We start from the raw sequence: 144179 nt of genomic DNA on the forward strand, positions 1-144179 counted from the left end.
AGTTTGCACGCGAATGGATAATGAATTAATGGCAAAGATATTGTGGAGCCAATGGTTCATGAAACAGGTGGGACATGTACACTATTGCATTGTCCTTGATACACATGTGGCAAAGTACATGATCACAATGTTGACTTTTATACTATCGTTCCGGTATTGTCAGGAGCACTATATCCATGGAGTGCTTGTGCCAATATACTAGGAGGTTGCAAACTTGCAAGCCAACTAGGTTATAGACATTGAGATGGTAGATGAGGCCTCATCTCTATTGACCATTATAAGCGTAAGAGAGGAATGTGCTTTGGTCGAGCTTTGCAAAGACATCAATGATGAGGCACCCAATATGCTACTAGACAACATCTACTTCGTACACAATAGAAAGCGTGTACTGAAAAGAAGGGAATCATAGATGATGTGCAAGGACCTTCAAGGAAGAGTTCAGGCCAAAGCTTAATACTACCAACCTGAACCGCTCTTGTAACACACAACCTTGTAACCCGAGCTTCTCTTGCAAGATGTACCTTGTAACACACAACCCTTCTGTTGAGGGATCTTTTGTAACACACCTTTTGTTATAGAATGGATATTTTGTAACACATAAAGCCTTTGATAATTTATGGATCATTCTTGTCAATTTCCTCTCTACAATTAGTTGCATTATTGTTTTGGTATATTTTTGAGTGCAGAGATGGTGTAATCAAAATGATGTAATGGACACAACAAGCTGTACCTTGTAACCCACAACCCTTCTTAAGGGATGGGTTTTTAATAACACACAACCCTTTTGTTAAGAATTGGTTATTTGTGTCATTTCTCTTTTACTGTTGGTAATGCTATTGTTTTGGTGTGTTTAGCAGTGCTTGCTTCTGAGGAATACAAAGATGATGTAATTCAGACATTTTTTTAAATTCACAAGATATCAAAGAAGATACAACACAATACATTGTCCAAATGTCTTTAACAATCAGAGAATAATGTAATTTGACATTATATCATTCAACTATACATATTCAATAGCACATCCTAGAAACCAATACATAATATAACAGAGTCGGGAGAAGGTGGACTTGATCATCCTCTTTGGGGAGCGTTCTCAGTCATTCTCGTCTTCCAGCTCCGGCAAGCATCAGCATCATCATGGAGGGGCCTTCATCAGGTTGCACCAGTGCACCCCTACATATCCTTCTTTTCTTTTCCCTCATGAATGTTCTCTTACCATATGGATGCATGTCCTCAACTTGTGTCATCCCCGCTGCAATAACTTGACCCGCATATGACAAATAATATAGCATTTGAAGAGCATGGTATCCATATCCTATACCAAAGTCTTGCAAAGAAAATTGCATTGCTAGAAATATCACTTTGTCAGCAATGGTTGCCATAGAAGGGCCACCCAAATACCTCAAAACTACCTTCACTGCAAAAAGAGGTAGCATCGCATTGTTTGGAGAGAAATCCTTGTGAAATATTATGATCTATTAAGAAACAATAAAAGAAAAGTTGCTTGTAAGGAAACATTGCCAAATAATATGCATATAGATATTTTTCTCTTAGTTGTGTATATGTACATGTGCACATATGACTTGTTACCTTTTTATGATTGAAACATCCCACATAGTGGGCCAACCCGGAATCCTTTCTGGTCTCTTTTAACTTGGAGAAAGATGAGGATGCACTACCTACCAACTTGCTTCCTTCGGCTCTTTTAATGAACTCATCTTTGCAAATGAGAAGCTAGAAATCGAACATATCAAAATTGAAAAATGCCATAGCAATAGCAACCACTTAACACTAAGAACAAAAGGCACATGCACTACCAAATGATTCTTATATTTTTCTAGCATTCTTCTTGACCATAGTGGGATTGTCCCCCTATTGAGATATTTTCAATCACACCTATTGTAGCCTCTTTGTATGAGGCAATTTTGGGCTTAGGACATGTAGGTAGACTGAATCCCATATGCACAGAAAGGGAAACTGCTACCCATCCAACAACTATAAAGCATTGTACTTGACTACCACGTTTTCACACATATATGATGAATGCAATATCATGATGCTTTCCCATTTCAGTTTAGTGTCTTGGTCATTGTTAGTCTTATACAAAAGATTGCGTTTATGAGTCCAAGTCTCAATCTTGGAACCTAATTCACTTGTGTAACAGGTCAAGTATTGTCTATGTCATCATGAGCTTAATCTTCCTCTTCGATCCACCATAGCTATTGCCATGCTCTAGATCCCATGTCTTTTCACATGGTATCAGAGCTCAGTTGAGCATGGCACTGCCTCTCCAGTTTCTTCTCACCTCTAATCATCTTTGCTTAGCTCACATCCAGCTCATGCCCTCATTTTCAACTCCATCTTCATCTTGACCTTGCGTTTGCCATAGGCAAACATCACATACCTCTGTTGGAGCTTCTTGATCTCCTCATCTAGGCCATAACTCTTGAAGATTTCTTTTAGAGATATCTTCCTTAGGTTGAGGGACTCCTCCTTGGCCCATCACATCCCAACATTACTTGTCGTCGTTGTTGAGCCCATCATTGTGTGGATTTCCTATCATTGTTTGAAGTGTGCATGCTGACAATCGTATGATTGGATATGCGCATGCGTGCTACAATTTACCCTGGAATTATAAGGAACTTGAAGCCTACTATGTGAGCTTCCTCCTGACAAATTTTGAACTCAAATGCTTCACTCTATCTGTTGCAATCAAGAAAAAACCAGAAATCCTAGAGTTGGCAGCCTTATCCAACTTCTCAAAAGTTTCATCGTTACATCAAGTTCTTCTTTAACCTCATTTGCTCATTCCTTGAGACTCAAAACATCCATTGTCACTTTGATCTATTTCATTGCCCCATTCAAATCAGTAAAGGGAAGAAAGAAATCAAGCTGCTTAAGCCAAGCAAAGAGCCAACTCAACAAGAGGATCATCATTAACACCATGCTCATCAATATAGTATCTCTTGATACTAAGTTAGTGCTTCTTGGCAATTATATTCTTTAGCACATTCAAAATCAACACTTTGTTAGTCATTTGGAGCTGATATTCTATCATTGGGAATGTCAAATAAGAAAATTTTTATATGGATACTTCCAACAAAGAGTATGTCTCATTTCAAGCACATAGAAGATGTGCTTGTCTTACTTGCAAGAGGGAATGATGGAGTTGTGAGCATTCAAGTGCTATCACTATTTCAAGAAATGCCTCTTACCTTGATGAAAGTGCAAGAGTTTGAAGTCATTTTTGTTACCTCAAAGATGATACCTTTGCTTGTTGAGTGTGAAATATGTTGGTTTTTGGGTTGATTTTTTGTTTTTTTTGATGATAAATGGTTGTTTTTGATGACTGATTGTTTGAATTTGAAGATATTTTGAAGTGTTTGGAAAGGTTTGGATAAGTTTGAAGTGTTTTTGATGAGGATGTTTGGTTCTGTAAGGTCTAATTTTCTTCTGTTTTCTTTTTGTTTTGGTAGTAGAGATGGTTGAATGAATGTTTTGAGAGATGATTGAAGTTGTGTGAAGAGGTTTATGAAAGATTGAATTGGTTTTGTTTTGGTTTTTATGATTTTTATGGGTTCTGTTGATCTTCTGTGAAGTTCTGTAAGCTTCTGTAGCTCTATTGTTCTGTACTTCTGTTGCTCTGTGGTTCTATTCTGTTGTTTCTGTTGAGTGTTATGATGGATGTGTGGATATTTTGGGGCCAATTTTTAAGGGAGAGTACAATGAAGACCCCAATCTTCATGTAGTAGAGTTTATGGTAGCATGTGTGGCTAACAATGCCAGAACCCCTGAGCATTGGGGTTGGCAATATTCCCTGCCACTTTCAAGGGCGCGGTGTTTCAGTGGTATGAGAGACAAGCAGTAGGAACATTTAGCACATGGGATCAACTGAAGATAGCCTTTCTCACTAAATTTAGGCGTGAAGGTTTTGAAGAGTGGATGCGAGAAAAATTCATGAACTTGAGTCAGTCTGTTGGAGAACAAGTGGAGGCGTATGTCTCCAAAATGGAGTCCATACTGAAGAGATGGACCAACCATAATCTAGATGATGGCATTCAGAAGGGAGTCTTCCTTAGAGGATTACAACTAGAAGTCCGTAAGTTTGTGGAGCTGCAAAGACCAGCCAAGTGCAAGCTGCAATAGAAGGTGCAAGACTGTACGATGAAGTTGAAGCTAGATTGGCGATGAATCCAGGAAGAGGAGTCCCACCTGCTCTGATACCAGGAATGATGTACCCACCAAATACAATCCCAGGGACTGTCCCCTACCCCTACCTACAGATGCCCCCAGTATCACAGTACAGTGCACCAAATCCATAGTGGCCACAATCAATGCCTCAAATGATGGTTCAACCACAACAACAATGGTTCCAAACAATTCCCCCAATGCCAAATCAGCAGCAGCTACAGTGGAACCCTACCAACTGGAGCCAACAACCAACAGTTCAAACATGAGCTTTGAATCAAAATCAGAACAGAGACCCCTCTGCACCAGCCCAACCTGTTTATGCAGTGATTACAGAGACTCCTCAAAACCCTACTGCCAGTGCCTCAGGAGGAGAAAGCTTGAAGGATTATTTATCCAACTCAGTTGCAAATATAAAAAAGGAGTTGATGGATGTGATTACAAAGCAGTTGCAGACACTGAAAGCGAATACCGCTAGCATATCCAACGTTGCAGGAGCAGGAAGAGATGTGATGTGGTCAAATACTTGGTGTGGTAAGTGTCATCAAGCAGGCCATTTAGCCACTGAATGTACACGAAAGCCAACAGTCCTTGGAGCTTTCTGCTTCTACTGTCTTAGGAAGAACCACACAGAGGATATTTGCTCTCTGAAGGATATGCATGATAGGAGAAGGAAGGAAGAAGACGCAAGATTCAACTTGCTGGAATCCAAAATGACAACCCAAGATATTGGGCCAAAGCCTAGAGACTTCGGTCCTCACTTCAGACCCAGAAGATTTCCATCCCAAAGTTACAGAGGAAGACAGTCTGGCGGTGGTTAGAGATCAGAAGTGGAGTGTTACAGATGCGGAGAAAAGGGACACATTTCACCAAATTGTCCAAATCCCAGAAGGTCAGTGGATTACAAGCCCTTATGCAGTCGATGCAAAAGAGAAGGCCACACTGCAAAAGACTGTCCAAGCCCAGCTTCAGTGAAAAATAGTGCTACTAATAATCCGTCCAAGGCCCAAGAGCCTACCTCCAATTTAGTGGAATTGAAAGTTGCTACCATCACGCGTGCAAAGAAGAAGGAACCACCTGTCCAGAAAGAAAATAATCCTCTTGCCAGAACAATGAAGTTCAATCTTCCAACAGAAGAACAGAACAGAGCCTGACAGTGCCGTACAGAGCACTATAGTGCCACAGAGAGTCACAGAGACAGTTCCAGAGATAGGACTAGAGGTCCAGGAGATAGAAGAGAAGGAAGTGCCACAAGTGGCAGAAGAAGTCCCCATGATGCCCCTGTTGGAAGAAAAAAGAAAAATGAAAATGGGTGTCGCCCCATTCCCTAACCGGTTGGAGAAGCCAGTGGATCCTATTAAAGAATAAGATCTCGTCAGAGATCTAGATACCTTTAAACCAAACCTGACATTCCGACAATTGTTGATGTTGTCTCCCAGTTGCCGAAAAAGGTTCAAAAGTATACTGACAAGAAGACGTGGCTTAAGGATTGCTCCCTTAATAGCAACAAAGTCCAACAAAGCTCCAGAGCTTGTAAAAGAAGTGGATGTGGCTAACACCTTCCTAGATCCTGGTACCCCAGAGACTAGCGTGTGGATAGAAGGCTGCTTTATTGCAAATGCACTGATTGATGGTGGCTCATCAGTAAACATTATGATGGATGTGACAATGAAGGATCTAGGCCTACAAGGTATGCAACCAACTCAATGGCTTATCAGACTGGCGAATCAGAGCAGAATCAAGCCTTTGGGCATTCTCCCATATGTGAAGACTACAGTGGCAGGAAAAGATTATTGGCTAACCTATCTTGTGGTGAAGCCAAACTCTTATAGTACATCCTACCCCCTGTTACTAGGCAGACCATGGCTTTTTGAAGCTAGAGCAAGGACGGATTGGTTCAAAGGAACCTTGACCTTGGGTAGAGGACCCAATAAAGTGATGCTGAAGCTATATGGTGCTCAAAAAGGACATGGATCCACCTCCTTGGAATTATCTTCTGACTCCCCCAATGAGGCTACAAATGGAACATCAGCAGAAGACGATGCTGTCAAACAGATCCTTCCTAAGAAAACAGAGGCACATTCCCTAATAGTGGGTACTGTAAGCCAACTCCCAAAAGATGCAAAGCCATTATCAATGGGTGAATACTTCCTGCCTGAACCAGAAACGATTTCCAAAATCACTTCTGACAGTGAGATAGAAGCATGGATGTACTGCTCTCCCTGTTACATGGCCATAGCAGAGCCAGAGATAGAGGTAGAAGGCGAAGCAGAGGACCTGTTCTTCTCTTATAGAGCACCTACAGAGGCAGAGCCGGAGTTTGAAGAGGATGATGATGAATCTAAAGAAGGAGACTTTGAAAGCGAGACAGAAGAAATCACTCCACCCACAGAAGGCATAGATGAGGAGGGAGTTCTAGAAGCTTCAGAAGCAGAAGACTCCATGCTGTGGGAGAGAATGGCAATGGTACCCTTTGGATTGGTAAATGGATCTTTCCATAGGCAAAGCCTATATAAGAAGTGGATCAAGCAAAATAAGCCGTCTTTTATCAGTGGTTCTTGTCGCACCCATCCACACTTGTCAAGAAAGGATGATGATGATGCTCCTTGTCAACAAGTACCAGTCCCAAGGCCACAACAGAATTCCGAGAGCCCCTATTATGTAACATTCCTGGATGCATCCTTTGAAGAGGAATCCTCAAGCTCAAAGGTAATTAACATTCAAACCAAAACCGAGACAACGCTGATCCCATTTCAGCATTTCAAGGAGCAACCTAAGTCCTTACTGAAAGAAGACGTTGGGTCTAGTGGGACATCAGAAGAGGACACCACCCCCTTGAAGGAGTCAAATCTGTACGTAGAAGCAGTCCGTGGGACCTTCATCCGCAAAGTAGAAGGTGAAAGGCAGTTAACCTTTGTGGATGTAGATGGCACTGAACGCCACTTGAAGGTGGGTAGTAGCCTACCAGAAGAGGAGTTGTCAACCTTGTACAACTTGTTGAAAGAGAATTTGGACGTGTTTGCATGGTCCTACAAAGACCTAAAGGGGATTGATCCCACAATATGTCAGCATTATATTGACTTGGAGCCTGATGCCAAGCCAGTACGGCAACGACAGAGGCGAATGAACCCTAATTATTCCACACTGGTGAAAGCAGAGCTGCTGAAGCTTTTGGAAGCGGAGTTCATCTATCCAGTGGCCAACAATGAATGGGTCTCACCCATTGTAGTTGTACCCAAGAAGAATGGCAAGCTTCGTATATGTGTGGATTTCCACAAGTTGAATTCCAAGACGAAGAAGGATCACTTTCCTATCCCTTTTACAGACCAGCTGTTAGACATAGTGGCAGGACATGAGCTTTACTCCTTGTTAGATGGCTTTAGTGGATACAACCAAGTGCAGATAGCACAAGAAGATCAGTCCAAAACAACCTTCACCACAGAATGGGGACCTACGCTTACCGAGTGATGCCGTTTGGGCTCTGCAATGCCCGTGCTACCTTCCAGGGAGTCATGATGGCCGCATTCCAAAATCATCTGCACAACTTTATTGAGGTATATTTGGACAACTTCTGTGTTTACAGTCTGATTCTTAAACAATGGGGACATTTGGAACAATGCTTTGACCGATGCCGGGAGTATGGGATCTCCCTCAACCCCGACAAATGCATCTTTGGAGTCTCTTCTGGAGTTTTGTTGGGCCACATTATCTTTGCACAAGGGATATCAATAAACCCTGCAAAGATCGAGAAGATCGCAGCTTTGACATCACCCACCAACCTCAAACAGTTGAGGGGATTCCTAGGCCATGTGGGTTACTACAGAGGGTTCATAGCCCATTTTGCAACAAAGGCAACCCCCTTGCACAAGCTTCTGAGGAAAGATGAAGAGTTTATTTAGACAGAAGAATATGACAAAGCCTTCAACACTCTGAAGCAGTGTTTGATTGAGGCACCCATCCTGCAACCTCCTGATTGGACGAAGGAGTTTCATGTACACATTGATGCATCAATTGAAGGCTTAGGTGCGGTCCTATGCCAGAAGGGATCCTCGAAGATGGAGTAGCCCATCTATTACGCAAGCCAAAAAGTCACTGATAGAGAGTGGAACTATACAGTGACCGAGATGGAGTGCTTGGCAATGGTGTTTGCCCTAGAGAAGTTTTGCCCCTACCTACTATCTATCCACTTTAAATTTTATGTGGATCATGATGCCATGTCCTTCTTGATGAACAAAGCAGACGTGAAAGGACAAATGATGAGATGGCTCCTTCTATTCCAGGAGTTCCACTTTGAGGTAATTACCAAACCTGGTCGTTCCCATGTTCTGGCTGATCATCTGTCGCGTATCCCGCAGACTGCAGACGAGGAGTAGGATGATCTAGACCTCCCTGATGCTTCCCTATTCCTGGTAGAAACTGTAACCCCCTGGTATGCAGACATTGCCAATCTGCTGGCAACCCAACAGTACCCTCCTGGCATTTCTAGTCGGGAAAGGAAGAAGCTTATGTTAGAATTTGCCCCCTACACCTTGTTAGGCGGTACACTGTACAAGAAAGGCAAAGATGAAGTGCTCAGAAAATGTGTTGGAGGAGATGAGATTGGGATTGTTTTGAAGGCTTGCCATGATGAGCCATGTGGAGGCCAGTTTGCAGGAGAAGCTAGAGCCAGGAAGGCTCTGTAGGTTACTAGTGGCCGACCATTCATAAGGATGCCTATGACTACTGCAAGCGATGTGATGCCTGTCAGAGGATGGGGAAACCCACCAAGACCAGCGCTATGCCACTGCAACCTATCCTTCCTTTGAAGCCGTTCGAGAAGTGGGGCATCGACTTCGTCGGCCCAATCGATCCTCCCACTAGAAGAAAACAGAACAGATACATCTTGGTATGTACGGATTATGTTACTAAGTGGTGTGAAGCCAAATCTTTGAAGTGGGATGATGGCAACATCGTGGCCTTGTTCTTGTACGAGAATATCATCACCCGTTTTGGCAGTCCCCTAGAGCTGGTAAGTGACAGAGGCACTCATTTCATTAATAAAGTCATGGAAGAGTTGACAGAGCTATATAAGATCCGCCATCGCAAGTCCACTCCTTACTACCCCAGAGCCAATGGCCAAGTCGAAGTCACCAATTGCATCCTCTGCTCGATCTTGACAAGGACGATTGCCGCACATCGTCGTGATTGGGATGATCCACTTACAGAGGCCCTCTGGGTGTACAGAACCTCCCATAAAGTAGCAACATGACAGACACCCTTCTAGCTGGTATATGGTACAGAAATTGTTTTTCCTGTTGAATTGGAATTGCCCTCTTTGCGAGTGGCTATCAAACAACATTTGGGGGATGATGATTCAATGCAATGTCGTCTCCTGCACTTGGAATGTTTGGACGAAACTCGCAGGATGGCTCTACAGTGCATGGAAGCTACACAAGCTCGACGTAAGGCCTACCATGATAGCTTCATCAAGCACAAGGAGTTCAAAGAAGGTGATTTGGTCCTAGCTTATGATTCACGATTTGGCAAGTTTCCTGGCAAGCTTCAACAACGGTGGATGGGCCCATACAAGGTACTTGCTGTCAACCCTAATGGCTCTGTCCAAGTGCAGACCGTTGATGCCTCTGATGATCCCTTCCTGATTAATGGCTATTGCCTGAAGAAGTACTTCCCTCCTTGGGGATCTTGACAATCACAGTCACCTGATCCTTTCCCCCGTTGGTGTGGCACTGTAACTCTTATGATGCTACTTCTGATAGCCGTTCTTCAGCCACTCTCGATGCAGTGGATGCAACCCTCTGTCCCCTTAGCCCCACCTCCCGCCCTTGATCTCTTATCCTCTATTTTCCACCAGCGGCAGTGGCGAGGATGGTTCTGACAAATGGTATTTCTACCATTGCCTTGCTTAATTCGAAAAAGGAAAAAAATATACATATCGGTCATGGGAGAAAAGGACTTCGGTCCTTGTCATGTTGACCTATTCTTCGAGAAAAGGTGGAGACACCCTCGGGAATATGAGAAAAAAAAATAAGAAAAAAGAAAAAAAAACAAGAAAAAAAAAATGTTATGGGAGAAAAGGAAGAAATTCCCTGTCATAACAAGCCTCGTTCCAAGAAAAGGTGGTCAACACCCTTTGACGGGAAGCTAGCTGTGGAAAAGGTGGCAACACCCAGCAGTCTAGAAAGTGGATTCATCAGTTGACATCCCCAGGATCCAGTTCCGAAGCTGCCTCCCTTGGTACACTGTGTCCTATGCCTTTTTGCAGAGCATTTGACAGTCCTCTAGCAGACGCCATGTTCTTATCTAACACAACGTTCGATCTGATGGCTACCTCCCTGGGTATGGCTCTTCAAACTGACGACGCGATCTTCATCAACAAACAATCGAGTGACATGAGCTTTCATCGTAACCGGATGGGGAAGTGAGTAGGGGTTGCCCTCTGTAAGTATCAAACGAGTGTGAGACAGAGGGTGGGGCGAGTGACCAGTCTTTTCCCTTCAAATCAAACGAGAGGTATGATGTGCGAATGGAGTGTTGCATGCATGGGATGGGTCTCTCAATGCACAAAGCACGATCTATTCCTGTGCATTGCACCATAAGGCTCCCTGGCCTTCCTTCTCGCACCGTATGCCGGCACAGGGCGGGATGCACTGTTGCACCATCAGATGTGCACAAGGCATACAACCTCTGCACAAGAAACTGTGCGGATTACATCAATGGGTGTAAGGCATGGGCTGCCCTCCTGTATCTATCAACAGAGCGTGAGACAGAGGGGGCTCAAAGTGTGACTACTGTGTCCTCCAAAAAAGAAAAAAACATCGAGAGGTGAGATTGAGGGACATTACGACCCTTGGCGCAAGGTATGTTCTCTTTTTCCTATGCACCCACGGGGTGGGTCTCTGCCGTCATCACAGGACACATCACCCTATTCTGTACACTACATTGTAAGGCTCCCTAGCCTTCCTTCTTGCCTGCACCTATGCCATCCGGGTTGGACGCACTAATGCACCATCAACTGTGTACCCTGGCGTACTCCTCTGCACCATCCCCCTTGTCAATTCCTAAACCGGGTGTGAGATATGGGTTTCAATCATTATTCATCGAGTGATGTCCGTAATGGGGCGAGTGACTATTCTCTCATCCCATCTGAGTGTTGTAAGCTGAGTGACTATCCTTCGTCAGCGACATCGACCCGATGAGATTCATCTATTAGCTACCTCCGTGGGTGCTGTTACATGGTCCCTGCCATGCTGGACGCGTCTGTTGCAGAGCGAGCTCTAGTACCTCCTGCCGCCGCCTGAGACACAGCGCGCGACATCGACAATCGATTTCAACTATCTGCCACACGGGCCAAGTTTTCCTAACCCTATCTCCTGATTACACGTGTATATTAAGGTGTTAAGTCTGGGGATGTCAGCGTCCAGTCTGTCAGCATCCAGTCGGTTGTTGAATCGTAGGTTGTCGTGATGCATTTCCCTTGCCGTTAATGTTTTAAGTGTGGGGACGCGTCCTTGCACGTCTATGTGGCATACCGCCCTGCATATACCTCACTTTGATCATGCATATACGCCATGACTTTCTTTTACCCTGCTGGGTCCCTTCCCCACCCATCCATCCACTGTCACCCCTCCCTTGGGGCTGTTCCTCCATTTCTCTTTCTCCCTTATTTTGATGTGTTTCCATGTGAATGCACCCTACGTTCAGCGGAATCCCCATCTTCCCTTACAGCCTTGTTCGTCCCTTTGAACTGTCCAATTTTCACTTTTACCCACCCCTGTTCCGATGCACGATTTTTGAGTTATTAATTTTTGAAGGATTTTGCGTACATTAGACGGTTTTCCATGTGAACGCGCTTTTCTTGCTTCGGAACCGTGCTTTGACGTAGCAGCCCTGAAAACCACTTTCCCCTTGACATTTTTTGTTTTTACTCCGTGTGATTCTGATGCACGGTTTGTCCAATATTAATTTTTGCGGTTTTTCGGGACCTTTTCGTGCGTCTTTTTTGATATTTTTCCATGTGAACCTGCCTTGTTTGCATCGGAATTCTAGTTTGACTTGACAGCCATGTCCACGCGCCTTTCCCTATATTTTTCCTTTTTTCTCCCCCCTATTCCGACTTTCGGATTTTAAATTATTAATTTTTAAAAGTGTTTTCGAGTGTCGTTTTTGGTGTTTTTTTTGCATGTGAACTCCTCCTAACCCTATCAAAACTGTGTTTTAACGTGACAGCCCTATGCAACCCCTTCCCCCGCACATTTGTCGTTTTTGCTGCCCTCTGTTTCGGTGAACCGATCTTCTGTTATTAATTTTCGATAGTATTTGCGTGTGTCCTTTTTATGTTTTTCCCATGTGAACGTGTCTTATCTCAGTCGAAACGGCATTTTGACGTGATAACGTTGTCGGGTGCGTTCTTCTGCACATTTTTCCTTCTTCCCGCACTTTATTCGGATGCACAGATTTCTCAAAATTAATCCCCGTATGTGTTTTCGGGGCCGTTTTTCGTGTTTTTTTGCATGTGCATGCCCTTTATTCCCTCCGGAACCCCCGTTGACCTTTTCCCCTATCTTCCTCCTGCTGTCTTGTGCATTTTTCATTTTTACACCATTTTGTTTCGACGATCAGATTGTGAGATATTATTTTTCTTTATTTTGACGTGTCTCGCGGGACTCGTCTCGCGCGTGAACGCACGCTTTTTTGGTTTTACGCGTCTTGCCATGCCCGGTCGCGTAAGCACACCTTGTGCCGACGTCCCGACGCTGTTCCGATCCCGCCACTGCAAATTTGTTTACCCCACCCCGCGCATGCGCGCGGGACGAGGGCACGCCTTTCTTTTACCCCTTTCTTAATTTCTTAATTAATTAATTAATTAATTTATTAAAAAAAAAACCCCCCTCCCGCATCTGTTACCCACCCCTCCCCCCTTCCCTCCTTTCTGTCCTCTCTCTCCTTCTTTCTTTCTTTTTTCTCCTTCTCTCTCCTCCCCCTCCTCTCCCCCCTCCACCCTACCTTCTTCCTCCCCTGTCGCCGTTCGCGCCCGCCCGCCTGTGGCTTTGATCCGGCCGCCGCCCGGCCTGTGCGCCTTCTCCTGCCTCGCCCGTCTCCTGCTCCTCGTCGCCGGTCGCCCTGTCACCGCCCTGCCGGTCGCCTCCGGCCCCGCCACTGCCTGCGGCGCCCCATCGACGCCGCCCCAGCCCTCGCAGCGCCCCGTCGCCCGCCGACACCGCCGCGACGCTTGCGTGCTCCTCCTCCACCGACGGCGCCCGCCTCCTCCTCCTCCTCCTCCTCCTCCTCCTCCCCTTCCTCCTTCTCCATCTGCTTCTCCACCACCTCCTTCCCCTCCCTCCCACCGACGGCCACCCACCTCCCCCCTTAACCAGCCCCCAACCCCCTGGTTTCCACCCCACCCCCGGTTCCCCCAACCAACCCCTCCCCCTAAGCCCCTTTCCCCTACCCCCTTCCAATAACCCCTTGCTGTGATTTTTTTTAAAAAATTGCATCTTTGCATCAGCGGGCCGTTCGCCTGCGTGTATGCGTGATCGCGTCTCTTTGCGACTGTTCACGCGCGAGACGCGTGTTTGGACTTGTCCGTGCAGTGGTGCGTGCTTGTTCGTTCACATCCAGGTATTCATTTTTGAAATCCCGAAAATCATTTTTTAATCACAAAATCCATTAAACACATTTAAAATTTGAACAAAATCATAAAAAATTCAAAACAAATTCTGAAAAATTATCGAAAATTACTGAAACCTTTTCCCACAGTTTAATAAATTTTCTTCTTGAAAAATCATATTAATTTTTTTTTGAAAATTCCAAATTGGTTGAAATTCTTTCTAAATTGATGGAAATTGATAAAAAATCCAAAAAATACATAAAAATAAAAAAATAATTCAAAAAACAAAAAACAAAAAATCACATTTACCCTCTTTCCTATTTTGGACATTTTCTTGGAATAAAAGAATATTCACATAATGTTGGGAACTTATTTCTTTTTGGAAACATCTCATGATAATGTATTTATTATAAACAAAATTTTTCGAAACTCCCCAACATCAAATGAACATTTCCATCACATTGAAACAATATGGGTTTTCGTCCTCGTAGTGGAAAAATTTGGGTTCTTGGTTTAAAAAAAAAAAAACACAAACAAATAAACACACACAAACAAACAAAAAACACCACAAACCCCAAAAAAAAAAACAAAACCATACACAATAAAAACAAATAACAACTTAACCAAACAAAACAAAACAAACCCTTCTTTTTTTAAAAATTTATTTAAAAAAAAACAATACACAAACAACCAACACCATAAACCGAGAAACAAATAAACAAAAAACAAAACACACACTTCAACTTAACCAAACACCACAAACTAAAAACATAAAAACCCTACAAATCAACACATCCAAATAAATCCAAGACACACATTTTTTCTTCTTCTTTTATTTTGGTCATTCGTTTCATTGTTCTTTGTCGTGGTCACGGTATTAGCTCGTTTTTGTTTTTCTATCCAACAGGACGACTCTTGGCTGTCGACTGTTTGACCGTTTTGTGGATTTTTGTGGACTGGGCATTCCACTTTTGGAGGTTGTGATTTCAGACTTCGCAGACAGACCCACATATTACCAGGTTCCTTCCTTTTCCCCCCTCTCACTTGCACAATAACACACATTAATTGTAAATAAAATCAACCGAATGTTGCACACACATAATTGACCGATTGTACCTCATAAATTTTAAATAAAATGAACCGGATGTTAATTGTAAAAAGAACCCCCGCCGTTGCACGTGCATCTTTGCACCCTAATCCACATAAGTTGTAAATTAAAATCAATTCACAAATGCACACACACACACACACACACACACGTTTCAGACACATTAACTTATAATTAAAATCAAACCCCGAAGTCACGCATGCATGCACGCAAGTGCCATACATAATCTAATTATAACAAGGAACTGCATTAGTAGAGACCCAGTCAGTCAGTCTAGTCGTGTCAAAATCTGAGTGGGGCTGGGTTACGATGTTGACTCACCATGCATTAACGGGTTTAATTTAATAATGAACAATGCTTAATAGTTTTTATAATAAAAAATGAGTCGTTAGTTTCACTCACACACTCCGCCGCACTGTAGGACATGAACACTACGTGGGAGTGGGAGTAGTAATCTGACATTGGTCAAGATGGTATTTATTCTCATTTTTAGTCAGAATATTTGATTGCGTCATGATTTTTTTTGAGTCTCTGTCTGGGCTACGGAATGTAGTTTTATTTTATTTTCTGCTTGATACGGGGTTATAGGGTGCATGTATGTCTGCATAGCATGAAGCTTTCGGTTGCAGGTGTGTAGAGGTCATGCCGAATTTTTTCTAGGATGTGGTTTGCCTGGGGGTTGTTATGGTCCATAGTCAGTCGTATCAATTAGTTGGTTTCCTGTCGATGGTCTCAATCTTGGTTTTGTTTTTGGGTTTTGCAGGTTTTCTTTTTGTTTTCCTGGTTGTGTGTGTGGGTTTTTTTTTTACCATAGTCTGAATGGCACCTCTTTCTATGCCTCCAATTGTGGTCCAGCATGTTCCTCTTGCGGTCCATGACTATTCTCTTCTGTTAGAGGCAGATTGTATTCGACGAGCTGGCCTTCACCCATTTGTTGCTCGCACTTTACCACATGTGGATGAGAAGCTGTGTTATTCTTTCCTCGTTTCTTACAAAAACCAGTCTGGCCTGGCTCACAACTGGACATTCTATTTATCTAGCCAATATTAGTGAAGGATTATGTTTGCCCTTATATGCTTCCTTTGTGCCCAGTGGTAACCAGCTGACGGCTGAGGAGATAGTCACACTGATGAAGAAGGAAACTTCCACCCCCTTGCTCCTTAACCATCTCATTAATAGCTCAAGGGTGTCTGTTGCCCACATTTCTTCTCCAGTCTGGAAGCAGTTATGCCAGTTCCTACAGGACCGGTTCATGTCAGGAAAGGCTGCATCCAAATACCTGTCAAAAGAATTATTCACAGTTTCTGTGAAGATTTTGGAGGGAGCTAAATTCAACTGGGCAAGTTTCCTGTTATCTAAGATGGATCAGCATTTTCAGCGTGTTAGGAAGGGTCAAAATAGTACTGTTTCTTATGGTGCCTTCCTACAGAGGATCCTTACTTTTGCACCTCCTCCTGGTGGTGTTCCAGTGCCAGATCCAGCTCCTTTACCAGTGCACAATATCAGTTTCTTCTCCTAGGCCCATGCAGCTTAATTCAGAAGATGAGGAGTTGCCTGTTATTTTTTCTAGAAAGAAACGCCTTCGCACAAAGGGACCTTCCAATCCTTCTATCCAAGATCCACTGGTGCAAACATCAACTCCTGCTATGTCTAGCAGTGTCCTTCCTTCATTCCTTTCCTATACCAATCTATTTGCTGCTCAAAAGGAAGGAAAATTAGATTCACAGATCCCTTCATCATTACAAACCATTTTAGTTGGACCCATGCTTCCACAGATGGTTTCCAATGTCCAGTCTACTCTGGAAACTTCCCTTACTTCCTGTCTTCAGACACTATACACCAGTGTTTACACTTCCATGCAAGACAAGGTGGATTCCCTCACTAGTCAATTGAGTAAGGCACTGGAGGATCTATCTTCAGAAAGAGCTACCCTCAGTGATATCCACAATCAGATGACTACTACCACAGCCTTAATGGATTCACAGAAGGTCACTATTCAGGAGCTAGAAGCTAAGGTTGTTAAACTAGAGGAGGAGAATGCATCTTTGATGCTTGAGGAGAATTTTGCCCTTGCAGAGATGGCCACTTTGGCTAGTAAGCTTGCTACCAGTGAGGGTCAGTTCCAGCAATCTCAGGACACTGTAGAGTCCCAACAAAAACTCATTGAAGAACTTAATCAGAAGGTGGATGTTCTTTCTATTTCCCCTCCTGCTCTTGTATCTTCTGTTGTATCATCCCAAGAGGAGCTTAATCAGTTGCAACATAAGGCTAAGCTCTGTGATGGGTTCTCAACTAAGGTTGATCGCCTTCAGCAACGAATGGATTGTGTGCAGAATGATTATGTCCGTTATACTGAATTGGTGTCACCTCCTCCATCCTTTTGGGTGAAATATCATCAACAGAGGTTTGCCTTATATATCTCTTTGAGCAATCTGGATTTAGAGCCTCCAAAGGATGGATGGTCCAATCTCTGGCCTGTGGATATCTTACGAGCTGTTTTTGACAGATTTGTGGATGACTTGATTTCCCATGAGGTCCAATTACTCTCTTTCATGTATCTTACAGGCCATCTACAGATCCCTGATGAGGAAGATTTAAAAGTTTATGTGGGAGATATCATCTTACAAGCAGTGATGTATGTACATTCAGTTGAGCTTCTGTTAGCAGAGAGTTTACGAACTTATCATGAGCAGACGTCTTGGTGCAAGGGATATGCTTGGCATCCACCTTTGGAGGATGTTGCTTTGGAACCTCACCGCCTCAGAAGTGTCTTTCATAAATCAGATATCCAGCCTCTTCAATCTCAGTTGTTGAGCTTCATTGCTAATAACCCATTATTTACTGAGTCTTTCTTTTAGGATTTAAATTTCCGATGTTCTATTTATCCTTTAGATCCTGCTGATCTTTTATCATATTCCCTAATGTCTTATCGTTTCCCATTATATGTTTCTCTTCTTTCATCTAGTCCTGATACTATTCCTCTCTTATCATTTACCCCTTCAGGATTTCCTCACATTCCAATGTTCACTACATGTCCTTTCATTGCTGATCCTACATTATCTCCTACTCCTTCTGACATTCCACCTACAATTTCTTCCGTTCCTTTAGTTTTTCCAACAGAATCCCTTCATACATTTTTGATGTATTCTCCATCTTTTCCACCTTCTTTATCCCTTCAATTACCCTCTTTTTATGATCTGTCCTATCCTCCATTACAATGCTCTCCTTTCATTCCATTACCCTCTCCGACAGATTACATTAACCTTCCTCCCCAAACAGTGCTGGATACCCCAGGGTATGATGGTGACATCCTTCGTAGAAGACAGTGGACATTACATGATTTAGTGACAGGTCCAGTGTTTAATTGGCCTCTCATTCCAGGGTCCTGGGATACTTCTGCAGCATGTTCCAATTCTTACCTCCACTTTGCTAGGGTACATGGTACTTCTGGAGATACCACAGTTCGTCTTGCTGCTCACTTTTGCTGGTATCTTGCGTTCATGCATCATCAGTCATACTTGAATACTCGCAAGGGTATCCCCCAGATGCTGATTAATCCAAATGAGGATGTAGCAATTGCTAAAATTGATCTCTTATATTATTTTGCATAGGCCTTCCCTACCAGATTCATCTTTTTATTGGAAAGGATGTGTTGCCTACAATTCCTCCAAAATGTACCTCAATACTTTGTGGATGAAAACAAAGACTTGGACTGTCTTAAAATTAGTCTGCAGTTTAAGAAGAAATACCTTCATCCTACTTAGTAGGAGGGTTTTCCTGATTGTATCCACTCTCTTCTTTTTAATGGAAATTTCTTCTTTCTCTTCAACATTTTTGAGGAGTTGTGCCATTCATATTATATTTCTGTATGGGTATTAATTGTATTGGGTATTGTTGTTTTTCTTTGTGGATGAGGAGCTGATGAAGATGGAGCTGTGAAGATTGATGATGTTGCTTATTAGCTGGATGAAGTTGCAGTTGAAGATTTGGAAGCTGAAACATATTCTATAGGTTTTATGAAGCTGATGTTGGGGTCGTGATCGTAGCTGGTACATTGTGCTGATTGAAGATTTTTTAGCAAAGAGATTAGAGTTTTTATTCATTTTTTCCTGAGGTTGCGAGGACGCTTCCTTGTCTAAGTGTGGGGATATGTTGAGTGTGAAATATGTTGGTTTTTGGGCTAATTTTTTGTTGTTTTTGATGATAAATAGTTGTTTTTGATGATTGATTGTTTGAATTTGAAGATAGTTTGAAGTGTTTGGAAAGGTTTGGATAATTTTGAAGGGTTTTTGATGGTTTTTGATGAGGATGTTTGGTTTTGTAAGGTCTGATTTTCTTCTGTTTTCTTCTGTTTTGTTTTTCTTTTGGTAGTAGAGATGGTTGAATGAATGTTTTGAGAGATGATTGAAGTTGTGTGAAGAGGTTTCTGAAAGATTGAATTGGTTTTGTTTTGGTTTTTATGATTTTTATGGGTTCTGTTGATCTTCTGTGAAGTTCTGTAAGCTTCTATAGCTCTGTTGTTCTGTACTTCTGTTGCTTTGTGGTTCTATTCTGTTGTTTTTGTTGAGTGTTATGATGGATGTGTGGATATTTTGGGAAGTATTTTTGTCTTAGGAAAGGATGAATGGAAGCTCTATCCAAGCTAATTGAAGTGAAGAAGTAACTGCTGAAGATTCACAAAAGGTTATAGAAGACAGTGACAGAAGACAGATCTCACAGGACACTATGAAGTCTCTGGTGCCCCTTCATACCACACATACATTTTGGAAGGTGTATCCACGACCAAGAGATGAGTATTATTTGTGATTATTGGTTGTTGTAGTGAGGAGATTATGTACATTTGAGAGAGTATCATTGAGAGAGAGAGAAGTGAGAGATAGTCAATTTTATGCATGAAAACAATGTATCTACATGTGAGAGAAGAGAGAAGGACTATGAAGAAAATAAAGAAGAATACTATGTGATGTATTTCCAAGAAAAAGTGGTGTATTTCTTTGGTGTTTTATTGTTCTTTTGATGGAGATTATGAAGAATATGGTTGATTTTATAAAATCCGTGGGAGATCTACATGATGCTACATGAAGATTTGTTGTGCATGGTGTTCTTTTCTTCATTGTGATAATATAAAACCTAATAAAAAAAGCTTGTTGATGATGAAAAAATAGATTTTCTTGCAATAGAAACCCTATTTCCTTGGTGTCTCTCTTGGGGCTCCATTGCTTGAGGGGGATGTGAACATGAAGACTAATGCAACTAATGCAAGCAAAGACAATGAAGAACAAGACTAGGAGAACCTAGAAGAAGAGGACTAAAAGATCAAAGCGGTGGACACTGAAGCTGCAAACAAAGTGAAGAACAAGTACAAGATGAAAAAGAGCAAGCTGGACTACACCAACAAGAAGACCTACAATGAATTCAAGATCTATGCAAAAAAAAAGTTGAAAATTGCAAGGGCCTGTCGATCCTTGACCCAAATTTTTACTAGACTTTTTAGCCTTGTAATGCCTAGCCCTAATGCTTTTGACATAAGCTTGTAAAATCCTAAAGTAGCCTTGTACTACAACCTCTATAAACTTTGTGAGGCCCCTATTATAGACTTTGGATGTCCATCATGTTTGTGGTACCCTCACTTAGCTTTTTCTGCGAGACAACCTTTGGTGTTTTGCCATGTTTATGGTGTGCCCGCACTTTGGAGGTGTTGCTTTCACTAAAGCCTCTACACACTTTGTACTTTCTAGTTGTGATTGAGGAGGGGTGTTGAGATATTTGCAATCAGACCTACTATAGCCTCTTTTTATGAGGCAGTTCTAGGCTTAGGATATGCAAGCAGACTGGATCCCATATGCATAGAAAGGGAAATTGCTACCCATCCAAGAACTATAAAGCATTGTACTTGACTACCACTTTTTGACACACATATGATGAATGCAATATCATGACACTTTTCCATTTTAGTTAGTGTCTTGGTCATTGTTAGTATTATACACAAGATTGTGTTTATGAGTCCAAGTCTCAATCTTGGAACCTAATTCACTTGTGTAATAGGTCAAGTCTTGTCTATGTCATCATGAGCTTAATCTTTCTCTTCGATCCACCATAGCTACTGGCATGCTCTAGATCCCACGTCTTTTCACGCCCCCCAATGTTTGGCATTGCTTCTCTCTCTCTTGGATCCTACCCATGTCCAACACTCTAAAACACTCTATAGCTTAAGTAGTCTCTATCTCGGGGGGAAAGTGGCTTTCTTGTGGCTTGGCCTCCTCATCAGAAAATTGTGTGAGCAGTTGCTTTCCTATCCTGTAATCCCCCTCCTTGACTTTTGAGTCAACCAATAAATATTTATCTTCTTCATCCACAACCAAATCAATATCAACATCACTGAATTTAGCTAATGTCGCAAGACAATAGTCCTCATGCATATTTAGTTACTCCATAATGTCGACTAAAAGAATAAACTCTTCATTTTTTTGGCCCATCTTGAAGCTTGGCAGGGATGCTAAAGGAAGGCCTTGAGGCTTGTCCTCCATCTCTTTACCCTTCTCTGGGGCATCCACATCGAATCATCCTGGCACCACAGGGTTGCTACCTACCAAGGCATGCTTTTCCTCTAAGTCGATGGGTATCTCTTCATCATAATCCTCATCCTTTGCCATGTAGCTGAGTGCCTTTAGAGGTGGACGGAGCCTGTGCTTCCGTGTCATCTCGAAGCTGAAGGTGAAAAAAAATAGAAAAACCCGTACTTGTACTAAACAAGTCAATATTTCTTTGAATGCATGGGACAACTTTCCAGGCACACTATGCCACACGAGGCGATCTTCTCCAAATCCCTTCTAAAATTTCTTGCGCTTTCTCTATCTGATGATCAAAGCCCTAGGTGGACATAAGTCACTCCATCTAGCACAACAAAACTCGTTGCGGTTAAACTTTTGAACTCACGTTCATAGTCCTCAAAAGCATCAAATGCTAGCACCTTCTCTAATGGAAGATCTACTGTAAATAGACAAGAGAGCTTGTGTGCTCTAAGCGCAACACTTGCTGTGTAAAAAACTTCAAAAAGCTTGTCCTCTAGAAGCTCTTGGGCAATCTCATCATGCGCAAGAAGAACGACGTTGAATAGTGAACTTTGGGCCATCACTTGATCACAACTCCTAAAAAAGGGGCTCAAGAAAACAAGAATCAAATATTAGTAAAAGAATTAGGAAAATAGGAACCAAATAAAAAAAAAATCAAGAAAACTGAAAAAAAGGAACTTTAGGCCAATGGGCTAGAATGGTGCGAGTGAGGCCCAAGGACCTTCCTAGGGGGCCTCTAACGCACCGTTGTGACCCATGCTGAATGCGTTGGGCGTGTTGAAGGCCAATAGGCCAGAACGGTGTGAGTGAGGCCCAAGGACTAACTAGCGCAAGGCCTAAGGACTACCAATTGGTCCCCTTATTGCACGTGAGAGTTCTTTTAGTTTGGCAGTGTAAATGTTTTGAACGAAAGGCAAAGAACCCCCAAATGACCGAAAGACGGATAGAGGAAAGTAGGGAGAAGACAAGAGGTGCAAGAGGGAATGCTTTTGGTTTGTGACATGAGAAGATGAGAGGAGGCGAGAGGGGCCATCGTCGTACACCGTTGTGATCAGTAAGGGAAGATTAAGCATACCTTGTACGAGATGGAAAGGAAAGCAGGTAGAAGACAAGAGGTAAAAGAGGAAAGAAAGCAGGGAGAATATGCGAGGTTCGTCAAAGCCAACAGTAGGAAGAAGATGCGAGGTCTGTCAGAGCCAACCGCAGACTAGTGCTCGAAAAAAACTTTGTTTCAATCCAATGGAAAAAAGGAGCAGGGTTAACCCTAACCAGTTTTGGGAGGGAAGTAGTTGGTTTTATAACTAAAATGCTAAAAAATAGCCTGTTTTTGTCAAGACAAGCTTCAATTTCAACCAGTTCTTTAACAATCTTGCTTTGAAAAAATACGTTAAAGGACAATTTTATGTGAGCACTGATGATGGAGGAACACGATTCACGAGACTGATTTGCTGGGAAGTGTGTTCGTACTATTCACATTTAACGCCACTTGAAGTGAGCCCCATCAAGTTTGTTATGGGCCACGGCCCCTATGGAAGCTCATTCCTTATTATTATTATTATTTTTGAGAGAAATAGAATTTGATTAAAAGGAAAAAAAGAAATTACAAAGTGCCATGAGGAAGGTCCATGGTGAGACTCTTAGTAGCAACACATACTAACCATGCACGTAAGTTCAAAACTAAGCAGATAAAAGGAATCAGACCCAATACATAATAGACTCAGAACTAAGCACATAATAATAAAACCAGTTTGTAGACAAAATAGAAGAAATGGACACCAAATTTGCTAATCAGCTTGAAGTTGAGGATGTGGTCATGATGAACAGACTTTCCCTTTCCCCTTCTAAAGAGAATCAAGGAACCCTAATGTCACAGAGGTTTAACCTAACACTGGTAGAGTCTATCCCAAGATTGTTGCAGAAGATATTATTATTTTTTTGTTGAAGGTAATAGTTCATTCCTTTTTTTTTTGTTGCAGGTACAACAATTTTAGAAAGACTAGTTTCGGGCTTTCGTTTGATGAGTAGTTTTGGATTTTTAATTTTTTTAAAAAACAATGGGCACAAGGTAAGTTACTTCTTTCTCTTGCCACCTGTTCCTTGCCTCTTCGTGTTCATGTTGCTTGCCTGGTTCCCTACTACTTCGTCCCTGCATCTTCAAGTTTCTCACTATGAAAACACAAAGCTTCTCATCTACCAAGATATATTAAGCCTCTCATCTTCCAAGCCTGGTTGTCTTCTTTGCAGTAGGGTGGTTCCATTACTCTCTATCTCACTTCCTCTCTTCTTGGGCCATCATAGTGCAAGAGAGGCCCCTCAATCCGTCAATCTCACTCCCCTCACATTGTTGTGACCTCCCTTCTAGGGCCATCACAGTGCAAGAGAGGCCTCTCAATTCGTCGCGACTGCACCCCCTCACCCCATGATGACCTCCCTTCTTGGGCCATCACAATGCGTGAGAGGCCCCTCAATCCGTCAATCGTGCCCCCCTCGCCCCGTGATGAACTCCCCTCCTGGGCCATCACGGTGCGAGAGATGCCCCTCAATTCGTTAACCGTGCCCCCCTCGCCCCATGATGGCCTCCTGTCCTGGGCCATCACGGTGCGAGAGAGGCCCCTCAATTCGTCGACTGCATCCCCCTCTCATCATGATGACCTTCCCTTCTTCTTGGGCCATCACAGTCTGATGCAAGTCCCAAGGATCTTCTTGGTTTGATGCAAGGCTGAAGGACTTATTGTCATATGTATGCAAATGCCATGACAAAAAGGCTAGCAATAAAAAAGTCTCGTGTCGTACCAAAGTGATGCTACGTTACAGGTTCAATTCAGGAGATGAAGATACAATGTGCATATGGGAGTTCTTGATGAGCTTAGGCGCATTTTACACAACATGCAGCATGTAATCCCAAGGCTCCATTTTCAGAGGATTGTTAGAGAGATCTGCGAGCGTCATAGAATAGGGATGCAATGGACCGCCTCTGGCCTCCTTTCCCTCCAAGAGATCTGTGAAGATTTCTTAATTGAATTCATGGAGGATTCCTATACGCTTGCTACACATGCACACATGGTTACTGTGATGGCAAGAGACTTTGACACTAACAAGAGGCTTTGCTAACAGATATGATCAACTACTTCAGCCTCCTCCCATCCATGACTCTCACATGCATGACATCCTGGTGATCCCTCTTGTCCATCCAAGGCACCATGAATGCAGAACCATATCAAGAGTCCCACCCTCTCAATACAAGGTCACAGAGAGGGCATGAATTGTAGATTCTTATTGAGGAAGCTTTGCAAGAGCATCCCCAACCCATGGCCAAGCCAGAGCCCTTGTAGTTGGCGTTCTAGCCCTAGCCTTGGATCCCCAACAGTCGGAGCCCTAGGCCTAAGCTAGAGCTCTACACCCAATCCATGGCTGTCGGAGCCCATGACCCACCCACAAGACTTAAGAGCCGACCCCTCTGATGAGCACCAATATATTAATGATGAGTGCATCATTAAAATGCTTAAGGCACAGGTGGAGGCCGGCCTCCATGATTATGAGAAAATGCTAACCTTCACTTCTTCTTCTTTTATAAATTGTGGCTTTACCGTTATGGGGGCAAGAGAGGTCTTATCGATGGACCTGCACGACGTGTAGTGCATGCGACATTTTGAAAGCTGGATGACCTTGGACACAATAGTGCATGCAACAATGCTGTAAGTATTCTATTCAATTGTCTTCTATTTAATAAGTATTTGATCAAATGCTTGATTCGTACTTGCCCAAAATTTTTTACTTATAGGTTCAATTTGGTGTCTTTAGTAGAGGAACATCAAAGACAAGTTTTTGTTCTTGACCTTCTATTCTCCATTGCATTGCGCAATGATGCACAAGTGCTCATTTGGCAGCTTGTTTGGTTCAGGCCTATTAGGCTGGATGATGCTAAAATCATCAGTATGGCCTATCATCAAAGGTATGTTGTGACTATTAAAGAATATCTTAGGAGGCCTTAAGAGAGCATACTACCAATAATTGTTTTTCCCTATTAACTTAGTGAGCATTGGAGCTTGTTGTTGTATTTGGTCAAGACGAATACAATATTTTTAGAAAATTCGGGAAGATCCAATGGATTTCATGGTCAGAAAATGATTAACCTCAACTCTATATTCAGTTATTTCATTCTATGCAAGTCCAATGCATTTGTTATAACATCAAGGTGTCTTTGTAGTTGTGCAAAAAAAATTGTGATGATGTACAAGCATCTAGTGTTGGAGGGGGGGGGGGGGGGGGGGCGTGGATGTGATGCAAATATAGGGGTGTCATGTTGCTATGTGGTCACAGTGTGAAAAACTCTAGAGCGTGGCTTTCTTATTGATCTAGAGAGCGAATGCCATTAATGCTAGTGTTTGTAGAGTGAATGGTTCAAAAATACTAGATTTTTGGACAAGTTTAGCAAATTTTTGATATTTTAGATATTATCTCTTGTAAAAATCCAAAAACTATTAGCAACTTCTAGAATATGATGACATGTAAAAGAAAGCATGTAGCTTTCAACTGTTTTGGGAGGATTTTATGTAAAAAGAAGGATTGGTGAAATCGCGCGACGTGAGATTGTAGTTTTGAGGCAGTGAACATCACTCCGAAGTGGGAGATGAAGAAGGAGTGATCTGGTAGAATTCTAGCCAGGTGTGCTAGTATTTTTCCCCCCTTTTGGAGCCAATGAAAGCATCAGAATGGCGGTCTGAGTAATATAGAGGAAGGCATTTGTTAATGCATGTTTTTGTCTATAAGAGATTTATCTTCTCATAATGCAGAAATAAATTGACAGGCTTCACCTCTGTGAGTATTCTTCTATATCTTCTATTTATTTCAACCCCGTCTCTTCTATCTACTCCTCTCCCTGAATCTCCCTTCACCTTGTTGTCTCTTATCCTTGTGGTGGTAGACTTTTGATCCCAAACACTTGGACAGTGGGTCGTGGTGCATGTCCAGTCAGACGTGTTCTCTTGTGGATGGGGAACCACTCTGAATGCCTCACTTTTATGCATGAAATTTCTTGATATTCCTAACGTAAGTAGAGTGACTTATTCATGTTTATTTATATGTATGCAATGTGCATTGATATGTAAGGTGCATATGTTGCTTTGTTTTCAGGACATTCCATTGCATTGTTATAGTGACTCCCTGATCACTCAACATGGTATACTGGTTGGCTGGCATTGACAGTCAACGGCGGGCCGAGGAGATAGCGCTATGAGAAGTTCACGAGTGCCAACAAATGGAGCACCTTTTACAACAAGAAGAACTAAATTGCCGCTACTATAAGGCATGCGGAGACTATGTGGCAATTTGAAATAGACCAAGCAGAGGAGGAGGACTTTGTACAGGCAATAAGGGTAGCAGAGAGGGAGTGGAGAGAATAGCTGGAATAGGTAGCATGGGATGACATGGAGGCTACCCAACATAAGATTGTGACTAGAGGGAGCACCAAACATGGTTTTGCGAGTCCTTCAAGTGCATTTGAATTTCTGAATGCTTCAATCTTCTTGTCTTTCTTTATCCTAGCATCTTGTACTGCTTGTGCAATGGCTGATGATTTGAATTCCTCTTTTGTCTGTAGTAGTATCTGCAATATCCTTCTATAAAACCATTGGAATAGCTCGCAAAGACTGTTGGCTTTTCTACTACCATCACCATGTTGGATATGCCTGAAATACGCATTGTGTGCCATGTAATGAGACTTTTCCATGCCTTGTGTGCTCCAAATACTTGAATCTCCATACTTTTCAATGAAATATAGCATATGATTGTATATGATGTGTTGTAGATAAATGGTTAGTCTTTGTTAACCCTAAAACGAACAAGGTGGAAAATCTGAAACCCTCAAATGAACAAGGTGAAAAATTTAGAAATCTGAAGTAGAAGACAAGGCCAAGAAATAAACAAAACGGAAGATGAAGGTGCACCAAAGAAGAATCTGAAAACACAAGTACAAAAAAGTCCTAAATCATGGAGAAAGGCACACAAGAAAAAGCGCAAGTCAATACTTTTGTAAAAAAGGGCAAGGCACACAATGATTTATTTTAAGAGTGCCAAGCTCTCACCCATGCAATTTGTAAAGGTAGATGGGCGGTAGGAAGGTTGCTAGGAAGATAGGAGGATAATGGAAAAAAGGCCTAGGCCACCACCGACCATGTAAAAAAGGGGATGAAAAGTGAACGAGAAGCTCATTCTTATGTGTGGCCAAAAGTAGCTCTCCTCTTCTTCTTCTTCTTCTTCTTCTTCTTCTTCTTCTTCTTCTTCTTGTTTTTGCTTGCTTGATCTTGTGCTTGAGAGAGGGAGTGAGTGTGTGAGGGTGAGGACCGCGGTGGAGAAGCTCTCCATCTTCTCCTCTCTTATTCTCTTCTCTTTTCTTCTATTCTCTTCTCTTGCTCGCGGTAATGGAGCTTGGAGCGTGGAGCTTGAGGATGGAGCTTGCTTGAAGCTTGCACTTGGATCTTGGAGCTACTGGCATGCTTGGGAGAGGAGGCCACTCAATTGGGCATGGAGGTAAGCTCACTACATCCGTAGAGATAGATAGTGTGTCGGCTATGTGAGAGGTAGCCATTAGTACTAAGCTTGGAATGCTTGAAGCAACAAGTGGTCCGTGGGTCTTGGCGGTTGATGGCCACTACATTTTGGTTCCGTTCTCGGGACAAACGGATTCAAGCCTTGAGCGCTTGTATGATTCGAATTGAGGATTGAAGTAGGGATTTTCCCGAACCGGTGCTTGAGATAGATAGGTAGGAAGCAAGGGAGTTTGAAGAGATATTTGGTCTCATTAGCAAGTAGGTTTTGCTTGTTGGAATTGGAAAGGAAGGTTGGAGTAGCATAGGTACTTTCTTTATGATTTTTGTTTACATTAAGGTAGGATAGAAGCAAAACATTTGAGCATACAGTAGGGTTTTCTACTGCTATATAACAGGCTGAAATAGGGAAAAGAAGGGCAAAAAATAAAATTTTGGGTTAAATGTTGGTAAGGGGAGCAAGGCTAAGGTGAATTCAGGACAAGGAAGGGTAATAAGAGGCCAGGAGTGGTAGGAGGGACCTCAGTTTGCATTTCAAGGATTTAGGGAGCTGGAGTGAGAGGGAGAGCTTCATTGCATGGACCTACTACGATCTTGCCATCGAGGAGTCTTTTGCCCACTATAGGTACCCCCACACCTTCTCCTGCATGAGTAGCTAGGATCTGGAGGTGCTAAACCAATAGGAAGAACTTGATTGTCCGGTGTGACAAATTCTTTGCAAGGCAAAAAACACGTCGCATTCGGCCCATTCGAGCGATGAAGATTCTGGGCCATTTTGGGCGGAGTCCTAGAATTGGCCCTTGACCCACCCGATTTAGCCCACCTGATTTAGCCCTTAGAGAGCTACATTACTCGGACTGTTCGTCGAGTTTGGCACTCAAACCAATTGTATTCAGCCATTGTTCCTATTCGGCCCTTGCTCCTCTTGCATTTGGGCAATTTGGCCCCGCTCCGAATGGACAACTCGGCCAACTTGATGCTGCCCAAACCAACTCAGACATTTCCACTCAACCCTATTTGACTCGACCCATCCAAACGATTGACTCAGCTCTTGGCCACATCCATTCGGTCGTCCGAGCCACAAATTTGGCCATTGTTTCTATTTGGACCTCGGCTCGTCTGAATCTATCACTCGACCCCCTACAATTCAGACGAGTTGGGTTAAGTCAGATTTTTGCAAATTTTTTGGAAAATTGTACCAAACGTAGCTAGAATTTGTTTGCGCAAACCTTATGATCCATCTTGATGCACAAAACTCGATTCTGGCACAAAAGGAATTGGCGAATTTGCAAGACACAGTCGCTTAGCAGCTTGAGTAGGTTGTTGAGAGAGTCAGTACCTTAACGATATCTAGTGGAGTCATATACCCCAAAACAAACCTAAAATGAGTAAGATGATGCAACAGAGACCCTAGAACCTCAATGGGCCAATCTAGCCAATAAGGGCAAAAAGGCCACATCATAAAAACATGTATAGGTTGCATTCAGACTACATCTAGCTAGAGCGGAATGGAACAACATTAAGCTACAACTACAAGGATGACTAGACATGACAGCCCGAATGGTAGATGCACCTTGAATGGCACTGCGCACATGACCCAAAACATTAGGGGAGAGTCCACATCTGGTCGTGCAGTTGGGAACTCAAAGGCATTTATCAGAAGGCTTAAATTTATATACCAAGACCCAGAAGATTAAGACATAGTACCACCTGCTTATCTTAGGGTCAAATTCACCACAACAAGAGAGCACACAGTCGATGCTCTCATCAATGAAGGAGATGATTTTAATATCCTGACCTATGAAGCATGGACCTTACTAGGCCGCCAAACAGAGCTCACACCAACTAATGCAACTCTTAGTCCTTATGGGGGACACCCACAAGCACTTGTAGGAAAGTGCAAAATCATTGTAACTATTGAAACTGAAAGCTTGCCTATCCTATTCCATGTTCCTCCAAATAGTACTAATTGCAGAAGGGAAACCCTCCTAGGATGACCCTTCAAGAGGGCGACGAAGTGTGAGGCCGATTATGTGGCATAGAGAAGACACTTGACACTACCGCGGGTGAGGGTAATCACAACCTTTAGCAAAGGTGACCTCATCAAATCTCGAGGGAAGGATAATGAACATTCTAACGTGCTAGGAAAGCCTAGTAACAAGAGCAAGGACTTGTTGGAAGAGTTGATAGAAGCACATGTTGAACAGAGAGAATGAGTGAGCAAAGTCATGCATGAAACAAGAAGGTCAGAAGACAATGCCAAATATAGGATTTGGACTTAAAATGTGGTAGAAGACCACAAAAGAAGCCAAAGCCTTATAGATGAAGGTATGAATGGAGAGCTAGAACAATGCTGTGATGGATATCCAAAGCGTAGCTATGTGCTCAAGGGTATTATGCAGGTAACCAATGGATTTAGGTACTAAAACCCCTTGTTAAACCACCTTTGTTAGCCACCACGACGTATTAAGAGCAAAGAAACAGGAGGAAATCTAAACAAAAAACCAAGTCTCGAGTAAAAAACATTGGAGTGACCGAGCCCCTCACGGTTGAAAGCAAGAAACCAAACGAGACTATTCGAAGGGTAGATCCTCAGCCTAGCATGCATGGCAAGGAGATATTAGATATACCCGTCAAGTGTACACAAAACCGCTAATGCCCAAGGAGCCTTTGATTTCCCAAGAGGATAATGAGCATCATAGGCACAACATTGCTTATGATGAGGTTAAATGCCCAACAAAGAAAATGGCAAAATCATCTAATAGCCACGAGCAAGTCTTCCAGCCAGTGTCAAAGCCTCTTAGGAGTCCCAAGTTTCCTATACCCTCTTTCCCTAAAAATGGACATAGGCAGCACAACATCAGTCGTCAAGTGTGGCTACTCAATCCCAATCTCTATCTCCATATGAGCTTCCAAATGCCCAAGGTGTGGGACATGACAACACCCCTAATTGTCAATCTAGGGATATGCCCATGCAATCCATCGTGACTAGCTCAATGGATTCTTGATCTACACTGGTGAATGCTTAGAGGGAAGCAAAAGACAAGACCATTTTCAATTTGCCTAAGTACTTGACATCTCAGTTAACCAATAGTGGCCAGTTCTTTGAACTAGCCACTACTACTTTCAATAAGGAATCACAGCTTGTACCCTCACAACCTAGCAAGGCTATTCAATAGGTCATAGCTACGTACCGTGAGGACACGCTAGAGAAAAAGGATGTTGAGGCCCAACCAAGCACATCAACATCTGACCTAGTTCAGGGTCCTGAGTCCTTAAAGGATACATCACAATTGTCCAAGAAAAAGAGGAGAAAACAATGGCTGTTGCTAGCGGCTATAGCCACCAAGAAGATTGAGACCAAGAGCGTTGAAGAGCTAATGAATAAAGCATCGAGTCCATCCACCAATGAACCCATTTCTATCTCTCTTGATAGTGATGAACCTCAAACACATTTGTGTGTTCTAAAAAATCAAAGCAACCATTACCATCAACGATTGCTTGCAACACTCAATCCATCCACAACAAAACTTGCATTGACCAATCAAGAGTGGACACAACACTGTCACAACATGGTGACAAGACTATGCTAGTCACGTCCAAGGAGTACCATGACACAATAGCAGCAAAACCTCAGAAAGAACACACAAACATCGAGAATATAAGCACTTCTAGCATTGACCAATATTGCTCATCTAGGCCCGACTCCCCAGCTATGCTTAAGCCTAGAAAAACTCCCAGAACCTTGCAGGAGATAGCAACCGAGGAAGCCTTCATAGAACATAGAAGTGTCATAGAGTGCTTGACTGAATGGGAGGCTAAACTCAATTTATTTGCACGTGTGTACGTCCTTGCGGACATGGGTGCATTCCCTAAGGAGTAGCTTGAGGAGCACTTTCCATTTCCTCTATCTTGGGAAGAGCAAGAATATATTGATAAGCACTATGACAAGCTCCTACATAAGCGCATGAAACTCATCTCTGATGAGGAAGCCAACAACTTACGCTTAACTGTGACATTCAATGATGTGCTTTGCCAACCAAATCTCTTAGAGATGGAGCAAGTAAAGGGACAATTAGAGGGTCAAAGTCAATTTGAAAAATGTTGCTTGAAAACCGTATTACAATGGTCGACGAACTGGGAGCCCAAATTATGATGGGTCTTAGGGGAGCGATTGGTCAAATGGCGGTCTCAAAGAAACCCAACTTATGTGGCACCAACTTTCTTTCGAGTCATGGACTGCCATTAGGGGTCACCAATTTTGTTTCGATTCCTGACTGCCATTAGGGGTATGGACTTAGCCAAAACTAGCCAAGAAAACGCTCTGGTTTCTTAAGATTCTCACTGAGGAGGAGCTACACGTTGCAAGTAGACTCAGACAAGGTAACATGCTACTTGATGTTGCAAAATATCTTTTATTATTGAATAAGCTGCCACGAGAACTGGATGCATGTGCCACACTCCAATCTGAGTTCTACAATTGGTTTTTATCCTCACGAAGTGACATGGATGCATAAATTGTACATGAATGAACAATGTGTTTTGTGACTTTATATGAATAATGCAAAAAAAAAGAGCAAAGCGAGCACACACACAAGTGATGATAGTCAAGTGTAGGGATAAAAGTTTGGGTTTGACAGGCTGAGCTCCTAGGGTCCTTCTCTCATCACATGTCTAGAAGTCGTGTGACCATTCCCACCTGTGTGGGTAGAAGGCATGTAGTCCTCATGGCCGCCATGGGAAGCCCTGACCAAGAGCTCTGAGGGTGTACAAAGGGCACCGTTCCTTTCTACAAGCTTTCTCCCATTTTTGATCCATCCTTCCAAGAACAAGCCTTGCCCCATTCCATCAAAACACTACTGGCTAGAGTATGCCTCACAGTCCAGGCAGGACGAACATCATCAGGAGAGCCATCCCTCTACAACAACCAGTGCATGCCTCACCTCACCCCTCCTAGTCATATGCGCTTGATAATCCACTGTTTAATCCCTATCATGCAAATAATTCTATCTTGCCTCAGGGCCTAACCCTTGGTTCACATTTTGCAGGCTCCCCCATAGTAACCGTCATAGAGCACATAGTGTAGCTGTGAGAGGGAGCATAAGGCACGATTGTCTCCACCAGAATGCTACGTGCCTACCTTAAAGATGTATGCACCAAAAAGAGGCGCAAAGTGACACCATCTAGAATGCAAACCGAAAACTCCCCAAGCTAGGAGGACGAATGATCATGAGTAGCAACACCTACTCTGCAAGCCCTCTCTCGACGCTCGGGCACCAAGTGGTAGAAAGAGGAAAAGGAAGCTAGAAACAAGAGGGAATTTGATGAATTATTTAAAAGCATTCTTGAAACAGCAGCGGCCAGGGACTACACCATTCGGGTCCCATCCAATATCTTCCTTGCCTGGCTTGATAGGAGCCCCTCACTAGCACATCCCTAGTCACCCAATGGCCTGAACTCACCCCTCCTCATACAAATAGAATAGCCCCTATGTCATATAAATTTCTTAACAAAGGCCATCTTGCCATAACTTTTTGTCCTTAAGTGGTTAAAGGAGCAAGCTCCCCCAACTATACAAATCCTTATTACTTACTACTAATACATGTCACATCTTTAACAAGTGTTGATGAGATGCATTAAGTCCACACCATAGGATTTAAATGAAGTAATATCTTTTTGCATTGCGTTTATTCATCATAATTGGCACATGTGACTTGCTTTTACTCTCACGAAGCGTCAAGTGGATGCACGATGACTTATGTCTTTGTACAAAAGTGTTCAATGCCCCAAGTCACCGCAAGACCACCAACCTCACATAGAGCCATGATAGAAGCCTCACTGCCGAAAGTGAAAATCACCCTTGCCAATCGCCCACATCGCATGGCCCAAAGCATGATCAGTGGCCACCCTCTCTTTCTGGGTTAAACTCTACACCTGGCACTCACACGATAGCTGTTACCTCAATTGTACCAACATCTCACGTTACAAAGAGCTTTAGCAAAATCTCTAGTGTATCTCCCCATCTCAACAATTGTTCCTCTAGCAACGAGGCTAGGACACAATCATCACTGTAATATCCATATTCACAACATTTGAATCTTGACATTTCCTAGTCTAATTGAAAGGCTGATAGCCTCAACGTATTGCAATGGTTGTACTCATGTTATTCTTTAGAAAAAAAAGAAAAAAAAAAGAAAAGAAATAAGGAAACAAGAAAAAAGTACTCACAATCACAATATGATACCTAAGGGTCCTCAAATTAGGTATGCCTAGTGACCCTGGTTGGTTGGCTCCATCCCTAGTTTCGTAGCCCTCTACACATCACCCACAATTGTTGAGGGCACATCAAGGGTAGGACATACCTACGGAGCTTGTCTCACCTATGGTTAGACCTGTCACCTTGACCCATTTGCACGATTTCTTTTTGTGCTCCGCCTTAGTACCATCGCAATCGATCATGGTAAGCAATGCACAAACAACCATGGAAAGTACACCATACTCTTCATGGTAAGCAATACAAGTAGCTATTCGCTACCAAAAGTAAGGTGTCCATGAGCTCAACCATGCTACATTGTGTTGTCATAGCACAAATTAAGTCTCATATGCCTTCATGTGTACTTCTCCTCAACCTTGATAGCTTATTCCGCCTCATTGAACCCTTGCTTCATCCACACATTGCTACGAGGAACCAGACAACAGCCTTCTAACTATGGAATATCTAAGTATGCATGTGCACTCACATAATATCTACACCACAATCTATACACAGTTTGGGTTCTCAAGTGCAGGACAATACTCTCAGCTTACTTAGAGTTCAACTTGTCTCCCAAACTAATCAGATTATGTATTGTGCACAATAAGAAGACTAGCACTATCCCTAGGGAGAGACCACATATGAGAGGTTTTTCACTTGCACGTATTGAAGACTCCAGCGAAAGCATCATCAGCACTTCATCAACACTCAACTCTAAATTCTTATCCTTTATCATCATGCAAGGCCTCCAAAGAATCGTCATGCGCAAAATCCCCAACTCCAACAACCCTACCACTAGCCACCCATGCCAGCAATGTGGCCCCAATGACCTTCATCCGCCCCACCACCAGAAATCCTCCACGGCAACAACAAACGTCCCTTCCACCCACGTCTTCGGTGCATACCAAAGCCTGCTACCTACAATGGTGAGTGCCATGGGACTGGCACTCATCTAGGAGGGGGGTAATGTTAACCCTCAAACGAACAAGGTGGAAAATCTAGAAAATCTGAAGTAGAAGACAAGGCCAATGATAAAGCAAAACAGAAGATGAAGGCATGCCAAAGAAGAATCTAAAAACACAAGGTGCACAAGAAAAAGTGCAAGTCAATACTTTTCTAAAAAAGAGCAAGGCACACCATGATTTATTTTAAGAGTGTCGGACTCTCACCTGTGAAATTTATAAAGGTAGATGGGCATTAGGAAGGAAGCTAGGAAGATAGGAGGATACTGGGAAAAAAGGCCTAGCCGACCATGTAAAAAAGGGGATAAGGGGATGAGTGCCTAAAAGGGATTTAGGGTTCTGTATATAAAGTTGAAAAGTGAATGAGAAGCTCATTCTTGTGTGTGGCCAAAAGTAGCTCTCCTCCTCTTCTTCTTCTTGTTCTTGCTTGCTTGAGCTTGTGCTTGAGAATGGGAGTGTGAGAGTGTGAAGGAGTGAGTGTGTGAGGGTGAGGGACCGTGGTGGATAAGTTCTCCATCTTCTCGTCTCTTCTTCTCTTCTCTTCTCTTCTCTTCTCTTCTCTTGCTCGCGGAAATGGAGCTTGGATTTTGGAGCTTGACGATGGAGCTTGCTTGAAGCTTGCACTTGTATCGTGGAGCTACTGGAGTGCTTGGGAGAGAAGGCAACTCAATCGGGCATGGAGGTAAGCTCACTACACCCATAGAGATGGAAAGAGCACCGGCTATGTGAGAGGTAGCCATTAGTGCTTGGCTTGGAATGCTTGAAGCAATAAGCGGTCCATGCGTCTCGGTGGTTGATGGCGACTATAGTCTCTGAACAGTGTTTAGTAGACAGACAAATTTATACTAATGTGTATGAAACCAAAGACTTATCTTACTATGTAGTGTGTGAAATTGATGTCTTCCCATGCTTTTAGGAACTCTTTCTTGAATAGATCTAGAGTATTGCTTGTATTTGTCCATGTCTCCTTATCCAACATCTAGAATATGATATCCATAGCACGCCACACTTCTACCTTTGTATGTCTTGAAAGAGGTTCGTGATCCTTTATTGTGTTGTGGAGCCTTCTCCATTGCTCAAATTCAACCCTACTTACATGTTTCCTCTTGTAGTACTTTCCATGTTTGGTAAGCTTTTGTTGCCTGCCATCGATGGGTCTCAAGAGGAATCGTCTTGCCTGCATGCCTCTCCAACAAAAACTTTTCTTGGTATGTCTATTTCGTTGTTTTACTTTTTTTGATCCTACACGATTTGTACCTCTCCTCCATGAAGCTTCATGTCTGCCAATAATATCTCAAGAGTGGCAATCTCCTTCTTTCGTTCTGTGTGGTTCCTAATCTTCCAAGAAAATCCAATGTATAGATTGACAAGCTTCTCTATCACCCGAAAAAGTACATGTATTGTACATATATGTACATTTGATAGAGGTATATCAAAGATTGGTTTGAAATCTTTGTCAAACTGGTGACAATTAGGTGCCTTCCACCACTTTTGATCAAGTGTTTTTGCATCCTCCATGCAATACATGAAAGGAAGGGTGACTGGGCCTCTGTTAAAATTATATAAGCACCTTAGAGTCTTCAAGTCTGATGTAAGATGCCAAGTAACTTGAAAGTTCCAGTAGTATCTTTTGTCTTTTCATTTGAACATTAATAACATCTGGTAGTGGAGTCTTCTGAAAGACCTATTTCAATGCTTCATAACTCTAACACAACCAAAAGTGTCCCAAGCCACCATAAATTTGTTTTGGACTTTTCACTAAAGTATCGGGGATCATCCCTTGGCTATTTTTCGTTGCCCTATCCATTATTGTAATGGCTACCCTCTCCATCTTAACGTCTTTAAGAATCAGTCACTCATATTTAATGTAAACTTCAATATGCCATTTGTCTCTGCATGTGAGAAGTTGTAAAACTCAACCATTCAAACCACTATTATCTCCAAATCCATGAAGATATTATTGTATTTGTCATAGACAACTAGACCATGTTTTTCCTGAAACTCTCCATTGATGTGATAGGGCTTTCCAACATACTCCTCTTGCTTTAAGTTAAGATATTTCCGAAGTTTCAAGATTGTTGCAGTTGTGGGTAGGAGCTTTGACTTAATACCCTGTGATTTAAATGAGCTTGTAACCTCTTTTTGTAAGAAAACATAGCCATTGCGACTTATACCAGTCTCATCCATGGCACTCTATATACCCTCCACAGAAACCATGTTCTAGCTCACAAATCGCTCAACAACTTGCCTCTGCACTACCTTAAACTTCTTCTCTTGTATGAGTTCATCTAAAATCTTTGAGATAACAATTGGCTTAAGTCACTTTGCAAGGTTGACATTGGGATTACAAATTTCCTTGTTTGGTTGTAGCACATCCCTAAACAAGAGGGACAATGTAAAGCAAGGTGATATAATAACAAAAAAGCACAAAAATAGTAAGACAAGAGATTCCTAACTTGATAGCCCTTATTCGTTTCTTCATACCTCTAGAGCCCACCTTCAAATCCTCTATGATATTTAGTTCTCATTTCCTTTGTCGAGGGCCAAGCAATGTTTGCTTCTGTCTCAAAATTTGTAGCTGCTTCTACTCTTGATGTGCATCATTGCACTCTCCATTGTAGGTGTTGTAGAGATAGCTTTGCAATAGCCAAGAAGGCCATTCTTTCCATCTTCAACAAACCTAAGAAGGGTAGTTGGTTTTGAAAAGGGTGGGGTGCTAGTAGTGTGAGGATCTTTGGGATAAAGAGAATCATCACACCAAAGGTTGACATGCCTTGCTCCTCCCTCACGTAGTTGCATCTTCACTGTTTCTAAGATGTTCCCTCCTTTTTTGTAATGGGATATAAACATTCTCTATGTCTATGTGGAGGTGATACTTGGCATTGGTGTTGAGAGGAGGTTTCTGCATGTTTGTGTCTGCCATTGCACCTATGTGTGGTGGATTCTGTGAGTTTCTATCTGCCATTGCATCTACGTGTGGTGGATTTTGCACCATTGCTACAGAAGCGGGAAAGGCTTTAGAAGAAACTCTCACTTTTTGAAAGTTTTGAATTTGGGGCATTTAATGATGTTTCTTTCAAGAAGCCGATTCAGTATCTGGACCATTTGGTATAGATGGGGACACTTTTTAGCCCAAAAATGAGAAAATGTGCTATTTTTCTAGAGAGAGAAAGTTCAAGGTTGTATTTTCTTAGAGGGTCCATTTTTGACCACTAAAATTGTCTAATGACCACCCTTGTGACACTAAACCTAGGAGATCTACTTAGGCTTCATCGGTCGGATGTGGAAAGAGCTGAAATAGTGGGTTGAAGGACCAATAGGCGAGGTGCCACTAGAACAAACATGACGCTGAAACACAGCTACCGAGTCTGGACGCTGTACTTAGTGCCAAAATCCTTACACATCAATGCTTTCTGGGGGGCATTGAAATGCATGCTATCTTGCCGGTCTTAGATATGGATAACACCATAAGGAAAGGAATCATAGACACAAGAGCGGAAGTTAATGTGTTGAGCCATGCAGTGCTCTAGACCTAGGGTAACCCACCAGTTGAGACAACGATGTTTAATGTCACTCTGGCACGAAAGTGAAGCCATTTGGTGTGTTGAAGAATTTTCCAGTAAAAATCACAAGAGTCCAATTCTTGGTTGATTTTATTGTCATCAAGGGAGTGGACTATGATATCCTACTAGACCGACCCTAGATGCGTAATGTGAGAGTCATAGAAGACTGGGGCAATGGGTTAATCTTCCTAGGCAATCAAACATAAGCTATAATAGTAGAGATGGACACCTGGAAGGCCACAACAATCAACCTGGACACCATCTCCTCTATGCTAAAGGGTGACGGTTAGGCTAGGATGTTTTACATGCGTTGATTAAGTACATCCCTTGCCATGAGGACGAGTGAGACTAGATGCATGTCCTTGCTACAATCGACCTGCCAGATGATGAGAAATATGATCAAGCTATTAAAGTAGTTGGAAAGACCTAAGAAGAGTCCTCAATGGCAATCTGCATGATGGCTAGGAGCACGTAGAGAGGATCCAACCCAGTCTCATTCCAAGTACTGAACAACAAATGAGAGCTCCATGTGATCTTAGAGCATGTGATCGACAAGTTAGCTAGTAACTCATCAACAAATCTTAAACCACTCGAAGATCTCTTGAGTGAACCTAAGTGGCGATGGACCAAAGTGCATGACTTAAAATTGATGTACAATTGGGCCTTAGTCACCGAATGAGAAGAAGCTTGAGTATCAGGACTTAGAAGGCGACGGGCAGTCAAATGAGGGCAATTCTGATGACAAGTACGAGGACTGTTGCTCCTTTAGTGACAAGAGTAAAGGGGATATTGATACAATAGAATACGACGTTGAGGGTTGCATAATCGAGAAAATACGAGCAAACTCTAGACTGCACAATGGAAATGCCTTTAGAGTCGAGAAAGGAGTCATGCACATGGATTGTGATCTCACTTGGTTAAAGCACATAGGCATAATGGACTATGAGCAAGCAGGACTAGTCCAACCAAGTGCTGCACCCATATATAGGATGGATTCACCTTCCAAGCTATGACCACTAGGGAAAAATCCCTCTTCTAGCAAAGATAGAGAGTTCAATTTCGAGTTGGAAGTGAGTTTAGATAGTGATCTTGAGATTCCTCAACCTGCTAAGATTAGGCGTACCAAAAGGGACCTACCTGTTCACTTGAGGCACATAAGGTTAAAGGAGGAAATAGCCGAGGGACATGCAGGCAAAAGAGCAAAGAAAATAGCAAGACCTGCCAATAAACAAGTTCACTAAGTTTCAAAAAGGAGATAGGGTAGTGACCTTATTGGGAGCCAAATGCCAGGGGCAAGCAAGCGAACCAATAGAAGGACCCACCAAGGTTAAGGAGATCAATTTGGCTAGGGAAGGGGGGACACCGCAACCTATCTTTATAGCCGATGACCTGAACAAGGAAGAGGAAGCAAGTCTCATTGCTCTCTTGCAAGAATATGTAAACATCTTTGCTTGGTCCCTAGAAGAACTCCAAGGGATAGATCTACGTGTAGTGACTCACAATATACCAATGACACCCCATGCAACGCAGCTGCAATCAATACAATTTTAAGTGGCAAGTTAGAGAGCCAAAAGTACTTTAAAGACCCACCGAGCAATAGCTGGAAAATTTTCATAATTTCTCAGGATGTCGGAATGGACCTCGAAAAGAGCCACATAGTGTGGGACCTCGAGATGGATGCCCAAAATTTTTCAAAAGCCGATTCGGAGGCCCGAGAGTGCCCGGAGGCCAAGGCCCAAAAAAAAAAACTTGTGTAAAAGGTCTTGTGACTTAGGGGGTGTGACCCTTGGGGTCTCCACCCCCAAAACTTGATGAATTGGGGGGGGCTATTTTTTTAGGAGGTGTGAAGGATATGGCGACGTCTCTGTACAAATGTCATTTTTTTAGGGAGAGGGAGGCTATGGAGCTTCAAAGAAGGGTACCCTCCTTGACAGATTACATCAATGATCTTGTGTCTTTCTTCACCTTCCATCGCCACTCTCCGCCCCTCCAATGGCTACCCGTTGCTGAGAATAGAAATCAATATTTCTCTCTCCTCCCTCTCTCTCCCCTCTATGGGCTGTTCATCTGCTTTATCTTGAAGGAAGAATTGGGAAGGAGATTGAAGCAAATGATGTTGGAGATTAATGGAGATGCTCAAGCTTGATGTGTAGCATGGAATTGAGAGCAATTGAGGCTCCGTCCGCTGGTCACACAATCATTTAACGCGTCTCAGGTTTCGTAGAAACACGATATGACCATTTTTATGAAGGAAATGAAGCTTTTTTGATATTTTATGATGGAAGTGATGTTTTTATGAGATGAAAAATTGTTTGAGTATTGGTTGCATCATGTTTAATTGCTCTCTATCACAAAATTCTGATTTCATAATGATTTACATGAGTTATTTAAATCTCACAAAGCCCGAAATGCGGTTTTCAAGGGTAAAATGATGGTTTTGTCATTTTGGGTGGATGAAATGTGTTCCTAGGGGGAAAAATGGATAAGAAAATTGATTTTTAGTATAGTGAAATGATTGGTATAAATAAAATCAGAAAATACTAGTGCTTAGTTTCAAATAAATGTTAAAAAATAAGGAAAAATAGAAATTGCTTCATAAAAATAAGAAACAATATAATGAGTGTTTGTGAATGTATGGTGGTAGCGGAGCATAAGGTTTAGCCTCAGTTTTCCCTACCTCTTTGTCAAAGTTCATGATATATCACTTTTCATATATCAAAACATGCAAAGTGAACCCTACATCTATGCAACGGAAGCACTACCTAAAAGCAGGGGATGGGGTGTTTGAATGATGTGATTTGGGTGCTGATTTTTGCTGATTTTGCTGATGCATATCATGATATAGGTTTTGTTGTATTTTAATTAAAAGGATAGTAACATGAGCATTGTCTCGGTGCTATCCTTACATCAAGTTAGTAAATGAGCATTGGAAATCCTGGTTGTGCATGACATGTTTCTGATTTAAAATTATGTTTGAGCACATAAGGATCATACTCTTTTGCATGTGCATATCAGCCATGGTATAAGAATACAAAGAACTAGATGCATAACACCTGTTTTTTGTTATGATAACCTATGCTTGAGTGTGGAAGACGTCCTAAGCTGTAGGTTAGTTAATCATTTTCTTAGGAAATTATTTGGTAAGGACACATGGTACCTCCTGGAATACATTCAAAATGAAAGAGTGGAGCTTGTATCGTGTGTACTTTATGTTGGAGCGATGCATCTTGGGGCTAATCCTTGAGGTGTAGGAGAGTCACAGTGGAGCAGTGGCAGTTAGTCGAGAGGTACTTCCCTATGTTTGTGCTATGAGGTATTATGTCGATATGTTATGGGATCTCCCTTTGAGGAGAAGGGATGGTAAACATTGGACTATTACCTAATACAAATATAGAATTGACATTAGCATTTAGTGTTGAGTGAGTCTTAGATGCTCTTGGCCGTGAGGCCATGTGGTTGGGGTTGTCTGTTGTGTGTATGAGGTCCAGCTTGTGCCATAGCCAGTGACGACCCATTTTAGGTCCCATCACTGTCAAGGAGGAAATCGATAAGCTAATGAGAGCAGGATTTATCTACAATATTGAGCACACAAACTAGGTTTGTCCCATAGTCATCATACTGAAAAAGAACGAAAAAATCAAAGTGTGCATCAACTAGAAAAAGGTAAATGCTACCATGAAGAGAGATAATTATCCATTGCCATAAACCAAACACATGCTCAAAAGAGTAGCTGGTAAAGAGGCTTACAACTTCCTTGGATGGCTTCTCAGGGTACAACTAGGTGCAATTGCACCCTGACAATAGGCACAAGACCACCTTTGCCACTGAGTGGAAAACCTTTGCTTTCATAGTCATGCCCTTTCGGTTAACTAACACACCAGCTACCTTCTAGCTCGCCAGAGGTTCATGTGTGCTATATTTAAGGACATGCTTAGGAAGGAGTTAGAGGTTTTCATCAAAGATATGTGTGTCCACTCCACTTGGAAGGAGCATGTAGATAAGTTCCAAGTGTCTTTGAACTATGTCAATTATATCATCTCTCATTGAACCCCATAAAGTGCTAGTTCTATGTGAAGCACAGATGCATCCTAGGGCATGTGTGGTGTCGAAGAACAACATCGCCACTGAATTCTCAAAGTTTAGGGTTATCTTCAATCTTCCACCACCAAACTGATTACAGGGGATTTTAGTGCTTCCTGGGCCATACATGGTATTATCAACAGTTTGTGTTGAACTATGCATTGATCGCTAGACCTCTATACAAGCTGCTATCATATTTGAATGGACCAAGGAATATCAATATGCGTATTAGAAATTGAAAAAGACTCTAACCCACTGCGCCAATTCTCTGGCCCCTAGATTGGACAATCACCTTTCATGTTCACATTGATGCTTCTAAATTGGCAATAGGAGCAGTGTTGTGCCAGCCTGGTGAACACAACTTAGACTATTCTATGAGTTTTTCTAGTAGACAACTCACGGATACGGAAATGAATTATTCAATGTGAGAAGTCTTGCTCAACCACCAAGACCCACTGACCACTTATTGTTTCAAGCGTTCCAAGCGAGCTCTAATGGCTACCTCTCACATAGCCAACACACCTTCAAACCTACAAATTTAGTGAGCTTACCTTGATGCAGAAATGAGTTGCCTCCTCCTTTGCACACACCGGTAGCTCCAGGATCTTAGATGCTAGCTCAAGCATCCTCAAGCCTCCTCCATCAAGCTCCATCCACCATAGCCGTACACATGTGAGAAAAGAGAAGAGAAGAGAAGAAAAGAAGAGGAGATGGTGAAGAGCTTAACCCTTTTGATCCCTCACCCCCACACACTCACTCCCTCACACTCTCACACTCCCTCTCTCAAGAGCACATACACAAGAAAGTAGAAGAGAAGAAGGGAACAAGAGAGGTCTCTTGTTGGCCACACACCAAAAAGAATGAGCTTCCATTGACTTTTTGAACTTTATATACAAGCCCTAAAATTCCATGGGCGCCCATATCTTTTTACATGACTGGCCTTTGTAGCAAGGTCATTTTTCCTATTTCCCTTTTCTTGCCTCATGCCTTAAGCCTACACCCATCTATTCCTTTACAAATGGCACAGGAGGGAGCCTGATGCTCTTTTACAAGAGTTTTTAGAGTTTTTAGAGTCGCTTTCTATTTAAAATTGCACTTTCACCTTTGCTTAGCTTTTAGGGGTTGCCTTTGCGCCTTTACTCTTTTTCTGTTCTTTTTTCACTTTTTGCTTCATTTTTTGCCATCTTGAACTAAGGGTAGAGGTTAACATTACCCCCCTCCGAGACGGGTGCCAGTTCGAGGTCTTTGTTGTGGAAGGGTGGATTCTAGGCCAGAGCTGGGGGACTTGTTTGATTGGAAAGCTTCAATAATGATTTGGATGGAGAATTAAAGGTGTGTTGAGTGGATGATGGGAGCCTTCAAAGTTGGTGGTTTGCAACATCTTATTGTACCTGGAAGGAGAAAGTGCTTAACTTAAGGGGAGTGCCTATCTCGTCGTGTAGTGCTCGGTGCTCGTGTTGGTGGAAGAGGGAGTTGGGTCTAACCCTAGGCAAGCCTGGGTGATGTCCCACACTTGAGGACCTTGTTCGTGTTTAGGGAGGTGCATTGTGTGTAGCTTAGGATGAAATGTCTAACTATAGGTGAGTGTTATCTCCTTAGGTGTGTCCTACCCTTGGGGTGCCCTAAGTGTGAAGTGGGGAGGCAAAAAGGGCTAGGGGGTTAGGAATGGGACCAGATGATCGAGGTCACCGGAGGTGCCTAACTTGAGGACCTCTAGGTGCAGTAACTATGAGCTATGTGCCGTGACTTGCATGTGGACATGTTGCGGGCTCCTTGCTTTTTTTTTTTTTGGGCCTTACTGAGGTACAGGGTTAGGGAAGTAGGTAATTGTTAGTCCTCGTCCTCAGACGGTGGTGGTGAAGGGGATTTAATGGAGTGACTTAAAAATTTCCAACTCTGCATGAAATTATTAAGGTTCAACCGGACTTGGAGAGGGGTGGTGGAGAGGAATGGATGGCTGCAGCGACGACAGGTGAACTGGCTGTCACTCATATCCTCAAGAACAGCGAGACAGAAGGAAGGTAGAAGGCTAGCTCACATCATTAGGTGGGTCTTGCGCCACTATCAATGGCGTTAGGGTCAAAAAAGAGTGGGGGGGTTGCATTTTGCCGGGGTGGGGTCCTGCCTAAGTAGGATTTTTAATAGCCTAAGATAGTTGCAAGTGGTAATGAAGGAGGGATCTGGACGTGAGGAGAAGTCAACAATAATAAAGCGGGTCATGGTGGCATCTAGGCTATTGGAGGCGAAGGTGAGGGCTTGGGCTAAGGTGGTAGTACATGGGTTATATATGACAGAGAAGTTGTAACAGCCATGGATGTTTGCATCAAAGTCTACTCCTACTCTACGAGGGTATGACATATAGGTGGGGTTGTTTCTCTTAGAAGGGAGGGTATTACAAAAATCCATCCATGCGAACACGTTGTCGTCGTAGATGCGTCTCTGCCATAGTGGATGGCACTCGTATCTAGACACGGACCGAGGCACTTCAAAAACTTTATTTTTCCAGTATTTCGCATCCTCGGTGTCCCAGAGGGTGGGATTCTTCTCTCTTTCTTTCAACCATTGTTGGCTCAGTCGGCTTCCGACGTTGATCACCTTGTCTACTATTTTAGGGGAAAGGACTCTGCACAGGGCATTGGGGATGAGGAAGCTAAAGTTGAAGGGCTGCTTCTCTTTTTCTTGTCTCTCTAGATTATAAGCTCCGCATGGGAACTAATCGATAGGTCATTTGGGCATGGTGGGAGGGGTACAAACAGTTATGCCATAGAGTTACCCCTCAATTTTTGTCTATCTTCTTCCACCATTTTTCTTCTCTTCTCCCTTAGAGTGGTTTTTCTTTCCGTGGGCACATCTGCTGGCTGCCCCTACCCTTCAAAATGGGGTGAAGGGGGTTGTGGGATCACTTCTTTTTCAAATCCTCCTAGGTTGAATTGCAGTTCAACTTTACTTCTTGGGCACTCTTGCTGTTGTACCTCCTTTGCGAACCCCAGAGCATCAATCTCTTGGAGGATTAGGCCAGCCAATAATAGGTACCCACATTGTTCATCAAGGCTTACCCCAACTGCAATGGGTTCGGGGGGCATGTGTAGCCTTGCTCGCAGTGCTCTACACACTATGCTCAGCTTCTTCTTTATCACCTCTAAGGACTCCCCTTCCTCTGTGTGAGTGACATCCATAAGGATATTTAGGAAGATTCGTTGTTGAGTATTGAAAGCCACTTGGGTCGCCTCTGCTCTGCCTTTTGCTAGGACTTTCTCTTTTTCCATGAGAGCCAGGTGACACGCCAAGGTCTTCACTCTTCGTTCATTTTGGCCTGCCCACTCTTCGGCTCTCTTTTTCATTTCCTCCATACCCTCTCCTTGTCTTTGCACCAAGGCCATGAGCCTCTCCTCCTGGTCTTCCAATCCCCTGCTCATTCTCTCCTGCTCCTCTCTTTCAAGGCTTAGCCTTTTGGTCATGATTTCCATTTCTACGTGGTGTTGTTCATCTTCTCGCTTCCTTCCTTCTTCCCCTACGGCAAACTCTTTCATGCCCTATTCGATCCAACCTATTTTTATTGCGAGATCCTCATGTTGCATGATTAGAAGCTTTTACTCTCTCTTCATTTTCTCTAGCTCTTGATTTTCATCTACAAGTTGTTGCCGCCAGCTTTGCTCCTTTTCTCAAGGATTTCCTTTTGTTGCATATTTTCCTCGTCTTTTCGAGCTGAAAGGCTACCACCACCTCCTTTTCTTCTTCCAACTTGGCCACTGCTACCTTTCTTTCCTCCCTTGCCTTCTCTAACTGAGAGAGCAATTCATCAACATATTTGTCATGGTTTGCTAGTGGCATCATAGTGGTAGGGATTGGGGTGGTCGAAGCTTCCATCTTTTGGCGTTTTGGATCTTGCCTAGACTTGGCATTTGTGGCCAGCCTTTTCTACCTCGATAGCCATAGTCTCCCCACTCTTTCCTTGTGCTAGTTCCTTATTGATAAAGTACTACATCCAGGCCACAAAATGGTTCACATCGGTGCTGGCCGGGATGCTTGGGGTGACAGTGGTTGCTTCACTAGTGGGCACCAAGAGGGATGGGATGGGATGGGATGGATGGGAGCCTTACCCTTGCCTTCGATGACCATGGGCATGCGACTTCAGGTACATGAGCTCTTGAGCCGAGTCTGTTCTCCCTAGGCGGACTTAAAGCCCCTAGGCCATTGAGTCGGCTTTGTTGTTCTGTGGACCGGCAAGTTGCTTCGGCCATGTCTTCCTCCTCCTGTCTCCTCAACTCTGCCTCCTTTTCCACAACTCTTCTTTCTCTCTCCTTCTTTGTTTTCCTTGATTCTTCTACTAGCTTTTCAACTTCTTCCTTCTCCTTCTTTTTTCTCTCCGATGCCTCTCTTAGGGATTCCCTTTTGGCTCTCTCTAGATCTTCTTTTTCCTTTTTCCTACCCCCATTGTGTTTTTTTTTGGAGCTATCTTCCTAGTGGGCTTCTTTTTTTTTCTTCCAGATTGAGCCTCCTACTCCTCCTTCTCTGTCTCAGTTTCTGTCTTGTCACTCCATGGCTCTTTCCCTTGGTGGGTCAGAGACCTATCTGGGGTCTCATCTGCTCCTTCGTTTCCTTGTTGGGCTTCTTTTACAGCCTCTTGGATGATGGCCATCAGCACACTTCCATACCCGATGAAGGAGGCTTTCGAGGAAGGTTTCTTCCTCTCCGTATTTTCCTACCCCTTTTGGCTCTCTCTAGATCTTCTTTTTCCTTTTTCCTGCCCCCATTGTGTTTCTTCTTTTGAGCGATCTTTCTAGTGGGCTTCTTTGTTTTTTTTTCTTCTGGATTGAGCCTCCTACTCCTCCTTCTCTGTCTCAGTTTCTGTCTTGTCACTCAATGGCTCTTTCCCTTGGTGGGTCAGAGACCTATCTGGGGTCTCATTTCCTCCTTCGTTTCCTTGTTGGGCTTCTTTTACAGCCTCCTGGATGATGGCCATCAGCACACTTCCATACCCGATGAAGGAGGCTTTCGAGGAAGGTTTCTTCCTCTAGATCTTCTTTTTCCTTTTTCCTACCCCCATTGTATTTCTTCTTTTGAGCTATCTTTCTAGTGGGCTTCTTTGTTTTTTTTCTTCCGGATTGAGCCTCTTACTCCTCTTCTCTGTCTCAATTTCTGTCTTGTCACTCAATGGCTCTTTCCCTTGGTGGGTCAGAGACCTATCTGGGGTCTCATTTGCTCCTTTGTTTCCTTGTTGGGCTTCTTTTACAGCCTCCTGGATGAAGGCCATCAACACACTTCCATACCTGATGAAGGAGGCTTTCGAGGAAGGTTTCTTCCTCTCCATATTTTTAGAGGCTGGGGATTCTCCGCCTGCTTGTCTGCTGCCTAGGGCTAGTGCTTTGGCTACTTGGTTTATCATCTTACGCACATAGCCATTCTAGTCCACCTCATCCAGGGTGTGCGCTGCCACATTCTCCAGTAGAAGCACATTGATCTGGTGCACGAGGGAGTTATAACGTTGGTTGGAGAAAAGTGAGTGCACCAACTTTGCCCGCATCTGGATCTTAGCATCGGGGATATCCTATATACTGATGTTGTTGTTTGTCAAAACATCTTCCCTCTTCATCTTTATTATAGCATACACATTTCTCTTACGTTTTTTCTCCACCTTAGGTTCCAGCCCCAGTGCCTTCTCCAGCACATGTCCAGCATTGTCCCCTCTTCCCACCACAGTCACTGTTTCACATTCTTGATCAGGGTTGTATGTTCTCAGAAATTCCACACATTTCATGTGGTTAGGTTCCTATGCAAACTTCTCTAGGTACTTGGAGAGGTTACACTGTTACACTACTCTCCTTGCGGCTTGCTCCTTGGCTACCACCTTCTCAAGGTTGTGAATGCTGTGGAATTTTAGCTGACTATAAGTACGGTTTTCTAAGTTGATGTCGTACTGCATTCTCTCCTCCTCGGTGAAAGGGAGTCGGTGAGCACAATCTTGCTACGACATCTTTTGTTCCTGTCATAAACCATCATTCCCATAAGTGCTTGTGAAAGAGTTATTTGCTGAAAAGAAAGGCTTCGAGTTGGTGAATGAAAACATTTAAGCTCCAACATAAACTTTCCTTTCAGACATTTCCACCCTTTAATTCAACATTTTTGTGACATTTTTCCTCACTGGTAAATTAATGTGTTTCTTTTTTTCCTGCGCTTAAATGTCAATTGAGTTTTTCACAACGATGTGTTTTTCCTTACGTGTTATGTGTTTGCTTGATTTTGATTGGTTCTGATTTGACTCACCCACCTTACCTTATCCCCTCCCCTTTCGGATTTGGGGAGAATCCTTCCTAGGATTGAAAGTTAGCAAGCCTAGGGCTGTCAGCTTTCGGTCAAGTGTTTACTTTTGCATGAGCCAAGCATAGAAGTCTGGATTGTACTCCAACAGAGCGTCGCGGTCTAGATTGAAGGGTCGGCTACCTATGTGTGTGATGTAAGTAACGACATCTCTCAAGACATCACCGGAGTCGATGCAACTAGCAATATGTAACTCTTCCTCTGTCAGGAGGTGGTCAAGGTAAGAGTGTCCTTTGAGGTGCTCTTCTAGGGTTCGGTCAGGAATATTTGTTAACACCCTATATGACATTGGAGAGGTATAATTTGGGTCATATTCCGATGTCTTAATGGCATGTCGCTGCTCAATGTTGGTCATTATTTGGCATCCCTTGAGTTCCCATTGCAATCGAAGCCAGCTCCATAAGAATGGGGATTTGGTTTTAGCAAGCTTTTTTAACTCTTCTAATTCTCGATCAGTGATAGCAGAAGATGCTCGCTTATCGTATGACGTGATGAGCCGTTGTTTGACACCTTGCTCTGTAGATATCTCAGTGTGGAGCAATTTTGCACAGCTGAGTTGGGTGCTTTGACAAATGCAAATTCCAGTGTTTCCCATGAACAAGGCATTGTATGAAATCTATCACAAAGGGTTCTTGCAATAGGTTTAAGTCCAAGTGGTCATAGCTTAGAGCCAAAGATATGAATGTGGCATCTAAGCATGTGAGGCAAGAAATGACATCATCCCCCATGTCTTCGGCTAGATCCCCGGCCAGTGACAAGAATTATTTCCGCCCATAGGAGGGTCTAAGACTTGCGGGTGGTTGAGGTTTGATAGAACTAGAGATTTTGATAGTAGATAGTTGTGGGCTCGGTTGTTCCTGAGATTGTGGTTGGGTCGCTTGCCCAATGGGCTCGGATGATTGGACTACAAATGGGGCATCAATACTTGTGGATGTAGCCTCCTTAGTCTTGATTGAGTTGCATGGGACTGGTTCGAGAACAACAGGTTGAGGTTTGGGCCGGTAGACTTGGTCGGTCTTCATGTGCAAAATCAATTGTGAGTCAACGTGCTTGGTGTCTTGAGTCTTGTGTGGCGTTAGGCCTTGACACATTGTATGGTGGGGTATGGTTACATGTGAGGGTGGCACTTGTTCGGTGCTCTTGGCTGCTTTAGACTTAGGGATCCATATCAAGATATTACCCTCATAATATCCTTGTGCTTGCAATATGGTCTTAGGAACCCATCGTGGCTTGACCACCCGTCGCTATTTGTAGCTTTGTTTTGGCCTCCTAGGTTTTGAGGTTGTATTGTTAGCCTTGTGAAGGCATGGCCGATTGCTTTTCAGTAGCAGGTTTTGACGTTTAGGAACCCTCCTTAACTTGTATTCATGGGCATTGGCCTTGGTTTCAGCAGGTTGCTAGCATAGAGGCTTGGGAGGGTGTAACAAATCACAATCCTCCTCCTTGGACTTGGCTGAATGTGTGTTTACCACTGGCGTTGCGGGTCTGGTGGGAGTCATGCAGCCCTTGCTGAAAGCCACCACTATGCGGACATTGCCAATGGCTAACTCGATACGTTGCAACTCATAATCGACATTGCAATGAGCTTGATTTTTAAAGGTTCGACCCAGTAGTGATTTGGTGCCTGCATTTTCAATGTTTAGAAACACATAAAATGTTATTGGTATGCTCGCAGACTCGATAGAAACTGTGGCCTTGCATTTCCTTAGGAGTGCGTATGATCGACCCCCATATGGGCTCAGTTTGGTGGTAGTGGGATGTAGTTGTGATTTGCCAATATGGGTCCAATGATTGTGGGTTAAGACATTGAAGTCTACTCCCTCATTGACTAAGGCATTGACAATGCATGTTTGCTTGGCAGTGATTGTGATGCGGAGGTAGGGACATTCTATGATTTCCTCATTTTCATCATCAATCTCCGTGATTGTGGCTACCCGTACTTTGACAGGCGGTTCTAACATTGGTGGTTCATGCAAGGGGTGCATGGGGGGATAATACTTCTTGATGCGACTGCCATTGAAAAAGCCTACGCCCTCATCTTCCAAAGTCTCAAGTTCAATATTACCGGTTCGGCTGACGACACGAACCTTGAAGGGCCCTAGACCTTTAAACTTCACTTTCTATTTATGCTCCTTGATGGAGTACAGGAGCACTAAGTCGCCTTGTTCAAAGTCATGCTGCTTGATATGCTTGTCAAACCAGATTTTATGTTGTGCTTTCTCGCATATGAGCTCATGGGTAGCTAGGTGGCGAGTTTTTGAGAGGTGTTCGAGTTCAATTAGACGTTTCGTCCATGCTTCCTTCCCTTTCCATCTTTGGTGAAGTGTGATCCTCAGGCTAGGAATGAAGAACTCTATAGATAGAATTGGTTCAGTTCCATAGGTCAACCTAAAAGGTGTTTGGCGGCCTAAAATCATTTTGTAGGCTGTGCGGTAAGCCCACAAGGCTGCCACCATCAGCTTGTTATCCCAGTCACTGCACGAAGTAGAGACCACCTTGGTTAGGACGTTTACTAGAATTTTATTGGTTGATTCCACCTGGCCGTTTGCTTGAGGGTAATATGGCAAGGATTTTGAATGGATAATTAGAAAGGTGGATAGAAGATGCACAATCACTTCATTAATGAAGTGTGTGCCTTGGTCACTAACTAGTTCAATGGGGCAGCCGAATCGTGAGATTACTTTCTCCCATAGGAATTTTGTAGTCATTCTCGCGTCATTCTTTCTCGTAGCCCGTGCTTCTACCCATTTCATCAACTAGTCTATGGCTACAATGATATACTTGGCTTGAGAGTATTGTGCTGTAGGACTAACAGGTCATATGAAGTCAATTCCCCACTTCTTGAAGGGTTGTCGTGCAATTATTGGGCTTATCTCCATTTGACCCTTGCAAATCGGGACCTTTGTCCATTGACACTCATCACAGTGCTTAATGAATCGTGCTGCATCAGGAAAAAGCGTGCTGCATCAGGAAAAATCTTGATATTGCAACATCTTGCAGGCTGTTGTTTCTTCTTTAAAGTGTCCTCCAGCGATTTCGATGTGTGCTTCTGAGAGCACTTTGTGCATCTCATACTCGCATATGCATGTGCCCAACAATCCGTCTTGCCCTAGCCTATATAGCTGACCTACTATCAACTGATAGGGTTGGATCTTGAGGATGAGCCGTCTAAGTTGGGGTTTCTCTATTTGTCATTTAGGCAATCCTTGTTCAAGCACTTGGACTATGTCATCTGCCCAATATGGCATCAAGTCGACTGGAAATAATTTTTTTGCTAGATAGGCTAAACAAGTGTGTGTATGGAAAATCATCTATGATGCCATGTCACAAGCGGCCTCTCCCATGCGTGACATGTGGTCGGCCCTGTAGTGATGTTTCTCTTTTTGTAAAACCATGAAGAAGTCGAATTCTAAAAGCAGAAGGAGCCATCAAGCTATGCATCCTGTAGCACAAGGTTTGTTTACTAAATATAGCAAGGCTTGATGATCCACAAAGAAGGTGAAAGAAGTGGCTAACAAATAATGTCAAATATTCTTCATAGCAAATACCATGACCAGATCTTCTCTTTCTATTGTCGAATAGTTCATCTGATTCTTAGTGAGTTGTCTGCTAGCAAAGCTCATTAGATAGTCGAGATTGTGTTTGCCAGGTTGGCACAAAATTGCCCCTACAATGAATTTCGAAGCATCAATATGCACGTGGAAGGTAATGGCACAATATGGGGCTTGTAGAATCGATGCTGTGGTCAGAGCTTTTTTTAGTTCGTTATATGCGTGTTGGCACTCTTCAGTCCATTCGAATATAATCAATAGCTTGTACAAAGGTCTAGCAATCAATGCATAATTCAGCGCAAATCGTCGATAATACCTCCTATGGCCTAAGGAGCATTGCACTCCCTTATAGTTGGTCGGGGATGGAAGATCAACAATGACCTTGACTTTTGAAAAGTTTGTGGCAATGCCGTTTTCAACACCATGTGCCCTAGGATACATACGTGCTTTACCCAAAATTGTCACTTAAGGGATTTAGAGAGAGGCGATATAGGCGATACCATTCAAAGACCACTCGAAGTTTGTCTAAATGTTCTCTCCAGGTTGAGTGAACACACAAGTCATCTACGAAGACCTCCAACTCTTTCCTGAGCATGTCTTTAAATATAGTGCACATAAGGCATTTAAAGGTGTCTAGAGCGTTCGTCAACCCGAAGGGCATAACTATGTAGGCGAAGACACCCCACTCAATAGCAAATGTAGTCTTATGCCTATCGTCAAGATGCACTTGCACCTGATTGTATCTAGAGAAGTCGTCTAGAAAACTACAGGTCTCTTTGCCCGCCACTCTCTCAAGCATGTGCTTGGTGTACGAAAATGGATAGTTGTTCCTCTTAGTTGCAGCATTCAACTTCTTGTAATTGATGCATACCTTAATCTTACAGTTATTCTTCATTACAATGACTGTGGGTGATACCCAATCTATGTGCTCAATTTCATAGATGAATACTGCTCTCATCAGCTTGTTGATCTCTTCCTTGACTGCATGAGCATGTTTTGGATTCATGGGGTACATTCATTGCTTGGTCGGCATTGTGTCTGGCATCATGGGTATGTTATGAGCCACTACACTTGGATCTACCCCCTTGAGTTCTTCCAAGGACAATGCGAATATGTCTATATACTCTCATAAGAGGACAATGAGACGTGTCTCCTACTCCTTGGGTTCTTCCAAGGACAATGCAAATATGTCTATATACTCTCATAAGAGGACAATGAGATGTGTCTCCTCCTCCTTGGGGCAATAAAGACAGGTCGGGGCGTCTCCCCTTCCTAGGCTAGGTTCATCTCCTTGACCTTGGCGGGTCCCTCAATGGGTTCACTTGTTTGCCCTTTACATTTGGCACCCAGCAAGATCACTACCCTATCGCCCTTTTTGAACCTCATAAATCTCTTGGGAAGGTCATGTGGTTTTCGTTGTTCAACTGCTCTTGTATCCTTAGACCGTTCTACCCTTTCTTCTTTTAAGTGTCTGTACCTTAGGTGGATGGGTAGGTCCCCCTTGGTATGTCTAGTCTTGGGATGCCTCGGTATTTTTGGGTCGCATTCTAAGCTCACTTCTGACTCGAAATCAAACTCTCCGTCTTCACTAGATGAGGTAGTCTCCCCCGGTGATCGCAGCTCAGAGGGTGACTCTATTCTAAGCACTGGTGTGTTACCTGGTTGGGTTAGACCTGCTTGTCCTAGATCTATTGCTCTTACATGTTCCAACCAAGTGTGGTCACAATCTACGCACATTGCCCCTTGCTCTATCCTGAAGGTGTTCTTTCTCTTCGGCTTGGAGTCTGCCCGTATACGTTCTATCACTTGTCCTTCGGTGTCCTATTCTATGGTATCTATCTCGTCCTCACTCTCGTCACTCAAGAAATGGTGGTCCTTGTATTAGTCACATTGGAAGCATCTTCTTCTGACCGCTCATTGTCTCCTAGGTCTTGCTGTGTCTTGTGTGTTTGTTCGTGAACAAGGGCCCAATTGTACCTGAGGTTTAGGTCATGCAACCTAGCCCATTGCCACCTCAGTTCATTTAAGAGATGTTGGAGTGGCTTGAAGTTTATTGCTAGATTTCCTGCTAGCTTGCCAGTCAAATACTCTAAATCCCCTTGGAGCTCCCTTCAGTTGGTTAGCACTTGGAAGGTGACAGGTTTGGGTATTCTACGGAGGTTTCTTGCCATCATGTAGATTGGTGCTGAGGGTGCACCCTTGGGCTTGCCGATCATCTTAATGGCTTGTTCATACTCCTCGTCATTCGAGAACGGTAGGTCAATGGTAGCAAGGACATGCATCCAGTCTCTCTCTTCTTCAAGACATGCATCCAATCTCGCTCGTCTTTAGGACATGGGATATACTGAGTTAGGGGCCTATAGGATTTCCTGATTTGGGTATCACCCTTGAGCATCACCACAGAGATGGCGTCAAGGTCAACTGGTGCAGTTTTCGAGAAGTCCATTTCCACCCTCACGGCTTCTGTTCTATTGCCTAGGAAGATGAGACCATTCCCCCAATCTTTGATCACTCTGGCATTGCGCATCCAGGGTCATCCCAATAGGACATCGTAGTCCACTCCCTTCATGACTATAAAGTCAACTGAGAATTGGACTCCAGCAATTTTCATCGGGTAGTTTTTTAGCACCCCAAATGGCTTCACTTTCATTCTGTTAGCTAATGTGACGTTGAACCTAACAGTATTGCAGGAGGGTTTCCCCAAGTCAGGAGCACTGCATGGCTCAGTACACTAACTCCTGCCCCTGTGTCTACAATCCCTTTCCTTGTTGTATCGCCTAGGGCTAAAATCGATAAGACTATGTGCTTCTTGGTGCCTTCCCAAAAAGCATTAATGTGCAAGGGTTTGGGCATGGAGTGCAACGTCAAACTCGTTATCTGTGTCTTTGCATCATGTTCTTGTAGGCCTGTAGCAGCTTGCTTTTGTGAACCTTCAACCCACTGCTTCAAGTCCTGCCATAGGATCGGATGCTGCCTAAGGAGATCTCTCAAGCTTACCATCACTGCGATGTTCTATCCTAGCCAGCTGTCCTCACTGGGTTGCTGGCCGTTGAGTTAAGGCCTTGCCTAAGCCATACTGCTTGTGGCACAGCTGCATCTCTCAATTTCGGTGGAGAGGGTGAGAGTGGCATGTTGATGTTGGAGAGATTCTCGATCTCGTCCTCCAAGATGGGCTCCACATCTTTAGGTGTTCCTAATCCTCCTTTACCCACTCCTTCACCTTCTCAATGGCCTCTAGTTGGTGCTTCGGGTCGGGGTACTCCCCCACCTTAGCACTTCCCTTTTCAGCAGTCTTTGTGGCTGATGTCTCTACCTCAGCATCAATGACTTTCTTTCTAGCTGGTAGCATTGTGGCACTCTCATTTTTTAGTGCGATTTTTGCTTCGGGTCTCTTCTTCCTTCACCTATGGCTCTTCTTCCCTATCAAGGTTGTGCCAAGATTTCTAGGACCTGGCAATGATATGTCAGCCTCCTGCTTTATTTGTGCACGAGTCATGACATGCAATGGTATAGGTGTAGTCTCCCCATCCAAATTGTTAACACCAAACAGTCCCAATGGGATAGATGGCACGTTAGCTGAGCTCGAGGATGGTTTTTGCTTCGGATAGTCAACGAAGAGATGAGTGATTCCATATTCAAGACACCTTAGGTGTAACGTGTCCACTGGAACCCTCTAGGACACGTCTTAGCAGTCCATCGGAAAGGTTGTCTAGAAAACTCCACCCGACACTCCCATGGAATGTTACGGGTTTTGCAATCTAGGTCTTTCCGAGTCTGCCACGTAGCGGAAGTATCCTGGCCGTTCCCACTTAGGATCGACCTGAATTTGGGTTTCCCTGTTTGGTCATTAGCTATCAACAACTAGCGTCAGACCTGATCGAACTACTTTACGCAGAACGCCCGGTCTGAAGCGAATTCATGCTGCACTTGGTTCAAGGAGAATGGGAAACGAGAGGGATGCAAGGCTCGACCTCTCTGCCAAAAGGCATAGTCCCATTCCGTTCCCCTAAAATAGCTTGAATCGGGTAATTGGTATTTCCAAGTCATTGTTCTCCTTTCTTGTTTCGGTGAAGACGATCATCCTCTGTCCGTTGAAGACCTTGAGAAAAGTTCCCGGCTAACCGGGACCACCCATCCGTAGGACGGACCCATGGTCCCTCCTTCGCACTTTCCTCAGTTTGTTTTAGTTATGTAATTACCTACCACATTAGTTTGACACATACAAACAGCTTCTTTGATTAACCCTGTTATGCACTGGTTCCTTCACGTAATCTTATCACAGGACATAAAGAAAACAATGTCAAACAACTTCTTTGTTATCATTTTATCCTTTATCTTTGAAATACAAGGAGTTCCCGCCCGTAGGCGCTTTCATAATCCGCCCGAAGGCTATCCAGTAATCCTTCCTGTGATTACTATCCCAAGTTTCCGCCCGTAGACTAGTATGCGGGCCTCGAGATCCAATCCCGAGTCACGTTAGTCTCTTGTGCAGGACCCGGAAGGCGAGGGATTTACAGCCAGAGCCCCCCTGGCACCCAAGCGTCCTCCTGCTCCAAGCAAAACTCAACGGAGAGACCTCTCACGGCGGGTTCGGTCCACGTTCCCGGCGCGGTTCACAACCCCCTTGGCTAGGGTTAGGCAGGCAGTCGGGGGTAACTGAAGCTGCCTCTACCTTCAGGCTTCAATTTTAGATATGTTTTCCTCCTTTAGTTCATTGAGCAAACAATGCAAACAGTGCTTTTCTAACTGTTACAAGCACAAACAAATTCCAATGGTCGTTTTGGCTGGCAAACCGTTAAGGAGTAACTCCTTTTTCCTCCGAATGCAACCCGCATTCGATCCGGAATCAATTGCAATTTGGCAAGATTCCTATCATTCTTAGGGTCAGGGTCATACCCTATCCATACTTTAGGTTTAGTTGTGGTAGGTTCCAGCGACCATGTCGCTTTAGTTTATAGTCTGGTCCTTTGCTTCAAGGCAAATACTTAACTTTCCTTTTCCTTGGCAATTTATTCCCAAGAAAAGGAGTAACAGGATGATTAGTCATCCTTTTGTAAGTTATTTTTTTCAATCACTTGCCAACCTCATTTTCGAGAGATGACAAAAACTCTCTTGTGGACAAATATCAAGACTATACAATGTTGCGGCTCTGTGCACAGGTATTGCATCTATTCCACGGAATCCTTCTATCCATTGCTTAGCGTTTCCCGATCACGGAGTTTACCTCCATCGAGTAACAGGATTTTAGGGTCTCCCAACCCATTCCTAATTAGGTTGGCCCTGGTTCTAGAATATGCAACTCTATCGGAGTTCCATCATTAAGACGAATGATCCTTAGGATGAACATCCAATTACTTCGACATTTTTGTGAAGATGTGTAGGATCTTTAGGTTCACGGTTTTCGTCTAAAACTAGGTCGAATTATTATTGCACTAAACCCTAGTCAACACTTAGGATTCCTATCATATCGATTCAGTCATGACTATACGAATCCTTGTGGTTTATATTACTTAGTTAATTCAATTACGCTTGTCCCGTGACAAGGATGATCCTTCTCAAGGGTAATAATCTAAATCTAACGGAGAGCAATAGATACAATTCCACCACTACGCGTAAGCACACGATTAATTTCCTCTACGTGTCACATGGTTCATGATAACCTATCTTTCCTTGGTGCACGATAATCTGGCTACTAACTTTTCCTAGGATCTACTAGGTCTTACATCGAAAGTCGTACCTACAACCTTGTTGTCTACACTTTGGCATCCTATGCTTTTACTCCTAATTGCGGCTCTTAATGAATGACATTTTTCTCATGACGACTACGCAATTCACAACATTCTCCTAGCTACGAAGTAGTCGATGAAGCTCAAGCAAAACTAGTGTTAATTTATTCCATCTTATAACTACTTTGCAAGTCATACGTTCACTTTTAGCACCCTGTTAATTCTTTCCGAATGATACCTTATGGCGCTAGCCTTTTCTTATGAAATCATTACGAGAGGTATGTTACCTAATGTGCTACATACGCTTAATCTACCATATCTAGGATGACAAATAATGCACATATAAATTCCGTTTCCTTGCTTAGGATTAGATTCCTTACCTTGATAAGGTACCAACTACATGCATCTAACCCTCTAATCGTTCAATCTTTCATAATGTTCAAAAGATGCATTTCTTTCAATTTCCATATGCTTATAATTTAAACGTAAACATGAAATTCCCTTTCTAAGCGCGCCTAATCATTTCCTTATGCGGAATTAACACGAAGAACCTGGACTTGTGGAGTCGGAGTGATGTCCACTTGCACATTCGGAGTCGAGCCTCCCGCGGTCGCATCTTGGGATCTTTTTGGAGCCATCGTAGTTGTAAATTCGACTTCCGATCTGCCTTTGTGCTTGTATGCGGTTGGGTTCCTCTTCGGGATAGAGCTTGCGACAAAAGCTTAGGAGTCCCCACGAAACTCGAATCGGCACGGTATTTGGACGGCTTGCGGATTTAATGTCTTTGTCCGAAGTCTTGTCGAAGGTTCTTGTGAGGTCTTTATGGCCTCACCGTCTCCTTCTTTAGAAGTCCCGGGGTATTTAATGGATCTTCGGGAAGATGCCGTGGGAAAGGTCCTTTGGGACAAGTGGTGGAAAAGTGCCTTTTGGCCAGGTGGTGGGAAAAGGGGTTATGAAGGCTTCCTTTTTACAAATGGTGGAAGAGGCCGTGTGAAAGGGGGTTAATGAGGCCCCCTTTTGGAAGCTTCTAAAGAAGCTTCCAAAGAAGCTTCTGAGCTTCTTCAGTTCACGTGGCTAAGGGGGGAAATCATGGACGACGTGGCGGATAGGATGGCGGCAACGACGGCAGTCTGGCGGCCTGGCGGCCTGCACTGGCGGACTGGGGTGGAGCTGGGTGGCAGCAATCGGCTGGCGGTCTTCTACATGGCGGACCTCTCGTCCTCTCCTCCACGGCCCGACAGGCTTCCCTCTCTCCCAGTCTCCTCTCCTCCCACAGCTCTTCCAGCACAGCCCCTCTCTTCACTCCTCCTACGCAGCTCCTTCCTTCATGTCGGCAGCGGCAACCTCCATCCACGGCCGGCCCCTTCACACGGCGGCCCACCCCTTCACGGCACACGACAGCCTTCTCACACTCTTCTTACCCCCTCCTTCTCCCCAAGAGGGGGTTTTTATAGGCCAAGGGGAGTGAGGGTTCCTCCCCACGTGTCAATTGCATGGCCTCTCTCCCATCCTTCCTTCCCATGCTAGCCCATCTCCTTTCCCCAAGCCACACATCGGCTGGGGAGGGTAATAAAAAAATTTGCAATAATATCACCTTATCCTCTTGACCTCTTCCCAAGAGGCTGTTTTCCCGCGGTTATGCGGTTTGAATTCCCCGGCCCTATTCTCGTAAGGTAGAGTGTCACTATTTCCCGCGTGTGGCTATAAATCAACTGCTGGCACTAGTGATAATCCTTGTGCGAGATTCATATGACGTGCGGAGAGTTAATATTGACCATATGCGGTACGCGGAAATATTACATTCTCTCCCCCTTAGAAGAATCGAGATGTCCTCATCTCGAGGTAAACTGGGGATGTCAAAGTTTGAGGGAGCTTTCATACATCTAGGTAGCATCCTCCTTAGGATGATCTTTCCACTGGACGAGGCATTCTCTCAAGGTTCTGGATCTCAGTTGTCTCACCCTAGCATCCGGCCTTAGTTCACGGATTCCTTGACTAGGCATTACAATTTGTTGGTCATCAAGTACATGATTAGGGCTAGGTACATACTTCATTCTTCAATAGACTGTTATGGAATACATTATGAACCTTTAGGTTTTTAGGGAGTTGCAGTCTATAAACATTAGGTCTTAAGCACTTAAGGATCTTGTATGGTCCACAATACTTTGGACTTAGCTTCCTGCAATCTCTTAAGGATAGAGAACTCTTCTTTGGGCATACGTGAATGAAGACCATGTCTCCTTCCTCAAATATTCTATCTTGACACTTCAACTTCGTGTATGCCTTCTGTCTATCCTTCGCAGCTTTGATGTCCCGATAGAGTGAAATCATAAGCTTCGCACAATATCTTCTATTTAAATAACTGGCTTGCTCGTATACATACTCTCATCCTATAGTAGACAAGTCTACTACTGACAGAGAATTCACAATACTTGGCCTCTAGCTTTTGTTCCTGATCCTTGATAGAGACTTCCCTTAGCATCCTTTGATAAGCTAGACCATGGCATCCTTCCTCTCTAGCTAGCTCAAGTATTAGGTCGTTTGGCATGGACACCTCTGTAGCTAGAGATCTAGCTATTGATAGATTTTTCAAGATTAGTGAATTAAAGAATGCCTTGCGATTGAGTGCATCAACAACTACATTCTTCTTTCCAGGTCGGTACTTGATCTTAAAATCATATTCCTCCAATACTTCAATCTATCGACGTTGCCTCATGTTGAGCTCGTTCTGGGTGAAGATCCATTTGAGGCTCTTATGATCGGTTACTAGAGTAAACTTGTTATCCAATAGGTAGTGTCTCCAAAGCTTTAGAGCATGGATGACAGCTAATAACTCCAGATCATGAGTAGCATAATTCTTTTCGTGACTCTTCAATTTCTTTGAAGAGTATGTTACTGGATGATTTTCCTACATGAGCACATATCTTAAGGCAAGCATGCTAGTATCAGTTACTACCTCTACTCCTTACTGTGGTCTAGAAGTTTTAGAATAGGTGCTGATACCAAACTTTGCTTCAACCTATCGAAGCTAGTTTGTTCGGTAGTTGACCATGTAATGGACGTTTGCTTCCTCAATAATTTCAACCTTGAAATGAGGCAATAGTAGTCCTAGGCTTGTCACTTTTGAATATACAAAAAGGAAACTTGCTAATAAGGTCCTACAATTTCATAGTCACCTTATGCTCTTTTCATTCATTCCTTTGAATGTACCGATGATCAATTTCCATATCTTAAGCTATTTCTAATAATGTTCAAATAGCCAATTCATGTTCCAATTGCATTTAACTTGACTAGTTGCAATTGACATGCATAAGTGCTTCCTAATCCGTGAAGTTATCGTGATTAATTTAATACTTTGGTTGACCATGCAATGTTTGCTTCTTCAGTAAGTCTTTCAAAGGTGCTGCAATCAAAGCATAGTTTTTGATAAAGATCCTATACCATCCTGTCAAGCCAAGAAAACTACGTATCTCTTTGACAGATACTGGTATTGGCCATTCAAGCACATCTCTGACTTTGGCTGGATCCACTGAAATTCCTCCTAGATATTTAATCTGACGCTTGAAGAATGCACACTTCTTCATTTTTGCATACAACTTATGGAACCTCATTGTCTCCAACACAATTCGTAGTTGGGCCTCATGATCTTCTTCCTGTTTAGAATAGACTAAAATGTCATCGAAGAAGACAAGCACGAAATCATCAAGATATGGTTTAAAATATCCCGCATTAATCTATTGAAGGTGGCAGGTGCATTTGTAAGCCCGAATGACATAACCAAGAATTCAAAGTGCCCATATCTTGTATTGAAGGCCGTTTTTGGAATATTCTCATCCTTGATCCTGATTTGATAGTAGCTTGACCTGAGATCAATTTTGGAGAAGATCTTTGCACCTTGAAGGCGATCGAGAAGCTCATCTATTCTAGGAATAGGGTACTTGTTCTTGTCTGTTGATTAATTCAACCTACGGTAATCAATACATAGTCGAAGTGTCCCATCTTTCTTTTTCTGGAATAATACTGGAGCTCTCCATGGGGAACTGCTAGGTCTGATGTAGCCTTGGTCTAACAGTTTCTTGAGTTGCTCCTTCAACTCAATAGCCTCTGGAATGGACATTCTATAAGGTCTCTTTGCAATTGGCGCAGTCCCGGGTATTAGCCCTATTTCATGATCAACTTCTCTTTGAAGTGGGCGTTTTGTTACTCTTCAGAAACTACGTCCACGTATTCCTTCAGTCCAGTGACCAAATCACTTTACTTCTTTTATCAATATTCATGTCAAGACAATCGTTTAAAAAGTTTTATTCGATTCATATCAGCATAGCCCTTTCGTGGTACAATTATTCCTTGGAGCGATGGAACAAGTTAATACATTAATTCGAGGAGAATAAGATATTATTGCATTCAGCTACAGGAACTGAGTAGTAGTACGGATTAGGGTCATCGATTTTCAGGAATCGATAGTTCATTGGAAGATTAGGGTATCTCTTCCTTCGATATCCATTCTTCTCACGACGCCCCAAAACCTTGATTCGGTCGGCAGGGATTCTTTGAATCACTTCCCTGTACACATACTTATTCTGGTTAACCCTTCGACCTCCGACCTGTAGGGTCGCGTTTGCATGAGCCTCAATAAAGACGAATAGCTTTACGATCTTCAAATCTTCCATCCACTTGATTCTCTTCAAGTTAATTTGAAGGTGCGCAGGTTGATAGGCACTTATGTAATAGATCCCTGTAACACCCATCCATCTCCATTCCACGTACACAGGTGATGGATTGTAAATGCGGTCTAGGATGTTCATCATCTCAACCCTTTGTCGATAATTTGTGGAATGCATCGCGGTCATAAACATGACTCGGAACACTAAGAACCTGTTCCATGCTTCATAATTCTGCAAGACAGTATTCAAAGTAAGGAAATGTTTGGGACACAACATTGGCTTTACTTCTTCTTATTAAAATTTCCTAAAAACAGGTCCTTTGTTGGTTTGCTCTGATACCAACTGTAACGTGTCCACTGGAACCCTCTAGGACACGTCTTAGCAATCCATCGGAAAGGTTGTCTAGAAAACTCCACCCGACACTCCCATGGAATGTTACGGGTTTTGCAATCTAGGTCTTTCCGAGTCTGCCACGTAGCGGAAGTATCCTGGCCGTTCCCACTTAGGATCGACCTGAATTTGGGTTTCCCTGTTTGGTCATTAGCTATCAACAACTAGCGTCAGACCTGATCGAACTACTTTACGCAGAACGCCCGGTCTGAAGCGAATTCATGCTGCACTTGGTTCAAGGAGAATGGGAAACGAGAGGGATGCAAGGCTCGACCTCTCTGCCAAAAGGCATAGTCCCATTCCGTTCCCCTAAAATAGCTTGAATCGGGTAATTGGTATTTCCAAGTCATCGTTCTCCTTTCTTGTTTCGGTGAAGACGATCATCCTCTGTCCGTTGAAGACCTTGAGAAAAGTTCCCGGCTAACCGGGACCACCCGTCCGTAGGACGGACCCATGGTCCCTACTTCGCACTTTCCTCAGTTTGTTTTAGTTATGTAATTACCTACCACATTAGTTTGACACATACAAACAGCTTCTTTGATTAGCCCTGTTATGCACTGGTTCCTTCACGTAATCTTATCACAGGACATAAAGAAAACAATGTCAAACAACTTCTTTGTTATCATTTTATCCTTTATCTTTGAAATACAAGGAGTTCCCGCCCGTAGGCGCTTTCATAATCCGCCCGAAGGCTATCCGGTAATCCTTCCTGTGATTACTATCCCAAGTTTCCGCTCGTAGACTAGTATGCGGGCCTCGAGATCCAATCCCGAGTCACGTTAGTCTCTTGTGCAGGACCCGGAAGGCGAGGGATTTACAGCCAGAGCCCCCCCTGGCACCCAAGCGTCCTCCTGCTCCAAGCAGAACTCAACGGAGAGACCTCTCACGGCGGGTTCGGTCCACGTTCCCGACGCGGTTCACAACCCCCTTGGCTAGGGTTAGGCAGGCAGTCGGGGGTAACTGAAGCTGCCTCTACCTTCAGGCTTCAATTTTAGATATGTTTTCCTCCTTTAGTTCATTGAGCAAACAATGCAAACAGTGCTTTTCTAACTGTTACAAGCACAAACAAATTCCAATGGTCGTTTTGGCTGGCAAACTGTTAAGGAGTAACTCCTTTTTCCTCCGAATGCAACCCGCATTCGATCCGGAATCAATTGCAATTTGGCAAGATTCCTATCATTCTTAGGGTCAGGGTCATACCCTATCCATACTTTAGGTTTAGTTGTGGTAGGTTCCAGCGACCATGTCGCTTTAGTTTATAGTCTGGTCCTTTGCTTCAAGGCAAATACTTAACTTTCCTTTTCCTTGGCAATTTATTCCCAAGAAAAGGAGTAACAGGATGATTAGTCATCCTTTTGTAAGTTATTTTTTTCAATCACTTGCCAACCTCATTTTCGAGAGATGACAAAAACTCTCTTGTGGACAAATATCAAGACTATACAATGTTGCGGCTCTGTGCACAGGTATTGCATCTATTCCACGGAATCCTTCTATCCATTGCTTAGCGTTTCCCGATCACGGAGTTTACCTCCATCGAGTAACAGGATTTTAGGGTCTCCCAACCCATTCCTAATTAGGTTGGCCCTGGTTCTAGAATATGCAACTCTATCGGAGTTCCATCATTAAGACGAATGATCCTTAGGATGAACATCCAATTACTTCGACATTTTTGTGAAGATGTGTAGGATCTTTAGGTTCACGGTTTTCGTCTAAAACTAGGTCGAATTATTATTGCACTAAACCCTAGTCAACACTTAGGATTCCTATCATATCGATTCAGTCATGACTATACGAATCCTTGTGGTTTATATTACTTAGTTAATTCAATTACGCTTGTCCCGTGACAAGGATGATCCTTCTCAAGGGTAATAATCTAAATCTAACGGAGAGCAATAGATACAATTCCACCACTACGCGTAAGCACACGATTAATTTCCTCTACGTGTCACATGGTTCATGATAACCTATCTTTCCTTGGTGCACGATAATCTGGCTACTAACTTTTCCTAGGACCTACTAGGTCTTACATCGAAAGTCGTACCTACAACCTTGTTGTCTACACTTTGGCATCCTATGCTTTTACTCCTAATTGCGGCTCTTAATGAATGACATTTTTCTCATGACGACTACGCAATTCACAACATTCTCCTAGCTACGAAGTAGTCGATGAAGCTCAAGCAAAACTAGTGTTAATTTATTCCATCTTATAACTACTTTGCAAGTCATACGTTCACTTTTAGCACCCTGTTAATTCTTTCCGAATGATACCTTATGGCGCTAGCCTTTTCTTATGAAATCATTACGAGAGGTATGTTACCTAATGTGCTGCATACGCTTAATCTACCATATCTAGGATGACAAATAATGCACATATAAATTCCGTTTCCTTGCTTAGGATTAGATTCCTTACCTTGATAAGGTACCAACTACATGCATCTAACCCTCTAATAGTTCAATCTTTCATAATGTTCAAAAGATGCATTTCTTTCAATTTCCATATGCTTATAATTTAAACGTAAACATGAAATTCCCTTTCTAAGCGTGCCTAATCATTTCCTTATGCGGAATTAACACGAAGAACCTGGACTTGTGGAGTCGGAGTGATGTCCACTTGCACATTCGGAGTCGAGCCTCCCGCGGTCGCATCTTGGGATCTTTTTGGAGCCATCGTAGTTGTAAATTCGACTTCCGATCTGCCTTTGTGCCTGTATGCGGTTGGGTTCCTCTTCGGGATAGAGCTTGCGACAAAAGCTTAGGAGTCCCCACGAAACTCGAATCGGCACGGTATTTGGACGGCTTGCGGATTTAATGTCTTTGTCCGAAGTCTTGTCGAAGGTTCTTGTGAGGTCTTTATGGCCTCACCGTCTCCTTCTTTAGAAGTCCCGGGGTATTTAATGGATCTTCGGGAAGATGCCGTGGGAAAGGTCCTTTGGGACAAGTGGTGGAAAAGTGCCTTTTGGCCAGGTGGTGGGAAAAGGGGTTATGAAGGCTTCCTTTTTACAAATGGTGGAAGAGGCCGTGTGAAAGGGGGTTAATGAGGCCCCCTTTTGGAAGCTTCTAAAGAAGCTTCCAAAGAAGCTTCTGAGCTTCTTCAGTTCACGTGGCTAAGGGGGGAAATCATGGACGACGTGGCGGATAGGATGGCGGCAACGACGGCAGTCTGGCGGCCTGGCGGCCTGCACTGGCGGACTGGGGTGGAGCTGGGTGGCAGCAATCGGCTGGCGGTCTTCTACATGGCGGACCTCTCGTCCTCTCCTCCACGGCCCGACAGGCTTCCCTCTCTCCCAGTCTCCTCTCCTCCCACAGCTCTTCCAGCACAGCCCCTCTCTTCACTCCTCCTACGCAGCTCCTTCCTTCATGTCGGCAGCGGCAACCTCCATCCACGGCCGGCCCCTTCACACGGCGGCCCACCCCTTCACGGCACACGACAGCCTTCTCACACTCTTCTTACCCCCTCCTTCTCCCCAAGAGGGGGTTTTTATAGGCCAAGGGGAGTGAGGGTTCCTCCCCACGTGTCAATTGCATGGCCTCTCTCCCATCCTTCCTTCCCATGCTAGCCCATCTCCTTTCCCCAAGCCACACATCGGCTGGGGAGGGTAATAAAAAAATTTGCAATAATATCACCTTATCCTCTTGACCTCTTCCCAAGAGGCTGTTTTCCCGCGGTTATGCGGTTTGAATTCCCCGGCCCTATTCTCGTAAGGTAGAGTGTCACTATTTCCCGCGTGTGGCTATAAATCAACTGCTGGCACTAGTGATAATCCTTGTGCGAGATTCATATGACGTGCGGAGAGTTAATATTGACCATATGCGGTACGCGGAAATATTACATTCTCTCCCCCTTAGAAGAATCGAGATGTCCTCATCTCGAGGTAAACTGGGGATGTCAAAGTTTGAGGGAGCTTTCATACATCTAGGTAGCATCCTCCTTAGGATGATCTTTCCACTGGACGAGGCATTCTCTCAAGGTTCTGGATCTCAGTTGTCTCACCCTAGCATCCGGCCTTAGTTCACGGATTCCTTGACTAGGCATTACAATTTGTTGGTCATCAAGTACATGATTAGGGCTAGGTACATACTTCATTCTTCAATAGACTGTTATGGAATACATTATGAACCTTTAGGTTTTTAGGGAGTTGCAGTCTATAAACATTAGGTCTTAAGCACTTAAGGATCTTGTATGGTCCACAATACTTTGGACTTAGCTTCCTGCAATCTCTTAAGGATAGAGAACTCTTCTTTGGGCATACGTGAATGAAGACCATGTCTCCTTCCTCAAATATTCTATCTTGACACTTCAACTTCGTGTATGCCTTCTGTCTATCCTTCGCAGCTTTGATGTCCCGATAGAGTGAAATCATAAGCTTCGCACAATATCTTCTATTTAAATAACTGGCTTGCTCGTATACATACTCTCATCCTATAGTAGACAAGTCTACTACTGACAGAGAATTCACAATACTTGGCCTCTAGCTTTTGTTCCTGATCCTTGATAGAGACTTCCCTTAGCATCCTTTGATAAGCTAGACCATGGCATCCTTCCTCTCTAGCTAGCTCAAGTATTAGGTCGTTTGGCATGGACACCTCTGTAGCTAGAGATCTAGCTATTGATAGATTTTTCAAGATTAGTGAATTAAAGAATGCCTTGCGATTGAGTGCATCAACAACTACATTCTTCTTTCCAGGTCGGTACTTGATCTTAAAATCATATTCCTCCAATACTTCAATCTATCGACGTTGCCTCATGTTGAGCTCGTTCTGGGTGAAGATCCATTTGAGGCTCTTATGATCGGTTACTAGAGTAAACTTGTTATCCAATAGGTAGTGTCTCCAAAGCTTTAGAGCATGGATGACAGCTAATAACTCCAGATCATGAGTAGCATAATTCTTTTCGTGACTCTTCAATTTCTTTGAAGAGTATGTTACTGGATGATTTTCCTACATGAGCACATATCTTAAGGCAAGCATGCTAGTATCAGTTACTACCTCTACTCCTTACTGTGGTCTAGAAGTTTTAGAATAGGTGCTGATACCAAACTTTGCTTCAACCTATCGAAGCTAGTTTGTTCGGTAGTTGACCATGTAATGGACGTTTGCTTCCTCAATAATTTCAACCTTGAAATGAGGCAATAGTAGTCCTAGGCTTGTCACTTTTGAATATACAAAAAGGAAACTTGCTAATAAGGTCCTACAATTTCATAGTCACCTTATGCTCTTTTCATTCATTCCTTTGAATGTACCGATGATCAATTTCCATATCTTAAGCTATTTCTAATAATGTTCAAATAGCCAATTCATGTTCCAATTGCATTTAACTTGACTAGTTGCAATTGACATGCATAAGTGCTTCCTAATCCGTGAAGTTATCGTGATTAATTTAATACTTTGGTTGACCATGCAATGTTTGCTTCTTCAGTAAGTCTTTCAAAGGTGCTGCAATCAAAGCATAGTTTTTGATAAAGATCCTATACCATCCTGTCAAGCCAAGAAAACTACGTATCTCTTTGACAGATACTGGTATTGGCCATTCAAGCACATCTCTGACTTTGGCTGGATCCACTGAAATTCCTCCTAGATATTTAATCTGACGCTTGAAGAATGCACACTTCTTCATTTTTGCATACAACTTATGGAACCTCATTGTCTCCAACACAATTCGTAGTTGGGCCTCATGATCTTCTTCCTGTTTAGAATAGACTAAAATGTCATCGAAGAAGACAAGCACGAAATCATCAAGATATGGTTTAAAATATCCCGCATTAATCTATTGAAGGTGGCAGGTGCATTTGTAAGCCCGAATGACATAACCAAGAATTCAAAGTGCCCATATCTTGTATTGAAGGCCGTTTTTGGAATATTCTCATCCTTGATCCTGATTTGATAGTAGCTTGACCTGAGATCAATTTTGGAGAAGATCTTTGCACCTTGAAGGCGATCGAGAAGCTCATCTATTCTAGGAATAGGGTACTTGTTCTTGTCTGTTGATTAATTCAACCTACGGTAATCAATACATAGTCGAAGTGTCCCATCTTTCTTTTTCTGGAATAATACTGGAGCTCTCCATGGGGAACTGCTAGGTCTGATGTAGCCTTGGTCTAACAGTTTCTTGAGTTGCTCCTTCAACTCAATAGCCTCTGGAATGGACATTCTATAAGGTCTCTTTGCAATTGGCGCAGTCCCGGGTATTAGCCCTATTTCATGATCAACTTCTCTTTGAAGTGGGCGTTTTGTTACTCTTCAGAAACTACGTCCACGTATTCCTTCAGTCCAGTGACCAAATCACTTTACTTCTTTTATCAATATTCATGTCAAGACAATCGTTTAAAAAGTTTTATTCGATTCATATCAGCATAGCCCTTTCGTGGTACAATTATTCCTTGGAGCGATGGAACAAGTTAATACATTAATTCGAGGAGAATAAGATATTATTGCATTCAGCTACAGGAACTGAGTAGTAGTACGGATTAGGGTCATCGATTTTCAGGAATCGATAGTTCATTGGAAGATTAGGGTATCTCTTCCTTCGATATCCATTCTTCTCACGACGCCCCAAAACCTTGATTCGGTCGGCAGGGATTCTTTGAATCACTTCCCTGTACACATACTTATTCTGGTTAACCCTTCGACCTCCGACCTGTAGGGTCGCGTTTGCATGAGCCTCAATAAAGACGAATAGCTTTACGATCTTCAAATCTTCCATCCACTTGATTCTCTTCAAGTTAATTTGAAGGTGCGCAGGTTGATAGGCACTTATGTAATAGATCCCTGTAACACCCATCCATCTCCATTCCACGTACACAGGTGATGGATTGTAAATGCGGTCTAGGATGTTCATCATCTCAACCCTTTGTCGATAATTTGTGGAATGCATCGCGGTCATAAACATGACTCGGAACACTAAGAACCTGTTCCATGCTTCATAATTCTGCAAGACAGTATTCAAAGTAAGGAAATGTTTGGGACACAACATTGGCTTTACTTCTTCTTATTAAAATTTCCTAAAAACAGGTCCTTTGTTGGTTTGCTCTGATACCAACTGTAACGTGTCCACTGGAACCCTCTAGGACACGTCTTAGCAATCCATCGGAAAGGTTGTCTAGAAAACTCCACCCGACACTCCCATGGAATGTTACGGGTTTTGCAATCTAGGTCTTTCCGAGTCTGCCACGTAGCGGAAGTATCCTGGCCGTTCCCACTTAGGATCGACCTGAATTTGGGTTTCCCTGTTTGGTCATTAGCTATCAACAACTAGCGTCAGACCTGATCGAACTACTTTACGCAGAACGCCCGGTCTGAAGCGAATTCATGCTGCACTTGGTTCAAGGAGAATGGGAAACGAGAGGGATGCAAGGCTCGACCTCTCTGCCAAAAGGCATAGTCCCATTCCGTTCCCCTAAAATAGCTTGAATCGGGTAATTGGTATTTCCAAGTCATCGTTCTCCTTTCTTGTTTCGGTGAAGACGATCATCCTCTGTCCGTTGAAGACCTTGAGAAAAGTTCCCGGCTAACCGGGACCACCCATCCGTAGGACGGACCCATGGTCCCTCCTCCGCACTTTCCTCAGTTTGTTTTAGTTATGTAATTACCTACCACATTAGTTTGACACATACAAACAGCTTCTTTGATTAGCCCTGTTATGCACTGGTTCCTTCACGTAATCTTATCACAGGACATAAAGAAAACAATGTCAAACAACTTCTTTGTTATCATTTTATCCTTTATCTTTGAAATACAAGGAGTTCCCGCCCGTAGGCGCTTTCATAATCCGCCCGAAGGCTATCCGGTAATCCTTCCTGTGATTACTATCCCAAGTTTCCGCTCGTAGACTAGTATGCGGGCCTCGAGATCCAATCCCGAGTCACGTTAGTCTCTTGTGCAGGACCCGGAAGGCGAGGGATTTACAGCCAGAGCCCCCCCTGGCACCCAAGCGTCCTCCTGCTCCAAGCAGAACTCAACGGAGAGACCTCTCACGGCGGGTTCGGTCCACGTTCCCGGCGCGGTTCACAACCCCCTTGGCTAGGGTTAGGCAGGCAGTCGGGGGTAACTGAAGCTGCCTCTACCTTCAGGCTTCAATTTTAGATATGTTTTCCTCCTTTAGTTCATTGAGCAAACAATGCAAACAGTGCTTTTCTAACTGTTACAAGCACAAACAAATTCCAATGGTCGTTTTGGCTGGCAAACCGTTAAGGAGTAACTCCTTTTTCCTCCGAATGCAACCCGCATTCGATCCGGAATCAATTGCAATTTGGCAAGATTCCTATCATTCTTAGGGTCAGGGTCATACCCTATCCATACTTTAGGTTTAGTTGTGGTAGGTTCCAGCGACCATGTCGCTTTAGTTTATAGTCTGGTCCTTTGCTTCAAGGCAAATACTTAACTTTCCTTTTCCTTGGCAATTTATTCCCAAGAAAAGGAGTAACAGGATGATTAGTCATCCTTTTGTAAGTTATTTTTTTCAATCACTTGCCAACCTCATTTTCGAGAGATGACAAAAACTCTCTTGTGGACAAATATCAAGACTATACAATGTTGCGGCTCTGTGCACAGGTATTGCATCTATTCCACGGAATCCTTCTATCCATTGCTTAGCGTTTCCCGATCACGGAGTTTACCTCCATCGAGTAACAGGATTTTAGGGTCTCCCAACCCATTCCTAATTAGGTTGGCCCTGGTTCTAGAATATGCAACTCTATCGGAGTTCCATCATTAAGACGAATGATCCTTAGGATGAACATCCAATTACTTCGACATTTTTGTGAAGATGTGTAGGATCTTTAGGTTCACGGTTTTCGTCTAAAACTAGGTCGAATTATTATTGCACTAAACCCTAGTCAACACTTAGGATTCCTATCATATCGATTCAGTCATGACTATACGAATCCTTGTGGTTTATATTACTTAGTTAATTCAATTACGCTTGTCCCGTGACAAGGATGATCCTTCTCAAGGGTAATAATCTAAATCTAACGGAGAGCAATAGATACAATTCCACCACTACGCGTAAGCACACGATTAATTTCCTCTACGTGTCACATGGTTCATGATAACCTATCTTTCCTTGGTGCACGATAATCTGGCTACTAACTTTTCCTAGGACCTACTAGGTCTTACATCGAAAGTCGTACCTACAACCTTGTTGTCTACACTTTGGCATCCTATGCTTTTACTCCTAATTGCGGCTCTTAATGAATGACATTTTTCTCATGACGACTACGCAATTCACAACATTCTCCTAGCTACGAAGTAGTCGATGAAGCTCAAGCAAAACTAGTGTTAATTTATTCCATCTTATAACTACTTTGCAAGTCATACGTTCACTTTTAGCACCCTGTTAATTCTTTCCGAATGATACCTTATGGCGCTAGCCTTTTCTTATGAAATCATTACGAGAGGTATGTTACCTAATGTGCTGCATACGCTTAATCTACCATATCTAGGATGACAAATAATGCACATATAAATTCCGTTTCCTTGCTTAGGATTAGATTCCTTACCTTGATAAGGTACCAACTACATGCATCTAACCCTCTAATCGTTCAATCTTTCATAATGTTCAAAAGATGCATTTCTTTCAATTTCCATATGCTTATAATTTAAACGTAAACATGAAATTCCCTTTCTAAGCGCGCCTAATCATTTCCTTATGCGGAATTAACACGAAGAACCTGGACTTGTGGAGTCGGAGTGATGTCCACTTGCACATTCGGAGTCGAGCCTCCCGCGGTCGCATCTTGGGATCTTTTTGGAGCCATCGTAGTCGTAAATTCGACTTCCGATCTGCCTTTGTGCTTGTATGCGGTTGGGTTCCTCTTCGGGATAGAGCTTGCGACAAAAGCTTAGGAGTCCCCATGAAACTCGAATCGGCACGGTATTTGGACGGCTTGCGGATTTAATGTCTTTGTCCGAAGTCTTGTCGAAGGTTCTTGTGAGGTCTTTATGGCCTCACCGTCTCCTTCTTTAGAAGTCCCGGGGTATTTAATGGATCTTCGGGAAGATGCCGTGGGAAAGGTCCTTTGGGACAAGTGGTGGAAAAGTGCCTTTTGGCCAGGTGGTGGGAAAAGGGGTTATGAAGGCTTCCTTTTTACAAATGGTGGAAGAGGCCGTGTGAAAGGGGGTTAATGAGGCCCCCTTTTGGAAGCTTCTAAAGAAGCTTCCAAAGAAGCTTCTGAGCTTCTTCAGTTCACGTGGCTAAGGGGGGAAATCATGGACGACGTGGCGGATAGGATGGCGGCAACGACGGCAGTCTGGCGGCCTGGCGGCCTGCACTGGCGGACTGGGGTGGAGCTGGGCGGCAGCAATCGGCTGGCGGTCTTCTACATGGCGGACCTCTCGTCCTCTCCTCCACGGCCCGACAGGCTTCCCTCTCTCCCAGTCTCCTCTCCTCCCACAGCTCTTCCAGCACAGCCCCTCTCTTCACTCCTCCTACGCAGCTCCTTCCTTCATGTCGGCAGCGGCAACCTCCATCCACGGCCGGCCCCTTCACACGGCGGCCCACCCCTTCACGGCACACGACAGCCTTCTCACACTCTTCTTACCCCCTCCTTCTCCCCAAGAGGGGGTTTTTATAGGCCAAGGGGAGTGAGGGTTCCTCCCCACGTGTCAATTGCATGGCCTCTCTCCCATCCTTCCTTCCCATGCTAGCCCATCTCCTTTCCCCAAGCCACACATCGGCTGGGGAGGGTAATAAAAAAATTTGCAATAATATCACCTTATCCTCTTGACCTCTTCCCAAGAGGCTGTTTTCCCGCGGTTATGCGGTTTGAATTCCCCGACCCTATTCTCGTAAGGTAGAGTGTCACTATTTCCCGCGTGTGGCTATAAATCAACTGCTGGCACTAGTTATAATCCTTGTGCGAGATTCATATGACGTGCGGAGAGTTAATATTGACCGTATGCGGTACGCGGAAATATTACATTAGGTCAGCCTTGTCTCTATTTTGTTGCTCCCTTTCACAACAGCATGATGAGATATGTCCCAGATGACCACAAGTCCATTGGCTCTTGGGTTTGCCTTCCTAGGCCTCTACCTCATCCCCTACCTAATGCCATCACCGATACTGGTCGATAGTCCATAAGGATTGCGTTGCCCTTATCATCATGCAAGACATAAGGGTATACGCAAGGCTCTTCCTCTTTTGGCTCTTCCATGTAGTGGATTGGAGCATCACTCGATGGATGTGTCACATAGGGACCATTGGTTTGGGTATTCCAGTAGGATTTATACCCATCCTAGGAATAGTCGGCTTAGCATCGTTTGGCGTGGGAAGGGCCAATGACACTCCCCTTTCTCAAAATTGTTGCGGCCTATTTATTGGGTAAGGTTGATAGTACTGTTGTGGGTACGGAAGTCTTCTAGGCAAACTACAATGCGCACTATCGTGACCAAACCTACCACAATTAGCACAAGGTCATGACCTGGGGTCTTGACACTCAGTCGGCAAGTGGTTCTTGCCACAGTACGTGCATTGGACATGTGGCCACGTTGGTCATCATAGCATTTTCTACATCTTAGCTATTTCCATTTTCATGTTAGCTGATTCCTGGTTGGTGTGTGCAGCCTTTCCCTTATCTTGGATACTTGGCTTGATCGCTCGCTGGATGCTGAAGCTCTCTCCAAACTTCTTGAGTTGGTCTCATCTTGGTTTGAGTTCCTAGAGCTCCTCTCCCTCAATTGGTCGTCGACTCGAATGGCCTCTTCAAACACCCTTACTACCACATCTCGCTGCAAGCTCGAGTTGCCCGCCAAGGCTTTATAAATCTCCTCATTTCGTATTCCAGTGATGAATACCGTTGACACTGCTCTTTCGGTCGGCCCATCGGGATTCTCTTGAAGTGACTCCTTACATGGGTTATATAGTTGCGGATGTCCTCTTTTTCCTTGTGCTTGATGTTCATAAGTCATACTAGCAGGTTGTTAGAGTATTTGAGCTTGGAAAAACTCTTAATGAAGAGGTTTTTCAGTCCATTGAAGTTCACTCACTCTGAGACGTCTAGACTTGTGTACTAAGTACGACCCTTGTCTCCTAAGCAAAAGCCAGAACACTTAAGAGCATTGAGTCAAGTCGGTGAGACCGTTGGCCTCGCAGACCTGCTCAAACTGCTCTATAAATCTATATGGATCATCTTGGGGCTGGTAGTTATCGAGCTGCTTAGCGACAACTGGTATCTTAGGTTGGCTCTTGGAGCCCTTGGTTCACCCCTAACCCCGCTAGTAGTGACGTGGCCAATGATGCAGCCCTCTGCTCTACTACTGTGTTGTTTAGCAATCACTTCATGAGAAGCTCACTTAGCGTCAATTCTCCTTCTAGTGCTCTCTCATGGTCAGTTTGATTTCTACCTACTAGGTTTAGCACTCGCTGTATCTCTCACATCTCTACGTTCTACCTCAAGCTCCTAGTCTACTGGTCTCGGTGTTGTATTCCACTATGCCTTGCAGTGCTTTGTGGGCTAGTTTCCTTTCCTCCTCTAGGTAGCTATGATGGCTTCTGCCGCTATACCGCGGTGCTCATACCGAGCGTGAGAGTCATAGCTACTCACTAACTTCTGGATCGCTTTTGGAAAAACTCCTAAGTCAAATTTCTTGTTCTCCTTGCGGTTTGAGCTTTCCTCTGACATGATTTTGTTCTCTTGCTCCACCAAGCTGTCGATAAGGTTAAGGAGGACGGGTAGATCCATGTCTTTGTTGCCATTTGCTTAGTCCTATGCTAGGCTCCAATCGATCGTCTATGTCTTGGGATATCCTCTTATTGGTGGGTTCCTTCAAGTTCCTTTATCTGAGCGAGTTCCTTAATTATTGAATACAATCCTCAAGTTACCTCCACTCAATGAGTGTGTTTTTTTCCATGCACTTGTGCTCAAACAAGCTTTCAGCTGTTCTTAGGTGTACTTCAAGTGCTAGAAGTCAAGGTGAGTGCGAAGAGCAAGTGTCTAAGTAGCTTGTGCACTCTCGTATTTTCTTAGGCTTGATAGGCTTGTTCAATAAATATCTAGCCATCTTGGTAGGTTTTAGGGTTTCTTGTTGCTCCGTCGTACTTAGTTTAGGTTTGCTTGGGGTCTATGTGTCCACTAGCTACCATTAAGGTGCTGACTCTCTCAACAGCCTACTCAAATGGCTAAACAGCCGTGTCTTGTGGATTTTCCTATTCCTTGCACCAGAATCGAGTTATGGGCATCAGGATGGCTCAAAAAGTATTGGCGCCATTGAGATCTAGCTTGGTCCGGTGCAAACTTCCACAAAACTTGCAAAAGTTTGACTCGACCCAACTTGTCCAAATCACAGGGGCCGAGTGGTAGGCTCAGACGGGCTGAATGGTTGAATAGGGACATTGGAGAAACTTGCAGCTCTGACAGCCAAACATATGTGGTCGAGGGCTGAATGGGCCAAGGGCCGAGTGGTTCGAGGGGCTGAGTGCCAAGTTGGGCCGAGTGCCAAGTTTGGCTGAGTGGGACAAGGGCCGAGGGCCGAGGGCCAAGTGCCAAGTTGGGCCGAATATTAAGTTCATCCGAGTGGTTGATTCAGACGGCCCGAGTGGTGGGTATCTAAGTCAAGCAGTGGGTATCTAAGTCAAGTGGTCCGAGTTATCCGAAGGTCAAATGGATTGGGTGGTCTAAGGGCCGAATGGTCCGATTCTGGGACTCGGCCCAAAGCCAAGCCACTCGAATGGGCCGAGTTACGTGCAAGGACGGTCATTGAATCCAACATTCCACTCAATCACAAGGCACACCGCCTTCCAAATCATCACAACAAATACATAGCAGGAAGGGTTTGATATACTTGAATCGTGCAAAGAACTCCCCGTTGATGGCAAGATCGAACCGAATCAACGCTAGAAACTCTCTCTCTCTCTCTCTCTCTCTCTCTCTCTCACTGCTAGGGTGAAAAATGAGCTCTTCTATGGTCTCTTGGCCCTTAAACCCCTTTCCGAGCAGGGTCTTGCTATTTCCAATCACTCCCTTGTCGGCATTAATCATTCCAACCACTCTTTTTTCCCATTTACCCCAATTTATGCATGTTTTACCCTATTTTACAAGAGTAAACCCTATGCTTCTCCAATTTGATTTCGTAATCCTAACCTACGCTAAATGCAACAAGAATCAAAAGCAACTAACTGAAATGATCTCCCCTTCTTTTGAACAACCAAAATAACCAAAATACTTACTTGTATCAAAGATCAAAAGCCCCAACTTCCTACCTATCTCAAGCTTCAGTTTGAGGATGAATCCCTTACTTTGATGCTCGATATGAGGCACGCAAGCACTCAAGCTTGAATCCATTTGTCCCAGGCAATGGAACCAAAATGTGGAAAGTCTCGCTCAACCACCAAAACCCACGGACTGCTTATTGTTTCAAGCGTTCCAAGTGAGCTCTAATGGCTACCTCTCATATAGCCAACGCGCCTTCAAACCTACGAATATAGTGAGCTTACCTCAATGCCAAAATGAGTTGCCTCCTCCTTCTCAGACACCGGTAGCTCCACCATCCTAGATGCTAGTTTAAGCATCCTCAAGCATCCTCCATCAACCTCTATCCACCACAGCCGTGTACTCGTGAGAAAAGATCAGAGAAGAGAAGACGAGATGGTGAAGAGCTTTACCCTATTGATCCCTCACCCCCACACACTCACTCCCTCACACTCTCACACTCCCTCTCTCAAGAGCACACACACAAGAAGGAGAGGAGAATAAGGGAAGAAGAGAGGTCTCTTGTTAGCCACACACCAAAAAGAATGAGCTTCCATTCACTTTTTGAACTTTATATACAAGCCCTAAAATTCCATGGGCACCCATCCCTTTTTACATGACCGGCCTTTGTGGCAAGGCCCTTTTTCCTATTTCCCTTTTCTTGCCTCATGCCTTAAGCCTACACCCATCTATTCCTTTACAAATGGCATAGGAGGGAGCTTGGCGCTCTTTTACAAGAGTTTTTAGAGTTTTTAGAGGCATCTTCTATTTAAAATGACACTTTCACCTTAGCTTAGATTTCAGGGGCCGCCTTTGCACATTTGTTCTTTTTCTGTTATTTTTCCACTTTTTGCTTCATTTTTCTGCCATCTCACAATGGAGAGAGAGGGGTTAGCCATGGTATTTGTCGTAAAGATGTTTTGGCACTATCTTTGGCTACGCCCTTTACCTTCTTTGTTGACCATCAAGCCTTGCTATATCTTACTAACAAACATCGTGCTACAGGAGGCATTGCTCAATGGCTACTTTTGCTTTTAAAGTTTGACTTCTCCGTGGTTGTACGCAAGGGGAAACAACATTACATGGCTGACCATATGTCTCACATTTCCACAGGAGAAGCCATTGGACAAGGCATTATTACAGATGAACTACCTAATGCCCATCTCTTTAACCTATCCAAGGAAAAGAGATCTATTTAAAGCTGATTTGATGCCATATGGATAGATGACATAGTCCAAGTGCTTGAGCACAAACTCCCTGAATGACCAATAGAAAAGACCCGACTTAGGTGACTCATCTTGAAAATCCAACCCTATTAGCTAATAGTAGGCCAACTTTACTGGCTAGGGCAAGACGAATTGCTACGTCGATATGCATGTGAACATGGAATGCATGATGTGCCTACTAAAGCACACAACAGAATCACAAGAGGACACTTTAGTGGAGACACGATAGCCCACAAGGTGCTACAGTCCTTAGCTATGGTGGCCTACTCTCTTTCGAGATGCAACACAATTCGAAAAACACTGTGACAAGTGCCAACGTACCAAGGTCACAATTCACAAGGATAAAATGGAGTTGACCCCAATCATTGCAAGAGGTCCATTTGAGAAATGGAGAATTGACTTTATTGGACCAATAAGTCCCACAACATAGTATTCACAGGCTAAGTACATCATAGACTATCTCACAAAGTGGGCGGAAGCATGAGCTACAAGAAATAATGACACTAGGACCACTACTAAGTTGTTATGGGAGCAGGTGATCTCACGATTCGGCTACCCTATCAAACTTGTTAGCAACCAAGGCACACACTTCATCAATGAAGTGATAGCTCATCTCCTATCCACCTTTCTAATCATCAATCGAAAATCCTCACCATACTACCTTCAATAGGTGAATGGTTAGGCTGAGTCTACGAATAAAATCCTAGTAAATGTCCTAACCAAGGTGGTCTTCTCTGCTTCGTGCAGCAAACTCATGGCAGCCTTGTGAGCCTACTGTACGGCTTATAAAATAGTACTTAGGTAGACTCCCTTCAGGTTGACCCACAGGAACTGAGGCAATTCTACTTGTAGAGTTCTTCATTCCTAGACTGAGAGTTGCTCTTTAAGAGAGATGGGATGGAAAGGAGGCATAGACATAGTGCTTAGTCGATCTAGAATGATTATCAGAGACTCGGCTTCTAGCCACCCATGTGCTAATATGCGAGAAGGAAAAACACAAAAGCTAGTTTAACAAACATGTCAAGCAGTGAAACTTTGAACAAGATGACTTAGTACTACTATACTCAGTCAAGGGAAATAAATAGAAAATGAAAATTTGGAGTTAGGACCTTTCAGAGTTCGCATCATTAGTCGAATTGGCAACGTAGAACTCAAAACCCTAGATGGAGAGGGCATAGAATTATTCAATGGTAGCCACAATAAAAGTTACTACCCTCCCACACACCCACTACATGAGCCTCCGATGCTAGAATCCCCTGCCAATGTACAAGTGGGCACTATCATTGAGATAGACGATGAGGACGAGGAAGCCGTAGAACCAGCTTACCTAAGCATAATGATCAACACCAAGAAAACCCACACCTTCAATGCATTAATTGATGAGAGGGAGCCGATTTAATATCTTGACTCACAATCATTGGCTTCAACTCGGCAAACCACAGTTATAGTCCACTAATGCCAAGCTCAACCCATATGGGGGAGGGGCTGATCAAATGCACTATTGGAAAAGTGAAAGGCTCTAGTCTCTATTGAGTGTGAAAGCATACCAATAATCTTCTATGTGTTGCCAAACACTAAAGATGCAGGTATGGAATCACTGTTTAGGACACACATTTAAAAAGCAAACCCATTGCAATGTTGACTACGAGTCCCAATGTATTCATCTCGCCATAGGCAATGTATGTATAGTCATTGCTTTCAGCAAGGGTTGCACGACTCCTTAAAAGTCTGCAAAGTCACCATTATAGAGAAGCCCACCATCAAGTCTATGGAGGGAGGTGTGTCTCATCTCACAACCTGCCAAGCCTCAATTCTAGAATCCATTGAACCAAAAGTTGAAGCCTAGTTCAAATGGATACCTAAACATCAAGGACATTTTATTTGCAGGCCTGTTTCTTTTTCGACCATAGCTTTAAGAGTTTTGAAATGCCCAAAAACTTCACTTTTCTTTTTCATAAAATACACCCAAACTTTTCTGCTATAGTCATCAATAAAAGTGACAAAATAATGACAGCCTCCAAGAGATGCAACTTTAGTAGTCCACACATCAGAGTGGATTAATTCCAATGGCTTCTTACTCTCTTGAACATGTCTAGGAAATGGTTTCCTTGCCTGTTTTCCAAACTGACAGGCTTCACATACCTTATGCATTTCTGCAACCTTGAATTTAGGCAATCCTGCAACAATATTTTGGGCTTACATTGATTTAAGTCGCTGTACATTAACATGACCAATGCGTTTATGCCAGATATCAATATCTGCAACTACACCGGTCCCATGTGCAAACATTGCTGTACTCAATTCAGGCATGTCTGCATCCAACATAAACATTCTGCCCTTCTTCTTTCCTTTTGCTATCAAGTGACCTTTATTTTTCATATCCTCAACAAAGCATCCATGAGAATTAAATCTGACCTACAAGCCTTGCTCAACCATTTGACCAACAGAAACCAGGTTCTTGGTGATATTCGGGACATGAAATACATTGGACAGGTATTTCTTTTTCCCATCCTGCATAAACAAAGGAATTTTTCCAATCTGCACAATAGGATGTGCAGTATCATCACCAGTCTCCACAAATCCTGGTTTTTCCATTTTCCTTGCATCCTGCATCCATTCTGCATGACCTCTCATGTGGTTTGATGCACTTGAGTCAACATACCACACATCGTTTCTTTCTTCTACACTTGTCACAGAATTGGTCATGTGCTGCACCATAAATAAATGCTCATTTCTGTCATCACCCTGTCTACTAGAAGATGCATAATTCCCTTGTTGCAATTTTCCATTCATGATGTCATTCTGCTTTTTATAGCAGTCTTTAGCCATATGACCCATTTTACCACAGTAGTAGCATTCAACATTGCTGTTTGCATTTTGGCCTCTTTGCCATCCACCACGACCTCTTTGGCTCCCCCTGCCTCTAGAGTTACCATGTCCTCCTCCATAGGACTAGTTTTCTTGAGTTTGCTGCATATTCTGATTTCTACCACGGCCTCCAGATCGGCCTCCTCTACCTCTGCCTCTACCTCTTCCAGCATTTGAGTAGAAGACAGCTTCTTTTGAAGTTCCTCCTGAAGAAGATGCACCACCATTTCTCTGCTCCTCAGAAATTAGAAGAGCAATCAACTCCTCAAAATTAGGAAATCTTTCACGGACGGAAATGGATGTTCGAAACTGTGCATAATCCTTTCCTAGACCATTCAAGGTCACAGAAACTAAATCATCATCTTCCACTGGCAACCCAATGGAAGCAAGTGCATCTGCAATCTTCTTCACCTTCATGTGGTAGTCATTGATGCTCATACTTTCTCTTTGCACATTGTGCAACTCTTGCTTGAGTTGCATTTTCCTAGCTTGCGTATTTGTACTATACATTTTTGACAAAGTATCCCATGCCTCCTTTGGCGTACTTGTATCTTGAATATGCACAATCATAGAGTCTGAAATGCTGATAGACAGCCAGTACATAACTTTCCTAGCTCTCTCATGCCATGCTTTAAATTTCTGCATTTGCTGTTGATTGGGAGCATTAGGAAGAACTGGTTCTTCTTCATTTCCTGCAACGAATTCCCAATATCCTTTTCCCATAAGGAAATTGTCATTCTGAACTTCTATGCTTGGAATTTGTTCTTGTCAAGCTTTTCAGTGACAATCTGTAAAAGAGAATCAGACACCATTACAGAATACTGCAAAAAATTCTGTCACTGCAAAGAACACAGCTTCAGCCTCACAAGGGCAAATCTGCAAAACTGACGAAAGTGGTATGTGACACTGATGAAAAGCTACGATCGACTAGGCTTAGGTATTTTGGAAGAGCCCATAGCAACAATGGAAGTGCGTACACTGCCTTGCTCTTGGGAGGAGTCAGAATTTGTATTCATTAAGGCTTCCAAAGCAATTGAGGAGTTAATTGCCATTGAGATATCTAGAGAACATGCAATCGAACAGTGTCTCATTACGTTATATAACAAGAACACAATCTTGGCCACATAGACAAAGAAATTGAGGAGTTGAAATAGCTTGCTCACAACCACTCCTGTTTCTTGCAAAAATGGTACACTCTTTGATTTCAATGGGAGCTAGAGGGATGCCAAATGACGACAAATAGTGAGCGGTGGCTTGCAATCAAGGCATCGAAAAGGACCCAACCTATGTAGCTTCCACATCCTATAGGGTGTTGACCACCATCCGAACAACCCCTAGAAGAACATATTAGGGGACATCCCTGTCTAGATCGCATTCTCATCGAGGAGCATATTGCTAGTAGAGTGCATTCCGGTAACTTCTTTTTTGATGCCCTCACTTACATTACACATGTAGGCATCCATCCTTTTGACATGGTCAACTATGCTAATTTAGAATATAAACCAAATTTCTATGCTTGGGTCATGCGAAAGTAAAACACTAAGAGTATGTGTTGAAGGCTCTTCATCCTCTAACCCTTTAATCCTAGGAAGGATTCTTCTCATTTCAAAGGAGGGAGGGGGTAAGGTGGGTTACGGTGAATCAAACCAAACACATGAATCAAATCAAACACATAATGAAAACAATAAAGAAAAAGCATACATTAGAAACCTCAATCAATGCCTTAAAAAAAAAATGGAAGGATGAAACAACTTGTGATTGAGAAAAATGCCAATAAAATTTGAAATCAATAGACTACTTGAAGGAAATCAATACAATTTGAAATCAATAGACTACTTGAAGGAAAAGTCCACTTTTGCACTCAAACATTTCCATTCAGCAAGTATGTAGTCGTTTCCTTCTGCTTGTAATTATTTTGAAAATCACTAATGGTGAATATGGCTTCATGATAGGCACCTGTCATGGCAAGCCAAGAAAAGGCAGGAAAATTGCCTTTTTCAAAAGGAGATCAAGCAAAATCTAGCATTTTGGTGGAAACATGGGCCTTTAACCAGTTTAAGTTTTGTCTTCAACCTAGAAGACATGACCATCGAAGAAAGGGATGTGAGGCAGATTATTGAGTAGTGCAGTTTACAGAAATACATGGAAGTAGTGGGCCAAGGGGTAGACTACATCCATTGTGCAGAGTTTTTATGGACTTTTCACAGGGACCATGGCACTGTTACCGTGAGAGAGGGGGAATAGACTCGCCAAGTACAGATTGTGCTAACCCTAGACCTAGTAGAAAGGGCCCTCGGATTGGCCAATAAGGCGAAACACATGCCAAAGAGAAGAAAGCAAAGATGAAAAGCAAAAATCACAAAACAAATAGCAGTTTACCCCACATAGGCTAGGATCACTACACCTAGGGGTTCTTAAGTTTAGGTGCGTCTAGTCACCTAAACATGGCACTCGCCTATGGTTAGATTGGTCACCCTAAGCTACCCACACCGCACCTCTCTTATGCACAAATTGGGTCCTCAAGTAGGGGACAACACCCATGCTTTGACCCGCCTCCCAGTTCCACTAACACAAGCACAATGCACCACATGGAAAAGTAGACACATCCCCATGTAGTGCTTCTTCTTTCTTTATAAGTACAAACAAGGCTCCAATCACCAACGTCAGAGGCCCCATCATCCATGCAATGCGCTCCCAGCCTCCACCACCTTAATAAATTGATCAGATGCTTCCCAAGAATAATAGCCCCAAGACCTCATCATCATCAACTCACATGACCACCCTTTTCAATCAAACAAACCTTTATCAACTCCAAATCGCAAGTGTCCTGGAACTAGTACCCATCTAGGAGGGGGGTCCTCTTACACGACATGTCACCATGTAGACGAAACATAGCATATATAGATCAAGGCAACCCCAATCAAAAAGTGAATGAAGAAGCTCATTTGGAATAGTGTAGGACAAGGCAAGCTTAGAAAAAGAGAGAGCTCCACCTACTACGACGAGGTCCTCTCAAGGATGATGGAGGCCCTATCTAGGATGAAGGATGCTCTCTCAAGGATGATGGAAGCCCTATCTAGGATGAAGGATACTCTCTCAAGGATGATGGTACACACCGAATATTCTAGCAAGGCTCTCTCAAGAATGAAGAAGAACCTCTAAAGGAAATTACAAGGAAAGTGGGAGGCGCAATGTAATTCATTTTATGAGGAATACAGGTTTCCTCCTATGCGAATGGTGAACAAACATAGGCAAAGAGATAAGGCAACTTGAAGGGGATCAGGAAAAGCCAAGTTAATGTCGTTGCAACCTCAGTCCGGTGAGAGGGAGATTCATCCAACACCATATTTAAGGGATAGATCCACTCCAGGTTAGCGGTAGGGAAGGATCCGCACCAACTATTTCAAGGCCAGTCCACCCAATAAGATCCCCCGCGAGGGCTTGTCTACAAAATCAAAAAAGCCATCTGGCTACACCCATTCCACCTTCCAACTACTACCCATCAGTGCCATGGGACTGGCACTAAACTAGGAGGGGGTAATGTTAACCTCATTCTTAAATCCAAGGCACCCCTATAATTTTTGTAAACGAGTGTCAGGCTCCCTCCTGTGAAAATTGTAAAGGTAGATGGGTGGTAGAAAGGAAGGAAAATAGAAGGCACATAGAAGGAAATGGAAAAAGGACCTGGCCACAATGGCCAGCCATATAAAAAAGGGGATAAAGGGATGACCGCCCAAAAGGAATTTAGGGTTTTGTATATAAAGTTGAAAAGTGAATGAAGAGCCCATTCTTGGTGTGTGGCAAAGTGGACTCTTCTTCCTCTCCTTCTCTTCTCTTCTCTTCTCTTCTCTTGCTTGCTTGCTTGTGAGTGCTTGAGGGAGGGAGTGTGAGTGGGTAAGGGAGTGAGTGTGTGAGGGCGAGGGATCTTGGAGGTGCAACCCTCCACCATCTTCTCTCTTCTTCTTCTTCTCTTCTATTCTCTTCTCTCATCTCGCACATGGATATGGAGGATGGAGCTTGGAGGAAGAGACTTTAGGATGCTTGAGCTTGCATCATCAATCATGGAGCTATCGGAGGACTTGAGAGGGGAAGTAACTCAATCACACATCAAGGTAAGATCACTACACTCATAGAGAGGGATAGTGCATCAGCTATGTGAGAGGTAGCCATTAGTGCCCGCTTGAAACACTTGAAGGAATAAGCAATCCGTGGATCTTGGTGGTTGAGCGAGAGCTCCCTCTACAGTGTGAAGGACTTGAAGCTACCTCTTGGGACTAAATTTTTCCCTCGAATCATAAGTCACCACTTTTATATTCTTAACTTCTCATATGTTTTTGAGTTTTTTTACTACTCTCTTGCCAGACATTTTTCCTTTGAATGTTAAGAATTAGCCTTTGGGAACCTTGTCTAGGATATAAAAAGCTCTACATGTGGATGTGGGTAAGACAATGATGATTGGAAATTCATCACAATATCTTTTACATCACAAGATTTTTTCAAATAACTTCACGTATATAGTGCTTACATCAATTGATCCATATGGTTCTCTTGAATTACTTCCTTGTCCACCTCTCAATTCTTTGGAATGGCCCATTCCAAATGAGTGGACACTTTGGACATTAAAAATGAAGATCGCACGTGACATTCATAGTTTGTTGAGATTCAGGAGAGCTTCAAGATTAGTGGGTCTTTCATGGTTTATACCAGCTCATGTTTTTGCATATATATTCAAAAGCATTAATGCACATCAATGTCCCTCCATGTTCATTCATATTATAGATATTGACTTTATGAACACTAGAATTGGCCGTAGATATTCTAGATATTTGGTCAAGTTTAAAAACCATCCTGTTGAAGAGGCCCAATGAATGCATGCTAGAGACTTAAATGCTTTCCCCACTCTGGTAGCTCCACATTGAGCTAATAGCAATTGAGGACAATTGCTATCCCACCCCGGGGGTATGATGCTAGGAGGGATATTCCGCGGTGGATTCCGTGCCACAGTGGATTCCGTGAGGTTTTACGGTGGATTTCGTAAGATTTTATTACCGGGGCTCATACACAAAGTGGATTCTGTGTGAGAAGTCGATGGGGACGCCTATCCTTTTCGGGCGTTTTGTTAATTTTATGTGTACATAGGTGATTCCATAGCGGGTGATTCCACAAAATACATATTTAATTAATAAACGTTTATGAGTTTAGAGTGCGCACTCATGATAAATTAAGGTTAGGATTGATTTCTAACCAATTTATTTATGTAGCTGAAGACTGCTAGGTATTCACTTTTGTCGGTTTAATTGTATTATTTTACTAACAATTGTGAATGCTTCAGTTGATGTGTAGAGATAGCAGCGGTGGGAATGGAAAGCATTGGAGGATAGCGTGTATTCAAGTTATCGTCAATATTTTGATGGGCACGTATCTCAGGCATGGCGCCTATATTTTGTCGCACTTATTTATCAAGGCTCTTGATATTTATTTATTATTTTTGTATGCGCATGGGTGCACGATTTAGATATTTGTATTGGACATTGTATTTGGATACGCCTGACTTCTTAGGCACCCATTAGCTTTAATTCTATTTGGCACAAAAGCAAACTCAAAAGCTAAAGCGTGCTATTTTGTAATTTGGGCTATTATTTGAGCTTGAAGATGATTAATATATGAAATACATGCTTTGTGGAGCTCTCACACAAGGCATGGAGGAAGATTGCATGCAATTGGTCTCTTGTTCATGTCGTGCAAGCTTTCTACATTGATTTGTGTGCATAAAGTAGAGTTCTTTTGTTCTTGGGGACCTTCTAACTCTCACTACGCGCGCTTACGGCATTCGATCTGTGCACCACTCTCTCTCTACCTCTCCTACTAACACACTTTTTCTTTATCTAATTTATGTATATTTGAAGATATTAAACAAATGTCAATTGATCCATGCATGTCCACAAGATCATTTGGTGGATATTCAAACTACTCTAATAGAAGCAAATGTGGCATTGCACTATCTATAGTGTGTTACTTTCTCAACATTACTAGTACTTTTGATGAAGAAGGATGATCAAAGATACTTGGAAGGTTTTAATAGCATTGGAAGCTACAATGAATTATGAAGAAGGTAGTCTCTCTTGACTAGATAATTTCAAAGGTAATTGTAGAGAACATGAAGACATCACTAGGCATAGTCAAAGGTGCAGAAAGTATAGATAAGTTAGCTGCAAAGAGAGTAGCACTTCACATCATTGTTAACAATGCAACAAAAAGAAAATACAATGATAGGAAAGTTGCTGAAGCCCTTAATATCCAACCAAGGACTTTGAAGAAACATTTTGTTGATGTGCAAGCCAAGAAGTTCAAATGGGTAGAAGAAGGTCGCAAACGTGGGATCGATTGTCTAATTGAAGATGTCCTTTAGTCTATCATTTAGTTTTGGACAAGAAACATAAGGGTGCCTTCAAACAAGAAGGATGTCTACAAGTAGCAAATAAGTAAAGAAAACTACAAAATTCATCCCTACCACCATTACCTAGATCTTACTATGTCTACATTAAATTCAGGACTTAATTTTTCATGAAAAAATGGTTTTTGAAAGGATTCCTCAAATGCATTTAATGTAGATAGTTTCAAGGGATAAACTAACAATGATAGTCCTATTAGCATTGTACTGTAATGACTAAAACTCTTGTTGATAGTATCAACGTTTGTCCTTGGTAATTCTTGACTTTGTTTGTTGTATTCTAATGACATAGGAAAATTATTCCTAAGCTTCAAAGAGTAGCACCCCTCTATTTGGATTGGATTTTGTGCTTTCAAAGCCTCAAGCCCTTTTTTTTAGAAAACTTAAGGAGAGAAACACATGCCGTTGTGTTTACCATACAAGAATTGATATAACATGGCTTGTAGTGACATCCATGAGGATGAACACAAAAACATTATGTGAATGAATCTTGTGTCTAACAAATTGAAATAATTTCTTTATTCTAAAAGGATTGTCTTTTAATTATTTTCATGTGAATGAATCTGGAACTTGTTTTTATATGTCAAATTAAATGCGTTGGCTGGTTAGAAAATGAACCAATTCCATAAAAAAGGGAAAACGAATGACAGACTTGCAATGTATTCATCCTATGGTAGGGTGGTCTCGATAAGCGGAGAGGTTTTCCCAAGGATGACAGACTAGGAGAAACTAGAAAGGGCTTGATGATGACTATCATAGGAAAATTTCTACAAACCCAACCTCGTGTTGTTTTGGGTGCCTATGTGAGATTCTCATAGAAAATTTCTATAGACAAGTTTGCTTTGGTTCGGTAAATTTTGCACAAGCAATTGCTACACTAGCTGAGCATTGTTAAGTGACCTTAGTATTATTTAGGAACTCGATTTTGAGGTCGATCCTCATGGGAATAGGAAGACCTTTCCTTGCAGTGTATACTCAAGTGATCGTAGACAACAAAATCTATGATATTCCAATGGAGTTCTAGATGGTTCGCCTAGCTTTGGGCTATTGAGTGTTGTCAAAGGAGTGTTAGATAGGCATATTACATTTGGAAACTCTTTGGGAAACCTTACACTCCCAATACAAGGAAATAAATCTAGATGAGTGTCTATTCATCCAAAAAAAGCCATAAAATTATCTTTATACATGGATGAGGATACATAATCAGGCCAAAAATGTGGGTACAAGATAAAAGAGATACAAGGTTGTGAGGTTTAGGACGAATATAAAATATAAGATACGAAAAACTCATTTTAAACAGGTTTCGTGTGAAATCTCAAATGAAACACATGTAGATGGATTTCTTAAACCCATAGTTCCAAACACACAACATAGAACATGAGCTTTGCTTTTCAAAGACCAAGATAATGCCTCAAGATAAGTTTCTTTGAGTCTTGCAATGATGCAATGTGCCTTTGAACTTCCCTTTTATGAGAAGGTGTGAGTTTATGATAACTACTATTAAATTTTGCAATTTTAGATTTAGCATCGATCTCATCCTTCACCCGTAGAAATGAGTAGGTAACCAAAATGTAAAAAAGGCATATTAACTTTTAAGATAGCCCAAAAGGAGGTTGCAAGCGTAGCCTTCAAACCACAATTATGGATCTTCATGTGATTGATAACCCCAACTTTAGTGTGCTTGGCCATGTGAAAGGGGCCCAGAGAACTAGTTCTTTTAGAAGGTGTACTTTGAAAATTGAGAAATAAGAAGGGAAGCCTCCAGACTATTGAAGCCTAGGGGAGGAAGGTGGAGAGACAATGGTTTAGCATGGTGGCATCCCTCATGCTCCCAAGAAGTCTGATTGGTGATGTTATTGAAATTTCCCTTTTATTTAGTTCAGGGCTTTTCCAAGAATGACATTGCCATCTGTCTCTCATGCAACATATCCATATCATAGTTTGGCAATCCAAGATGATAACCTTACAATTTTTGTGCAAGGCATCCATATTCTGACTCATCTCAAATCTTCTTCCTCATACCACACTACCCAAGCATGGGGGATTCACTAGTAGTAAGAAGAAGACATCACTTGTGTGCAAGAAATGTATGAAAATATCCCTTATCTACCCCATATTTATGGGACCTTACCTTATAAAATGTACATTCCTTCCCTTAAATAACCCCCCTCCCTTACACTCACGTGGTACCATACGATAAACCCTAGTGGACCCCCCGGGTACCGAGGTATCCCATTTTCTTCATATGAGACTTGCTAAGGCTTAATTAAATGAGCCTTTAAATCTCCAAGACCCCCATTCATATAGAGACTCACACATATACCTTATAGACACATAGAAGGCTGCATTCATAGAAACAAATAACTTGGCTTGTGATGGGAATAATCTCACAGTAGATCTAGCTTCCATGACACATATAGATAGCATTGCATTTTGCCATACTAGGATTAGGAACCTTCAGTTTTTTCTTAACCCTCTTCTCTTCCAAATGCCTATATGTACCCAGGGCTATATTATATAATTAAAAAATGAATTGAAATATTCATAATTTTAAAATATCCTGATCTCGATGGTAGAACACTTTGACATCAAAACTGATAGCACATACAAAACAAGTGTTACAAGAGTTTTAATTTTGCATACCCTAATTTCATAGCTATTATGAAAAAGCAAGACTATGCAATCTATACAAGAGTCCTTTTGTTGTCCTGGAAAAAAAGTGTGATAATGGTGGTGGAGACCTACGGGAAAAACCCATAGAATGGAGTGTGCTCACACCACATGCCCTAGTTTGGGGTTTAGGACCCCCTTTACTTACCCTTGAGGGTGTTGGGATCCAATCTTCCCCCCATCCATTGCTTGTGAGAGGGGCTAGTTTGAAGCCATGGATTCATGAGTGTGTATGTGGGTAGTTGGAGGTGGGATGAGCTCTTGAATCCATTCATGGAAGAATTTCTAAGAGGAGACCATGTGGGTTTCATGGAGAAAGAAATGTTTTCCCTCTCTTGAGCCATAGAGTAAGAGAGAGGGAGGAAAATGGGAGTGGAGAAAGTGCTAGAATGGACTTGGAGAGAGTGTGTCTAAATGGGCATCCATAGAAATAGTCACACTCAAAACCCAATGAGAAGTGTGGAAAGTGAAATTGACCTTACTTCTAGCGAAATGCTAGAATGGATTATCTTAGTTGATGTGTACTTGCAAACTAGCCTAGAGTTGATATAATGATGAGTGCCTAGACCAAAGGATGTAGTTCATGCATGCAAGGGTCTAATATTTGGAAAGTTCCTAAGGTTCATGACTGTGTAGGATTAAGGATTTGTGTTTATCTAAGGTTATGTCTCTCTAGAGCATCACCACAAGCTATATATATATCCAATGTAGGAGCTCATGGCTAAGGAAATCCAAGCATGCATCCTATGTAAATGCCTACTCATATGTTTATATGCTTCTACACTTGAGTGGGTGGAGGGTGACCAAGTTAACTAGGATCCAAGTATGCCTAAGCCCACATGCTTAAGGTTTTTGGCTAGATATTTGTAGGACCCTAAGTGTACTTATGCGAGTGATTTGGCCTATGGTAGGAATGTTTTAGGCACATGTATGGAGTATTATAATGTGTGGATGCTCCCTAGGATGACTATGTATGACTAGCCCTATGTACACTAGTGCTATTATTTCATATTCCATGTAGGAATGAAAAACCCTAATGTCCATAAATGACCTTTTGTGATACCAAATGAAAAATTTTGTGCATGAGTGAGTTGTGGCCATTGGAACCAATGCCTACATGTAGAGGACTAACATGTTGTAGTGGTTCCAAGCATGATGATCAAAAAGGTGATTTGCGGGGTCATTTTCATGGTAACTTTGGAGTTTAGGCCAAGTCCTAATAGTACTATGTTTGGTAACCTTAGCTATTATGGTTGAGGATGGCCAATCTTATGAGTTAAGCATCTCAATCAAGCTAATAATTGTTATCTATGTTAGATGTGAGGCTAGGCATGTAGGTTGGACATACAAGGCATGGCAAGGGGTGGAATTTCAAGGCCAATGACTTTTCCTTGTTGGATTGAGATTATAATGTGTGTTGCTAAGGGCCAAGTTAAAGAGGTCAAGAAATTCTATTTTGGATAGCCAAGGGGTGGAGCTTCAAGACCAATGGTTTTTCCTTGTTGGATCAAGATTGTAATGTGTGTGGTTGAGGGCCAAGTTAAACAGATTAGGAAATTCCATTATGGATAGTGAAGGGGCTAGGGAGTACATGGCTAAATCATCAAATCAAGATGACTTTTGGGAAGATTTCTTCCTATAGATTGAGATTAATGGGGTGGCAATTTGGCAAAAGTTGCCAAAGGGAAAGGTATGCACTCACCAACAAAAGGACAAACCTTATCCTTGCCACAATTGTAGTAGAGAAAAAAAATAAAATGATCAAAATTACACTTGTAGAGTGAAAAATCTTTGAGATGGAGATGCTAAGGTAGGAGCTCAATCCCACACACCTATCTATGTGCCCTGTAGTAGCACAGGGTTTATTTACTAGATAAAGCAAGGCGTGATGGCCAATGAAGAAGAAAAATGGCGTAGCCAAAGGTCATGATGAAGCTTCTTCGTAGCAAATACCATGTGTTGGGGTAAAGGCGCCTCCGCCGTGCCACCCCATGTATTACTACACTGACAGTACCCGCCATTGCACACTGCAGGTGGTGGGTGCCCGTCACCGTCACACTTATTCTTTATTCTTTCAGTGACTAGTGAATAAAGGAAGGCCCGGTCACACATTATGACTATTGGAGTTCCCATTTGTCTCTCTCTCTCTCTCTCTTCTTGCTCTTGCTCTCCGCCATAGCTCATGCATGGTCTTTCAATCCTCTCATCCCTTTCAACTGGTATCAGAGCTTGGCTTCCGATTGCTCGAGCTCTTCTCGGTGCTCGCTTAGCTTCGCATCGACTCCCTTCTTGCATTGGATCTCCATCCCGGCAGCCATATCCGATCTCCCCGAGCTCCCGTCACTCCCCGGCTTCCTGAGCACCTTCCCGGCCTATTGAGGCACCTTCAAGGCATTGGTACTGAGGTATTTGATCATTCTTTTGGGGTTTTATTTCAATCTACAGGTTGCAAATAGCAAGGGCAGCCATGGCTTCAAACCCTTGAAGCTTATTCCCCTCATATTGTGCCTTACACCTATCAAGGCTCAAAGAGGCTTGTCATAGGCCTTTGATAGGCCCTTCTTGAGCCCCCCATTATCCCCTTTCAGCCCACGTGGAGCAGTAGCAAGTTCAGCATCAACAGGGCAGATTGTGCCATTTTTCCAGGCTATTAGCACTCGTCTACTTCAGCTCCACAGTTGGCCATTGCTTCTTGCTCTCTACCTTGATCAAGAGGGCTATTAGAATTCATGTTTGATGTCATTCAAGCTTTGGGCATTGGTCTTGATCATTCGGGCTGATTTCTTCAGATTTGGGACTGTCATAAACTGCCATAACAGGCTGAAAGGCATTAGCATTTGTTGCTTACACTCCATTCCGGTTGTGCTATTTGATGCCCGTATGCGGCCTACTTGATGCCCGAATGTCTTGGGAATGTATGCATTCGATTTTCCCATGATTTGGCATTGTTGTTGGGCTGGAAATTGACAGTTTTGGATTGTTTAGAGCTGCTATACATGAGCGGGCTGAAGCTCATTTGTCACATGTATTGCTTCTCTATCAATACCGAATGTATGCTATGGGTTATGCCATGATGTATTACACTTTGGGGATCGACTTCGAACTCATGATCGTGATTCCGGAATGCTTTTGAGCATTGCATTTTCTCCATTGTTATTGGTTTATCATTGGCAGTTTGGTCGACTTGACTGGCATTTGGGCCGCTTATGGCTATTGTTTGTACTTGATGGATAAGCTCTATGCATTACATGCTTTGGTCCGTGTGGTTGATGCCTCTTAGTTCGTCCATGTTGATAGATATTTTGGAGCTCCGATTTGGATGTTTTGAGCACTTCCGACTCACAGGGATATTGACTTTGGGTTGCTACTGGATGTATTGACTTGACAGAGATCTTGCCATTGGGATAATGTCTTGCTCAGTGGTTGCTACGACAGTTGCTTCATGTATGTCATGCTCTCTTGGATGCGTCTGACGCATTGACTTGGTCACTTGTCACTGGTACTTTTTCTTGGGTTTTTTGAGCTCTGTAGCTTGCCTATATGCCGTTTGTGCCAGTGGGAGCATAGTGTATGCATGATCGACTTTGAGCAGTTCATGTCTTGGAGCAGCTTACGACTTTGAGCAGATGTTTTTTGAGACTTTGGGATTACCCTCCGACCTTTGGATATTGCATTGATGTATATCTTGGTCTCCGGATTGCTTATGAGCTGAGTCTCTTGCTTTGGATCCGCTTTCATTTTGGGCAGACACCTATTTGTGTCAGTTTTTTGGCAGTTGCAGGTACATCTTGCCTAGATTGTTTGGGGGTGTGCCTCTTACTGGCAGATGCTATTTGACATGTCTTGGTGTTAGGCTCATGTATTTTCACAGTCATTTGGCTTTGCTTTGTCCTTTTCATGTCGGCTTTGGGCTTAGCACTATCTAGTTGACTTTGGATCCAGTTTTGGGATAGTTTGCTCTCATTATTGTAGGTCTGTAATTTATTACAGCAAGCATTTATTGGTGGACTGAGCTGTATTTTTCATGCTGAAATGTCCTAATTTGGTATAGGGTACCTCGTACTTGGTGGGAAGCAACTTCTCAATCAGTTTCCCAGTCATTTTGCCTTGGATTTAGTGGTTTTTTGGTTGTTTATAGCAGAAAACAGCAAGCAGTTTTTGAACTGTCTCTACATTTACAGCTTGCATTATGGCTTTGTCTTCGACTGATAATGCCATATTTAATATCACAAAGTTGGATGGTACCAACTATGGCTATTGGAAGAGCCAGATTTGGCAGGTCTTGGTGCAGAAGAACCATGTAAAGCCACTTCGATTGAGTGGGCAGCAGCCTGTAGGTATGAGCAATGATGACTAGTTTGACTTGGATGCATACTGTAAGTCCACAATCATACTCTCTCTGGCTGAGCAGGTTCATTACAATGTAGTGGATGAGGCACAGACCACATGGCAGTTATGGGAAAAGATCAAGAATCTTTATGATAAGAAGAGCCCGGCTAGTCAGATGTATTGGCTCAAGTAGCTCATGGATCTGCGCATGAAGGAGAATGCGACAATGTCTGCTCATTTGAGCCAGTTCCATGTGATCTTGAAGAATTTGACATTGCACGGTATCACATTTCCCGATGAGGTGACCCCACTCTTTTTTCCTGGGACTCTTGGAGAGTCGTGGGATGTCTTTCGTATTGCCTTGTGTGCTCCTGCTCTACTAAGCTGAAATTGTTTGATGTAGAGAGTGCTCTTCTGCAGGAAGAGATCAACATGAAGAACTTGGATGCCTCTCGTGTTTCTCATGCTTTGATAGTTAGAGGCAGGAATGACAGGAATGACCGTGGGAATGGCCGTGGCCGTGACTCTCAGAAGGGTCAGTCCAAATCTCGTGGAAAGTCGCGTGGGCACAACGCTAATGTCACTTGCCATCATTGTGGAAAAAAGTGCCATATCAGACCACAGTGTTATGAGTTGCGCAATGAGAAGTGCAAGGACAAGGGGAAGGATAAAGTGCAAGAAAAGTCTTCTGATCGCAGTATTGTACCTATGAAGTCCAGTGTAAAGATCGAAGAGATCAATGTTACGCAGACTGAGGAGCCACCTAATGGTGATGAGTTTATCTTGGCAGCTAGTTTATCTGACAGCTCACAGTTGATTAAGACTCCTAGCATATATGCACAATGTTGGCTTTTGGATTCAGGCGCATCTTTTCATGTGACGCCTTATCGTGAGTGGTTCCACTCCTACTGCACTGTATCAAGGTCAGTCAGGCTTGGAGATGACAGGTCTTTGGCTATTGTGGGCAGTGGTGACATACAGTTGCAGTTTTCCACTAGCAGTTCTTTTGTGCTCAGGGATGTATGTCATGTACCTGCGCTTACGCGCAGCCTTATGTCTGCAGATCAACTGGATGATGCAGGGTTTCACATTGGTTTTGGAGACTTTGCCTGGAAGATTACCAGAGGCAGACTTGTACTGGCTAGAGGTGCCAAGGCTGGCAGCCTCTATCCTCTTGTAGTGGATGGTCCTACAGTTGATCATGTTTTGTCAGTGGGTTCTATCCCACATGTATCACTTTGGCATGCCCATTTGGGACATATGTCTTTGAAGGGAATGAAAATGCTTTCTAGTTTGCAGTATCTTCCGCCTTTAGACTATGCATGTTTTGACTCGTGTGATCATTGTCTTTATGGTAAGTAGAATAGGTCTACACATAAGAAATTGGGTAGGCCACGCATGAGTGAGCCCTTGGCTTTGGTGCATTGTGATGTTTGTGGACCCATGCCTTGTATGTCTATGGGTGGTGCGAAGTACTTTGTTACCTTCATTGACAAATTTTCTAGGAAAGTGTGGGCTTATCCCATAAAGCAGAAGTCTGATGTCTTGGCAATCTTTCAGTGTTGGCTTGCTCTTGTTGAGAACCAGATTGGGTATAGGCTGAAATGCCTTAGGATTGACAATGGGGGAGAATATGTCTCACATGCTTTTGAGCAGTTGTGTGATGACAGGGGTATTAAGCGTCAGTTGACTGCCCCTTACACCCCACACGAGAATGGTTTGGCTGAGCACATGAACAGGACTATTCAGGAGCGTGTGTGCTCTATGCTTAGCCATGCAGGCCTACCACAGAGCTTTTGGGCTGAGGCAACTAGTACGGCAATGCATGTCACAAACACTTAGGCACTGAATTCAAGGTTAAGCTTCGTATGTATGTTACTATGTCATGGTCAAGCAAGTCAGTCACTCCAAGCTCATCATGTCATTCTACCCATTGCTTCAACCCTTACCATAGCTCTCCTAGAGGTAGGGTCATAGGGGCCGATATCAATATCGTGAATGCTAACCACCTACTATTCATTAGGCTCCACACTCTTTTGCTAATGATCTTGGGAAGTTTTCCTACCTATGGCATCTAGGTTCTCTCTATGTGGTGCTACATGGGGTGGATATGCATCTCTTGATCTTAACCAAGTCAACGCGTCTCGTGTGCTCACGTTAGAGAGTTCATCGATCTCATATTTGATAATGGGTTTAGCATCCTTGAGTGTGCTTGGGATTCTCTCGCCCATTCCTTGACCTTGTCAACCACTTCTAATTGGTGTCTTGGATTGGAATATTCTTCAATCTTGTCATTTCCCTTTTCTATTGTTTGAGGCACATATGTCTCTACTTCTACATCCATGACTTGCTTCCCCTTTGGTAACATGGTAGCAATGTTCATCTTAAGCACAATCTTTACCTCAGCCCTCTTTTTCCTTCTTTTATGGCTTTTCTTCACTATTGAAGCTGTGTCGAGGTTGCTAGGTCCTGGTAATGAAATACTAGCTTGCCTTGCCTATTCTTGGGTTATGACATTTAGTGGAATTGGCGTGGCTTTGCCGTCAAGTGTTTCCACTCCAAATAGTGCCAATGGTATGGACAACATGATAGTCGGAACTAGTGGAATTGGCATGGCTTTGCCATCAAGTGTTTCCACTCCAAACGATCCTTCTGGTATGGATGGCATGATAGTCAGAACTAGTAGAAGGTTTTTGCCTAGGACACTCGTAGGCATACGTGTGCAATCTCACACTTAAGGCATCTCAAGTCGGCCTTGTCTTGATTGGGTTACCCCTTTCGAGGCATCAAGATGAGTTGTGTTCTAGGTGGCCGCAAGTCCACTAGCATGTGATGGGTTCTTGGTTTTGTCCTCGTAGACCTCTACCTCTTCACTTACCCAATTCCATCATCGGCACTACTCTAAAATACATCAAGATGGGATTACCTTCTTCATTGTATGAGATGTAAGGGTTCATGTATGCTTCGTCCTCATTCGGTTCCTCCATGTAATGTATGAGAGCGTTGCTTGATGGATGGATCACGATGGGTCCACATATCCCTGTGGGGTTGATATCTATTCTAGGGAAAATTGGCTTTGAATCATTGGGTACTGGGAGAGCTAGTGGAGCTCCCCTTCTGAAATATGGCAATCTACTTCCTAGGTAGTAAGGCTAATTGTATGGCTCTGAGTATAGCAATTTCCTCGGTAAATTGACAATGCATTCCATCATTACCTACCACAATTGGCACAGGGTTCAGATCTAGGATCCATGCACTTGAATAAAAGGTGGTTTGGTCCACAATGCATGCATTGCGTACACATGAGATTGTGCAGGCCTTCTCATAATCTCTTGTAGCCTAGCCAAATCTAGCTTCACGTCCACCAACTCCTGGCCCTAGTCACACTCCTTCCCTTGTCTTCTTGGGTGCTCTGGCTAGATCTTTCAGTAACGATCATAGCTCTTTCTAAAATTATAGAGGCACTACTGTCTCGGGTTGTGGGTCTTGAGCTCCTCTCCTTAGTAGGTCATCCACTCATATGGCTTCTTCAAAGACCCTAGATAGTACATCCCTTTGCAGGGTTGAGTTGCTCACCAAGGTCATGTAAAGCTCTTCACTTCGGATTCTGCTTATGAACACAGTGGTGGAGATTTCTCATTTGCTAGGTCACTTTGTGGCTGGGATTCTCTTAAAGAGACTTCATATGTAGGTGACATAGTCTTCGATATCCTCATCCTTTTGATTGATATTTATCAATCTAATGATGAGGTTGTCAGAGTATGGTGCCTTAGTGAATCTCTTCATGAAGAGTCTCTTGAGGTTATTGGAGTCATTGCATTCGACATTGTCTAGACTAGTGTACCATGTTTGTCCTTTGTCTCCTAGATAAAGTCTAAAAGCTTGTGGGCATTGAGAAAGGTACACGAGGCCGTTAGTCTCGCATACTTTCTCAAACTGCTCCACAAAGATATGCGGTTCACTGTGAGGTTGATACTTGTCAAGTTGCTTAGCAACCACATGCATCTTTTTTTGGCTTCTAGAATTCGGGGTGATTCCTAGTCCCACTAGCAACAAAGTTGCCAAGGCTGCTCTGCTCTGCTATGTAGGCTTGTTGTCTAAAGAGTCACTTCATGAGAAGCTCGGTCAAGTATAAGATCGGCTTCTAGTGCTCTCTCCCTCTCAGCGTTTGGTCCTATCCTATTTCGGTTGGCAAACGTGATGACATGTTGGACCTCGCACATTTCTATGTCTTACCTCATCTTTTGATCTTGTTGCTCTTGATTGTAGGTAGCTATGCCTTGCAACACTCTCCTTATTGCCAACTTTTGCTCTTCCTCAAGATCGGCTATGATGTCTTTGGTTGCTCTACTATGATGCTCCATTTTATTTTGTAGTTCATATCGAGTTATCATTTGTTGGATATCGACAATTGGGAATTCTCCCAATTCAAGCTCGTCATTTTTAGGGTTCTAGCCCCTAACACGTTGCCATTTTTTTTAGCATCTAGGGTGTTGATCACATTGATCAAGTCAGATAGAGCTGTGTCCCTAATTGTGCCTATCATTGTTGATCTTGAAGCGGCTCAATGATTCAAGTCTCTCAGTGTTTGACAATTGGTGTCCTTGGCCATTGTTTGATATCTAGGGTCTCTTCCTACTAGTGGGTTTGTTCAAATTATCTTATTTTTCATGAATTCCTTGTTATTTAAAATAATACTCAATGTTATGGGCACTCACATGCTAGTGATGTGCTCCTCAAAGTATGTTGTGCGAAATCAGGCTTTTAGCTTTTCTGGTGTGTGTCAAATGTTCAATTGATGCAATGTGCGAATCCAATGAAAACAGTACAATGCAGCATACACTTTCCTAATCCTTTCGTGCATTTAATGACCACTCCAATAGGTTTTTTCTGGTCTCTATAGAATCCTAGACATGTGGCTTGAGGGATAGCATGTTGAGGGTCAGTGCCATGGGGATTTGGTGGCCCTATGAGCTGTTTCATGCATTTGGAGGCCTATGGGGGTGTCATGTAAATTGGCCTTAGTCTTTGCCTACCCTGAGTGGTTCCAATTTTCTAGAATTTGTCTTTTGTGCAATCTATCCAAGTGATAGTGATCGAGTGCTTGGACGACTCAGACTATGTGAATTCAAAAGGTCTTGTCTGAGTTTGGACTATCTGAGTCCAATTGTCCTATTTGAGGCGGTCAAATTAAGTCTAGCATCTAAGTTTGAGTCTTAAACTTGAACAATTTTGTGGTTGTTTGAGTGGACTTGTGACTCAGATTTTTCGAGTGGTAGTAGGACTTAGATGATTGTGGAATTTATTTGAGTGCTCATACCAAGTTATAGCACAACAAAAAATCCTTCACATACTCATGACGCCTATCATAACATTGTAATTAGGGTCTTGACAAGGATAAAAAAGCATCAGTTGACACTCAGAGCATACCTGTAGGGCTTGGGGATACGAGAATGTGAATCAATGAACAAATCTATGCTATTGCCCTATAGCTCTCTCTCTTTCTCTCAAGCTCTCTCTTAACTGAATGCATACAAATGAGCTCTCTCTCTGTCTTCTTGGCTTCTTAAACCCTTTCTCTCTTGCCCTGTTAATTTTTCCTTCTCTCTCTTTTTTTCCTAATTCCTTGAAGATCTATTTTTCCTATTTATTCCTTGTTTTGGGCCTACTATTACAGTAGAAACCCTATTGCGTATTTCTTTATTTTCCTTGTTTTACCTCACCTGAATGCATCCAAATAAGAAGCAACCACTTACACTAATCCAATCTGCTTATCTAAATCCAAAAAAAAAAGAAATATTTACTTGGAAAGGAGATCTAATACCTTCTCAACTCCCTCGCTTCCTACATATCTCAAGCATTGATTTGGGGCAAACCCTACTTCAATGCTCGATTCGGAGCACGCAAGCACTCAAAGCTTAAATTTGTTGGTCCCAGCAACGGAACTAAAATGTGGGAGCTTCTTGCTCTCGACTTCCAAGACCCATGGACCACTTAATTTTTTAGGCGTTTCAAGGCAAGTTCAATGGGCTATCTCTCACATAGTCGTACCCCCTCTCACACCTAGAAGTGTAGTGAGCGTATCTTCATGCCCGATCAAGTTTCCTCTTCCCACAAGGTCTCTGGTAGCTCCACAATCCAAGGTGCAAGCTCAAGCAAGCTTGATCCTCAAGCTCCAAGCTCCATGCTTCATTGCCATGCATGAGATAAGAGAAGAGAGAAAGAAGAGAGGAGAAGATGGAGAGCTTCTCCACCATGGTCCCTCACTCTCACACACTCACTTCCTCACTCCCTCACACTCATTCTCTCAAGCAAAAGCTCAAATAAGAAAGAAGAAGAAGAAGAAGAAGAAGAGAACTAGTTTTGGCCACACATAAGAATCAGCTTCTTCATTCACTTTTTACATTTTCTACAAGCCCTAATTCCTTTTGGGTGTCCATTCCTTTTTTAGCCTAGGTTCTCTTTCCCTATTCCCTTCCTATTTACATAGTTCTTTCACCCATGACCATCTACATTTAAAAATTGCATAAGAGGGAGTATTTCACTCTTTTACAAAGATTTAAAGTGCACTTTTATATTTAAAATGTGCCTTTTCTCTTTGCTTTTGCCTTGAACTTTTAAGGTTTTCCTTGCACTTGGCCTTTTTTTCCTCTATTTCTTTGATTGGGATGCCTTTTTCTACTTTGTCTGCCTTGCATCTTTTTAATTTTCTTTTTTCTTTCTTTGTATTGGGGTTAACACACACTATGAAGCTTTAAAACCTTCTATTGTGTGGAGTGTGAATATCATTGCAAGGACTGTGGAATTGTGGGATCCTAGGTAACAAATTGTTTTAGATCTATATAGTAATGTAAACATGCATGTATTTTACTATACTCTTCTATGATTAAACACCACAAATCTCGAAAGATGTGCAAAACCTCAAGAGCTATAGAAAACTTGCATTATGAGAGCATGAAACATAGCCACATGAAAATGTCTTTTCATTCCCAAATAAATCTGCAATTTCATGTGGCTATGTTTCTTTGGGAATAAAAAGACATTGTATCCAATGCTTGAGATAGAGTCATTTGAATGCTTTGATGATAGGATGCATTATAAGAAAATTCAACCAAGGATGGATATTGTATCCATTATTTAGGTTCCCTACAACAATATGCTCTATGTATGTCGTCAAGTACTTGATTTAATTGCTCTATTTAGCCATTAAGTTGGGGATGGTAAGGTATACTAAAAAGAAATTGTGTTTTAATGGCCTCAAATAAGCTCTTATAGAAATGAGAAGTGGAAAGAGAATCAAGTCTCATTGGGTAATTTGTGAAGCCTAAAGATCTCCTTAACAAAGAGCCTTGCAATATCTAAAGCCTTGTAGTTGGTCGTGATTGGCATAAGGTGAGCAACCTTTTTCAACATATTTGCAATCACTAAGATTGAGCTGTATCCTCCTTGAACTAAGGGTAACCCAACTACAAAATCCATATTGATAAATTTCCATTTCATTTTAGAGATATAAAATGGTTGGAAGCTTGCTTGGCATCTTGACATGTTCAGTTTTTACTCATAGTAATCTTAAGCATTCAATAGCATACTTAAGTACATAGCCATTGAGTTTCTCCCAATAATAGGTTTTTCTTACAGCATTGAGAGTTTTTGCATAGCTAGGGTGTCTTGAGAATGGGGAGTCACGTCCTTCCCAAAATATGTTCATTTTGAAATCTTGACTCAAAGGAATGCATAATCTCATCTTAAAGTAGACAAGTCCTTCATTAATAGAGAGATTTTATACTTTAATTTAATCTTAGGGTCCTGCTCCTTGGCTTGGATGACATCCCTTAGCATATCTTGGGTCCTTAATGGCTTCTTCTCTAGCCATCCCTAAGATAGGATTCTTGGGCATTGACACCATGGTGGTTAGAGATTCTACTCTAGAGGGTTTCTCTAAGATGAGAGCACTGAGAAATGCTTTGTAGCTTAGGACATCTACTATTGCATTCCTTTTTGTGGCTTGCACTTGATTTCAAAATCATATTCTTGAAAAATCTCAATTCACCAACACTATCTCATATTTAGATCTGGTTGCATAAAGATTCACTTGAGAATCTTATAATCAATGACTAGAGAAAACTTATTTTCCAAGTAAACAATGTATCCATAGCTTGAGAGCATGAATTACTATTAGCATCTCTAGATCATGCATAGTATAATTCTTCTCATGAGTTTTCAATAGAAGAGTAAGCCATTGGAGGACCTTCCCGTAGCATAAGCACATATCCCAATGCAAGATGCATTTAATACAACTTCAAACTCTTGCGGGTAGGTTTAGAAGCTACGCATGAGTTTCTCAAAGCTCTATACAATAGAGACTTGCTTTTTGAGAAAATTAGTGAGAGGTGTAGTAATCAAGACATAATCATTGATAAAAATTGTGTACCATCGAGTTAGTTCCAAAAAGCTTTGCACCTATTTACCAATTGTTAGAGGTGGCCATTCTTGAACATCTTTGACCTTGGCAGGATCCATAGCAATTTCTTCCTCAAATACTATGAATCCAAGTTACTCAATCTACCTTTTGAAGAATGCACATTTCTTCATTTTGGCATAGAGTTAATGTGTTCTCATTGTTTTAAGGATGATGCAAAGTTGTGGTTCATAGTCTTCATCTTTCTTGGAGTATATCAGGATGTCCTCAAAGAATACAAGGACAAAATTATCAAGATAGGACCAAAAGATATCCTCCATTGATCTATTGAAAGTTACAAGAGCATTAGTCAATGCAAAATACATTACAATACACTTGTAATGACCATATCTTGTGTAGAAAGTAGTTTTGAGAATGTCTTCCTTGTTGATCGTTATTTGGTAGTAATGTGATCATAGCTAAATATTGGACAAAAATTTTGCTCCTTAAAGTCGGTCAAGGAGCTCATCAAATCCTTGGAATTGGGTACTTGTTCTTGACTATTACTTGGTTTAGCCCATGATAGTCAATGCAAAGATTGAGGAGGGTCCTGCCTTTCTTCTACTGAAACAAGACTGGGACTCTCCAATGTGAATTGCTTGGTTTGATGTGCCATTATTCCAAAATATGCTTGAGTTGTCCCTCAACTTAATTGCTTTTGGAATGGACATATGATTTGGCCTCTTAGCAACTGAAGTGGCTCCTAGTAGTAGCTCAATCTCATGGTCCCTTTGGGGTGAGAGTTTTGTTAGTTCCTCTGGAAATACATATGCATATACCTTTAGCCAAGATGGTTCTTCTTGGGATTCATTACCCAGCTCAATCTTATTAAGCTTAATTAAGTAGACAAGTAGTCCTTTTCGTAATCCCTTAACAATGCATAAAGCTTTTCCCAATTGTATCCTAAACTTTCCAGTCTTGCTTGAGGTAGCTACTTGGCCCCTTTTAGGTTTCAGAATGTAATATGGCCCTCTCCACAATAGATGTGGGCATCATTGGGAATTAGCCAATCCATTCCTAATAGGCACTCATAGGCTCCCAAGTATTAGGGGTAAATGTGTCTCTACCTAGCCGGCCATGTATTACTACACTGACAGTACTCGCTACTACACACTGCAGGTGGTGGGCGCCCGTCACCGTCACCGTCACTTTATTCTTTATTCTTTTAGTGATAGTTTGAATAAAGGAAGGCCCAATCACACATTGTGACTGTTGGAGTTCCCATTTGTGTCTCTCTCTCTTCTTGCTCTTGCTCTCTACCATAGCTCACTTCCAAGCAAGATTTGATCCTTCTCACCTTTTAACTGGTATCAGAGCTTTGGATTAGAGCTTGATTATGGAGCTTGGCCGGGCATTACTTCAGCCCGGATTGAAGACTTAGAGGTAGGAGCTTCAATGCCAGCCATGGCTTCTTCCCCCCGAGGTAAGATTTCATCTCCCGCCTCTCCCCAGCCCTCATAGGCTCTTTGCAGGTGTTCCTTGGCTTCATTGGGCACCTTCTATGCCCCCATTTGCCCCCTTATCCTTAGCATAACTATCAGGCCCCACATGCAGGTTTTTTTTTTTGGGTCTAATTCAAAATTTGGCTAAAAAATCCTATTTTTCTCATATCTCGGGTATTTGAAACCCGATTTAGGCAAGATAAGAGTTTAACTTGGGGTTTTGACACACTCTGGACGCGACGGCAATGTCAAATTTGCAAAATTATGATCACATCATTTTTTGCAACAGATCTGAGTTGATCTACAACAAAAAAATATCATGCTCTTAGCTTATGTGATGCTCCCGAGGCTTGGTATATGATGCCAAGATACTTTGGGAAAGTTTGCCCAACGTTTTGAGATGCTTTGGGACTTGGTTTAAGCTAGCTCAATTTATGTAGGGGTTTACTGATATACATTATTTGGGCAACAAGGTTTTATCAGGGACGGCTTATGCATAATGCTCCTTGTTGATATTCGAGTGTCCTGTTGGATGTATTGATGCTTGGTCATCATGGTTTATGCCTGGATATGCTATTTGAGAGCTATTGAGCCTTGATTTGGATGCGGACACTTCGTTGTTGGTTGAGATTTATGCTACCTTGGTTGACAGGTTATTTTACCTCCAGTTTGGTTATGCGTATTGATTTTGGGCTATGTCTTTGGGATATGCAATGAAGTATTGACCTTTGGGGTACGATGTCAAGCTTGTATTTGGTTTTGGATCTTCGTTTGAGCTTGAGCTCAAATTTTGAATGCATTTGATGCTCCATCTTGGATGTACATATGGCATCTATGTTACATATGTCTGATCGGTCTTTACATGCTTGGCCTGTGCCACTACTACATGCTACTTACATTGTTTGGAGCCGATTGCTACTAGTGCCTTGTCTTGGCTTGCATCTAGCTTTCGAGAACTTACTTGCGATATTTCTTGGCTTGCTATAGTTGTATTTGGGATACAGTTGATGTCTATGGATGCTCTAATTGCAGACTACAGAGCCTATATGCTCATGATGTCTTATGGATGTCTAGTCTTGGATCTTTCGTTCACTAGTGCTCTCATATGCCCTTCTTGAGCTTCTTGGCTTGATCCATATGGCTTTTGTGCTAGTGGGAGCATCGTTAGATGTTTGACAGACATTGAGCAGGTGGGTTATGCTATTGAGCTTTGAGTCTTCTGAGACTGGGATCTTCTTCACTTGGATGTTGCATGGTTGATATGCCATGGTTTGCATACATGTACTTGGGCTGATTTGGGCTTCGCACTTCTTGAGCATACACCTCTTTGTGCCAAGTCTTGCCAGTGTTGTGTACACTTCACCCTATTACATAGGGGGTGTGCTAGCTTACTGACGGATTTGTTTGACATGCTTGGGTGTTTGCTCGATGTTCGTATGACTATCATATGCTGATTTATGCCCGCTTGATGCTGGTTATACTTTGACAGTGAATGGTTGATTTGGTGCATTGATTTTGCCTATAGTTTGCTCTCATTGTATCTGGTTATAATTTATTACAACAAGCAGTTATGTATGGAATGATGTGGAATTTTCATGTTGAATCATTCTAATTTTATGTACTTTTGATGGTACTTGGTGGGCAGCATCATTAGCTATCAATTCGTGGTCATTTTGCCTTGGTTTTGGTGGTATTTTTGGATGTTTACACCAGAAAATAATAAGCAGTTTGGAACTGTTTGCACTATTTTGGACTTCATTATGGGTTCTTCTTTCACTGATAGTGCTATCTTCAACATCACTAAGCTTGATGGTACGAATTATGCTATTGAAAGAGCCAAGTTTGGCAGGTATTAGTGCAAAAATCACAGATAAACTTCCCAAGGATGCATGGCGAGCAACTTGAAACTATGCTTGATGATGAATGGGATGAGCTTGATGAGTTATGCAAGTCCACCCTCATCTTGTCTCTCACTGAACAGGTGCATTACAATGTGGTTGAGGAAGCACAGAGTGCTTAACAGCTTTGGGATAAAATTAAGAACCTCTATGACAAGAAAAGTCGAGTAAGTCAGATGTATTAACTGAAGCAGCTTATGGACCTACGTATGAAGTCGAGCCAGTTCCATGCTATTCTCAAGAACTTGACTTCACAAGGTATTACCTTTAATGATGAGGTTACTCCATTGTTTTTGCTTGGGACTCTAAGTGAGTCATGGGATGTATTCCGCACTGCCTTATGTGCTCCTGCTACTATTTTGAACTTGCATGATGTAGAGAGTGCTCTTCTGCAAGAAGAGATTAATCGTAAGAACTTGGATGCCTCTTGTGTGTCACATGCTTTTACTATTAGAGGCAGAAATGGTAATGGCAAGAATGACTGTGGGAATGGGCATGGCAGAGACTCGCAGAAGTTTAGGTCTAAGTCATGTGGTAAGTCGTGCAGCAAGTCTCGTGGGAGAAATGCTAATTCGACATGTCATCATTGTGGCAAAAAGGGTCATATACGCCCACAATGTCATGAGTTGCGTAGTGAGAAGCGCAAAGAGAAGAGGAAAGACAAAGTACAGGAAAAGTCCTCTGATCTCGCAGCATTATGCTTGTGAAATCCAGTGTGAAAATTGAGGAGATAAATGTCATGCAGATTGATGACTCCGATGAGGAGTACATACTTGTAGCTAGTTCTTGTGATGCTACGTCATTGACCAATATTTACTCTATGTATGCACAGTCCTGGCTTTTGGATTCTAGTGCTTCATTTCATGTTACACCATGGCGTGCATGGCTCCACTCCTATCGCACTATCTCTTATTCAATTCACTTGGGCGATGGCATGTCACTTGCTATTGTTGGCATTGGGGATACTTTTCTGTTATAGGATGTATGTCATGTACATGCGCTTACACGTAGTCTTATGTCTGGAGGGCAGCTTGATGATGCTGGGCTTCATGTTTCATTTGGGGATTCTGCCTAGAAGATCACCCGTGCCAGACTTGTGCTTGTTAGAGGTGCCAAAGCTGGCAACCTCTATCCTTTTGTAGTTAATGGGTCCTCTGTTGACCACATTTTGTCAGTGGGTTCCATTCCACATGTATCTCTTTGGCATGCCCGTTTGGGCTATGTCCTTGAAGGGAATGAAAATGCTTTCTGGTTTGCAGTACTTATTGCCCCTTGACTACGCATGTTTTGATTCATGTGAGCATTGTCTTTATGGCAGATAGACTAGGAATATGCATAAGAAGTCTGGTAGGACACGCATGAGAGAGCCCCTGGCATTGGTACATTCGGATGTCTGTGGGCCCATGCTATGTCAGTCTATGGGTGGTGCAAAGTATTTTGTGATGTTCATTGATGATTTTTTGCATAAAGTTAGGGCTTACCCCATTAAGCTTAAGTTCGATGTCTTGGCTGTATTTCAGAGATGGCTTGCATTTGTTGAAAACCAGATTAGGCATAGACTGAAATGCCTTAGGATTGACAATGGGGGAGAATATGTATCATGTGCTTTTGAGAAACTATTTGATGAGAGGGGTATTAAGCGTCAATTAACCGCCCCCTATACCCCACCCCATAATGGTTTGACTGAGCGGATGAATAGAACCATCCAGGAGTGTGTATGGAGTATGATTAGCCATGCAAGATTACCACAGAGCTTTTGGGTTGAGGCAGTCAGTACAACTATACATGTCATAAATAGATCACCTTCTAGTGGTATGGATTTCCAGGTTGCAGAGGAGGTATGGACTGGGGAACCTCCATCTTATGCGCATCTATGTGTCTTTGGATGTGAGGCATTCTGCCATGTGCCCAAAGACAAGTGTACTAAGTTGGATCCTAAAGAGTGTCAAATGCATTTTCCTTGGCTATGGGGACACAGACAAGATGGGTTGCCACCTCTTGGATCCGCAAGCATGGAAAGTCATCCGCTGCCATGATGTAGTCTTCCATGAAGACAAGATGCATAGGCAAATTAAGAAGGTGGTAGAGATACGGAGGGTTATATTCCAAGAGGAGCCATGTGCTCCTGTAGAGCTAGTTGGATAGCCTGCAGCAACAATTGATACACATGGCCAGGGTGTTGGATTGGTTGTAGAGCCTGCCATGAGACATTATACTAGAGATAGACATCCACCTAATAGATTTGAGCCCTCGATGAATTATGTCTTGGTTACAGATGCAGGATAGCCTCTCACCTATGATGAGGCTATGCGCAGGGGTGACAGTCACTCCTGAGAGAGGGCTATGCAGTATGAGATAGACTCCATGCAGAATAATATGACTTGGGATTTGGTTGCACTACTTAAGGGCAAGAAGGCTTTGCCATGCAAATGGGTGTACAAGCTGAAAAGTACCCCTGGAAACCCCAAGCCAGCTTATAAGGCAAGACTTGTCGCTAATGGTTTTAAACAAGAGCATGGAGTTGACTTTGATGAAGTCTTTTCTCTTGTGGTCAAGATGACCACCCTACGCTTGGTTTTGGCCTTAGTCACATAGCTTGACTTGGACTTGTACCAAATGGATGTCAAGAATGCATTCTTGCATGGGGATTTTCATGATGATATATACATGGAGCAGCCTAAGGGATTTTCAAAACCTGGCAGGGAGCACCTAGTGTGCAAGTTGAAGAAAAGTATTTATGGCTTGAAGCAGGCACCTAGGGATTGGTATCATAAGTTTGATGCCTTTATGTAGTCACAAGGCTACAATAGAAGTGCTATAGATCCATGTCTTTACACGAAGAAAGCTCGTGATGGCTCATTGCTTATTTTGGTACTTTATATGGATGATATGCTGATAGTAGGGAAATCTCATGATGAGCTGGATGCTCTTAAATCTCAACTGAAGAAGAGCTTTGAGATGAAGGATTTGGGACATGCCTCTCACATTCTTGGTATACGTATTAAGCTCAATAGGCATTAGGGACTACTCTACCTCTCACAGAGGGAGTACATTCATAAAGTCCTTGAGTGTTTCCGTATGCAGGACTAAAGCCTATTGGCTGTCCATTACCTTCTTATATGAAGGTTTCACAGGCTGATTTTCTGTAGATGGATGAGCATAGGGCTGAGATGGTCAAGATCCCTTATGCATCAGTCATGGGCAGTTTGATGTATGCCATGATAGCCACTCGTCTAGATATTGCCTTTGCAGTTGGTGTTGTGGCACGCTATATGGCTACACCTGGCAAAAAGCATTGGGATACCGTAAAGGGTATCATGAGATACCTGAAGGGCACAATAGATATGTGTATTTGCTATGGCAGCTAGGATATAGGAGTTGTGGGCAACATAGACTCCGATTATGTAGGACATGCAGATAATAGGAAATCCACTTCTAGCTATGTCTTTACCTATACTAGAGATACTATTTCTTGGATGTCCAGGGTTTAGAAGTATACGGCTCTCTCTACCACTGAGGCTGAGTATGTTGCAGCTACTAAGGCTTGCAAGGAGGCCATATGGTTGGGCCTGTTTGGTTCATGACCTTGGGATTGATACTATACCTACATTGCATTCCGATTCTTTGAGTGCTATTCAGCTAGCCAAGAATCCGTGGTCTTCCATGCAAAGACAAAATATATTGACGTGAGGTATCACTTCATAAGTGGGGTCATGGAGGACAAGTTTGTTGACCTTTTCAAGATCTCCACTGCTAAAAAGCCTGTAGATCTACTCATGAAAAGCCTCACTACTGAGCACTTTTCCTTCCTCAGGAGATTGATGGGTGTTGGATGAGATGACATTTTTCCTCATCCTATTGTACATGTGTACATTGTACTGTCTTTTCTTTTTCTTTTCACTCCTCACTAGGCAGATTCACCTTTAAGTGGGAGGTTGTTGGGGGTAAAGGCGCCTCTGCCTAGCCGCCCATGTATTACTACACTGTCAGTACCCACCATTGCACACTACAGGTGGTGGGCACCCATGACCATCACTTTATTCTTTATTCTTTTAGTGAAAGTTTGAATTAAGGAAGGCCCGGTCACACATTGTGACTGTTGGAGCTCTCTTCTTGCTCTTGCTCTCCGCCATAGATCACTTCCAAGCAAGCTTCGATCCTTCTCACCTTTCACCAAGTTCATAACTCCGAACCTCATATTGGTAGGATTTTCTACAAGGTTAAATTCCACCTCACTAGATTGCTATGTAGAAATTACTTCATTTCACTTGGCTAATTATACTAGAGACGCTTGAATGTAGGTGCGATGTCTATCCTAATATTCTTGCACAATTTGGTAAAATAAAATTATGAGTGTTTTTTCAGTCAATCATAATTTTGAAAGCTTTACCTTGGTAAGTTGTGGGTGTTTGGATCACTAAGAATTGGTGATTCGGAACCCCCTTCTGTTAAGAGTCGGTATAGATAGTTGCTCTCTCCATAACTATCTCCAATGTAGGGTCTTCATCTTCTTTCAATTTCTATAACTATCACATCGACAACTTTTCCCTTGCCTCTAGCCATGGTAGATCAAAATTTTCCACAAAACCATCCTTGGCAAAAAGTGAGGCTAAGCTTTAAGCAGTGTCTCTTAAAGTGATCAATTTCATTGCAATGGTAGCATCTCTAAACTTCATTGCTGCTACCTGTTCATACAAAATTTCTAGTTGCATTGTTCTTGGCCTTCTTCTTTTTCTTAGTTTGGTATCAAACTTGGCCTCTTTTGATGAACTTGTGTGGCCCTCCATTAGGAGAATTGTGTCTCCAAATCTACCACTTCTTGGCTTTGACTTAAGCTCTTGGTAATTGACTTTGCCTAGATTAATACATCTTGAAGGTCAGATGGATGCATCACCTCAAGGAGGGTATCCAATGGAGAATTAAAACCATGGAAAAAGTTTGACACCTATTGGGTGATGTCCATGGGTAGTGTATGCTTTAGAACCAACATAAGCTTTGAGTAATAAGCTTTTGAGCATAGGCTTAATTGGCATAGGGTGAAGAATTCATTCATTTTCATGGTTTTGTAAGGTGGAAAAATGTATCTCTTGTGTACAACTTCCTTCAACTTCTCCCAAGTGAGCTGACTGAGAAGCTCCTTGGTCTTTAAACCACTGCTTCCACCATAGGCTAGCTTCTCTTGTTAGCTTTAATTTGGTGATCATAGGCTGATTGAAAGGGGTGGCTCTTGAGACATTGAAGTAGTCTTCCATTAACTTGATCTATATTTTTGCCTCAGAGAGTCATTGTCCTTTCCCTTGCCATCAAAATCAAGTGGTTTGATCTACTTGAGAAGGACTTCCTTCTCTTGTCTTCTGTAGAGCAAAGAGTAGGTTAATATCCTTGGAGTTGACAAAAATGATCAAATTTATGTACAACATGCTTAAAAACGTAAGAAGGATGATGGTGCTCCTAGTAGTTTCAAGAAGACTAGAGGGTGTGAGCCTATACCACTGCCTTTTAGAGTAGAGCCTAATCAAAGTAAAGAAGATGTACACAAGAAAGAGAATGCTAAACCAAAGAAATAGCCAGGTTACAAGCTTGCTTTTAGATATTGAGTCAGCCAATTGATCTTAAAAAAGTGCCAAAAGAGAGGATCTTGAATAGAAAGTTTGAGTTCACTCTAGGAGTCTAGGTTTTGGGGATTGCAAAGAGAGTTTTACGATAAAATTATAGATATCATCAAGACGAAGAAATAAGTAGTTCAAATTGTAGAGGAATATGTCATGAAAGGTATCATGATTGAGGAGTTGGTTGAGGAGAGTGATGATGATGTTCTTGTTGAGGATGCTACATAATGTATGAAGATTATGAAGAATGTATAGCCAATGCAGTATGCATAGGATGATGATCCTATGATGATTTCCTCTAGCCATTTCTCTAGAAATCACTAGGCATGAGCAACCACTGAGACAATGGTTAAGATTGGAGAGACCATGTGTTTCCTTGCTAGATCATGGATCCTAGATAAATGCCATAGTTTGTAGTATATATGAGAGCAAAAAAAGTGGCCCGTAGATGTTGAGCATGGATGATAAATGAGAGCCACTAATAACACTATAGGAGAGCTTTATGTAGCATGCCCCAGTATGAGAGTGACCATAGGGAATGTTCAAGATGATTACCATTTTTTTGTACATGATTTTACTCTTACGATGTTATTTTGGGTTAGCCCTTTATCACTAAGGCACGGATGGTAACAAAGGTTACAGATGATGGACCTACATATACACATGTCTAAAGTAAAGATGGAAAAATAACCTTCAATTTATGATAGTATGTGTGAATCACCCAAGAAATAGAAATCCGTTGCATGATTTTCCTTTTCCTGAAAGAGAGCTGGATTTTCATTAAGTACCATTGTCTTGTAGGATGAAGGTGATATAGGGAGGGAAAAGCTCTCATCTATTGGTAGCAATGCTTATTCTTTAGGTTTTATCGATCTTGCAATTAAGTTTTATACTTGTTTCCATAAGGTTGTAGAGTTTCCTAGTTGCCTAGAGCTACTAGGCAGTATGTACACAAAAAAAGAGAGGAAGTTTAGAAAAGTAGGTTTATTGTTGGATGATGAGTGCATTGATGGGTTGTATGATGGTTGTCTTGCACGAATACTATTACAAAGATTGAGGATGTGCTAAAAGCTGAGATATAGAGTGGTTCTAATCATTAGGTTCATTCCTTGGATATGTATAATGTGATGGTTGGTTTTAGGTAGTAGAAAAAAGGGTTAAATGCTGAATTTCCTTAGTGAAAAGAGTAATTGGAGGATGTGTTTTAGCAAATGAAACGAGAGCTAAGTTATTTCAGCCTAGCAGGGTTGCAAAAGGCTCAATTATTTCAAGGAAGGGAGATTGATGCTGATTCATGTCAGCAAACAGAGTTTGGGGTTGTTTTGTATGTAGTCCAAAGAGAAGAATGTTGATTTATTTCAGCCAATAGAGTTGGGTACTTTTCATTTGTAGTGAGAGGGGTTTACTAGAAAAAAGGGTGTTTTAGACCAAGTACAAAATAGTTGGCAAGAAAATGTCCCTTGATGATGCGATGATGGAGTACGTAGATCCTATTGTGCAATAGTGGGAAGATGCTATGGTACTTGAGGATGCAAAAGATACTTTGAAGAGATTTGGTTGTGTAGATAGTTGATCCAACCATGGTTTATATAGGAAAATTTGTAGAGTATGAGATGTTGTAGTGGGATTTTAGATTACCATTTGATCCTAGAGAGTCTAACAATTTCATGGATTTGGTTGTAGGGAGTTATATGATAGTTGGATGTCATGAGATATTAGTGCCTTATGATTCGAAAGGAAGTGTTTGGAATTGCTATGCATTTTTAAATATACTTGTAATTTGGGTTTATGATCCTAGCAGGAGAGGATGATTATGCACATGCTTGTTTGGATGAAGATCATATGGGTCTTTGATCCTGGTGGGCTACATAGTGTGGCACATTTTGGGGATGTGTAAGTTTAGAGGGGGTGAATGTTGTGACAGTACACATGCACTTGCAAAAAACCTCATAAGAAAGCGGTAAGTTAGACGTTGGTGTTGTCCATGTTAACATCATTAGTAGTGTACTTTAGTATTCCATGTGTAGTATCTTGTAAATATTTTATTAGTTTTTCTTACCTCATGAATGTTAGGAAAATAATGGGAGGATATGGGGAACATCCCAATGCTAGAACAAGGAACATAAAGAGGTCTAGCACCATGGTAGCAACAAGTACCTCGATCTCATTAGGTCCTCGACACTTTGCTCCAACCTTTGACTCCAAGGGATGCATTGTATTGTGGAAGACACCTTGATATTGTCGAAAATCTTACCATGTGTGAGATTTGAGAAAGGTCAAAGAACTAATATAGATAATAGGAGCAAGTGAATCTCTCATTGTGGTAGCTTGGTGTGTTTGGACCTCTAGCATAAGGATCTAAACTTGAGCAAGTACTAGTGTACATATATTCAATAAAGATATGATAAGCCAAGAACATTGGAAATCTTGTATCTCAAAGATATAGAGAGGGAAGTCTTGGAGAGTAAATTCTTTATGGGGGTCAAGAATCAAGTAATGGAAGTGATTGGTAAAGGAACATACATAATTCTCATACATGTATACACCATTTACAATCTCCTACAAAAATCTTATGGAGTGCCTCTACTAATGGTGTAAAGGTGATTGCACTATCACTAGTCCATTCATAGATCTACAACAAGATAGGACCAATGGCTTCTTAAAAATAATCTTGGCTTGGGCACTGAAAAGAAAGCTATTATATTCAAGCTAAACTTAGAAAAAAAAAAGGGATGGGGGTAATATGGTTTTCTTAGGAGGCAGCCATTGTTGTGGAGGATTGGAGGGTGGTATCAACACAATGTTTTCAAGGAGATTTCCCTTTGGACTTGTGTGAAGCTCTAGAGGCTCATGCATCCTATGGTCAAGTGGGAATCTATAGTGTGTGCTAGCAAAAAGCTCCAAAGATCAAGACGAGAAGTCTACCACCCTAGACTTAGGGGTTGTGAAGTGAGGGAAGGTTTCTTGTGGTTTGAGGGTACATGATAGTGAAAGGGGGAGCATCAAGATTGATGTAACTTTAGCATGTTTTTTTTGTGCAAGGAAGTAATCATTGCTTACCATGAAGAGGATTCTACTAATGCTATCATCTTAGAGATGCAAAGAAGTTCATAGATGTCACACATATTAATGAAACACAATGTGATTTTGGACTATAGAAAATTTGAAGGATGGGGCAATGATTTGAGCCTTTGACCTATATGTTGTAGAGTCGAGTTGCCAGTGTGAATTATGGAGGTAGCTACTATGTTTGAAGGCACTAAGACTAGCACAATTGTCGAAACAATAGTTAGAATTGCAATTACTTAGAAGCCATTTGTTGCTCATTGCAGAGCTAGTGGATGTTGGGAAGCCCAATGTGTTGAAGTCTCCAATATTTCCAAGTTGAGTCAGTCACATGAACACTAATTTTGGGAGGAGGTTCATTATAAGTTGTCATGATTGTGGTGCAGTTGGGAGTTGACAAGCATGCTTGAAAATGCAAAGTGCTCCTACATACTATTGAAGTGGCAAATTGAAGTGGCAAGTAGTTTATTGTTCTTCATCATAATAAAGACCAAAAGACTTACATCACCAACTTCAATTCTTCGTAGAAGAACTGCAAGATGTCAAGGATTTTTATTCCATAAAGTGTTCTTAATCAAACTTATAATGGTTGTAGAGGAAGTTGAGATGAAAGTAAGACTAGTAGGGATATGTGTTATCAAATCAATGAGATCAAAGCTCTTATGTAAAATTAAGAGTGCTATTTTCATAGGGCATGCTTTTATTTAATGATTTGAAACTTACAATAGATGCAATGTTGTCTTTGAGTTAACTTTTTCTACCACTAAAGAGTTTCAATGTTGGTATTTTGAATGCAATGCTAAAGCATAGGTTCAAGGTTAAAATGTGAATGTTTATGCTCTAAATTATTGGATTTTGGTTGAAAAACTTCTTTGGACATAGTGATTTAGTTCAAGAAGGTATACTAACAGTGTAACTATTGAGTTTTCATCATAATACTTAGTCTCATGTGTGACATCAATTGATATCCTTATTCCATCTTTCCTGACTCTTTATGCTTTGTGGTTTGTGGCTTGTCATGGAACCTCTTCGACAACATGCTGAAGTAATCCCAAGCCCATGGTGAATGTGGTTCTTGGTCACTTTATTCTAGGATGGAACACCATCTCTACTCATTGATGCATTTGTAGGAAAATCTAGGAGAATGAAGTTAGTGGCACAAGGCACAACATTCCTCCTCTTTCTATATTGAATCCCAAGCTTATCTATGCCTAATAAAAAGGTAAAAATATTTCCTATTTCCTCATTTCTAATTGAAAATACATAATCACTAACTAGAATTGTGACTTCATGTAATGGGGAGTATAATAGGGACATTTGGCAAGATGCATGTGGTGGGAAGTATGATAGGGGTGCACAATACGATGTATAAAGGTATAAAGATTGGCACCCTATAGAAGAAAAAGAGAAAAGAGTGATCTAAAAAGGAGACGGAGAGCCTTGTAGCAGACCAATCAAAGGAAATATTGATAAGTGTACCTCTATCTAGTCTCTTGTGTGACCAAAAATATATCGAGGGATCAATGAAGTTAGCATATATCCTAGCTAGCAACAAAATAAAATGCCACCTTAAATTTAATTTATACAGTCCTTCAAGTATCTACCTGTCTCATTATGTTTCCTTTTGTTATGGCAACTTTTCCCTTAGTTTTGCAACCCTCTCTTCCTCCTAGAGTCACCTAGAATGAAAAAAGGTGATATTTAAAGATATGCATAAAAAATCAATCGAGAAAAGTTCAAAGGTCATATTACTCTCACCCTATGTATGTGAATGAGACCAGCTCCAATCCTTTTGAACTCATTGAATTTCTATCTTGCTTTAGAAAAACATTAGGTGGGGTCATATCTAACCACCTGCATGGATAATTTTCAATCTTGTATTGAGAAACCCCATCCATAGCATCCCATACATAATGGATTTCTTGTTTCTAAGGTCAATCAATGGCTTGCAAGCCCTCGGCAATTTCACTATCAACTTAAGGTTCCTTAAGTGAAGGAAATACCTATAATTGAAACATAAAAGCAAAGGCATATGCTCATATAAGCATATCCACCAAATTAGAAACGATAGGTAACAGTATCAAGAACTTGCCCTTGCATATCCATGCTCGTAGAGCAAGTGATAGGAGGTTGCACCTAGTTGAGACAGTGCAGGACCATCATCATTCTTCCTACTCCTATCCTTTTTAGCCAACTTTGCTAATAGCTATGAAGTTCCTTTTTCATTGATGAAAATTCAATGACAAGGAATCGTGAAAAGAGGGATCAATCATTTTGTTTATGCTTCAAGTCTACCAAAACTTCCTACTCCTTGATTTCCGTTTGGTCTAAGATTCTTTGTTGCATGTCCAAATTTTGCACATAATTCTTTTTGAAACTCAACCTACAAACCCAAAGATTGAGAAAGTCAAAACTTTAAATGTATTAGAAGTTAACATTCAAAATAGGAATACATGATATACTAATTGTGCCTTGTCCTCTCTTGCCATGGAATATCATCATGGGGAGCTTTTTGGTTCAAGATTCTTCTTTGCCTCCAAGATCTTGACACAACTGCTCTTGCAAGTATATCCTTGTGTCAGAGTCATAAATGTTGGTAGCATTGACTAGTGTATCTTTGAGATTTGTAAGTATCATTGCATGCACGTTCAAACTTTAAGATGAAAATATTAGAGTCAATATGTGGGTGATATAATCTAAAATAGATACAAACAATTCAATACTTACTCATTCATATGAAAAAGGCCAGCAATCAATGCAACCTCACTAATCTTGGTGGGATCAATGATAGTGCTGAAAATCCTCAAATGCCATGATCTCAGATCTTGAAAATTCTCTTAGATAAGCTCCATCCAAGACATTTTGTGATGGTTCCCTTCTTGAATATATAACATGTTATTGAAAATATTGCAATATTTTTTTTCCTCTCAATTTATGCTCAAACTCCTTATCAATGTCTTGCCAATGGACATCTCAACTAGCATGATTCTCATTTCTCACTTGTATCTTTTGAGCTAGAGAGACATTTAACACAATGAAAGTGCCCTTCTCATGATAGTAGGTCTCTCCCTTAAGTGTAATCTTTAGAAGAGACATATTGATTCTTAAGACATACACATTGGGTATAGGAACATGTGGAACAAGGGGATGGGTGGACATTTTAAGACATCTAGAATATTGAGCCTAGCTAACACATCATCACCTTTCATTGTATTAATGGACTCTCCTTGTTTCCTTCTTTACTTTGCCAGATCATGCCAAATTTGTTCCAATGATATGATCAAAATAATCTTGTTGTCTTATAATTGAGAGCTTATACAAAAATGAATATTTAGAACACTTGAATTCTTAAATCCCAACATGTATTCTCTCATGCAAGTGTTGGATCCACTTATATTTTACTTGGCTTTCCCTAAAATCATCATTATTGTCATCAAGAAACATAGGACTAGACCTATTTTGCTCCTAATCTTGAACTCTTGGCTATAAGAATTCAACAAATCAACCAAAGGAAAAATCATGACATTCTTATTTTTGAACATAAACATACCATCACTTCAATTGCAATTGTTTCCTAGTTTGTCTTTTCACTTAGGTGCCATTGAATTTATCTTGTATGAAGACAATCATTAATCAATCCTTAGATAATGGCTATACACTACACTTAGCTCAACACATTTATTCATAGTATTAGGGATACTATTACCATAGGTTATGTAGCGCATATTCTTAGGCTCTTATTGGCATACTCATACATAGCCACTCACACATTTGCATATAAAAACTCACCTAACTCACCTCTTTAAAGAGCACATACACTCCCATAGTACCCTATTTCCAAATATAGGCACCATCCAATGAATGTTAAGTTATTTTCACTCACAATAGCTCTTGTGCATTAGGCACATCCTTCACTTATACACATGTATTGACCTTCAATAACTACAATTTATGAGCTATATATGGAGGTTTAAAGTGAAGAGATTATCCATTCAAAAACTTATCCTCATCATTGCTAAAACCTTCGGTATACACATCTCTATGAAATCTTTTGCAATATGCATCGTGTTGAGATTCAGCAATCACACTCACTAAATAGCCTCTTTGTATGGAACTTCAGGGTGTAGGACATGCAGGCTTACTTATCCCATATGCACAGTGGTGCCTACTGCAGTTTCCTACTTTCCTATAAAGCATTGTACTTGCTTCCTTTTCTTAATGCAATGATAGTACTCTTTTCTTTTCAGTGAAGTGTCAATGTCATTGTCCACATACACAAGATTGTGTTTATGAGTCCAAGTCTCAATCTTGGAACCTAATTCACTTGTGTAACAAACAGTGTCTTTGTCTTCTCCATCATGAGTCCACACTTCTCCTTCCATCCACCATAACTCACTGCCATGTCCTCGATCCCGCATCTTTAACATGGTATCAGAGCACAAACGGGCATGGCACTGCTCCTCCAACTCCAGTTCACTCTCATCTAGCTCAGTTTGAGCTCAATGCAGCTCAGGCCAAGTCTAGGACCTCATCTCCTACTCTTTCTTCTCACTGCCCTGCTTGGCAGCCATAGCTACACAGCACATACCCTGCTTTGAACACTTATATCTCCTCATAGAGACTATATCTCTTCACGATTTCTTCTGGGGGAATCTTTCCCAACACAAGGTCCTCCTCCCTGGTATCTCACACCTAAGCATTGTACACCCTGGAGTTCAGCATTGTCAATCTTCTCTGCTTCTGCTTTGGGTATCCTCCATAGCCAATAGGACCCAACTCACTTGGAGCTTCTTGATCTCCCTCCACAGGCAAAATTTCAACACGATTTCTTCTGGAGAAATGTTCCTTGGCTCACGGCGCTACCTCTTGTCACTTTAAACACCAAGATTGGTGACCTACAGCTCTAGCATTGTAGAAATTCATCGTCGCTGTCCAGATTTGCACCGGTTCTGTTCGAGCTCCCTGCGCGTACCGTGTTGCCCATGATCTGGACGATTTCCATGGGGTTTTGATAGCCCTTGACATAAGATTCCTAGACATGTAAAATTTTTTGAAAATGATCAACTACAAGTCTTGTAATCTGAAAAAAACCAGGCCCCTGTCTCAGAAACCCTAATTCCACCATATCCAAAATCTCTCAAGCTTTTTTTTTCCTCATTTTCTCACTCTTGACACTACATCAAGCTAAAGCCCACTCTAATCCATTGTCCCAGCATCAAATCAAGGAGGGGAAGGACCTGAGAAGATTGAAGAACGACCGGACGATCCCAAACAAGAAGAATCAAGCTCAACATCAACACAGACATAGTGTGTTTTCAAACTGTCATTACATGTGTCTCTTGACACATTGTAATATGCTCTTCTACTGATAAAATCTCAGAATTTTGGAGTTGATTTGCTGCTGATATTGCAACCTCAACATGGGAAAAGACTCTCCAAATGCTGATCCCAAACAAGAAGAATCAAGCTCAACATCAACACAGACATAGTGTGTTTTCAAACTGTCATTACATGTGTCTCTTGACACATTGTAATATGCTCTTCTACTGATAAAATCTCAGAATTTTGGAGTTGATTTGCTGCTGATATTGCAACCTCAACATGGGAAAAGACTCTCCAAATGCTGGATTCAAAGGAGTTGGGTTTCACACTTGGCAAACCCGCATCAAGCTCATTCTGATGAAGAAGAGTCTTTGGGCCATCACAAATGGCAAAGAGAAGAAACCTCGAGATGCGAACCTTGCAGTTACTTGGCAAAAGAATGATAACAAGGCACAAGCCATCATCAAACTGGAATTGGATGACAGCTACATCCATCATGTGGATGCCTGTGATACGTCCCATGACACTTGGGATAAATTGGATACCTTATTTGGTGCACAGTCAAAGTCATCTAAGTATGGTCTATTAATTGAATTTTTCCGACTTGATATGAAGCCTCATATATCCCTGGCATCCCATCAATAGGTGTCATTATTTACATTGCTATTAGAATGCAAATAGTGATGCATATAGGAATGCTTATTGCAGCACATATTGTGATGCAATTTGTGATGCAAATAGTAACACATGTAGATTTATTTGTGACACTAATAATGACTATTATAGATGATAAATTTCTTTTTGGGTGGTAGGGAACAAAGCCTTACCATCTTTCCAGCAACATGTGATGGAAAATATTCCATAAATAATTTATAAGTTGAGCATACAATTGTTGTCTTTGAAACATATGCATCATGAGATGATAGAAGAAAATTTTTTGTTGATTTAATTTTCGAACAAGTACAACATTAATAAATGACATCTCATAAAACTACATGGACTTTAGGGAGAAAAATCCAAAAATAGACAGATGTATCAATAAATATCATAAAATGTGAGCCCATACAAAACATGAGAAATATATTGAAGGAAACCTACATAGAAAGAGCTTGCATGGACTATAGGGCCAAAAAAGAAAGGCATGCGTGTTCCACAAATCCAAGCGACTACTACAACTCCTTTCCATCTGAGAGCTCGTCATGATGCAATGGAGCATCGAACATGCTCTACAATATAAAACAACAAGATATTAATCTGTATAACATAATGCATCACAAAAGAACTAGAAATCAAAAACAAGAAAAATGCATAACTTACCAGACCATTGCATTGAGGGCTGAAATGATGAACGAGTTGCCTCTTACCCATCCAACCTCCAATCCTCACTAAGAGAACTAAAGAGGGGTACCACCTAGCCAAAGGGAGGATGGGCTAGGACATCCTTTTTCTCAAAGAGAATCAAAAGAACCAAGACACAAATTTACAAGAGAGAATATATGCACTAGACACTCTATTAGAATATGAGAGAGAGAGATAAGAGGGGAGAGAGAAAAGAGGAGAAGAGGTAGAGGAAGCTTGCCATTATGTATTCATGGAATGAGAAGATGAGAAGAGAGGGAGACAAGAGGAGAAGAGGTAGAGGAAGCTTGCCATTATGCTACATACTAAAAGAACTTACTCATAGCTTACCTCAAAGAGATGGACTAGCATGAGGGTATTCTAGAGTACTCTCATGTGTTTGTCATTGTCCTTCTCCCCCCTCTTCATTCTCCATGGGCTCTTTATATAGCCTCCATAAGGGATTAGATGAAGCTAATCTTCTTGATTAACATAATCCTAGATGATGTATGGCATCTTTGAAAATATGGAGAATAGTGGACGGGACAAGTCTGTTAGATATCATCAATGCCCCACCCTCATTAGGTGCTACCAATAATCCATGGTGCTCAAAGTTGTAAGGCCCCCATTATGAGGCGAAGCCAAATGTGAGCCTAGACATTGGTTGAGTTCTGACTTGTATATAAGATGAGGTCTATGTGATCGGATGGCAAAAAGGTGGCTGTTGTGGGTCTAATCTTTGGATTAGATGGAGTGGTTAAGTTGGTAGCAACTCGAGGCGCATTTGCATCGAGTTGCGGTGTAAGGGAGTTAAAAGGGGTCCCTGTTGTGGGGTCCGGGGCCGCAGAAGCGGCCCCTGGCTGCGCTGCCCCGGCCCGATGGTAAAGTGAATATTCCTTGGAATATTCCCTAGCCGACTAGTGGAGGCCTAGGGCGGTTAGCAAGCCGACCTAATGACCTTCACGGGCTATAAAAGCTAAACCCCTTCGCAGCCATCTCTCACTCATCTTTCACCCAGTCAGAGTTGTTGTTCCAGCTAGCCTTAAGCTCTTCACCTATCTTCTGTCTAGATTGCCATCTAAGCTTCACACAGTGGAAGCGCACGGGTGGACAGAGCCATCTTTGTATCAGTTGTGTGAAGTTAAAGAATTTTCTGATTCTCCTCTTATCTGTTGTGTACTCTCTATCTCTTTCTCAGATTCTGTTCGCTGCGCCGTGTAATATTTCACATGGTATCAGAGCCTAGGGGGCTCTAGAGATCGGAGAGCGTGCAAGAGGCAAAGGCTTCAACAGCAAAGAGAACCTATATCGACTTCCGGAAGTGGTGTAGGAGGTGGTGTTGCTGTACCGGCTATTCAAACACTGAGGATTCGTCCACCAACCTTCAGCGAAGGCAAGTTAGATGGTACAAACTACACCTTGTGGAAGTTCAAAATTACAACTATCCTTGATTCTTATGAGCTTCTGGAGACTGTGCTGGGGACTGATGCAGAACCACAGCCTACCCCCGACCCATCAAATCCTAGTGTGATGATTCCTCCGAATGCAGATCTTCTACAAGCTTGGAAACGAAGGAATGCAGATGCATTGGGTGCCTTAGTTACAAGCTGTTTTGACAGTGTTTTGACTTTGATTCAGCATACAACCAAAGCGTTAGAGGATTGGAATGTACTAAGGAGTCAGTATGAGACACGAAACCAAAAAAGGATTCAAAACTTAGAGAATCAACTAGCAGCGGAGAAGTTTGTTGAATGAGAGACGGTTGAAGCATTCATCACTCCGATTAAGAATCTGCACGACCAGATGGCTGGCGCTGGGATACAAAAGACTAGCGAAGAGCTAGCTCGGAGGTGTCTTCGGATTTGTCCACAAAAGTTTGATGGACTAGTAACTGCCCTTAATACTCAGGTGAGACCTCAAGCTTTGACTTTTGAGGAGTTTTGTGCATTATTAATGGAGGAGGAGTTGAGGCTGAAAGCTCGAGAAGGAAGCAACAATGGAGATGTTGTATTCTCTGCCAATGCAAAAGGCAAAGGTGTTTCCTCCACCAAAAATGATGGTGACAAAAAGAAGAAGGGCTGCAAGAAGAAGTTTCAAGGAGAGTGCTTCTACTGCAAGAAGAAAGGACATGCAATTGCAGATTGTCGTGTCAAGAAGGCAGATGAAAAGAATGGTACCCTTAAAAGTAAAGGGAAAGAGACAGCCAATACGGCTGAAGCATAGTTGGAATTATTCATGGCGACCATTGAGGAAGTGTGCTCCTCGGCGCAAGAAGAATCTACCACTAACTCATGGGTTGTATGTTCCCGAAATTAGGAGAAATCTCTTATCAGTTGCTGCCATAACTGATCTTGGTCATGAAGTGAGGTTCAAGAAGACATGTGCAGAAATTATTGATAGTGCTGGCACAATTGTTGGCAAAGGAGAAAGAAGGAACAACTTGTATGAGCTAAGTGCTCTTATAGCCACCGCTGGAGTGGGCACAAGTAAGCTTTGACATGAAAGGTTTGGACACATCGGATTTGCAGTATTGAAGGAGATGCAAAAGCAAGGTATGGTTGCTCACCTACCTACAATAACTGAATTGAAGGAACCATGTGAAGCTTGTATGATGGGCAAGCAACAGAGAAAGGAATTTCCACAAGAAAGCAAGAATAGAGCACGGGCTCCTCTAGAGTTGGTGCATGCTGACTTGTCTGGTAAGATGCCTACACAGGCCTTGGGGGAATCTTCTTATTTTATGTTGATTGTCAACGACTACAGTAGAAAGATGTGGGTGTACATCCTTCGTGATAAGGCTCAAGCTTTTGGTAAGTTTAAAGAATGGCTAATACTTGTTGAGAATGAAACAGGAAAAAGTGTGACAAAATTTAGAACAGATGGTGGTGGTGAGTTCAACTCAAAGGAGTTTGAAGGCTTTTGCAAGAGCAAAGGGATCAAGCATCAATTGATGACGCCTCACACACCTCAGCAGAACGGTGTTGTGGAACACAGGAATCGCACCATTGTGGAGATGGCAAGATGCATGCTAAAGGGCAAGGGATTGCCTAACCATTTTTGGGATGAAGCTGTTAATACTGCAGTCTACATTCTAAATCGGAGCTATACAAAGGCTCTCAAGGGAAAAACACCTCATGAGGCTTACACTGGTAGGAAACCATCTGTCTCACATTTCGGAATTTTTGGATGTGAATGTTATGCACATGTTCCAGATGAGAAGAGAAACAAGTTACAACCAAAAAGCAGAAAATGTATCTTCTTGGGTTATAGTGATGAGTAGAAGGCTTACAAATTATATGACCAAGAGGCAAAGAAGATCATCGCGAGCCGTGATGTGGTGTTCAAGGAGGAGCCGCATACAGTGGAGGAGGAGAAGGCAAGTTCTTCCACTTTATCATCAAGGGAAGAAGTAGTCCACTATGAACCCATCCCGAGAGCTATCCCTATCCTTAAGGAGGAGGAAGCATCATCTTCAGATGATGAGGAAAAAGTTTACCAACCCGACATCACCCCACCAGAAAAGCCATTGCCCTGCTAGGTGAAGCAGCTCTATGACCACAATAATCCTATGCCTGCATCTGTTGAGGAGAAGGCAAACGGACCAAGGAGGTCTCAGAGAATAGAGGAGCAAAGGAGGGCTTCTGCTCACATAGTCAACATGGCCTTGATGGTTGAGATTATGAGAGAAGTAAAGGAGCCAATTGACTTAGAAGAAGCACTTGCAGATCCATCATGGAAGGCTGCTATGCAGGCGGAGTATGAGAGCATAATGAAGAATGACACTTGGGAGCTAGTGGATCGACCAGCAAAGCAGAAGGTTATTGGCACCAAGTGGATCTGGAAGGTAAAGTACAAGGCTGATGGTACCTTAGAAAAGTACAAAGCTAGACTGGTTGCCCAAGGATTTTCACAAGTTGAAGGGTTTGATTTTCAAGAGTCATTTGCCCCAACTACCAGAATGACCACTATTTGCACGGTACTTGCAGTGGCTGCCCACAAGAAGTGGCCAGTGTACCAAATGGATGCTAAGTCCGCGTTCTTAAATGGTGACCTTAAGGAGGAGGTGTACGTGGCTCAGCCACCTGGGTTTGAGGCTCCCCATTCTGAGAACAAAGTGTGTAAACTGAAGAAGGCATTGTATGGGCTGAAACAAGCCCCCAGAGCATGGTACTAGTGGATAGATAGGTTCTTTTTAAACCTAAACTTCAAAAGATGTGCCTCAAATGCTAACTTGTATGTTTACATGGATGGTAAAAAGTCTGTAGTGATTGTCCTATTTGTGAACGACCTTCTTATTACAGGTGACTATGAAGATATGATCAACCAAACTCGAAAGGCTTTGAGTTCTGAGTTTGAAATGACAGACTTGGGCTTGCTACACTATTGTTTGGGGATTGAAGTCTGGCAAGAGCCAGGAAAGATCTTCATCTCTTAGAAGAAGTATGCATGGGACATCTTGAAGGCATTTGGCATGACCGAGTGCAAGGAGATAGCTACACCTATGGAGGAGAATGCAAAGTTATCCGTCGAGGATACATCAGCACTAGCAGACATTGGGAGGTATAGGAGGTTGGTCGGCAGTTTGATCTACTTGTGTAACACCAGACCAGATATTAGTTTTGCTGTTGGTGTTTTGAGCAGGTTCTCAAACAAACCTCATGAGAGTCATTGGAAGGTTGGGATGCCGGTGCTCAGATACTTGAAGAAAACTCTTGACTATGGTATCACATACAGTTTCAGAACTTCTCTTGTGGGGAATTGTGACTCAGATTGGGCAAGAGACATTGATTCCAGGAAGTCTGTTTCTGGTTATTGTTTCTCTTTGGGTTCAGGAATTTTCTCTTGGATTAGTAAGAAGCAACCAACAGTGGCATTGTCTTCTATCGAAGAAGAGTACAAGGCAGCTTCTTTTGCTGCATGTGAGGCTGTATGGTTGAGAAGGATTCTATGGCATATAGGAGTGCAGGATGAAGAACCAATTGTGCTGAGATGTGACAATTAGAGTTGCATTGCCATTGCCAAAAATCTAGTATTTCATGCACGCACCAAACATATAGAGATCCAGTATCACTATGTGTGTGATTTGATGGAGGATGGGATAGTGGAATTGGTCTACTGTCCAACAGAGGAGAATGGAGCAGATATCTTCACCAAAGTACTTACGAAGGATCTGCTTCAAGTTCATCTTCAGAGACTCGGCATTGGGCTGAGGAGATAATTCACCTATGGGTGGACATTGAGAAGGGGTGTTAGATATGATCAATGCCCCACCCTCATTAGGTGCTACCAATGATCCATGGTGCTCAAAGTCATAAGGCCCCCATTATGAGGAGAAGCCAAATGTGAGCCCGGACATTGGTTGAGTCCTGACTTGTATATCAGATGAGGTCTATGTGACCGGATGGCAAAAATGTGGCTATTGTGGGTCTAATCTTTGGATTGGACGGAGTGGTTAAGCTGGTAGCAACTCGAGGCGCATTTTCATCGAGTTGCGGTGTAAGGGAGTTAAAAGGGGCCCCGATGGTAAAGGGAATATTCCTTGAAATATTCCCTGGCCGACTAGTGAAGGCTCATATGGTAGGTCGGTCAGCAGGCCGACCTAACGACCTTCACAGGCTATAAAACCTAAACCCCTTCGCAGCCATCTCTCACTCATCTTTCACCCAGTCAGAGTTGTTGTTCCAGCTAGCCTTAAGCTCTTCACCTATCTTCTGTCTAGATCACCATCTAAGGTTCACACAGTGGAAGTGCACGGGTGGACAGAGCCATCTTTGTATCAGTTGTGTGAAGTTAAAGAATTTACTGATTCTCCTCTTATCTGTTGTGTACTCTCTATCTCTTTCTAAGATTCTGTTCGCTGCGCCGTGTAATATTTTACATGGTATCAGAGCCCAGGGGGCTCTAGAGATCGGAGAGCATGCAAGAGGCAAAGGCATCAACAGCAAAGAGAAACTATGTCGACTTCCGGAAGCAGTGTAGGAGGTGGTGTTGCTGTACCGGCTATTCAAACACTGAGGATTCGTCCACCAACCTTTAGCGAAGGCAAGTTAGATGGTACAAACTACACCTTGTGGAAGTTCAAAATTACAACTATCCTTGATTCTTATGAGCTTCTGGAGTCTGTGCTGGGGACTGATGCAGAACCACAGCTTACCCCCGACCCATCAAATCCTAGTGTGATGATTCCTCCGAATGCAGATCTTCTACGAGCTTGGAAATGAAGGAATGCAGATGCATTGTGTGCCTTAGTTACAAGCTGTTCTGACAGTGTTTTGACTTTGATTCAGTATACAACCAAAGCATCAGAGGCTTGGAATGTACTAAGGAGTTAGTATGAAACACGAAACCAAAAAAGGATTCAAAACTTGGAGAATCAACTAGCAGCGGAGAAGTTTGTTGAAGGAGAGACGGTTGAAGCATTCATCACTCGGATTAAGAATCTGTGTGACCAGATGGCTGGTGCTAGGATACAAAAGACTAGCGAAGAGCTAGCTCGGAGGTGTCTTCGGATTTGTCCACAAAAGTTTGATGGACTAGTAACTGCCCTTAATACTCAGGTGAGACCTCAAGCTTTGACTTTTGAGGAGTTTTGTGCATTATTAATGGAGGAGGAGTTGAGGCTGAAAGCCCGAGAAGGAAGCAACAATGAAGGTGCTACATTCTCTGCCAATGCAAAAGGCAAAGGTGTTTCCTCCACCAAAAATGATGGTGACAAAAAGAAGAAGGGCGGCAAGAAGAAGTTTCAAGGAGAGTGCTTCTACTGCAAGAAGAAAGGACATGCAATTGCAGATTGTCATGTCAAGAAGGCAGATGAAAAGAATGGTACCCTTAAAAGTAAAGGGAAAGAGACAGCCAATATGGTTGAAGCAGATTTGAAATTATTCATGGAGACCATTGAGGAAGTGTGCTCCTCGGCACAAGAAGAATCTACCACTAACTCATGGGTGTTGGATAGTGGGGCCTCCCGTCACATGACCAACAAGAAAGGTCTATACAGTTCTATGCAGCCTCTACAAGAATCCATCACTGTGACGGTTGGAAATGATGATAAATGCCCTGCTGCGAGCACAGGTACTATTTCTTTTGTTGTTGCAAATGGTGAAGTCAAAAAGCTTTCAAATGTGTTGTATGTTCCTGAAATTAGGAGAAATCTCTTATCAGTTGCTGCCATAACTGATCTTGGTCATGAAGTGAGGTTCAAGAAGACAGGTGCATAAATTATTGATAGTGCTGGCACAATTGTTGGCAAAGGAGAAAGAAGGAACAACCTCTATGAGCTAAGTGCTCTTATAGCCACCGCTGGAGTGGGCACAAGTAAGCTTTGGCATGAAAGGTTTGGACACATTGGATTTGCAGTATTGAAGGAGATGCAAAAGCAAGGTATGGTTGCTCACCTACCTACAATAACTGAATTGAAGGAACCATGTGAAGCTTGTATGATGGGCAAGCAACAGAGAAAGGCATTTCCACAAGAAAGCAAGAATAGAGCACAGGCTCCTCTAGAGTTGGTGCATGCTGACTTGTGTGGTAAGATGCCTACACAGGCCTTGGGGGGATCTTCTTATTTTATGTTGATTGTCGACGACTACAGTATGAAGAGGTGGGTGTACATCCTTCCTGATAAGGCTCAAGCTTTTGGTAAGTTTAAAAAATGGCTAATACTTATTGAGAATGAAACAGGGAAAAGTGTGACGAAATTTAGAACAAATGGTGGTGGTGAGTTCAACTCAAAGGAGTTTGAAGGCTTTTGCAAGAGCAAAGGGATCAAGCGTCAATTGATGACGCCTCACACACATCAGCAGAATGACGTTGTGGAACGCAGGAATCGCACCATTGTGGAGATGGCAAGATGCATGCTAAAGGGCAAGGGATTGCCTAACCATTTTTGGGATGAAGCTGTTAATACTGCAGTCTACATTCTAAATCGGAGCTATACAAAGGCTCTCAAGGAAAAAACACCTCATGAGGCTTACACTAGTAGGAAACCATCTGTCTCACATTTCAGAATTTTTGGATGTGAATGTTATGCACATGTTCCAGATGAGAAGAGAAACAAGTTACAACCAAAAAGCAGAAAATGTATCTTCTTGGGTTATAGTGATGAGTAGAAGGCTTACAAATTATATGACCAAGAGGCAAAGAAGATCATCGCGAGCCGTGATGTGGTGTTCAAGGAGGAGCCGCATACAGTGGAGGAGGAGAAGGCAAGTTCTTCCACTTTATCATCAAGCGAAGAAGTAGTCCACTATGAACTTGTCCCGAGAGCTATCCCTATCCTTAAGGAGGAGGAAGCATCATCTTCAGATGATGAGGAAAAAGTTCACCAACCTGACATCACCCCATCGGAAAAGCCATTGCTGTGCTGGGTGAAGCAACTCTATGACCACAATAATCCTATGCTTGCATCTGTTGAGGAGAAGGTAGATGGACCAAGGAGGTCTCAGAGAATAGAGGAGCAAAGGAGGGATTCTGCTCACATAGTCAATATGGCCTTGATGGTTGAGATTATGAGAGAAGTAAAGGAGCCAACTGACTTAGAAGAAGCACTTTCAGATCCATCATGAAAGGTTGCTATGCAGGCAGAGTATGATAGCATAATGAAGAATGACACTTGGGAGCTAGTGGATCGACTAGCAAAGCAGAAGGTTATTGGCACCAAGTGGATCTGGAGGTAAAGTACAAGGCTGATGGTACCTTAGAAAAGTACAAAGCTAGATTGGTTGCCCAAGGATTTTCACAAGTTGAAGGGTTTGATTTTCAAGAGTCATTTGCCCCAACTGCCAGAATGACTATTATTCGCATGGTACTTGCAGTGGCTGCCCACTAGAAGTGGCCAGTGTACCAAATGGATGTTAAGTCAGCGTTCTTAAATGGTGACCTCAAGGAGGAGGTGTAGTGGCTCAGCCACTAGGGTTTGAGGCCCCCCATTTTGAGAACAAAGTGTGTAAACTGAAGAAGGCATTGTATGGGCTGAAACAAGCCCCCAGAGCATGGTACCAGTGGATAGATAGTTCTTTTTAAACCTAAACTTCAAAAGATGTGCCTCAAATGCTAACTTGTATGTTTACAGGGATGGTAAAAAGTCTGTAGTGATTGTCCTATATGTGGACGACCTTCTTATTACAAGTGACTATGAAGATATGATCAACCAAACTCGAAAGGCTTTGAGTTCTGAGTTTGAAATGACAGACTTGGGCTTGCTGCACTATTGTTTGGGGATTGAAGTCTGGCAAGAGCCACGAAAGATCTTCATCTCTTAGAAGAAGTATGCATGGGAGATCTTGAAGGCATTTGGCATGACCGAGTGCAAGGAGATAGCTACACCTATGGAGGAGAATGCAAAGTTATCCGTCGAGGATACATCAGCACTAGCAGACATTGGGAGGTATAGGAGGTTGGTTGGCAGTCTGATCTACTTGTGTAACACCAGACCCGATATCAGTTTTGCTGTTGGTGTTTTGAGCAGGTTCTCAAACAAACCTCATGAGATTCATTGGAAGGTTGGGATGTGGGTGCTCAGATACTTGAAAAAAAATCTTGACTATGGTATCACATACAGTTTCGGAACTTCTCTTGTGGGGAACTGTGACTCAGATTGGGCAAGAGACATTGATTCCAGGAAGTCTGTTTCTGGTTATTGTTTCTCTTTGGGTTCAGGAATTTTCTCTTGGGGATTAGTAAGAAGCAACCAACAGTGGCATTGTCTTCTACCGAAGCAGAGTACAAGGCAGCTTCTTTTGCTGCATGTGAGGCCGTATGGTTGAGAAGGATTCTATGGCATATGGAAGTGCAGGATGAAGAACCAACTGTGCTGAGATGTGACAATCAGAGTTGCATTGCCATTGCCAAAAATCCAGTGTTTCATGCACGTACCAAACATATAGAGATCCAGTATCACTATGTGCGTGATTTGATGGAGGATGGGATAGTGGAATTGGTCTACTGTCCAATAGAGGAGAATGGAGCAGATATATTCACCAAAGCACTTACGAAGGATCTACTTCAAGTTCATCTTCAGAGACTCGACATTGGGCCGAGGAGATAGTTCACCTATGGGTGGACATTGAGGGGGGTGTTAGATATGATCAATTCCCCACCCTCATTAGGTGCTACCAATGATCCATGGTGCTCAAAGTTGTAAGGCCCCCATTATGAGGAGAAGCCAAATGTGAGCCCGGACATTGGTGGAGTCCTGACTTGTATATCAGATGAGGTCTATGTGACCGGATGGCAAAAAGGTGGCTGTTGTGGGTCTAATCTTTGGGTTAGACGGAGTGGTTAAGCTGGTAGCAACTCGAGGCGCATTTGCATCGAGTTGTGGTGTAAGGGAGTTAAAAGGGGCACTGATGGTAAAGGAAATATTCCCTGGTATATTCCCTGGCCGACTAGTGGAGACTCATATGGTAGGTCGACCTAACGACCTTTGCGGGCTATAAAAGCTAAACCCCTTCGTAGCCATCTCTCACTCATCTTTCACCCAGTCAGAGTTGTTGTTCCAGCTAGCCTTAAGCTCTTCACCTATCTTCTGTCTAGATCACCATCTAAGCTTCACACAGTGGAAATGCACGGGTGGACAGAGCCATCTTTGTATCAGTTGTGTGAAGTTAAAGAATTTACTGATTCTCCTCTTATCTGTTGTGTACTCTCTATCTCTTTCTCAGATTCTGTTCGCTGCGCCGTGTAATATTTTACAAAGTCCCCACCTTGGTCATCATGCAATAAGCCAAGGGTGGTGGTAGACAAAATAGAGAAATGGAGCTAGATTACAAGAGGTGGGTGCCCAAAGCACATTATTATAATATATTTACAAGAAGGATAGAATGGAAAGTTGGTGTGGTGAAAGAGAGAAGCAAATTGCATGTAGCCAGTAGTCTACGCCTTCGTAACTTCAAATCCGTGAGGAATTTGAAAAAAAATTCTTCTGCAACTTTGTAGACCAAGTCGAAACCAATCGGGCAACCCAAGAATTTTCTTGAAATTCGTATTTTCTTGTGAGTTATTGAGATGATAAAAAATGGCTTCCAAAAGCTGCTTTGACTTTAGTCCCCTATATATATATAAATACATATAAGCATGTGACAGAAGGGGTCCATGCTTGTAAGATTTTGTGTAAGATCCAAATGACACCATGATGTGGATATTGACTTGTGAGCTAGGGTGAGGTGTCCTCCAATGATGGTGATGGATTCCAAATCTTAGTGATGCAAGCGGAGCCCATGTATAGTTGGAGGCTAGTCCTTTGAAAAATCTATGCACTCACTCAACTCCTAGGTGTAATCCATTTTCATCTTCACTAAGATAACCATTCCTTTTACCCTTTACATTGATATGCCTCCTAAGAACTTGTTCCCCCCATTTGCTAGAGTTATCATAATCGAGAAGCAACGTAGCATACCTAGTGCTTGAAGAGTAAACCAAAGTGATATGGTAAGCTCTTGATAGGGGCTTTGGCCAAATTTTGTGGTAGTAATCTGGGTTGTAAAAAACCCGGATCATTAGCCTTCCCCTTAGGCTAGAGGCATTCATGCCTCTAGCTTGCTAATGATGGTCCAATAGAGCAAGGAGGACTGCACCCCCTCATTTGTGGCTCTTCATTGAATGACTGCTCCAAAGTGTTCATATTTCTTTGAAAATAAGGCTTCAGTCCGCCATCCATTTACCCTTGTCTTGTGAACCTTTCCATCCATGTCACCTAGCTTATAGTTGCCATTTGGATATCTCCTTATGACCATGAATGACCCTTCCCACTTGAACACAAGTTTAGCATCCTTTCTATTATCAAAGCGGTTATCATAGCGTAGCATAAGTGATCCTTCCCTTATGTGTTTGCTAGCCAGCTTCTTATTAAATGTCTTTCTCCTCTCTTCAGCCTGCATGGAATAGTGTTGGACTACTGCTTCTCTGTCTAACTCCAGCATCTCTAGATCCAAGATCCTTTCCTCTAACTTCTTATCTTGATTCTTCTCTTGACTAGCTACTAAAACACGCAAACTGGCCAGTTCCACCTCTATAGGAAGCAAAGCCTCTTGGCCATAGATGAGGTGAAATGGAGTATAGCCAAGTGAGGTTTTGAATGAAGTCCTGTAGGCCCAAAGAGCTGCACTCAATTTTTTATCCCAGTTCTTGGGGTGCATGTGTACTTGCTTGGTAATTATCTTACAAATTAGCCCACTCACTTTTTCAACCAAACCATTACAATGTGGGCAGTAAGGAGTAGAGTGCCTATGCTTGATTTTTAGCCTTTCCATTAGCTCCCCCACTAGATTTTCCCTAAAACCATGACCTCGGTCAGAGATAATTTCCAAAGGCATTCCAAACCTGCAAAAAATATTTTCAAACACAAATTTTCCCACTTCCTGGGTTGTGATCCAACTAGTTGCTGAAGCCTCTGCCCACCCCGTCATGTAGTCTACACCCATTATGATGTATTCCTTGCCAGACTGAGTTCGTGGGAGTGGCCCTATTGCATCAATCCCCCATTTCTCAAATGGGCCATATGTAGTTATGGGATTTTGTTCCTCATGCACTAGCTTCCTTGGTCCGACCTTTTGGCAATCATCACAAGTGCAGCACCAATGTTGCACATCTCGATGTAGACTAGTCCACACAAAACCGGCTTGGAGAATCTTCCTGCTGGTTATTTCTTGAGCAAAATGTCCACCACAAACCCCCTCATGGAAGCTTTTAATCACATCCATAATCTCCTTTGCTGTTGGCACCCTTCTAAGCATTGCATCCTTTCCTTTGCAATACAACACATCATTTATCAAGTGGTATTTAGTGGCCTTAGTAGCCAACCACCTTTTCTCACTCTTACTCATATGTGTAGGTGCCTCACCATGCTCAAGAAAATAAAGCACATCTTGTAGTTGAAACTTACCCTGAAACAAGGGAAGCTTTACTGCAATGATGCCCACCATTACCTCTTTCAAATTTTCAGCTGCTAGAGCATCTGCGTCGCCATTTGTGCGCCTTGGCACAAAATAGATTTGGGCTTTTTGTAGCTTTCTCATGAGAGTTTTAGCTTCTCTTATTTTCACTGCTAAGTTATCATTTTTACAAGCCCTGATTCCTTTCATTTGCTTAACAATTAGCATAGAATCCCCAAAAACATTAAGTCCAGTGACACCATGTGAGAGACACCACCTCAAACCTAAAAGCAAGGCTTGATATTCTGCCTCATTGTTAGAATGAACATCCTCCAAGCTGATACCTTCTCCATAAAGTTTGTCACCTTCGGGATTGAACACCACTATTCCTACTGTCGCTTTGTCTTTAATATGCTTGTAGGCCCCATCAAAGTAGAGGGCATGGGCATTCTCCACCGGTGGCAGCTCCTCAAGAGGAGGTGTCTCCTCATTTACCTTTCTCTTCTCCTTTTCCTTCTTTTGATGGCATCTACAGGTCAACAAATCAGCTAGGCAAGCTCGAGTAGAATCCTCCACCTTGAAGGTGTAGTCAAACTCTTGGAGTTGTATCACCCACTTAGCGATTCTGGCTGAAACATCCATGTGCTCTAAGGCATAGGGAAAATGCTCTTCTGTTGTGATCACTATGAATAGCCTAGGGAGAAGATAAGGACGAAAGTTTCTTATAGCAAACATTAGAGACAAAACCATCACCTCGACCATCTTGTACCCTCGTTCTGATACTGTCATTACTCTGCTAGAAAAGTATACTGGTCTCATTAGGCCAGTTTTAGCATCCTTTTGTATTAGTGCTGCTCCTAGAGCATCGTCCCTAAAACTTGTGTTGACAAAAAACTCTTGATCCCAACAAGGCTGTAAAATTATAGGAAGGGTGCTAAGAGCCTTCTTCACCTCGTGAAAGCACCTTTCACTTTCGTCACTCCACAAGAGCTCCTCAGAGTGGGTTAACTATTGTAGTGAAAATACTAATTGAGAGAGGAGATGAATGAACCGCCCCACATATCGCACCTTCTGAATGAAAGAGGTTAGTTGCTTCACAGAAGATGGTGATGGCACCGCCAATAGGGCCTTAACTTTGTTTGGATCTGCTTCAATGCCCCTCTCACTTACGACATGCCCTAACAAAGTTACACTACTTTCACCAATGCGACACTTCTCATGGTTTAACTGCCCCCCCATTTGTGTGAGGCGGTTGAAAGCTTCATCCACCTTCCCTACATGTAGAGCCTTAGAACTATAAATACAAAAATCATCAATAAAGACCCTAATGGATTTCCCAAAATATGGCTGGAAGACATAATTCATGAATTGTTGGAAGGTAGCTGGGGCATTTGTTAATCCAAATGGCATTACTGTGTAAGCAAAACAACCCCAAGGTGTAATGAAGGTGGTCTTCTGTTGATCCTCCTCAACTATTCGGATCTGGAAATAACCTGAATACCCATCACAAATAGTGTATCTCTCATGTCCGGCCACCTCGTTGAGTATTTCATCCTAAAAGGGAAGAGGAAAGTGATCTCTCTTAGTTGCAGCATTTAATGGCTTGTAATCCACACAAATCCTCAATTTTCCATTATTCTTGGGTATCACCACCACAGGTGAAACCCACTCTGAGTCCCCTATTGGATAGATGAAGCTTGCCTTCAAAAGTCATTGCACCTCAGTGAGTAGAGCGTTTTGTTGAACTACTCCCAATCGTCGTAGTTGCTGCACCATTGACCGTGCTCCCTCTTTTAGATTAATGTGATGTTGTATTGTTGTCACACCTATGATGTGTTCATAATCAGAAATAAAAAGTGCAGAGTGTTTTATCACCACTTGTTAAATGATGCGGATCTAGGACATGACACAAGCTATGGTGGATCAAAGATGAAGACCAAGTTCATAATGACATGGACAAGTAGAGATAAACTATTACACAAGTGAATTAGGTTCCAAGATAGATTAGCTTGGACTCATAAACACAATCTTGTGTAGAATTGACAATGACAGACACTTAACTGAAAGTACAAAGCAGCGTGATATTGTATTCATTTCATAGTCAAGTACAATTCTTTATAGGCTTTGAGTTGTTCCACTCTCCTCACTGTGCATATGGGATTCAGGACAGCTCCTCTTGGAGCATACATCATTTGTCTATTTCTCAACACCCCCCCTCAAATGATGAGTCCCTACACTTGCTGGCTTTTGCCCCCCCTTCATGATAACATGGCCCGGAAGACTAGCTCATAGGAAGCCTAGTCAAGTTAAAGCTTGAGACTTTACATCTTGGCAAGGGTTGTACAAATCAAATTCACTAAGGAAAAGAAAGATCCACTATGGGAAAAACATATGAAAGATCCAATGAAAGTTCTTCAAAACAATCTGTCAGAGTTGTTGATGGCAGTGGAAGCATATTCTTCTTCTTCTCTTTCTTCCATGTATTGGTTCTGGTGATGATCACTTTGCAATTGTTGGGCTCTCTTCTTGTGGAAACATTCACTAGCTACATGGCCAGTCTTACCACAATAGTGACATGTAATCCGATCCTTGTTATTGCTGTTGATGAATCCTCGACCTCTTCCTTTAGGTCCAACAGCTCCTTTGGTGTACAAAAGATTTTCCCTAGATGATGAGACATTGTCTTTTGCATTCTTGGTTTTTACTTTGCCTTCTTCATCGAGTAGTGAGTGCTCAATATCTTTAATTGTGAGGCTTGGAACATTAATCAAAGTGGACACAAGATTTTCATATGGATCCTTGTTTACACTTGCAAGCAGTACGGCTATTGCTTCATCTTCCTCAATATTCTTTTTAAGAGATGCAAGTTGAGTTTTTAAACTCTTAAACTTATTAATGTGTATGGTCATAGAAGCACTGTCTTTGATATCCAGTTTATAAAACTGCATGAGAAGTTTTACCTTTGAATTCTTTGCTTGAGTACCAAACATTTTATCAAGTTCCTCCCAGGCGGTTCTAGCATTTCTAATGCCAGATATATGATGTAACGCATCATCACTTAATCCCCAAGAAATGATGCCTAGTGCCTTATTATTCATCTTCTTCCATTCTTTGGATTTGAACTGGTCTTATTCAATGAACCTGTCTTCATCATCTTCCTTCTTATTATCTGCATCATCTTCAAACAAGTCCCATAAGTCCTTTCGCATCAGGTGGTACATGGTCTTTTCCTTCCAGGCATGGAAGCCTTCTCCATTGAACTTTGCTATTTGCTCAAGTTCTGCCATGTTGAGCAGCTCCAATTAAGTGAGAAAAGACCAGCAAGGGGGATTTGTGAAGTGCCACAAGGAGGTTAGTGTCAACTGACACTAGTTGAGTATCAATAGATACTATTCTTGAGCTTAGTATTGAATGTCGGTGCTTGATCTTCTTCTTGCTTGTTGATTTGAAGTGTTAATCTTGCTGGGAACTGAGTTCAAACTCAGATAAGAGTGGCAGTGTGTGTCCTCAGTTGAAAGGAATGAGAAATTGAAGGAAAAAATGAGCTTGTACCTTGATGGCTATGGCTTCCTGGATTAGGGTTTTGACCCAGGCCTGGTTTTTTTCAGATATCTAGAGCTAGAGTTGATCATTTTGGAATTTTTTTAAATGGAAATGTAGCTTACTCCATGCTCTACAAGAGCCCCATGATAATCATCAAGATTGGGTACTGCAGTCTGCGCGCAGATCAACGAAACGTAACCAGGCACAGATATGGCAGCGACGTCAAATTTCAGCAATGCCAGGCTTGTAGGTATCCAATGTCAGGCTTAGATGTGATAGGCAGAAGCTTTTTGAGTAGAAGAGCAATACTCCTGAAGAAAGCACACTGAAATATTGCCTGGTTTGAGAGATATGAGAGCTCAAAGTGAGGTATGTCCTGCAGGCCACAAACTGGGGCTATGGCAGCAACTGACAATAGTGACAATGCTGAGGTCCAGATAGCCAAATCTCATGGATTGATGTGATACAGGAAAGCTTTTGAGGTGGAGAACAACTTTCTAGAAGGAAGCTCAGAGAGATTTGGTATGTGGAGTGAGATACAGGAGCTTCAAGATGACAGGGTGATGCTGGCTATGGCTGCCACAAGGTCCAACTGAGATTTAAGGTTGAAACTGAAGATATGAGTTGAATGTGGGCTGGTTAGAGATCACCAGAGATGAAGGGAGACTAGAGATTCAGAGTGTGAGCTATGCCATGCCCAATTGGGCTCTGATACCATGTTAAATGATGCGGATCTAGGACATGACACAAGCTATGGTGGATCAAAGATGAAGACCAAGTTCATAATGACATGGACAAGTAGAGATAAACTATTACAAAAGTGAAATAGGTTCCAAGATAGATTAGCTTGGACTCATAAACACAATCTTGTGTAGAATTGACAATGACAGACACTTAACTGAAAGTACAAAGCATCATGATATTGTATTCATTTCATAGTCAAGTACAATGCTTTATAGGCTTTGAGTTGTTCCACTCTCCTCACTGTGCATATGGGATTCAAGACAGCTCCTCTTGGAGCATACATCATTTGTCTATTTCTCAACACCACTTCCATGTAAGCTGCCTTCTCCTCAACTGATAGATCCTTAGCCAACATTTTTTCTAACCCCTCCTTCTCGACCTTTGGAAGCTGCTGTAGAATTTCACTAATAGAAAGCCCTTTTAATGTAATCCCCATCACTTCTAGAGAGCTTTCTTCCTCCTCATTAGAAGACTCTCCCTCTGTCATAGATGACCAACCCTCGCTGGAACTCCATTCATCAGCGGTGGTCTCTAACACAAGATCCTCCTATTGGCCCTCCTTCATGTTGTAGATAGTGCTCTTCCATTTTTTCTGTAGCCCCTTTTGTGGCCTTAGCTCTAAAGCCCCTGTCTCCCAATCTTGTCTAGCTTTCATTCCCATTAGCCATGGTCGCCCGAGAATGAGCGGATAGCCGTCCCCCTTTACTGGCATCACATACATATCAAGCTCCAATTGCACTCCACACACCTTTACCTTGACTTTCTTTATAACTCCCAAACAATTTACTACTACATTGTTAGCCATTTTGGCCCCAAATTTAGTAGTTTCATTTACCTCTAATCCCAAACGATGCGTCAATTTTTTCCATCATGACACAAATCTCTGCACCTCCATCCACATATGTCTTTGACACTCTCTGCCCATTGATTTCGGCTTCCACTAGAGGCACAATATATTTCATCTTTCTAGCTTGGATTGCATTCACATGTCTATTCTTCATGGGTCTAATGCTTACCATCTTTGACCATTGTCATCGCACTGTTGGAGATAGATGTAGTAATTGTGGCCATGAAATTTTTGGCCCTTGATTCCTCACATCAACAAGCAAATCATAAGATCTAGTACCTTTACCCATGGAAAAATCATTTGACTCAATGTGTCGGCGTGAGCGAGCCCTCCTCTTTTTACTGTTGTGTGTCTTTGCAGCCATTAATGACTCTACCTCCTCTTTCATATTTTCAACCTCCTTTGGTGGTGTAGGCTCCTTGAATCTTGTTCAAGCACTCAAGCTTGGGGAGAAAAGGATATTACTTTCTACTTAGTAAGATGGACATAAATTTGAACATTTTTGTTTTGAAAACAAGATTTAATGATTTAAACTGATATTGCTAGTTGGGTTGTCACACCATATTCTTCTTATTCATGGGCCTTATTTTGTAGAAGAGCAAGGGCCCCTAGCAACTTACAGTAGCCAAGGTATGGAGAAATCTCACTACCAAGCATGCATGTGTTTCTTTTGGAGCACTAGACATGGAGGAGGAGCAACAAAAACCAATGCCGTTAAGAAGTTATTCAATTGGTTTTTTCAAAGACAACTTCAAAGAACACAATAAATACAATGGAATCTAAAATACCGATACTATTTTCAAAATGTTATATACATGGCTAGCTTTTAAGAGCCTTTACATCCTCTTCCTCCTTGGGCATTTTTCCTCTATAACGTAAAAACTTTCTTGTGTTGTATCCATCTATGGATTTTATATCTGTTTTTTTTGCTGCTAAAACATAAGATGAGTATGCAAGGAAGTATCCAGCCCTGGAGGTAGAGAAGCCGGGACCATAACCAAATATTCAGATGGCTGCTATCTTTTCCAAAAACATAACTTTGTGCACATTGTATTGCAAACTTGAGTATCCAAGAACCCTTGTAGGTGCTCTAACACAGACAATTGGCCATGAGGCCTCCTCTGAGAAAGTGCTATGCAAAACCAATAGAATATTGGGATCAATCCTCAATATGTAATGCCTAAGTGCAACATCCTTTAGGGAACTACCACCAACTCTCAATCTTTTGGCTCTTTCCAAGAAATTATCCACATCTGCAATCTCCAACTGTAAAAGCAACAGTCAGAATGAAAAAAGTAAAAATATGTATGTGATTCCACAAAAACAAAAGAATGCATTACGATTTGATTTTCATCACTCTTAAGTTTTCCAAGCTTCTCTTGAAATTAGTTAAACTCTTTGTCAGTAGCTAGTAACTCTCTCTCAACATCTTTAACCTTGCTTAAACATAAGGATAAAGCATTTGATGCATCTATAAATATATCATCAGACCTTTGAGTATCTAATTTAAGTAAGGTGGTGGAGGAGGTGATTAACATTGGAGGAAGGCTTGGGTAGAAGTGGCTGGAGGAGAGAGCACAGAACCCCACATTATGGGCCACTGAAGATGCAGAATTTTGGTGAAATAAAGTTTTTGAAGTACCAAAGTCCATGCCCACCTACGAATGCCAAGCTACCTAGAGAAGAAGGGTCTGCGACACCAGCCTGGACACTTGGATTGCCTTTTGCAACACTCCATCCTTCGAGCGGAATGACCCAACCTGCATGCCCTACCCTCGAAGGGTCGGAGTGGATTTTGACTCTAGTGTCCACGGCCACTACGACTTTTCTATGATCTATAACCCTCATTGTAATACATACAAAGATGTCGTTGTCTTCACACCAGAAAACTTGTATGATACCCTAATCCAATTCACTAATGACTTCTCTTCATGCCCTGACCCCACCTTAATTACTACTTGTAGTTACCTTAGGTTGCTTAGTACTCCTTAGGTAAGATCCTTAGGTAAGATCCCACCCCGTAGGAGTACGGCCTCCTAGTACTCCATTTTGATCCTAACGTTATAGATAGTTGTGCAATGGCCCGTGACTAATGATGTGAGCTGCTTTATTTCCTTCATTTTACTTAGCTGTACTAGAGGACATGAATAATAACTGCTTCACTTGCTGCAATCATCCATTCCTCTCCACCACCACCCTTCAAGTCCACCTAAACCTCAAGGGGAATCTCAAAAGCCACAGATTATTAAGCCCCCTTCAAGTCCACCTAAACCTCAAGGGGAATCTCAAAAGCCACCGATTCCTTAATAAATCTATAAAGGAAGAGAAAAAGGAAAAGATATCACACGTCGCCATAGCAAGTTGCACGTCAACCACAGTCACTGCACCTAGCGGTGCTCAAGTTAGGAGTGTCCGATGGCTTTGGTTAGCCGGCTCCATCCCTAACCCCCTAACCTCATTTTGATCCCCCACTTTACGCTTAGGGCACATCAAGGGCAAGATACATCTAGGGAGGTAACACTCGTCTATGGTTAGACCTGTCATCCTAAGCTACATGTTGTCAAGCGTTTTTGTGAAAATTGAAAACTCCTAGTCAAATTGTAGTTAGGTTTGATTTCTGCTAGCTTACGTGACAATTTGTTTTGTTATTTTATAGTTGGATTTCTTGTGTTTGTTTAGCCTAGGATTTGTTTATGTCATTTTTTTTGATTTGTTGAGTGTAAAACTTGATAGCCTTGGTCGAGCTTGGTATTTTTTGAACAGGATGAAACTTATATTTGTCAATAGCTACAGAACATTGTGGAGCTAGGTATGTTTTCTTGTCGAGACTTTTGCATATCACGGGGATAATGGGTTTACGAGCACTCCACGTTGCACTTGTTGATGCACTGCACTCGGGGGTCGTCTCTTGTTCTTATCAAATACTTCCATGCCATGGGTTGGGATTATGCACTTTTGCACTATCATTGAGCACTAGCATGGCATGAGGTCCGCTGCAACTATATGCAGTAAATTTTAGATGCACGCGCACATGAGAGAGCACCTGTCATAGAGCACACACATTTCTTGTACGCACCATTTGGGATGTTCATCACAAAGTTAGGAACCTCTGGTTGAGAGTGTAAGGTGGTTGGGTAAGTTAGAGGGTCGTGAAGGACGCCATCAATTGTGAAAAGGGTTGTTTATATTTGGTCAACATCTTGAGGACCACCATTTTCTAGAGTGATTGTGAGATATTGGATGGGTGGAGCGGAGTATATCATATCTTTTTAATGAGAGTTGAGAGGTGAGAATAAGGAATTTTAAATTAATCCAAAAATTTTGTTTGCATTTTGCATGACATACTAGCACATCTAGATAGGCTAGGCACAACTTCTTTAGTGCGTCCATATTTTTGTGTGAAGCATCGGTTGAATGGTTGCATAGCATCGATTTTAAATTGCATATTTTCTCAAATCATGAATGATTAGGCACAGAGTTCATTTCAAAAAACCATATTCTTGCTAGGGCACACTACATAAAAAACAGGTTCATATCCAAAGAATATTTATTTTGAAGACTCAAGGATCAAAGGAAAAATGTCATATGTTTTACATCGTCAACGAGTATTTCTTGAAGAAAAAGAGGACATGTGTGCTGAAAGTATATGCAACTACAAGAATAATAGGCCAAAGAAGGGAATAAGTCATTCAAGATAAAATATGGAGAAAATTGATGCAATTTACGAAAATCAATATTTTTTTCTCATTTTTGATAGATTTTCATAATTTTGCTTGTGTTGGCTTGTTGAC

This window comes from Lygodium microphyllum, chromosome 25, assembly GCF_053477565.2.
Source record: "Lygodium microphyllum isolate KBCC chromosome 25, Lygodium_microphyllum_v1.1.10, whole genome shotgun sequence".
Classification (NCBI taxonomy): Eukaryota; Viridiplantae; Streptophyta; class Polypodiopsida; order Schizaeales; family Lygodiaceae; genus Lygodium; species Lygodium microphyllum.